General features: G+C 46.2%; 1 long non-coding RNA gene across 2 annotated transcripts; it reads right to left on the reverse strand.

Moving 5' to 3' along the window:
- Nucleotides 1-25,495: 25,495 nt before the first annotated feature.
- Nucleotides 25,496-119,255, reverse strand: LOC119177747 (uncharacterized). 2 transcript variants are annotated; one of them, XR_012883834.1, is made up of 4 exons: nt 119,095-119,255; nt 56,158-56,265; nt 55,954-56,076; nt 25,496-29,505 (listed from the first exon to the last, which is right to left on the reverse strand). It is a non-coding gene; the product is annotated as an uncharacterized LOC119177747 (long non-coding RNA). The 2 variants fall into 2 exon arrangements; XR_012883835.1 differs by lacking the exon at nt 55,954-56,076.
- Between the last annotated feature and the right edge of the window lie 24,924 nt (nt 119,256-144,179).

Consider the following 144,179-nt stretch of genomic DNA (forward strand, 5'->3'; position numbering starts at 1 on the left):
CCTAGCACCCCCTCATCCTCTATCCATGCCTGCAGTCTTTCCTTTATGATTTGCATCGCCAGCCTGTAGACCCCTGATGTCACTGTTATAGGACGGTAGTTGTTTATGTCAGCTTTGTCCCCTTTTTCTTTATAGATCATGCTCATTCTGCTAAGTTTCCCTCCTTCGGCGACTTCACCATGAATTGTTATTTTACTCACTGCCTTTTTCAAAGTCTGCTTAGAATTCGGACCCAATGTCTTTATCAGCATAATTGGAATGCCATCTGGGCCTGTCGATGTACTACTTAAGAACTCTCTTTTCAGCCTTTTCCCGCTCTAATTGCGAAAATGGAGCCATTGCGCAACTTCATTCATCCTTGTATATTGTGGTTCGTAAGCACTTCTTTGTTGAACTTTTTCTGTCACCCTTGTTCTTTTATATTCAATAGCTTCGCCCCTTCTAGCCTAGCACCTTGAGCTGTAGTTATAAACATTTACTCTAGGCTCGTCTCATTTCTTACGGAGTTTAGAGGGTTACACAACTTTGCGGCTCCTTTCGATCTTTTGTGCACTTCTGCCAGCCACTGAGCCCCCTTTCTTGTAATCTTTTCACTTATCAGAAAGGATGCTTCCCTCCTACAGCTTAGAAAGATGTCCCATTTTTTTTCAACATCGTCTGTCGGTTCAACCCGCTGCTTAGCATGTCTGTGTTCCCTAGAGGCTTCCTGACGTTTTGCTATGGCTCTCTTACCTTCCTCATCCCACCAATTCTTGGGTGTGTGCCTTCTTTTCCAGGGTGACTTGTCACGTGCCTTAGCAAGCTCTAGCTCAAACAGTTTAGTTAGATTCTTGTACGTCCACACAGTTTTATTATCCTCAGATATTACTTTGTCAACTTGTTTAGTAGCTATTTCTATTTGCCTTTTTGAGTCAAACTTTTTCTCTAGTTGCTGATCTTGTCTCTTTCTCTCTTTGACTGCTCTTCTAAAACTTAGCTTGATACGCTTGTGATCACTACCCAGACGTCTGTAGCCACCTTCATCTATGTGCATTCCCCTGAGCTTATCATCCTATGTGACATCACTGCGTAATCTATCGTCGACTGCAGCCTTCCTACCTCCCATGTAATTTGCCCTTCACACACTTCTTGGTACTTTTGAAAATAATCAAATCATGCCTTTCACCCATATTCACGATCATTTTGCCGGTCGGGTTAGTATACCCACCTATGTCTTGTATGTGCACATTCATATTTCCTAGTATAATTATCTCGCACTCTCCTCCTATTACTCAACGTCCTTTGATATACACTCCACTATTGCCCGGGTTTCCTCTCTGGCCTTTGCTCTTGTCCACAATTGCACTTTCTTGTAGGGGCGCCCTCGTCGGGGCCAAGTTTAAATTGTAAAATGATCAGAAACTACATATTTGCGTACTGCTACACATAAAAACAACTTATTTTTATAGCAAGTTGTTTTGCTTAAACATCTGCCGCGTCATCAATTCTTTGTATTAGTTTTTGCTCGAGCTGACTCGAAGTTAGAACAGCCCATTGACATCGCTTTTCTCATTTCATAATATACGGCGGCCAACAGTAGCGACGGCAGGTAACGGCTCGCGGTACGTTCGGATATTTCTCGCACTGTTTCGTTTCGCTGTAAATATTTTGAGCCTGTGCCGACTGACACACTCGTTCCAGTTCTGTTTATTTTGACTCGTTCAATATCTTCCGCGAAGGCAATTCAAGTGACTGCCGGGGAAGAAAGCGACCGTTGAACCTTTGATCGGATGAACACCCGTTGCCAGCCCGGGCCGGTGAGCCAGCAATCACTTCAGTTTTTTAAAGACGGTTGCTTGCTGGGCTAGTTGGTTCATTTACACATATGTAGTTTTTTGCCAATGACTGCGCAGGTGGCACAAGGCGGCAGCGCATTGCAATATTAAATTAAAAAGAATTAATGTCTCAATCTGTCAACGGAAAACAACGTGCCTTACTTGCCACGTTGATTCACGTGGGAACAAGTCGATGACTCAATAGTTATTTCTAAAATTCTATCACCAGGTAACGCCAACCAGGCCCTTGCCATGAAAAAAAAACAAATGCATCGCTGTTGCCCCGCATGTGTCTTCATAGTGTCACGAGGTTGTGATACACGCAGCACTTGAGAGGAAGCACGCAGGAGTCAGGGCGGTGTCAGGCGAACTGTTCATTGGGCGAACTTGTGCCCAGCAAAACAGGGCCAAACACAACTCACAGCAACAGCGGCGTGAACAGTCGTCGGCCGACGGAAAAAAAAAGACCCCCAGTGGCGCACTGCGCCGGCTTTTTATACACGCGTCGTAACGCGTTCCAAAGTGGCATACAAGATAAACGCGGCCTGCGTTGCGCTTAACAGAAAGTGATAGCGTCTTCCTTCGCAAACGAAAAGAACCGCACGTGTCAGTTTTTTATACACGCGTCGTAACGCGTTCCAGAGTGGCATACAAGATAAACGCGGCCTGCGTTGCGCTTAACAGAAAGTGATAGCGTCTTCCTTCGTAAACCAAAAGAACCGCACGTGTCACTACCCCCCTCTGAAAAAGCATCGTCCCGATGCTAAAGAAAGAACATAAGAGAGAGTACATGCAATAAATTACATTAACAATGCGTCACAGCTAATCAGCGCGCGTAATAAGGTTTAAGTCGCACCACGTGTACGACTTCGGGTCGTGCACGGCGTCGTTGGGATGACGTTAAGCCATCGGGCACGACCTCATAGTCCAGTTCACCACGACGTCGGACTACCTTGTAGGGTCCAAAGTAGCGTCGCAGGAGCTTCTCAGACAATCCCCGTCGTCGTATCGGCGTCCAGACCCAGACAAGGTCACCTGGTTGGTATTCGGTGTGGTGTCGTCGAAGGTTGTAGTGGCGCCTGTCGACCGTCTGTTGGCTCTTGATACGCAGGCGGGCTAGCTGTCGAGCTTCTTCAGCGCGATCTAGGTAGCTGGCGACGTCGAGGTCTTCTTCGTCGGTGCCGACCGGTAGCATGGCGTCAAGCGTCGTTGTTGGGCTCCGTCCGTAGACGAGCTTGTATGGAGCAAACTGCGTCGTTTCCTGCACGGCCGTGTTGTACGCGAAGGTTACATACGGGAGTATGGCGTCCCACGTCTTGTGCTCGACGTCCACGTACATGGCCAGCATGTCGGCGATGGTCTTATTTAGACGCTCGGTGAGGCCATTCGTCTGTGGGTGGTACGCGGTGGTTCGGCGGTGGCTTGTCTGACTGTACCTCAAGATCGCTTGCGTTAGGTCAGCCGTAAAGGCCGTACCTCTGTCGGTGATGAGGACCTTGGGGGCTCCGTGGCGGAGGACGATGTTCTCAATGAAGAACATGGCGACCTCGGCGGCAGTGCCCTTGGGCAAGGCCCTTGTTTCGGCATAGCGGGTGAGGTAGTCAGTCGCTACGACAATCCATTTGTTGCCAGAAGTTGACGTCGGGAACGGCCCCAGTAAGTCCATGCCGATTTGTTGGAATGGCCGTTGAGGTGGTTCGACGGGTTGCAGAAGTCCGGCTGGCCTAGTTGTCGGCGTCTTGCGTCGCTGACAGTCTCTGCATGTTTTTACGTAGTGGGCGACGCCGGCAGCGAGGCGAGGCCAATAGTACTTCTCTTGTATTCGTGACAGTGTGCGGGAAACACCAAGATGTCCGGCTGTCGGGTCGTCGTGTAATGCTTCCAGAACCTCTGGACGTAACGCTGAAGGTACCACGAGGAGGTGGTCGGCGCGGAGCGGCGAGAAGTTTTTCTTCAGGAGGACGTTGTTTCGCAGGAAAAACGAAGCCAGTCCTCGGCGGAATACTTTCGGCACGTCGGCGGTCTTGCCTTGCAGGTAGTCCATGAGGATCTTGAGCTCCGGGTCAGCTCGTTGGCGTTCCGCGTAGTCGTCGGTACTTATGAGTCCCAGGAAAGAGTCGTCGTCCTGGTCATCCTGGGGCGGCGGATCGACAGGGGCGCGAGACAAGCAGTCGGCGTCGGAGTGCTTTCGTCCGCTCTTGTAGATGACGGTGATGCCAAATTCTTGTAGTCTGAGACTCCACCGTGCGAGGCGCCCTGATGGATCCTTCAAGTTAGCTAGCCAACACAAGGCGTGGTGGTCACTCACGACTTTGAAAGGCCTGCCGTACAGGTAGGGGCGGAACTTTGATGTAGCCCAGATGATGGCAAGGCATTCCTTTTCTGTCGTGGAATAATTGGCTTCTGCCTTCGAAAGTGACCGGCTAGCGTAACTGATCACCCTTTCAAGTCCGTCGGTCCTCTGCACGATCACGGCGCCGAGCCCTGTGCTGCTTGCGTCCGTGTGAATTTCGGTGTCAGCTTCTTCGTCGAAGTGCGCCAGTATTGGCGGCGTTTGCAGGCGTCGCTTTCTTGTCCTTGTCGGGGAGCGGCAGGTATTCGGGCGGTAGTCCTTGTTGTCTTCGGCTCACTCGAACGACCGGGTCGGCGTCGTCCTCTTGGCGGCTTGGGCTTGGCTCACGGCTGGACGGGGGCGTACGGTACATGGACAGAGAAGCACCTCCACCAGATGTCACGAGGTTGTGATACACGCAGCACTTGAGAGGAAGCACGCAGGAGTCAGGGCGGTGTCAGGCGAACTGTTTATTGGGCGAACTTGTGCCCAGCAAAACAGGGCCAAACACAACTCACAGCAACAGCGGCGTGAACAGTCGTCGGCCGACGGAAAAAAAAAAGACCCCCAGTGGCGCACTGCGCCGGCTTTTTATACACGCGTCGTAACGCGTTCCAAAGTGGCATACAAGATAAACGCGGCCTGCGTTGCGCTTAACAGAAAGTGATAGCGTCTTCCTTCGCAAACGAAAAGAACCGCACGTGTCAGTTTTTTATACACGCGTCGTAACGCGTTCCAGAGTGGCATACAAGATAAACGCGGCCTGCGTTGCGCTTAACAGAAAGTGATAGCGTCTTCCTTCGTAAACCAAAAGAACCGCACGTGTCAATAGCTAGCCCATATATTAGTGCAAAAACTTACTATAGTTTACCACAGTCGCATTTTAGAAACATCACATAAGTAAGGGTGTGGTTTTGCTATAGTGTGACAAAGAAAACGTCACGTAGACCAGAAGTACTTCTTTTTCTGTCGCAGCCTCCTGGCTCACCCGACATGGGAGCAGCTGTGTACAATGGGCAAGGAACCTGCTACATGACATGCCTTGTGAAGAAGCAGTCCTGAGTGATACAAGTGTTATGAGGTACCATTACTTATATTATAAGGAGGCTTACGGACTAAAACCATCCGCCTGGTTCAAGATGCGTCAGTCACTGTCTCGAGCTCAGCTCTTCGTCGTAGTCGTCTTCCAGATGCTCCGACGAGATACTGTCTCTCTCGTTCTTCCCCACTACATTTGCCCCGGCGGTGAAGAGGAGCCATCCTGGTGAGTCACGGCGAAGCAAGCACAAGGGGATCATAGTAAGGCCTTAAGCGGTTGATGTGGATTGTCTCACGACCACGGCATCGTCTGTCATTGGCAGGTGTCACTGGTTTGACTACGTAGTAGACCGGTGACGTGCACCTTCACCAAAATATAAGGAGGTTTATTGACTAACACCGACTGCCTGGTTCAAGCGGCGTCAGTAACTGTCACGAGCTCAGCTCTCCGTCGTAGTCGTTTTCCAGGTGCTCCGACTAGATACTGTCTCTCTCCCTCTTCCCCACTACAATATGTATAAAGTACTCCTGTTTACCAGTTCACTGAGTTTATTTGTTTACTTTGAAAAATTTCATGGATTAATATCTGGTGAGGTTACTTGTTTTTCCAGACTGCCATGCAACGACAGAACGACTACCTTTGAATGTACACTCTCTGCAAGCACGTCAAAACATCTGAACGTCCACTACAACAAGTCATCTCGACCCTCATATATGCAATGCTGTATTTGTGAATGTTTTACCACGCATATTGTGGAGGGGTGCTTTAGATTGGCAAAAAGCATTGGCTGTCTACCATGGCATGAAATCTACACTTCAATAACGTCGGAACTGTAACGCTATTAGTTATGTTGTGTGGCACTGATGAGCTCAACAACAGAGGTTTGATCCCAGCCACAGTGGCCGTATTTCGATGGGGGGGGGGGGGGGGTAAGGCTAAAACGCTTGTGTGCTTAAGGGTACGTTCGATTCGCCTGCACCACATGATTCATTATACAAAGTGCTGCACCTCGCCATTCATTTCAGTGGTGCAGCAATGGCATCCTTTAAACCATGCCATTCATTTCAAAAAGTGCAGGAGATGTACAGCAGTAAAACTAGTTCATGATTTTCCTGTACCTCCTTCTCTGACGGCACTGGTTTGGTGCAGTCGCACACACAGCTTAACAAACAACATAGCATTGGACGTAGGTGCCGTACCCACTTCTAAAAACGCGGCATGTTTTGCCAAAATGCTTGCACCTCATTAAATAAGTGAACAAAAATAAGGATTCCACCTTGTCGGCACCTTGTCATTCACTTGTGATACCGCACTGCTGAACTTGTGCTGCAAAAGTTATGAACTTCTAGTGCATAGCTCTAAACTTGTTCTTATTGATGGAGGTGAACTAAACTGACCCTTAGAAGATGAAGCTTGAAAATATGAAAAAATCGTTGAACATGATGTGTCAGAGCAAATGTTTCGACAAGCAGTCTTGTCTCCTGCGAGGATATAAGGTCATTTTTTTAACCCCTGGAAGCCAGAATCAATCTAAATTTGCGCACTACTGTACGACTCATGATCACTTCATTGTTGGTATATAAATCGTCACAAATTATTAATTGCATTACTAAATGAACAACCCCGCAGCGAAGGGCATTAACAGGCTTTCCGAGATTTTGTTGTGCCTTGTGACAGTTTACAAACAACACCCAGAACTGTTTCGTCTTAGTTACCTGTGTTTAGCTCGTACAAGTTAACAAAAAAATGTGCCAAAGCCCATAGGACTGCACTGAGTTGCTTTAGCTTTGCACATATATTCAATGTGCTCCTAAAATAAATCATAAAGGTGATGAACACTTTCAGCACAGCTTCCTCAAAGACGTGAATGCTGTCGTAAAGAGCGAGATTGTGTTCATTGGATGTGTTACTGTGTTTTTTCATATAGCAGAAAAACGTCCCAGATCATTGGGCACGGCGGCTGTACCGATTGGGCACGGCGGCTGTACCAGCATGCGGACCGTCTGTAATCCGTTCCTGTTTATTGTACAGATTATCAGCCTACTACCGCCAGTTCGTGCCGGGTGTTCAGGAAGCTGCAGAACGACGCTTGCTGCGCATGACTGCGATTCTTCTGTTTGGCATGCGCCTGAACTGCGAGCATCGTCGCCCTGGGAGAACCTGAGTCGTCATTCGTCGACAGTATGCGCCATGGATCAATGGCAGACGGCAGCACGAGCACCATTCAGCGCGGCTATTAGTTCGCGCCCGGCGGTCATCTAGACCATTGGGCACGGCGGCTGTACCAGCATGCGGACCGTCTGTAATCCGTTCCTGTTTATTGTACAGGTAAGAAATCAGTATGGAAAATGTGTTCGCTTTGATGATCCCTTTTTGCTGGTGCTGCCGTGCCAATGGCTCAGTTGTTTGTTGTGCCGCGCTGAAACTGTACTGAGGAAGTTATTGTTACTGTGTGGCGATATTGAGATGAACCCAGTCCCGGGTCTGGAGCAGATTGCCAAAATGTGAGCAGACATAGCAACTGATGTTAAAGACATCAAAGAAAAGCGACTATCAGATATTGAGAAGAAGCTTGATGCCCTATCTGGGCTTGAAGGGAAGGTAAATGCCTGTCAGGAGCAGCTGTCTTCGTTGGCAAAAACAATAAGTGTTCTAGAAACTAAAATCGATCAACTGGAAAACCATAGTCGCCGGTCAAATCTAATCGTTTATGGTCTTCCCGAGGGAGGAAATGAAAACAACGAAACACTTGAAAGTGCCGTCAACACAGGCATTCTTAAAGATATCATGAAACTTGAACCTGTCGGTATCGAGCGTATTCATCGTATAGGTAGACCTGAAACTGGCAAAGTTAGGCCAGTCATTTTCATATTGCTTGATGGGCGAGTCAAAGCTAGAATACTTAAAAACGGGTCCAAACTTAAAAATGCCACGCTAGCTATCGGGGAAGACTTTTCTCCGAAGATACGAGGTATTAGAAGAAAGCTTTGGGCAAGTGCAAAAGCTAACCGAGATAACAATGAGAAAGTAAACTTAGCATTTGATAAACTGTATATCGATGACCAGGCGTATGTCTGGGACAGTGATAAAGGCGAAAGAATTCCTTTAAAAAAAACGACGGAAGCAAAACCCGCCCGATGACCAGACGGTATGCCCAATCACTGAGTCACACGTAGGAAAACAACTCGCATTTTCTTCAAAAAATAATTCAATGAAAAGTAAATTTTTCGTTACCGGTCGGCAGGGCGTTAAACAAAAATGCCTTCGCTTGGTTAACATAAATGCCCGAAGCGTCAATAACAAAACTGAACTAATGGAAATTGCCTTACTTCAACACGATCCACATGTAACAGTTGTGTCTGAGACATGGTTGCTCCCCGAAATAGCTGATGATGATGTATTTCCGCCCTCGTATAAGGTGTTTAGAAAAAAACAGAACTACAAGGGGAGGTGGAATAGCCGTACTTGTGAAAGAAACACTGCAGGCCTCATTAATTGGTTACATTGACGACTTAGAATGTGTATGCATTAGGCTGTCTTGTTGGAGCCACATTTTCATCTTGTATGTACTTTACAGACCCCCAGAGGCTGCGTTTGAATCCATGAATAAGTTAGCTGAACATATGTCTCAATTTTGCAACAACAAAATTTTGTTAGCAGGTGATTTTAACCTACCTTCTGTTGACTGGGAACGTTATACGATAGGACCATTGTACAAAAAAGAGACTGAGATTGTGTTTAACACAATCTTCGCATGGATATTCTAGTTCGATTTTGGATTTAGTATTTATAAGCCGTGAACTCGAGCTGCACTCTGTTTCAGTAGAACAGGGCCTGTCCGATCATAAATTGGTTACAGTCTCTTTTCCTCTTAACAATTTTCCAAGTACTAAAAAATCTTCAGTGCGTACCTTTAAAGATTACTCGAGAGCAGATGACGTATCTATAATAGAATACATGGAGTCGTGTTTTGCTGTCTTTGAGGTGGGCGATGTCGAGACAATGTGGAATCAATTTAAAGAAATGTGTCATCGTTGCATCGTTACTTTACAGACCCCCAGAGGCTGCGTTTGAATCCATGAATAAGTTAGCTGAACATATGTCTCAATTTTGCAACAACAAAATTTTGTTAGCAGGTGATTTTAACCTACCTTCTGTTGACTGGGAACGTTATACGATAGGACCATTGTACAAAAAAGAGACTGAGATTGTGTTTAACACAATCTTCGCATGGATCTTCTAGTTCGATTTTGGATTTAGTATTTATAAGCCGTGAACTCGAGCTGCACTCTGTTTTAGTAGAACAGGGCCTGTCCGATCATAAATTGGTTACAGTCTCCTTTCCTCTTAACAATTTTCCAAGTACTAAAAAATCTTCAGTGCGTACCTTTAAAGATTACTCGAGAGCAGATGACGTATCTATAATAGAATACATGGAGTCGTGTTTTGCTGTCTTTGAGGTGGGCGATGTCGAGACAATGTGGAATCAATTTAAAGAAATGTGTCATCGTTGCATCAATCGTTTTATACCGAATAAACATAACAAAGTGCACAAAACAACTCCCTGGATAACAAGAGATATAATTCACTTAAAACGAAAGATAAAACGCTTAAGGCAGAAGCATGCGCAGTCTCGTTCCCTCTAAGTCCTCAAAGACAGCCTTGCACAGGCTATACGCTCATCCAGAAATGGCTATTTTAAGACGCTGCTGTCCAACTTCATAAAAACTGACCCGACTAAATTCTGGAACTACATTGGTGACAGAAAGAAACCTCTCACCGAAATGGCAATTGATAGCGTGACTGTAACCGATCAAAGAAAGATTGCTGATCATCTTAATGCGTATTTTCAAAGTGTGTTTTCCGGCTCTAGTGTTTATGTTCCAAACGATAGAGTGTTCGACCCATGCGAAGTCTCTTTCGTGTCCTATTCTGGTGTTTTTTTGATGCTTCTGAATCTTAATGATAAAAAGTCCTGTGGACCTGATAATCTCCCAAATGTGTTCCTAAGAATATATGCCGAACATGTGGTTAAATTCCTGCATGAAATCTTCCGTGTTTCATTGTTGTCATCAAAGCTGCCATGTGACTGCAAAGCCGCACGTATAAGTCCTGTATTTAAGAAAGGTGATCGCTTGTCGCCTCAAAATTACCGACCCATATCCTTGACCTCACCCTGCTGCAAATTAATAGAACATTAATAGAATAGAATAAATTATAAATAATATATATATGATAAATAAATAAATAAATATATATATATATATATATATATATATATATATATTTATATATATAATAATATAATAATATAATATATATAGAATATATAATAATAATAATAATAAAATATATAATAATAAATAAATAGAATAAATAATAGAATAGAACAAATTAATAGAATTAATAGAACAAATAATTGCTACACAAATTAGAAATTTTTTGACTCAACATTCAATCCTGACCAATTTTCAACACGGCTTTAGAAAGGAATATTCGACAGTGACGCAACTAGTTACAATAATCCACTCGTTTGCACTTAACCTGGATAACAATAGGCAAACTGACATAATATTTTTGGATTTCAGTAAGGCATTCGACAGGGTTCCACACGACAAATTGATCTTGAAACTTAAACGTATTGGCCTTCCCGAAATCCTTGTAAACTGGATTGCTGACTATCTAAATAACCGTGAACAGTTTGTTGCTATTAATGACCAGCGTTCGCAGTCTCTACAGGTCACATCAGGTGTACCCCAAGGAAGCGTCCTAGGACCATTGCTTTTTCTTTTATACATAAATGATATTGTAAATGTCATCACCCCTTCTGTACAAATTAGATTATTTGCAGACGATTGTGTTTTGTTCCGGAATATTAACTCTTTAGATGATCAAAATGAACTTAACTCAAACCTTCATAATATTATTCTGTGGTGCAATGAGTGGGGAATGATCCCTAATGCAGAAAAGAGTGTCTGCATGCGTTTGACACGTAAGAAAGTTCCACTAAATAATACGTACCAGCTTGGGTCTTCAACTCTTAGAGAGGTTACAAGCTACAAATATTTGAGCCTAACTATAACTAGTAATTTGTCTTGGAACATGCATGTAGACAACATATGTTCAGCTGCCTTTCGGAAACTTGGTTTTCTAAGACATAAACTGCGTACCTGTCCTGCCAATGTAAAGCTTCTTAGTTATTATTCTTTTATACGACCTAAACTGGAATACGCCAGCATAGTATGGGACCCTTACACTAAGCTTAATATTAACAAACTTGAGCGGGTTCAAAGGAAAGCTGTTCGGTTTATATATTCAAAATACTTACCGTTGGATTCACCTTCCGTGCTGATGTCTGGAAACGACATTCAGACCCTTGAATCCCGCAGACGCGAACAACGGCTGGATTTCCTTCAATTATTACTTAATCAAAAACTCGCAATTGATTCATCGCCTTACTTATCTTTTCTGTCAACAAGAAACACTCGACATCATCATCCCAATTTGCTAACCCCATTTTTTGCGAGAACCGATGCCTTTATGTATTCTTTTTTTCCGCGAACAGTGTCGGACTGGAACAAGTTATGCGAATCTCATTCATTGTAACGTATGTGTAACGTATTGTAAAGTATGAGGTATGCAATGTATTGTCGTTGTTTGGCGTAAGTTACTACTTGTGTTGTGGAACATAGTGTAATGTAGTGTTGTAGAACCGGGTGTGTTGTTGCTTTGCATATTGAAGTTTATTGTAGTGTACAGAGCGAAGCGTGATGTTGTTACATAACGAAGTGTATTGTAGCGTGTCAAACAAACTGTGTTTTTCAATGATGTAGGTCATTACACCTGTGGTATGCGTGACGTGCCCTTCCTGCTTGAACCACTTAGTGTCCGCAGTATGTATTAAATAAATAAATAAATAAATAAATAAATAAATAAATAAATAAATAAATAAATAAATAAATAAATAAATAAATAAATAAATAAAATAAATAAAATAAATTTCTTTGAGCACGTCTGCTTGTGTCTAAATTAAGTTGTCATAGCTATAGTGTCTACCACTACGAAGTGAAATTCTGTGCACTACGGTAATGAAAAAAATCTAGGAAATCGCACAGGTAGTTAAAACATACATGATCTTGACTTACTCACAGCCACACTGCGAGATAGTACGTATTCCAAGTCCCAACGTCTAAATGTAGCAGGGAGAAACCAACTTCAGCTTTCAAGCACAAGTATACTGAAAAGGCAGACACATTAACAAATGTGTAATATATGTGACCTTCATTGATCCAGTATGTGGACAGATTCACATCATGTACCACCAATTGAGTTCAGGAGGGCTTGCTTGCAAGAGAGTGCTGAAGTTCTATCGACATGTCTATGCAAAAAAGAGATTGTGCTCAGAGCTGATCAGATAGTGTACTGTAAGAGCACCAACAAAAATGTACAAACAACGAAAATGTACAATGTAGGTCTAAGTGTTATTTTCTTAGATTATGGCCTTTTCGATTTGTAAGCACACACCTCATAACTGTTCCTTTAGCATACAAGTTCACTGCATACTCAGCAGATCAGTCATTACCTGCGGCGAGAAATTCTAGCTGCAGTAACTGTGTAACATAACTCTAACAATAAATGTAAGTAGCCTGTAATATTTTTTCAGGCCCATCACCGAAATACATATTACCTATGATGTGGGTTCATGATTGAGAATTAAAACTAGTTCCTACCCTGTCGACACGACGCAACATTGCACAATTGTGAAGTACTTAATGTAGCATTTCAGAGCGAGAAAGATTAAGAATTACACGCATCCGCAATTGCCTATTTAAAAAAAATGAGCAAAACTACATTACTCTCACTGCGCGAGATATATATCGGCAGTGTGAAAGTTTTTTTCCCGATTCCACATCATGCATTCACTTCACTTCAAGATCAAAACTACAGGGCAAGCGCCGCATCTGACGGCGGAATCGGAACCTTGTCCTGAAGCCACATTATTCAACTCGAACGCCGCAACGTAATTAGAGTGACGTTCATTCAGTGATCTCGATGTTCAGTTATGTGTATACGCTTGTTAGCTTTCAAGGGTCTTTACACACGGGTTGAGAGCTTTCGGTATGTATGAGTGACTTGTTTTGTTTGGACTCAACCGTCACATTGGTTGTACCGGCTTGGACATTCGCTATAAACGATGCAAACCATACTTGATTTACGTTGTTTTTGCCAGTCGAGGCCAGTTAGGTCACCTGGCGATAATTACAGACGTGAAGTGGGATTTAGCAACGAAAAAAAAAATACCAGAGGAAGCCGTCAGCGCGAACCAGCAGCGAACCCCTCCACATGCAGCAAAAAAATGCGCCTGTTTATTGATGATGATAGTACTACCAGCGCTATCTCGCCTCGGGGTATTGCAGTTCAGTACGCCGTCGTTGCGTATTTGCATGGTATTTTGATACAGCAGCCCAAAGGTACAGTTTCCTTTGTCTAAACTGGTAGTTGTTCTGTGGAGTTTCAGCTTGGCTACCGGCTGTTGCGTACATCGTGTCGGCCGGCGCTTCAGTGCCGTGCTCTGTGTGCACGTTCCGTGCGGCGCATCCGCCGCACGATGCTACATTCACCGCTCTGCTGCGTCTGCGAGAGGCGTTTATTCAGAGGCGACGTAACCAGGCCCACGACCACAACCTACTGTGCTCCTGACCTGCCCAGCTGGCGGTGGTCTACGGAGCTGCCTGCGCCGGCTCTGCTTCCGTACTTCGCCACCTAAGGGGCGCTCGATTTACCCCAGCTGAGCGCCGGTGGATGCATGAAAAGGCATGGGCTGCCGCCGGTTTGAGAAGAGTTTCATCACGCATTGAGTAAATGTGGCGGCGATCTTGAATAATTTTATTTCATGTGACTTTGAGAATCTTCTTTTGCATTTTAGTTGATATTTCAGTGCATTGTTTTTCAAATAGAATCACAAATCAGGTACAAACACATGTATCAGCGTGCAGAACAAGAAAGAACGACGACGGAGACAGTTTGTAAAAAGCGCTGGCCACCAAATGTTTATTTAACTCATGATACCAACTATATGAGTATACAATGGTAGACTTGTTGCCGTTGGAGTACACTCAGCTGGCTTCCATTTACTGTCACAACCGCATGTCACAACCGCATGTTGTGACATGGTTTCCATATGTGCACTCTTGTCATCTTTTCTTTTCTTGCTAATAAACAGGTGTGAGTATAGCGCGTGGTCGTTTACTTTCTTGAGGTTGTCGATAATTTTTTGTTTGCGCTAATATGCGTTTTAGTCGGTCATGCACCACCAACCAGCCCAGCAACTCCCTCCTTTAGAGACACGTAGCCTTTTACAACACAGAAATCACCTTGATCAACTTTCCCGAACCTCGGTGACTGGAAACTCATAAAAAGTCACATCAGGAGTCTTCCTTTGACTTGATTCGCAGAAAGGCACGCAGCACACCACCACCGCGATGGTTAATTTGCACCAAGAAACCTCGCTTCGCTGGTGTACAAACTGCACCGATCTGCACGCTTCTGTCACGGCTCGGCACGAGCAGACGGTATCAAAAGATTGTCATTATACTTTTAGGCTTATTCAAAAAGAGGGTTTTATTCATTTTAATCGTACAGAGTGTATGCACGCGTACAAATTGCTGTTTTTTTTTCCAGCATCACGCGAACAGACGACAAAAAAAAAAAGCGCGGCGACCCATGTTTTGGCCACCAGCAACCGGTGCGGATGGGGTAAGTGGCAGCGCCACAGGGCGCGTAACGGCAGGTGCCAATACCAGAAAGGGCGTGCTGGTGCTTAGCTCGCTGGGCAGGTCAGTAAAATACAGTAGGTCGTGCCCATGGCATGTTGCGAGCTTCGCGGCGGCAGCGTGAAAAGTCGCCACCATCAAAACTACGACAGCGCAACTGGCCGCGTAGGTATATGAAAACGAACGAAGCCTTTTTTTCGACAATTTTATTAGTAAGACCCCGGAATGGTAAGCATAAAAACCCGTTACTCATTTAATTTCAGGCATTCAGAAGCATGCAAAGTGCGAAAGCGTAGAAAATTGGAAAGCGACGCACTTTAGTTGGCTGTGCGGACCAGGAAACAAAGTCTCGCTGCACTGCTCGTGAAAGGCACGCAAGTATGTTGATACCGATTTCAGAAAGTTTACCGAATGCGGTCAACGAGTTGTTGCAAAATCTTGAGCTACACAAATGCAAGAAGGTAAGCGGTATGCATTTACTTGCTGCTGCGAAGGTTTCGTGCAGTGCGATGGAGATATATCAGCCAGCGCTGGACAGCTTTTGTGCTCCGTGCATCTGCGTTAGGGCTATGCGTAGTGCGTATACCTTATTTGCACATGAACGCTGATGCATGCACATTGTTCACTGCTGTACGTGCTAAAATACTACTTACGTGGCCTTTATTTTGTGTAAACATCGATCGATCGACTTGAAATAAAACGATTTATTGTTGCAAGCTTGTGTGACCTGCGTTGTCATTTCGCTCAGCCTGTATGCGGCATCACAACTTACTAAAGTAAGTATGCAAAAAAACTTATGAGCTTATGTTGCGCAGTTCACTGCAATGTACTGTATGGAAACGATAGAAACTGAGAAAGGGGGCTGCTACATCGAGCGGGGGTCAGCCTTGACGCAGAAGCAGACGATGACGATTTTGTCCGCTATACGAAAGGCCAGCCGCCATATCGAAAAACACGCCGGTGCTTATAAAACCCATTTAATGTGTTACGAAATTGTAAATTATACAAACAATATTCTTCGTTCTATTCGATTGAAAAATATATTTATGTGTAGAAGGTAATGAAACCCTTTTTACTTATTAGTAAAAGAGTCATTTTGCTATCTTTTCACGATTCTCTACAAAACCCAGACCGTCGCTTCCATATTGCTGTCCCCATTGTCTTTATCGTCATGTCACTCCACTGACGTAACGGGCGACTCACATGTATACACTGAACGCGCACTGGAGACCTCCTGCTAATTTTGTTGGTTTGTTTGTTTCCGTGGACTAATGGCTCACACCCACCCAAGGGGATTGGCAAAGAAAGCGTAGACCAATTTTTCAGGTAGCTATATAACTATGTGTAAGAATGAATTCGTATTATAATATGACCAATGCAAGAAAACCACATAAAAAGAGATAAACAAAAAAAATGGAAAAGCCCATTGCCATAAGCCGAACGTCCTCTTTTTCTGCTACTACCCTGCTCCCCGCTACACAGATGCACATACTAACTGAAATTACGTATGAGGGAACTATATATATATATTGTGGGCATTTGTAACTTACATCGTACTCATCCCTGCATAATCACAATCACCATCATCCGCTTGTCTCTTTGCCCTCCTTGCCACTCTGGTCATCATCATCGTCATCGTCTGTGTGCTGGCTCTGCCCGTTCGTTTTGCGAAGTCTTCCCTCAAATAAACGCTGTCGCAGCCAAGACTACCAAGACTTCATACGTGGTGGAGGTGGATTTTCAGTCCTCTGACCTCCCGCAGCCCGCTATACCCCCTGGAGCTTCGTTCAGGCCGTCGCTTGCGCCCACAGTCAGGCAGCATGTCCCAGACCGAGCCTGCCGGCACTGATGTCGTCAACCACGCACCGCCGCAAGCTGCCCCTGCTACTTACATACACGGACATCAGCGGGAACCCCCGCTCTTCGCTGGTCTTCGGGGAGAAGACGTAGAAGACTGGCTTGATGACTACGACCGCGTAAGTGCCGCTAACAGATGGGACGAGGCCGCCAAACTGCGTTACGTGCCTTTTTATCTGGTCGGAGTCGCGAAGACATGGTATTTTAACCACGTCGTTGACTTACACGACTGGGCTACCTTCCAGCAGCAGCTGCGGCACGTCTTTCGGACACCAGACATTCGACACGCCGTTGCGAAGAGGACACTCGATACTCGCCGACAACATCCCGGTGAATCGTATACTTCATACATCGAGGATGTCCTCGCACTCTGCCGGCGTGTCAATAAACCCATGCCGCAATCGGACAAAGTGCGCCACATATTGAAAGGCATTGGGCCTGTTGCCTTTAATGCCCTCGCTGTGCAAAACCCCGCTACCGTCGCTGATGTCGTGGCGACATGCCAGCGCCTTGATGCGCTGGACTCCGTCCGCCTTCAACCAGACATCGGCGACCACCTCTCCACGTCAGATGACCATCTGCGTGACCTCATCCGGGACATTATACGCCAAGAATTGCGGTCCATGGGCTTCACACCTCCTACACCGCGACCTACGCAGCCTTCGGGAATGCCCTTACGTGACATCATCAGGGAGGAACTTACATCCCTGACTGGCTCTGCGCCCGTACAGCCACCTGCTTCTCACCCTATAGCCACGTACCCTCAAGTTGCTGCCGTGCCTCCCAGCGACGCTCACACGACATTGCCACGTCGATCCTACGGGTCAGTTGCGGCCGCTACCCCTGTGAACTACCATTCCGTTCCCCCTGAACCTTCGGCCCACCTGACCGCGCTATCTCCAGGTGCCCCGAATGCCTTCTATTCCCCACCGTGGCGCTCGTCTCGCCCTGTATGCTACTACTGTGGCTATCGCGGCCACATATCTCGTTTCTGCCGAAAGCGCCAGCAAGATGAGCGTCGGAACAATGTGCGTGAACGGGATTTGTACACCGGGGCGTGTTATCAAGGTCGGCGTTATTCGTCTCCCCCGCACCGGTCTCCATCTCCTCCTGCATCGACTGCACCACGAAACAGCCGAAACACGAGACGCCGCTCGCCTTCGCCCTTCCGCCGTTCCACTTCTCCACTTCGGCCCGCCTCATTCACCTCTGATATTCATTCGGAAAACTAAGTGATGCAGTTTGTGGAGGAAAAACTGCATTCAGAATTAGAACTGAAATTCCTCCATTAGGCCCGTGTAACATGGTTTCTGTGGAAGTGGAAGGAGTGCGAGTCGATGCTTTGGTGGACACAGGTGCGACATTGTCTGTGATACGTGCTGATTTGTGTGAACATTTAAGGAAAGTAATGGCGCCTTACAATGGCCCCACGTTAGTTGCTGCCCAGGGGAACATCATTCGCCCTTCCGCGCTTTGTACTGTGCGTGTTTTCATCGACGGCATTCGCCATCATGTCCAGTTTGCTGACCTGTCCCGCTGCTCTCACCAACTAATTTTAGGGTGGGATTTTCTATCATCTGCTTCCGCGGCGATTTGTTGTGGACAACGCGTCGTTCACCTCGCTGACACCGACTACATGCTTGACGACGATAATCAGAAGCCACTTCGTCTGGTCGCTGCGAAAGACATCGAACTCCCGCCACTACAAGAGCAAATTGTCAGCATTACGTCCAACGACATCTATCACGGGGATGTATTGGTCTCACCGTCACCACTTTGTGTTCGCAAAGGTATAGTTCTTCCGTCCGGTGTCGTTCGTTTTTGCAATGGCTCGGCACTTGTCACCGCTGTCAACTCTACACCGGAGAAAATCTTACTGCCACAGGGCACTACTGTGGCCCGTGTTGCTGACTTCGAGCCTGTACTCGTCACGCCACTTCAGGCTATCGCACCCAAAGAACCTTGCCTCGGTGAGCATGTTTCTGCCTCCGCCTTTACCACCACTATCAGCAGCGAATTGACATATTCACAGAGGCAGCAGCTGCTCGCATTGTTACAGAAACATGCAAATTCTTTCGATATTTGCTCGTCTAAGCTGGGCCGCACTAATACTACAGCACATCGAATTCAAACTGTTGGGACATCTATTGTACACCGCCGACCCTACCGCGTGTCTCTAACTGAAAGAAAAATTATAGAACAAAACGTTGTGGACATGCTTAAGCGGGAAGTCATCCGTCCCTCATCTAGCCCTTGGTCATCTCCTATTGTTTTGGTCCATAAAAAGGGTGGCTCTGTGCGGTTTTGCGTGGACTACCGGGCGCTCAATAAGATCACACGCAAGGACGTGTACCCTATGCCACGCATGGACGACGCCCTTGATTCCATACAAGGCGCGGAATTCTTTTCAAGCATCGACTTGCGTTCTGGGTACTGGCAGATCTCTATGCATGAAGACGATAAGGAGAAAACGGCATTCACAACCCCCGACGGGCTATATGAATTCAACGTGATGCCTTTCGGGCTCTGCAACGCACCCGCGACTTTTGAGCGCATGATAGATACCGTGCTGCGCGGCCTGAAATGGAAAAGTTGCCTTTGCTACCTGGACGACATTATTATCTCTTTGTCAACGTTTCCTGAGCACCTAGAACGATTGGATCAAGTTTTGACGTGCCTTGCCGGCGCCGGGCTTCAAATAAACACGAAGAAATGCTCTTTCGCTAGCAAATCTATCAAGGTCTTAGGACAAGTCGTTAGCAAAGATGGCATCCAGCCCGACCCTGACAAGATTTCTGCAGTCCTTCACTTTCCGCGCCCCGAAAAACCAAAGGAGCTTCGCAGTTTCCTTGGCCTCGCCTCCTATTTTCGCTGGTTTATCCAGAACTTAGCTTCTATTGCTGCTCCATTACACCAACTACTTGCCTCCAACGTCCCCTTTCTGTGGTCTCAAAAATGCCAAACAGCATTCGACCTGTTGAAGCGGGCACTGACGTCTGAACCTTTGCTCTGCCACTTTGACGCAGCCGCACCAACTATCCTCCATACCGACGCTAGCGGCCTTGGTATAGGAGCCGTTCTTCTACAACGCGACAAGTCTTCCTTAGAGAAAGTTGTTGCATATGCTAGTAGCGTGCTCACCGATGCTGAAAAGAACTACACTATAACTGAGCAAGAGTGTTTGGCTGTGGTTTGGTCGGTTCAGAAGTTCCGTCCCTATCTCCACGGCCGTCACTTCACAATAGTTACGGACCACCATGCCTTATGCTGGCTTTCTACACTGAAGAACTTGTCCGGACGCTTGGGTCGGTGGATACTACGCTTGCAGGAGTACGACTTTGACATAACTTACACGTCAGGCAGAAAACATCAAGACGCCGATGCTTTATCTCGTTGCCCGCTTCCAACTACCCATATGAGCGTTGGTGAGAACTCAACCGCCACATCTACCAAAGTTCATACGCTCGCATCAATAACGCAACCCTTTTCGGACGACGAGCCAACATTTATCTCTCGCCAGCGGTCCGATTCATACTGCAGACGCATCATGGACCACCTTTCGGGAGTTTCTCATCCACCAAACGCGCGACTCCGTCGTCAACTCCTGCACTTTAGGCTGGACAATGGGGTTCTCTACCGCCACGTCTACCACTCTGACGGTCAGCGCTGGGTTCCTGTACTGCCACGCTCTCTTCGACTTCAGGTGCTCGAAGCCTTCCTCGACGACTTGACTGCTGGTCATCTTGGTTTTAAGAAAACTCGACCGCATTCGATGTCGTTATTACTGGCCTGGCCTTTCTTCTAGTGTAGCTCGGTACGTCGGTTCCTGCTACCCATGCCAGCGTCGTAAACTCCCCACGTCGGCACCTGCTGGACCTCTACAGCCACTTCCGTGCCCTTCGATGGCGTTCGAGGTTGTAGGTGTTGACCTTTACGGGCCTCTCCCCGTCACATCTGCTGGCAAACGATGGATAGTGACTGCCGTGGACCACCTGACACGCTACGCTGAGACTTCCTCTGTTATTACAGGCTCAGCTGTGGAAGTCGCAGACTTTATTCTTCACGCAATAATACTGCGTCATGGGGCTCCTCGTGTACTGCTCAGTGACCGCGGCAAAGTGTTCCTGTCACAAGTTGTAAATGAAGTACTGCGCGCTTCTGGAACTACTCACAAGACAGCTTCAAGCTACCACCCTTAGACAAATGGTCTCACAGAAAGATTTCACCAAACCCTTGCAGACATGATAGCCGTTTACGTCCAATCCGACCACAAAAACGGGGATACTCTTTTACCATTCCTGACATTCGCTTACAACACCGCCGTTCAGCGAACAACCTGCTACTCACCGATTTACCTCGTGTACGGACGCACCCCGACTACCTTTCTCGACGTCTCCTTCTTTAGCAGCCATGGGAATTCATGTCAGTCTTCTAGCGAAGAATACATTTCCCGCCTGGCCCAGTCTCGCCATCAGGCTCGCATCAATACTTAAGCAAGACAGCACGAGCGGAAGATCATCTATGACGAATCCCACCGCGTTGTGTCTTTCCAACCTGGTGACGAGGTGCTGCTTTTGACACCTATTCGCACTCCTGGTCTCTGTGACAAATTCGAACCACGATTCATCGGGCCATACATTGTTTTAAAACACACTTCGCCGGTTAATTATCGTGTGACACCACTCGTCGCCCCAACAGACCGCCGCTACCACAGCACAGAGATTGTCCACGTTTGTCGCATGAAACCTTTCACGCGAAGTTCCCCGTCACTTTGACTTACGGCGTCCAGGGTGTCCGCTTCCAAGTGGGGGGAATTAGTGTGGGCATTTGTAACTTACATCGTCCTCATCCCTGCATAATCACAATCACCATCATCCGCTTGTCTCTTTGCCCTCATTGCCACTCTGGTCATCATCATCGTCATCGTCTGTGTGCTGGCTCTGCCCGTTCGTTTTGCGAGGTCTTTCCTCAAATAAACGCTGTCGCCGACAAGACTACCAAGACTTCATAATATATATATATATATATATATATATATATATATATATATATATATATATATATATATATATATATATATATATATATATATAGTGCAAACATTACGTACGACGGTATTTGTAGAAATAACAAACAATATACCTTCTGCGAAATTACTTTGCGTCTGGCAACAATGAGCTGTGAGTTTCGGTTTGCTATCTCGTTTATGTCAAGATGTGGTGTTTGCATGGGATTACGGTATTCTCACGTTGTATTGTGTGTTTCGGCGCTCTAATTTAGCCGCTCGTGATCGTTGTGCTACAAACATGTCGCAAGGCAACGCTTTCCAACTGCCGGCCACACCATGTGGAAAAACGACTTGGAAGTTCTACTGTACGTTAGCGAAAATGTCTCTGCCAGCCTCTGCACATCGGTGTCGTCTCGCCAGTTGACGAAATCGTACAACTTTGCTGCCGAGGCGTACACCTCACCATCGTCGGTAGCAACGAACACCTGTGATTTGAGGTACGTGAGCATGCTAGCGCTTCGACAATGCCGGACGTGAACATCGGTAGTCGCGTGTTCTCGCTAGCCGAGTGGTAAGTCGAGCGAGGCGTCGCGTAGCACGTGCGCTGCCTGAAGACGTTAAAAAAAGGCGATAAATTAAGCAAACGTAAACTCTTTGAGATTGTGTTAAATGTCACCATTCATTTGTACAGTTATCGAATTCTGATAGTTGCTAGTTTTCTTACCCCGGTTGGTTAATCTGATTACAGAATGAGCGTAGAGCGCTTGATGACACTCGATGACAACGCGGAGCGCCCTCTCGGCGCTCTTCACTGTGGCAGTAACGCTTAGTCGACGAGTGGGTTACAAGTTATCGTTGGCGTTATGCGCGAGCGGCAAAGCAACATCTTAAATGACATAGGCAGCGCTGTATATTCGCAACGACGGCCTACAAGAACGACACGAACAAAGCCCCCTAAACTAGCTGTTCTGAAGTAACATAGTCGTGCTAATTATTTCACTTACTTCATCCGCGCAGGAGTGCAATCAATGGGCTTAAAACGTACACTTTCATGTACAAGCCATGGAAAGCATTTCCTTTGCCAGTGCTTAGTTTACTCAAAATACTGCTGTGTTTTAGGGAGGGCCTTGCGTACGCTAGAGCTGCCTGCTTCAGAAGCCAAAGGAAAGCAGGAAAACCTTACAAGGTGTATCTGGCAATCAACTCCATCAGTGGGGCTGGACAGATGCCACTTGTGAGTCCCCAGCCACTGGGGCTTGTAGCCACATCCTTGCGACAGTGTGATTGATCCCATTACTGAAAAAAAGGGCTTCAAGGAGGCACCTCCAGAGCTGTCGTGCACTGAACTTCCTCAACAATGGTGGTGCCCAAGGCAACAAGGCATCAAGGCAACAAGTCTTCAAATTGTTGATCGGAGAAGCCCTCGGCAAGACGGCGCATCAGTGACCATCTCAGCTAGTGTGTCTGACATGTGCTCCAAGCAAGGTGACGAGCAGGAGCAGCTTATAGTAAGCACAAGCTTGGAGAAGGCTTGAAGAAACGTAGAAATCACAGCTTCGGTTCCATGCTGTTGGCTGCGAAAGGGCCAGTTGTTGAAAAGAGGCTTGGTCTTGCACCAGTGGTTTCTTCTCTGTCCTATCAGCAAGCTCTGCTGCCCTGGGGTTTCGAAACCTGGCTGTCGCGTGACATCCTGCCAGGAAGTGGGAAAGTCACCATCGTTCCCGAGTTCCTTCTATTTGATGACGGGGCTTTGGTTACCGACTTGCCCTAAACATGCAGTCTTGATGAGCAGCATATGTCGCAGGACATTAAGACAGATGCCTTTTTCGTCTTTTTACCTGTTCTATTAGTGAAGACATCTCTTTATACTTATAGTAGTCACTGTGCAACTGCGCATTGTACTATATACAGTATACTGTTGCAAAATTTCAAGAGCGGACTTTGTGTGATGGATAAGTAACGGTGAAGTGCAGAAGTAATGAAACATTGTTGGAAAGTTTGCAGAGGAGCCCCGCCGTGGTGGTCTAGTGGCTACGGTACTCGGCTGCTGACCCGCAGGTTGCGGGTTCAAATCCCGGCTGCGGCGGCTGCATTTCTGATGGAGGCGAAAATGTCGAGGCCCGTGTGCTCAGATTTGGGTGCACGTTAAAGAACCCCAGGTGGTCAAAATTTCCGGAGCCCTCCACTACGGCGTCTCTCATAATCATATGGTGGTTTTGGGACGGTAAACACCACAAATCAATCAAGTTTGCAGAGGACACGTACAGGTGCTGTAGTACCACTCTATCTTTGTAACAGTAGAAGCTCCTTGCAAAGTGTCATAATACCATGATGCACATATAATACTGCAGTGTACGCTGCTGCATTTACTAGTGAGACGTTGTCACCCTCTGGTTGGTGCCGCAGAACCTAAGTCCTTTTTGCGCCATCGACAACCTAAAGTACTTGGGTGTCACATTTTCACAAGTCTTGAGGTAAACACATTACCAATACATGCGCCAAGGTATTCAAGAAGCTAGGATTTCCACGTATAAAATGGAACAAGGCCTCTCCAGCCATTAAACCCCTTGCATATAAAACTGCTCTGGCCTATTCTAGAACATGGAAGTATAGCGTTGGATCCCCATCAAAAGTATCTTTGCGACAAACGTGGAAGATTGCGCACTAGGGCTGTAAGGTTTATTTAAAGTATTCAAGGCACGACAGCACATAGGAACTATGCAAACAAGTGCGCTTGGAAACATTGTCTTGCCGGCATCGTGTTGCTTCTATGATGTTTCTTATCTCCTCTTTTATGGTCCCATTAAATCGATTAGGCGACTACATTAATCTGCCCAGTCATCACTCTAGTGGGACTAGCTTTGATAAATGCATCAGGCCATTCTGTGTACACAACAATACATTTAAATACTAGTTCCCTTGTGCTTTAAAAACTTGGGAGTGCGCTGCGAAGCTGTATATGATCCTACCCTCGAACAGTTTTGTTCATTTGTGGACAGTCTGATGGAGCCTTTATAGTTACTTCTTTTGATACAACAACACAGAAGGTATCTTGCAGTATTGAACTGTAGTGTTTTTTGTTTTGAATTTCCTATGTTATCTGTAATATGTGATCACTAATCGTACATCTGTTTTCTTTCTAACCAGCAGCAAAGTGTAACAGGGTGGGTAGTATATTAATAATGCACTGGCTTTTGAAAAGTGTTTCAGTCTTACTCGTGTCATTCCTACTACCTTTTAGGACATGTCATATGTTACTAAATGCTTGTGATGTATGTTTGTTCCCTTTATGGGTGTGCGAAAAACCTACAGTTTGGTAAATAAACAAATAAGATTCATTTATCTTACCTATAAGGCACATCTAATGTTTTCAAACTTGTGGCATTTGGTGCATGCAGGATCTCCAAGTGACTGCAGCAGAGGCACAAGAGCTGGAGATAAACTCCCGGTAGCAGTCTCAAAGCAGCTTATGGCAGCACGCCAAGATGAATCGGCTGACGGCTTCCTGCTTTGGCCGAGCCACCAAGCGCTTGAACTGGACGGAGAAAGGCCTCTGCAATTTATTAGAAGCTGAGGACCTTTCTCGAGTGCGCGCCATTCAGTATGAACTGAGAAACGAAAATTTTGCGTTAGATCGATACTGCTCTGTTATGAAAACCCATGGGCACAATGTTTCCGTACGGCATTTATTTATTTGTTTATTCATTTATTTACAAAATACTGCAGACCCATTTAAGGGCCCCAGCAGGAGGGGCAAAGATCATAACATTGCACACAAGTGTAAACAGCAAGAACAAAAAGGATACATCATATACAAAAGATACAAAAACATAGGTCATTGTTAAATACGCTCCATTGCCTCTACACAGCTGGTTAGTGATTGAGGTACGCAGTTCCAGTCGTTTATGGTTCGAGGAAACAACGAGTATTTGAAAATGTTTGTTCTGGCGAAATACGGTTTTAATGAATGAGTTTGTCGATGCCGGGTTTGTCTTGTCGTAAGTGGTTTCAGGTACATATCACGGTTTACTGACAGCTTCTTGTTATTTAAAAGAAAAAGAAATTTGAGCCTGTGAATTTTACGACGTTTTTCAAGTGTGGGTATATTGTTTTCTTTCATAAGGTTTGTGGGGGAATCAGTTCTTCGGTACTTGGAGTAAATAAAACGTACCGTTTTGCGTTGGATTAGTTCGAGAGCCTCAATGTTTCTTTTTGTGTATGGGTCTCAGACGATTGAGGCATATTCCAATGAGGGGCGTATAACAGTCAAATAAGTTAGTTTTTTTACAGTAGAAGGAGCATGCTTTAGTTTGTGTCTCAAAAGACCAAGTTTACGGAAAGACGATGCGCAAATATTCGAGATGTGCTTATTCCAGCTGAGGTCGTTCGTTAGAGTGACACCAAGGTACTTATACTCAACAACCTCAGCTACTGTCTGGGTACCGGATTGATATGTAAATGGTAAAATATTTTTTTTGTTGGTTACTCGCATGAAGACGGTTTTGTCTGTGTTTAAACTCATCTCCCATTGCTCGCACCATGCAAAGATATTTTGGAGGTTAGTGTTTAGCAAGACCTGGTCTTCATAGGAAGTTATTTCATTAAACAGCACACAATCATCAGCAAACAGTCTGATCTGAATCGGCGAAGAAACAGTATCAACAATGTCATTAATGTAAATTACAAATAATAAAGGCCCAAGTACACTCCCTTGGGGAACCCCAGAAGTTACAGGGAGCGGGTCAGAGCAATTACCGGCAATGCTTACAAACTGAACGCGGTCAGACAAATAGGAAGAAATCCAGGAAATTATAAATTCTGGAAGGCCAATCGATTCCAGTTTTTGAATAAGCTTATCATGAGGAACAAGATTGAATGCCTTCGTGAAATCCAAGAATATTACATCGACTTGACCTGCCTTATCTAAAATTTGTGAAAAACTGTGCACAACAGAAATTAACTGAGTTTCTGTGGAAAACCCTTTCCTGAAACCATGCTGAACATTCTAAAGTATGTTGTTATCATTAAGAAACGTTATAATAAATTTAGCTATGATATGTTCAAGCACTTTGCAAGACGAAGACGTTATAGAAATTGGACGATAGTTTGGAACCAAATCTTTATCACCTTTTTTGTGCACTGGAGCAATGCGTCCCACTTTCCAGTCACGAGGCAAGCGGCCGGAACGGATGGAAGCACGGAAAATGATTATAAGGAATTCCGATAGCATTTCGGCACATCGTCGTAAAAAAGTGTTATGAATTTGGTCAGGACTGGTTGAAGTTTTAGTTTTCAAATTCAGCAGCAACGAAACAATAACGGGTAAAGATAAAATATTTGGAACGTCGTCATTACTTCGAGAAAATTGGTGCAGTGGCTTGTTAGAGGCAGAAAAAACGTTATGGAAGAACAAATTGAAATGATTGGCAATAGTTTTCTTGTCGACAATAGTTTCTCCTTCATGTGGTATTTGTTCAACACAATTGGTCTTTTTGCTCAAAAAGTTCCAAAATATTTGTGGGGCAGACGTTAGAAAGTTGGGTAGAGTATCCTGAAAGTATCTAAACTTAGCTATCCTCACAGCCTCGTTCAGTTTGTCCTGGGCAGAAAGAGTAATATTGCGTGGAGCACCCTTGCGTTTAAGCCGCTTTAGTTTCCTTTCCATGTGCAAGACATCTCGCGTGATCCAAGGATTTGATTTGCGCGTTTTTTTTACTTTGCTAGGAACAAAATTATCTAGACATTGCAGGCATATTTCTTTGAATTTGTTCCACAATTTTTCAGGGTCAGTTCCTTGAAAGCTGCTGAGGGAAAGATCGAGGTAGTCCAGAACACTCTCGTCGTTTGCACGCGAAAAGTCTTTCACAGTAATTGATTTGGCATGGCGCGTAGCGCAAACAGCCTGCATGGGACAAGAAAAATAAACCACGTAGTTATCAGAAAGGCCAGGTTCGACCGATACAGAAAAAAGTTCAACCGATCTCGTTATAAAAACCTGGTCAAGCAAGGATGCACTTGCGCCATGCACCCGCGTCGGTTGGGAAACAATTTGATGCATGTTTTGGCTTGTCATAATATCAAAGAGGTACGATGCATGCTCACAGTTTTTTGTGTTCAGAAAAGAAGAGCTCCAATCTATTCCTGGCAAGTTGAGATCGCCTGTTAGTATTGCCTTATCATGTCTGCAAGTGTTCATGTAATCGTAAAGTGACCGAAAGAAATCGGGCGGTGAATCGGGTGTACGATAAACTGCAAGTACGACGAATGATCGTCCCCAAAAGGAAATTTTTATAATGACACTTTTGTGGTCTTGAATCTGATGTAATAGAAAAGATTTTATGTCGTGTCTGACAAGAATAGCAACACCGCCTCCTCTAGAAGCTCTACCTCGTCGATATGCCCGATATGACGGCGGAAATACGTCCTCATCGCAAATTTAAGGCCGCAACCAAGTCTCGGTTAGAACAACCACATGTGAAATGTAGCCCAAAATCAGCGCTTCTAATTTCTGCGCTTTGTTGACAATACTACGAGCGTTCAAGTTCAAAATTCGTAGTTTTTTATTAACAGGAGTCACGAGTCAGGGACTGGGTGGGCGGATTTTTGGGCTGGTTATTTAACCCTCGCGTTCTTTGCATTGTCCCATTTGTACGTATCCCGACCTACATGAATTTTGTCGTAATTGAGGGTTACCTTCTTTGCCTGACCTTTTTCAGACTTTGCGCTCTCCCACAAAAGCTTTCTTTTCCTGAGAGTCTCTTTCGAATAGTCGTTTTGTATTGATACGTCAAAACCTTTAGGTTTGTGCGCGTTCTTTAAGATCCTTTCTTTCTCGTTGTAGTCCTGAAAGAACACAATAACTGGACGTTGGCTGCCCGGCTTTTCAATTCTATTAGTTCGACCGACAGATCGACATGGTACTTCAAGTTTATTGGCAAAAAGATCAGTTAAAACGTCCCTCCTCAATGTTTCGGTGGTTTCAGAGGGATTTTCCTTGATGCCAAAAACAATAAGATTTGAACGCCTACTTCTGTCTTTCAAGTCAGTAATTTTTTCTTGAAGAAAGTCAACTTTTCGTTCAACATTATCCACTTTGTCTACCCTTTTTCTAGTTGATTGATTCGCACAGACAAGTCTGTAAGTAATCTCTGCAGGCCATCCTGCTGAGTTCGTAAAGCAGCCACTTCGGAAGTCATCACCTTCTGGCCCTCCAAAATTTGCTTTAACATTTCATGAGTACTATCTTTCGCGGACAGACTGTCGGATACATCGGAAGAGGGTCCGGGATTCATCTCAACGTCACCGCACACAAGTAGCTTGCACAACCAACATACATCATAGGCAATGTGAAGGCACTTCAGTGGGCACGGCAGAACCAGAAGACCACGACAGTCACTTTTTATAGAACAATAATAATCACCAACAAGGTAGGCGAAAGGCTTGTGAGGCAACATGCTGGAAACTGGTCCACTGTGCCCACTGAAGAAGAACGCCTGAAACCCTTCTTTTAAAGGCTGGCTTGTCGATGTCACGTGTCCATCAGCTGGGGTGTTATGCAGGGCCGATGGGAGAGGGGAAGCCGAACTGGATAACGTTGGTGCGTCCGGGTAGTAGAGGCACGTGTCGGTAGCCCATGAAGCAGTGGTTTTTTCCGATGAATGGGCGAGACCAAGCAGCAAACCCTGCACAAGGTAGGCGAAAGGCTTGTAAGGCAACATGCTGGAAATTAGTCCACCGTGCCCACTCAAGGCTGTTTGCAGGCTGTTTGTGGACCCAATGTGCGCATCACTTGATGCTAGCCCTGATCGCCTTGTTTTGACCCTGAAGAATCAAGCTATGAGATGCTAGAGGTCAAATGCCCCTATAGCCTTGAAGAAAGCACTTCGGAGGTTGCTAGATCACAATGCACTTCACTAAACTTTAGTGAGAACAACTTGCCAAGCCTACAGAGAAACCACGAGTACTATGCGCATTTCCTGGGAAAAATGGGCATCGCCAAGTGTCATTGGGTGCCTTTTGTTGTATACTCGGCCAAATGGGTTGCCATTGAGCGTATTTACTTGATGAATAAGAGTGGGAAGGTACGAAAGCGAAGCTTGATGATTTTTATTTTACGAAAATGCTGCCGTACCTTGCCAGAAAGGCGTCGCACTCCTCTGATGGAGCTGTAGGCCCGTAAGTGCGCACTTCTGTGTTTTCCAAAGCTGCTACGTTAGTGTGTGCTCTTGTATATACTGCTTCTAAAAAGTAGAAGGCACACAGGTTTAAATGTGTTTGTACCAAGTTTTGCTGTACTGTCAATTATCATCATTTTGGCCATAAAAAAATTGTGTTGCTTTGTATTGCAAAAGTACCCATTTCATGATGTGCTTTACCACTTGCTACGTATAAAATGTGGAAATCATGCTTCCAAAATTTACATTTCTGCCGTCGTGGTATACTGAAACTTCGCACAGTTCTACTTTAAAGGGGTCGCCCCGCCGCGGTGGTCTAGTGGCTAAGGTACTCGACTGCTGACCCGCAGGTCGCGGGTTCAAATCCCGGCTGCGGTGGCTGCATTTCCGATGGAGGCGGAAATGTTGTAGGCCCGTGTGCTCAGATTTAGGTGCACGTTAAAGAACCCCAGGTGGTCAAAATTTCCGGAGCCCTCCAGTACGGCGTCTCTCATAATCATATGGTGGTTTTGGGACGTTAAACCCCACAAATCAATCGTTACTTTAAAGGGGTCATGGAGCACCGCTCAGGCTCGTTCAAAAAACACATGCTGCGGAAGGCAGACGCAGCTATGAACGTCTGAGCCAAATATGACAGTCATGCACGCCGCGTGAAGGTTACAAGCGCAGCGTGAAGTTGCCGTTTTCTCAGGCGCTCTCTTTTCAAACAGAAGCTAGTTCTCACTTTGCATCGTGGGCAGGCACCTGATCCACTGGCGTCACGCTAATGACACTGGCAGCTGCGTGATGTCGAATAGACATGGCATCTTTGTTGGGCAATAGCCAATATGTGTCGAGAGCAGCGTTCGGATCAGATTGCTTTTTGCCATGGGGTGCCGCCACTTTCCGGCGCCGCATTTCTCGGTAGCCGTACTTGCAAACACGAATCAAAGTGCGAGAGAGCTATCGCGCTTCGTCAAGCGCGCTCAAGGTCATAAAGCGTGCTGATGTAACTTTTTTCCCCAGTTCCATCCCACCTTGGGCAGCTTCTTGTCCACTCGTCTTGGCGAAAAAAAGAGAGAAAGCGCTCTGAGAGTGCGCTGAACCCTGTAACTCCGCTGGTTCTTGACGAATTCGAGAAACTTCAGCAGCAATCCATTCGGGAGGTAGCTAACAGCAATACTGAGTTCTTAGATCAGTACGGGAAAAATTGGTTCATGACCCCTTTTAGCTTATATAGTTTATCTGGTTTTACTCCAGAATTGGCAAGTGTTATATCTCAGTTAGGTAACAAGTACAGGCGAAGCATTGATGAAAAGTCGCAGTGAAGTCGGCCAGCTTAAACTAACTGTTTTTTAAAGGACCTTCGACGCAAGAATTTTGGTCTGTCTGTCTGTCTGTCTGTCTGTCTGTCTGTCTGTCTGTCTGTCTGTCTGTACATTTTCCTGTTTGTCTACTCCCACCAGCATCGGGTACTCGAAAAGGCCGATACCATCTGCAGCGCCCACCGATGTTGCTCAAGGTTGAGCGTTTATGCTCGTGCTATTGTCAATTAAAAAGCAATTATTGCGCATGTCTGGCGCACCATAACAACACGCATATATTATGCATATGCATCTCTTACTAGACAACGCATACATGAGTAATTTTAAGGACCGTAGCGCCTATCACGCTGCGCTTACCATGCAACGCTTGCACGGAACGGGGAGTGTTTCCAAAGCTTTGCTAAGACGAGGTGGTGGTGGCACCTACCCGTCGCCTCGCGTTCTACACCTTTTTTTCCTTCTGCAGTACAAAAAATTGCACTGCTCTTATTGATGCACAAGTATTTAATTTTCAGTTTATTTTGATATTCTGGGTGCTACTATGTGTGACATTGATGTAATAGTGCAAGAAGTGAAGATGCTATTAAACTCTTTAACTGCCAAATCCGAGCTGTACTCGTCATATGAGTTTGTACCAATAACTTAGACGACTCGCACTCATCCGGCCTGATCTTTAACTCATTCCTCCCCCAAACACATCTCACGGTTGACAATTGATTTCCTTGCACTTATGAACACTAGACGGCTTTTGTTCTTCAGAAAAAAAAAACGCATTTCGAGCTTTTTGCGCATTTCGAGTCTGACAGCGACTAGGACATTGTCCTGGCCCTTGATATTACTTCAGATGACGAGAGCGATGATCACAACGGTGATGCAACGAGTATTTCACACCATTAACTCCATTGTAGTTAAAGCTTTTGTTGAGACAAAACAATGCATATGCATTTTCAATGCATTACTGTGTATAGCATCAAAGAAACACTTATACTTTCGGTATACGTTCTGACCCATTACAATGGTATGTGTTGAAGAAAAGCTGCCAGAAGCAGCAGCTTTTATTTTTGGATTTCTGTGTCAATGCTAATTATAAATCAGTCATGTAATATATTTTCCAAATTAGTATGGCATGAGAAAATTGACCACTAATAGAAAATGGCAATATTAGTAAGTTTTTCGCGAGTGAAATAGGCAGTAAAGGGTTAAAGGAGTCCTGACACAAATATTTTGGCCCCACGTTTTGTTGTTAAAATGTGTTGCTGGAGGCCTGTTAGTGATAACAAGACACATCGCTTGCTGTGGTGCATGACGAATGAATAATTACAAGCCCCTGATTGTCAGCCTTTCTCAGTTTTGGTTTCAGAGAGTTCGAAAAACGACATACTGCCGGGTGCAAATGCCACAACCTAGCTTGCGCAATCTCAGCCACATCAGCACAGAGCTGGGACGCACTTAGGCGTGGTCCACGCAATGGTAGGGTGGTCCTAGCAATGGCAAGCACGGCAAAAGATAAATGGCGGCTAGGACGTCATCACAACTTGTGGTACCTGCTGCAGCGTGGTGGCATAGGGGAAGTAGGGGGTCACCTCGGGTCACCTTCAATGATGTCAATGCCGCGAGGTACAGGGTGTAGCAATGGATCGTGCATGCGACTTTGGATTTGAGTGTCTGTATGTACACATGCGAAATGGAAAAACTTTAGGTTCAGTTTCGATCTCCCCTCCTTTGCCCCAAATTTTTCTTTATGGTTGCATCTCTGCCTTAGGTAAATTTACAACCACAAATTAATCGCTTGCTAATGAATGTAACTGTAGAATATCACTTTGCATCTGTTACGACTACGAGCATACTGCCTTAGAACGTTTGCAACGAGTCGTGCATGAAGCATTTCATAAATAACTTGTGTGTTAACTGCAAATGATATAATTATTGTTTGAGCTGCAGGTGAAGTAGTGTTCCTTGGTATGAAATGAGAATGCCACATTTTGTCTAACGTGTATGCTCACACGGTCTCAACCAAACCAGTCCTTGGCATAGCTTTTTGCTCTTAGAGTATAGTACCAATGTCAACATGCTTGAATTGAATGTCAACACATGCCAACATGTTTGAATGTTTTTATAAGCATAGCCTATGACTGTTATTGTGCTTGCAAATTGATATGTGGTGACGTTGAAGAAAATCCTGGGCCATCTGACGAGGAAATGTTTCAAGCATAAATGGGTGGATAACAAGCAATAAGAAATGATATGTCGGCCTTAGAAACCTGCCTTAGGACTACGGCAAATGCGGTCTATAGTTTTGAGAAGTGCTTTACTCAGTTTGAACAACACACAAAACCAAGCACCTGTGCAAACTTGGCTCCTAGTGTACGAAAAATGCAAGAGACAGTCAAGTTGCAGCAAGCCAGATTGATAGATCTTGAAGATCGTAGTAAGTGGTCAAATCTGATAATTTTTGGCATTGCGGGAATTATCAAGACACCTATTACTTAAATTTATTCATTTACTTATTTCACGAAAACTCTAAAGATCCTTGTTTGGAGGGTATTAAATATGGAGGGAGGAAACAAATACAATACAATAAAAATATAACAAGCATGTGAGTTTTACAAAACAAACAAGGCTTGAATAAATATAATGAAAAAGGCAACGCAGTAACGCCATACGTATTGAAAACGTTAACATATATTTAGAAACACAACGCAAAATAACAGTATCACACAATTATAGAACAGATGAAAAAAAGCAAAACAAAGTTATTGCAATCAGAGAAAAACACTAAACTTGGCTACCATTTTTTAACAGTTTTGTAAATTTCAAAATGTTGCTTTCTATTGCAATATTTCGAGGCAGCTGGATCCATTCGATGATGGTTTTTGCAATAAATGAATTAGAAAAGGATGATGTGGGGCACGTGATGCGTTTTGGTCTTGTGAGGATGATCACGGCAAAGAAGGATGGCTAAGGGTGACTGAAAGAAATCGTCATGGAGCAACTGATGATGATGGGAAAGGTTATCAAAGCCTGCATGAGCTTTTAAGACAATAACGCTGGTGAAATGAGAGTAGTCAGAGAATAAGAAGCGAGCAGCACGGTTCTGCAGGGATTCTATATTATCAATAATGTACCCTTGTTGAGGGTCCCATGTGAATTAAGTGTACTCAATTTTAGGGCGGATTAGGGTAACATACGCAAGTTTGCGCACATTTGCAGGAGCATGACGCAGATTGTGTTTTAACATACCAAGGGAGCGGTTAGCAGCAGCGACAATGTGACCAATTTGATAGTTCTAACATAGGTCGTATTGAAGGGGAAGTCCTAGATATTTGATTGATATTTGAATGATTTTATGGCGGCCTTGGTAACCCATTATCTCTTGTTAATTTCGGTGATGTCGAGCTGAGACTGCTGCTTATGTGATCTCGAGCTGAGACTGCTGTAAGCAATATGTTCATACGCTGTGGCATAGTTTTTGCATGTTTTCATTTGTTTTTTTCATTTGATTTGTTTTTGCTGGCACTATAGTGTAATGCTTCTCCTGCTTGAGGCAAATAATTCGCCTGCGGTTTCCCTAAATAAAAAAAAATTCCACAACAAGTTTTAGCAGATATTGTTACGTGAGTAACGAGACAAAGTATTGCGAATATATTCGAAAAATATATTTGCAAGAGCGGTTGCAGCACTGGCCAGTCTGGCTCCGAGCTCGAGCAGCCAGCGAGCCTCATCTTCTTCGTCGGGCGCACACGCGCATTCGCACTATGGTTTGTGGCAGCCTACAGGTAGCATATAACCCCCGTCGGCAAAGGCGCCGTCTCGGCGCATCTAGATGTCAAGATCATTGGGCGAGTGGTACTGCTTCAGGCGTGCGACGTGTACGATGTCGCTGGCCCTAGGGGTGGATGAAGACGGCGAGGCAGCAGGAGTGATTTCATAAGTGACGGGAGTCACCTCACGAAGCACTCTGTAGGGCCCTGTGTACCGAGAGAGCAGCTTGTCAGACAGGCCAACGTGCCTGGTCGGAGACCACAGCAGAACCAACGAACCGGGCGAAAAGTGCACATCGCGGTGTCGTTGGTCGTACCGACGCCGTTGGTTTGCTTGGGAGGTCAGAAGGCGAGCACGAGCGGTTTCGCGTGCGTGGGCGGCCCGGCTGATGGCGTCCAGAGCATATTGTGAAGTTGGAGCTGCTGGTAACGGAATCGTCGTATCGAGGGGTAATGTGGGTTCGCGGCCGAACAGCAAGAAAAAAGGGGAGTAACCAGCCGTGTCGTGGCGCGAAGAATTGTAGGCAAATGTCACGTATGGTAAAGCGATGTCCCAGTCAGAGTGATCTGAGGAAACGTACTTTGCAAGCATGTCAGTTAGGGTTCGGTTCAGGCGTTCTGTGAGGCCATTTGTTTGCGGATGGTACGACGTAGTGAGCTTGTGGCGTGTTGCACAAGAGCGTAGAATGTCCGCTATGACTTTCGATAGAAATGTGCGGCCTCGGTCCGTGAGCAGCTGGCGTGGAGCACCATGTTGCAAGATCACGTCGTGTAGAAGAAAATCGGCGACGTCAGTGGCGCAACTTGTTGGAAGGGCGCGTGTGATTGCGTAGCGTGTGGCGTAGTCTGTGGCCACAGCTATCCACCTGTTGCCAGCAGAAGACAGAGGAAAAGGGCCGAGTAAGTCCAAGCCGACGCGAAAGAAAGGTTCAGTAGAAATATCGAGTGGTTGAAGGCGCCCAGCCGGAAGCGTCGATGGTGTTTTGCGGCGCTGACATTCCTCACACGCCGCGACGTATCTTCTGACGGACCGTGCCAGACCTGGCCAATAGAAGCGACGGCGAATCCGGTCGTATGTGCGGGACACACCCAGGTGACCGGCAGTAGGAACGTCATGAAGTTCGTGGAGTACAGCCAAGCGGAGGTGTTTGGGTATGGCAAGCAGCAGAGATGGGCCGTCTGGATGGAAGTTATGCCGGTATAATGTGCCATTCTGGAGTACGAACGAGCGATAGGATCGGTTCGATGGGGAGGAGTCGAGGCGCTCAATGATAGCTCGTAGGGCTGCATCACGGCGTTGCTCGTCGGCTATGTGGTTCAGTTGAGAAACGGAGCACACGCAGGCGTCGTTGTCAGGTATGGTGGCCGATGGGTCAACTGGATAGCGAGAAAGGCAATCGGCGTCCTGGTGCAGGCGTCCAGACTTGTATATCACAGAAAAGGTGTATTCTTGCAGTCGCAGAGCCCAGCGACCAAGTCGACCTGTAGGATCTCTTAAGGATGAAAGCCAGCAGAGCGCGTGGTGGTCGGTGACGACGGAAAAGTGAGTGCCATATAAATATGGACGGAATTTTGAGACCGCCCAGACAAGAGCAAGGCATTCTCGCTCTGTGATCGAATAGTTACGCTCTGCAGGTGTAAGGAGGCGGCTAGCATACGCGATAACGCGGTTGTGTCCCTGTTGGCATTGGGCGAGAACGGCTCCGATACCGTGACCACTGGCATCAGTTCGGACCTCAGTTCGGGCAGATGGGTCAAAGTGGGCGAGGATAGGGGGCGTCGTCAAAAGTGTTATGAGGTGAGAGAAGGCGGCAGCTTGAGTGGACCCCCACGAAAATGGAACGCCTTTCTTCAAAAGATCGGTAAGTGGTTGGGCGATTGCCGCAAAATCTTTCACGAACCGCCTAAAGTAGGAGCAAAGTCCCACAAAGCTCCGGACATCTTTGGCGGATTGGGGTACTGGGAAATTCGTGACGGCACGAATTTTCTCAGGGTCCGGTCTCACACCAGAAGCATCGACAAGGTGGCCCAGCACGGTAATCTGTCGGCGGCCGAAGTGACACTTCGAGGAGTTCAACTGGAGGCCAGCTTTGCGGAAGACGTCGAGAATGGCCGACAGACGCTCAAGGTGGGTCTCAAACGTAGGTGCAAATACGAGGACGTCGTCTAGGTAACACAGGCATGTTGACCATTTGAACCCGTGTAGCAGAGAGTCCATCATACGTTCGAACGTGGCGGGGGCATTGCATAGGCCGAAGGGCATAACCTTGAATTGGTATAGGCCATCTGGAGTGATGAAGGCGGTCTTTTCTTGGTCTTTCTCGTCTACGGCAATCTGCCAATAACCAGAACGAAGGTCGATGGATGAAAAGTAGCGTGCGCCGTGGAGACAATCGAGGGCGTCATCAATACGTGGTAAAGGATACACGTCCTTTTTGGTGATTCGATTTAGATGCCGGTAATCGATGCAAAAACGCCATGTGTTGTCCTTCTTTTTAACCAGGACGACGGGTGACGCCCATGGGCTTGATGAGGGCTCAATAATGCCTTTAGTTAACATCTTATTCACTTCAGCTTGAATAATCTGGCGCTCCGACGCGGACACGCGATACGGTCGACGGTGAATGGGAGCAGCATCACCGGTGTTGATGCGGTGCTTTACAAGAGAAGTTTGGCCGAGTGGGCGGTCGTCAAGGTCGAAGATGTCACGGTAGGAAGCTAGAAGGCGTGCGAGAGTGGCTGATTGCGCTGGGGGAAGGTCAGGGTCGATCATGGGACGTATTGACATGTCGAGGCATGTGGCATCGAGTGGGCGACAAGGAAAATTGGGGCATGCGTCGGCTGCGAAAGTGGTGACGTGATCATCGGCTAAGGACCGCAACGTGGCAATTAGGATGCCTTCAGGGAGGACTTGCTTTGTGAAGCCGAAATTTATGACGGGTAGACGGGTCCGGTTGGAGGCTACAGTTACGATGCAGTGAGGGACGGTGACGTCACGTGCCAGTAGGACATCAGGAATCGGCGTGACGATGTAATTCCCATCCAATACGGGTGAGGTCGTGGCGAATTCGGTGAATGTGAGGGCTTTAGGCGGTAAGCGGAGGAAGTCTGTGGCAGAAAGGCCGTGTTGAGGTTCAGGGTGAATATCCGGCTGAAGAGGAAGGTCTAAGCAAAGAGTACCAGCGGAACAGTCGATCAGAGCAGAATGGGTCGACAGGAAGTCCATCCCTAAGATGAGGTCATGAGGACAGTTCTGGAGCACCGTGAATAGAACAGGGATGTAACGGTCGGCGATGCGTATGCGAGCCGTACACATGCCAATGACAGGAACAGTGCCGCCATCGGCCACACGTACAGCTTCGGTAGCAGGGGGCGTGAGTACTTTTCTTAAGCGGCGACAAAGATGAACGCTGATTATGGATACATGAGCGCCAGTATCGACTAGTGCCGACAGAGAAATACCGTCCACGTGTACATCGACAAGATTTTTGTTCGTATGAAGCGTCAATGGAGGGTTTGGTTCAGACAGGGATGATGCAGCACTACCTCCAGGGGCTGCACTGTCTAGTTTTCCGTCGGGTACGATGAAAAGTTAGGCGGCGAGTGATGGCGGCGTGGCTGGGGCGACGGGGAACGACGGCGTTGAGGGGACGGAGAACGAGCAGGAAGGCGGCTGTTAGACGTGTCGAAAGCAGGGGCGGTACGGCTGGACGAATACCGGCGAAGATCTTCATATGGGCTATAAGGTGCGAAAAACTGGCTCCTATGTGGCGGCGTCCAGGAGGCACGGCAGTAGCGGGAGACATGTCCAACGCGGTGGCACCGGAAGCAGATCGGTTTGTCGTCAGGAGTTCGCCATTCCGCCGGGTTGCGAGATCGTGGAGCAACAAATGGGTCACGTCGAGGTGCATTAATGGGAATTGGTCTGGAGGAGGGGCAAGAGATGGGGCAAGCATCAGGGAACCCGCGGTTGGCGAATTCTTGTCGTACGACCGCCTGAATAACGGAGATCGCGGGGGTTGTCGGTATCGTATGTTCGAAAGAAGTGGGCTGAAGCGGCGCTGGACTTGCTGCTTCAAGTTCCCGTCGAACGATACGCGTTACACTCTGCTCAAAGGGCGGTGTGACGGTAGAATCGGAGCAGGTGGACGTAGCCGCCGTGTTTGGCAACCGAGAAAAAGGAGGGCGCACCCGACGGCTTTTTGCTGTTTCGAAACGGCGGCATTCTTGAATTACACGGTCGATGGTCGAGACGTTAGTGTACACCAGCAAATTGAAGGCGTCGTCCGCGATCCCCTTCAAAACGTGTCCAACCTTTTCAGCCTCAGACATCGCCTCGTCCACTTTTCGGCAAAGAGCGAGAACTTCTTGGATGTATGACACATACGATTCAGTTGGCGACTGGACACGGGTAGCCAGCTCCTGTCGTGCAGCTGCGTGGCGACCGGTCGGGTCCCCAAAGATGTCACGTAGCTTCTCCTTGAACGTGTCCCAGCTGGTGAGTTCGGACTCATTTGTCTCGTACCAGACACGCGGGGTTCCGTCCAAGTAGAAGAGAACATTAGCGAGCATCATGGTAGGGTCCCAACGGTGAGTTTGACTGACCCGTTCATAAAGGCGAAGCCATTTGTCGACGTCGAGGCCAGGTTGCGCAGAAAATGTCCCGGGATCACGTGGTGTTTGGACGGCGACAAAGGTTGTCGGAGAAGCCGCAGATGATGAAGCGGACGCGTTGTCACTGGAAGCCATGGCGGGAAGCTGGAGGATGCGGCCACTGCGGAGCTGCGTGGTGAGGACGGGGATCGTTCCACCTCCACCAAATATGTTACGTGAGTAACGAGACAAAGTATTGCGAATATATTCGAAAAATATATTTGCAAGAGCGGTTGCAGCACTGGCCAGTCTGGCTCCGAGCTCGAGCAGCCAGCGAGCCTCATCTTCTTCGTCGGGCGCACACGCGCATTCGCACTATGGTTTGTGGCAGCCTACAGGTAGCAATATCATGTACATATATCATCTACAACATTAATAATCAATTAGGATTATTAAACTCCGCATCTGTGTGACACACAGTAACATTTTTACAAGCTGCCACTACTCAAAGTCACTCAAAGAGACATTTACTGAATAAATAAATATTGCATTGGTGTACAAACTAGGCAGCCTCACCACCTTGAGTGGGTTTCGGGTCACCTGTGCATTACGGTGGACTGCACTCATCTTCATTTACTTTTAGCTTAATGATAGCACTTTGGAAGTTTGACAAAATGGCTGCTACAGTCCAGATCTGGTTGACGATTGTCACCAAAGTCAATGAAATGGGCTTGTCAAATATAGGGTAGCTCTTTGTCCTCTGTACTCGGCGCTCGACATGTATGCGCAGAGAAGCAATTTCTCTTGTTTTTGTGACTTGACTTTCCGAAAAAGTGCCATCCCTGAGGAATGGGGGCATGTTTAGCTTCAGCCCTTTCTTCTCAAGGAGGTCAGCAATGAGGAAGCCTTTGTCTGCCATTACTTAATCATTTTCATCAGACTCTAGATTTAGGAACTTGCTTTGTATGACACATTTCTTGTCTGACATGGACCCTGTGAAAAGTTCAGAGACATATGCCAATACCCTATCAGATGCTACGCTTACAAATCCTTTAAACGTATTTGAAGACTTGTACGGAGAATAAGTGCTTGTCTGAAGCGACAGAGATGATGGCACTTCACATTTGATTTCTCTTGCATCTAGAATAACACGTGTTGATGCATATTGAGAGCATTCGTGAGGCATGTCACGATCAGTGTCCTCCCTTGAATTCCACAATGACACTTTGCCTAACTTAACATAAAGTAACGTTATCCAAGATCTGCAAATCCTGGACACTGTTGACTGTGCGATGCAGAACCTGTAAGCCAAGTCTACTTCAAAAAGCCCTAGATGTAACCGAACCCTAACTAAAAACAACTCATTTGTAACAGTCTGTTTTTTTACGCCCCTTGGTACTGTTTGTGGTGCTGTCGCCTTCTACACGAAGGGCATTGCTGCCATTGTCACCTGGTTCACCAAGTCCATCAAATCAGCAAAATCTTCATAGCTTGGCAATCTAGTGTAGAACATGACATCTTCATTATTGCTCTTTACTCTCTCTATGCTGAAACTGGATTCTTTTTCTTTCTCCCTGCCAAGATGACAGGCAAGGTTGTCTTTTTCTCTCTATGAATCTTGGGCAACCTATTTTGCCCCTTTAAGCTCTTCAGCAAGTTGAACACACTGGCTTTGAAGCTTTCGTATTTCATTTTTTGCCGTTCCACTGTTTCTTGCAGATGTTGCATATGTTGTTCAAGCAGAGAGTTTACCACACAATGTTCTGCTCCAGCTTGTGCTGCATCCTGTTCATTCATCCTGTTACTTGTAGCTTTAGCAATAGGTGGTGCAGCAGTACTGCCAAAATCTGGAACGTCATCATGGTCACTTATGTCGGCTGGTTCTGGTGTCAACCCTTGAATGGACGGTTTCCTGCCGAGGGGTGGTGCGCGCCGATTGGGAGGCTTGTGAGTTTTACACAATTTACTGAATTTGTACAAAAATAGAACTGCAGTGTTTCTAAGAATATTGTGACCACTTTTCAGGCCAGGGATTAAGTCACATAATTTGAAATGTTTCGAACACACTTAAGTAAATTTCGTCACTTTAAAATTTGAACTTTTATCCCTCTTAACTGCTACAATCCATCTCTTGTACTGGACGTTGTTCGTTGGGAACTGGTGAAATGACACCTACGAAAGACAGAAAAACAAGTAAACATGTGACTTGCTCTTCGCTACCGCAGTAGATGAAAAACAAACATAACACATTTTAATTAAGAGAAGCCTAAAAGGGAAACAAATTGGAGGAAAGAAGGTGCTTTTTAAGTTTTGTGTAGCTGAAGACTGTCCACTGATAATATGCTGCTTGGAGCTTGAAAACCTTGCCATGTCTTTGCGTCGATATGCACAATAGATGCGAGAATTTGACCTTCTCAGCTTCAAAGATGACCATGTCGTCACGCAGGATAAAGTTGCCGCCAACAGTACTCAAAGTAACTGCCCTGATGCGGTAGCCGAGTGGGTTTGATTCCCGGACACGAGGCTGCATTTTTTAGGCTGGACAAACCGCAAGACAACTCGTGTGCTCACATGACGACGCCCGTTCCAGAAACCCAGAGACCCCCAACCATTGCGGCTGTTTGGGCACGTTGGTAATCAAAATTTTTGCGGAGTCTTATTTAGCACGTAAAACAGCACAAATTATTACTTTGAATGAGTACGCCTACAAGCACCGGCGCGGTTGATAAGGTGTTCACCAAAGCACGAGGTTGTACATTCGGTCTCGAATGCACTCCGGTGAAAGCGAGATGCAAGAACATTCGTGTGATTATAGGTTGATGTGCACAGTAAAAAAATCATTGCGGTAATAAAATAACCACATAGTGTTCCTTTGGAAGGAACGTTTGACACCATCAAACGTGGAAGCAGCAGAAACACCGCAGTGGAAACCTTAACGGGGAGGCTTCGTGTGCTTCACGCTAAGGGGCAATCAAATACAGTTTGTTTGGTGTTACTAATCCTGATACTAAATTGTATTGTATGACACTGAAGCGCGCACAAACACACACACACACACACACACGCACACACACACGCACACACACACACACACACACGCACACACACACGCACACACACACACACAAACACACACACGCACACACGCACACACGCACACACACAAACACACACACACACACACACGCGCGCGCGCTCGCGAAAAAAAAAACATGTCGTCCGATTATTCAGTTTTGTACGGCAACAAAACACATGTTAAAGAAAAGTGGACACAAGCTTGTTTTAGCGCAAGCTGCACATGGTACGGCAAATACCCATTAGACATAAAATTGAGTTTCACCTGAGCATAGTTATACACTAAGTGGTTGACCACGCTGAACAGTTTGTGCTAAGCCAAAAGCTCCGCTTTGATCCGACCGTCAACAGAAGATTTGACGCATATATCGAATATACGTACCTTTTTTCCTTTTCTATCGGTCACTCCACTTTGATTGCATAAAGGAAGACAATAGTGTTGCGGCATCTTGATCACAAAAAAAAAAAAATCCAGTACGACGCGTGTTTCGTTGATGCATTCTCCACGGAGTACACAAAAACATGTGCTCCGCGCATGTGCCCACGCTGTCGTCTGCTCCACCTGACAACCAAAATGGCACTGGTGATCGCAACAACGCCTAGTAGATGGCGCTGCTAATTTCGCATAAGGTCTATTTTAACCAGTGGAGATAAGTGCTTGAGTCAAAGGGTGAAATAAAGTACGTCCTGTGAATAGGCGAAAACCACTTTGAAGTTTCTGAAATGCGGCCACTGGTAATCAGCGCGGAGCGCTGAAATCTGGCGAGTTTATTAGGTGAAACCAAAACTGACGCACCAAAACAGCGCATCTATCCCTTCGAATGCTTCCTCAGTGATGACACTGTTTCCCTCGCATAGGGCGAGGAGGATAAGTGAGCATGGTTAGGCGGCCATGGGACAGAAAAGCACTGTCCCAAAACGAAGTATGTAGATTGATAGCTGAAAGCGTTGCCACAAAACGAAGCATATACATTGAAGGTTGATAACGGTGAGCGGTATAGTGACGCCATTGAGGGCGTTCTCAAAGTGAATGGTATAGATGCACTGTTTAGTGCGTCAGTTTTGGTTTTGCTTCCTAATTAGCCAGATGTCATTGCCCTGCGCTGATTACTAGTGGCCGCCTTTGAAAAGTTAGAATGCGGCTATGAACTATACGCAGAAAAGAGTTGCAGAACATGACTCAGCTCCCGCAGCCACTCCCCGTTTTCAAATTTCTCATTGCAAGATTCCTTTATTTTCTGGCTGAGTCGAAATTGAGATTCTGAGCATGCTTAAAGTGGCTTTGCGCTGCCGCCTGTATGATCGACCAACCTTTAGGATCATGACGTCTATCTTCATTTGCATCACTCGTGTTAACGCTGCCAACCCGTGATGCTGGTCATTATTCGTGTGTTTGAAGGCCCCAATGAAATCTACAAGAACTGATGTCAGAGAGATAAGTGGGTTTTAAAATTAAGCAATATGCAACCGTAAAACTAAATCGGCTCACACGGTAAGCTAAATAAAAACCTTCGTTCTACAGTGATTATGAAGACTGAGGTTTCTAAATAACTTCCAGTATACAATGTTCAGTCAGTGACGTGTTCATCGTGTGAAGGTCGTCCTTTCTAGAACTGTCCGATTCTGTTCTGAGCGGGAAATATTTCCTGTGACGCAGTTGGGAAAATACCACATGCATCAAGCTGGCAGTAAAATAAATTCACTCTACACGAAATAATGGTGCCTCATTACCTAAAAGGGTACGGGTAAAGTCTATTCTAGATGCCACTAATGTAAAGAAGAAAGAAAGGAACACGAAAATTCCCTCTGTCCAGGTAAATTTTAAAAATTCTATGATGCGCCCCTCTCCAGTTCACAGACAGTTTTCATGATTCTTTTTTTAAACGTCCGTGGCGTCGTTATCAAAGACCCCAAGTTATTTTCGTTGAGTCTCTGTTATCGAATCTTCACGTTTCTCTTCAGCATTTAACTCACCAAGCTTCAATGCCAATGCCAATGCGAACAGGCTCAACGACAGTTAACTTAATTTTTAATGACATTTTCCCCCCAAAAATATCAAGTTACTTCCAAAGCATGTTCAATATCATCTCAGTCATTTTCCTACTCACGTGGTAATTTCAAAGGATGCAACGAAAAATTTTCAGAAGGCTGGAGTTGGCATTTTTTTCATCAGCCTAATTGGTCTTTTGCGCTCCGATTGCCTGACTTCACACCAATTTGTTTTACAGAATTCCTGGCAATTACATAAGCTCTTCAAAAAATAAGGTCTGAGCAATCAAAAGCTATTATTATTTAGGATTACTTGTCTGTTTGTACGATTTATTGTGCGCGAAGCAGTCTCCACTTCTCAGGATATTTTGACTCTCGGACCGCGTAGCCTATCAGAAGTTTGGTTTCTCGGGGTCCCCGGGCATGCTGGAATCACATTGAATGACACTGCTGACTCGTTTGCTCTGGAGTCTTTAAATTTTCTGGTGGTACTAGTATACTGACAAACGATTCAAACACCTGTTAGTCTTAAAAACAACGAAACATCGCTCTTACGATCTGATGAATTTCAGCTCTTGCAATTTACATAGAACGCCGCGAAATGCCTTTCCCGTCAATGGGAGGTGACCCTCACAAGCTTTCGCTTTAGAGTTCCTTGGTTAAATTATCATCTTCGCAAATCAGGATTTTTATTAACATATGTGCAGTTGGCAATAAGCCGGAAACAATACATCTTCCTTCTGACATGCCGCCGTTTTATCTCACTCCGCCGAATAATTTTTGAGAGACCGATTAGTATTCTGGAATTGGCAGTTATTAAATCCACCCTTTTATCGTTTGGAGCCAGTCAGTTGGGTGCGAGCCGCACTGATATTCTGTCAGCGCTACATAAATTCATTCAGGCAACCGGAAGGATACGCTGCTTGTGGTACCGCCTGATGAATCCAATTAGTTGTCCCTCTTCTTTTTTTCTGACTTTTTGTCATATATTCTGATTTATCAAAATATTTTACTATTTTCACCTTGTAAAAGGAAAGTTATTATTGTTCTTATGTGACTTCTCTCTCTTTTAGCAAGCATGGTATAAAAAATTACATAATAAGATACAGTATGGCCGATCCCCCCTTGTGGGTATGAGGTAAGATCTTCTAGGCGACAAGACAAGTGGGTAAGTGCCATCCGTGTCACGTTAGTGACGTTTTTTTAGCGGCTGTTGCTGTGATCTTGCTGCAGAGGACCATGCGCGGTGCATCTTAGCATTTTGAACCAAGCAAGCGCCCCTTCATACTGCTCTCTTCACCTGGTGCTACCCAAGGTCCCTTGAGTTGCCCAAGTAAGTTTGGATGTCTTTGTCATTGCCCTTGCGGGTATTCTTTACGAGCACTTAACACGCACACAGTTTCTGAACGTTGATGACTTTCTAAGCCTCTGATAGTGATTTGTACAATGCCACTTTTAGGTATGTTTATTATCTTGACAATACGACTTTTCTTAAATATTATTTGCACAATATATAGCATTCCACCCCGAAAGAGCCAAAACTGATTTTTGAAAGCATGGTAGCAATACCACATCGATTCAATACGTTTACTGGGCATTTTTTGAGGATTTCTTCGGTTTAAATCATGGGCATGTGCAGGGGCATGAGAAAGTGCCATCACATTCGCCTTACACACCTCCAACGCCACACGTTTTGTTGCTTTCTTATGACGTTTAATAGCTTTCTTCTGACTACGCTTGATTTTTAGACTGGAATTTTCAAATAAATTATAGTTAAGCCGTCTGCTTCTTGTCGAAATTAGTGGCAGCATTGTTGCAAGCACTCAAGGGTCAAACTCCTGGTAATTTTGTGTTATATTACCGTCACATTCAGGTATGTGCCCTTCTATACCATAAATTTGTGGTCCTTTAAGAAAAGAGCAATGTTGGTAAGGTAAAAAGGGGGTGGTAAAGACATTTTAGTCACGTTCAAAAACAAATAGGTATTTAGCGTGTGGGCAAAGTTTTGCAGTAGTCACTAAGGTTGGATTCTAAAAGAAGGCCAGCAAACGAGGGGAAGCAGAAAGTTACGCAGCCAGAAGAGATTAAGAAGCTCATCATGCGTAAAGTGCCGCGTACACGAGAACGACAGATGAAGCAAGGAGGACTAGTGCCGACTTTGATTTTCGCAATTATTTTAAAGGAAACAAATATCAAGGCTCATCAGAGCCGTGTGGCTGAAAAAACGCAAGCGTGGCTGATTCCTCAATCGGTATAACACGAAAGAAAAACGTGTCTTCACGGAGCCAGTTGATCTTTTTTTTGTGCATAGTTTCACCACAAGAGCGAAGGGATGATTGCTTCCTGAACAAATTGGGAAGTCTCGCAAAAAAAAGGCAAGCTGCTTGCAGTGCACGCACGAAATGAGCATATGAAGAACGTGCTAGAACTAACTGTCACAGTTCAACATTTAAAGCATGCTGTTCTAATAGAAAGACGCATGAAACCAGCGCACAAAAATACACAGGGTAAGCGCGAGCAACTGTTACAAGTCCTTATCCTACGTGAACAGTGGGCTCCTTTCGTAAGAATTTTATGTAGCGGGAGGCGAAAAACGGACACAGGAAGGAATAGACTGGGAAGACTCGCGCTACACAAATTTCTTTCAAATGCATCACCAACAAGCCCACATCACCACTTTTGTCCTTTCGTAAACGCGGCTGCGGCAGCTAGCCTAGTGACCTTCGTGCTCTTAGGATCGCGAGTCTGATAAGCGCGCGCAAAGGAGAGACTACGCCCAGTGTGGGCACGCGCTCATTGAAACGCGAGAGGCGACGGCATTCAGAACGTGCCCAACGCGAGCCCTTCGCTGCATCTCGCTACTCGTGACGAAAACGCGCTGAAGACGCAGAGCTCTGATAACCATGTGCACCTAATGGTGTATGATGTATACAAACTGATTGCCGTTCGCAAGGTATATAAAACGTATGCTCCTTGGCCAAGCCAGTGGTTTCACGCTGCGCGCTTCGGAGCGAGATGTCAAAAATAGAGCATAGGCCTGGCCAAATAGGCCTGGCCTTGAGGCTACGGGTCGGCTCAGTCTTCGGCCCGCTTAATAAAAAGGCCAAGTTTTGCCTTCAAGCACACGCTAACGTTATACATTGCATGGTCGAAGACATTCTGTACCAAGCTGAAGTGACGTGTGCAAAGAGCTGGCTCTTAGTAAAACTTAACAAACAAAAAAGGAAAACAGCTGAAGTTCATTTTTGCTGATGTACACACAAAAAACAAACATTACATCCGCGTGAGAAAAAAATTAGTTATACAAAAAACTGCAGTACAAGCAACTTCCCCCTCATCATTTTTTGATTGCACTCGACACAATTCCATCAATACAGCTAAGGGTATATATCAATACTGGTGCGTTTATTTTATGCTCATCAGTTCATCCGTTTATACGCGTATATTACGTTCCAGTTCACTAAGAGATAGAGAGAGAGCGAGAGATAGAGAGAGAAATAACTTTATTGGATTGAAAAAGAAGGGGTTTAGTAGCTAGATGGGTGGGGCCCCATGTTCAAGGCTCCACTGGCTTGCGCCGCCTGCCGGACGTGATCCAGGAGTGCTAGTTGCACCTCCGGGTCCGAGCTAGCGAGGAGAACCTCCCATTGCTCCGAAGAGTTTTCCATTCTATACATACGCTGTAAGCGATCAAGTTCATTTGGCCGTTTAGCACAACTCCACGATATATGGTAAAGGTTCGGTGGCGAGTCGCGACACCACGGACAATCGCGCCCATACAAAGTTGAATGAATTTTGTGCAGTCGTAATAAAATTGGATAAACTCCCGTTTGAATTTTATGGAGGTCTATGGCGTCTTCCTTTTAAGAGATTTGTAGGGGGCGCCATATTTCTGCCGCGTGCATCACTGGTGAGCAAGAAGCTCTCGTGGAACCATGCCAGCTGGGTCGTTTTCCTCCTCCTCGCGAAAGCCGTCGTGCGTAGTTCTGGGTAGTGGTAACAGCGAGAAAGGCTGCTGCTCCGCTCGGTTTGTGAGCGCTCGAGCTAGAGCATCCGCCCTCTCGTTACCCTCTAGGACTGCATGTCCCGAGCTCCAGACCAACCAGCAAGTGTTGCTTTATTCACCGCCTAAAAATTTGCAAATGTTTAATGGGAGGTGAATAGCCGGCACGCCTCTTGCGAATTTCGTGAATAGCCGGCACGCCTCTTGCGAATCTGAGAGTATGGTGATGTACGTCTGGCCGTCGCTGCGCTCTCGACTTTTAATCGCCAATGCGATGGCGAAACACTCGGCCTTGGTGATCGATGTAGTGTACAGTAATGAGCTGGACGCTATGCTTCTCGTGTCACTGCTTACCATTGTGACGACGCAGCGCTTCCAGTTATACCTGGAAGCGTCGACGTATAGCACGTTCTTATTGCCTCTGACAAATTTTCTGATCAATTTTACACGCTCCTCCCGCCTTTCGTGATGCCACTCCTTGGTCATGTTCCTGGGGATAGGGGCGATCGAAATATGTCGTAAGATTGGGTCTGGTACGTCTACCAGCTCCTCGTCGAAGTTTTGGGGTTGCAGTCGTACACCCGCCCTCATCAATATCTCTTCCTGACTTCGTCTGGCTGAGGCGATTGCGCTGAGAGATCAATGTTGCTGCTTTCAGTTCAGCGTACGTGCTATGCAGACTGATGTCGAGAAGCCTGTGTGTCGGAGTGCTTATCGGTAAGCTTAATGCTGCCTTGTAAGCCTCTCTGATGATAGATTCTACTTGCTCTTCTTCGCTGTTCAGCGTGTGGAAAGGCAAGCTGTATGTCAATTTGCTTATTACGAGCGCTTGCACTAAACGCACAGTATCACTTTCTTTCATGCCTTTTTGTGGAAGGTGATCCTCTGAATCATCCCAGCCACTTGTTTAGTTGCCGATTTAAGAAGACCGATAATGTGATTTGCCCTACCGTTGCTTTGAACCCAGATACCCAGGATCCGGGTGATGGTGACTTTAATTTTCTGCTTTCCGATTTCAATTTCTATTCTTCCGTTACTTTTGTAGCGTTTGCTGTGTATTCTGATCACCTCAGATTTTCCGGGTGCGCAGCTGAGACCACTGGTTCTGGCAAAGTTTTCGACAGCCAGTGCCGCCTCCTGCAGAGTCTGCTCTTTGCTAACCAGAGACTCCCGTGTGGCCCACAGAGTAATGTCACCCGCGTAGAGGGTATAACCAAGCTGTGGTACACAATCCAAGGCCCGAGCGAGTCGACAGATGGCGATATTAAACAACAGAGGAGATATTATGGCTCCTTGAGGCGTTCCCTTGTTTGGCATTCGGAATGGCTCAGACCTAACGCTTGAGATACCAATTGTCGCCTCCCGATCGGTAAGAAATTCTTTTATATAGTTATATATCTTTTCCCTGCAACCAATTATATATAGCTCTGGGAGTATAGCTTCATGAGAGATATTGTCAAAAGCTCCCTTTAAGTCTAGAGCAAGCAGCAAATGCTCTTCACCTTTGGGGAACACCCTTGAGTACTTCTTCTTGTATCAGGAGGAAAGCGTCTTGTGTTGAGAGACCACTGCGGAAGCCCAGCATGGTGGCAGGAAACAGCCCCCTGTCCTCTATGAAATTCTGAAGTCTGGTCTGAACGACCCGTTCGAAAAGCTTCCCCAGACATGACGTAAGCGATATAGGTCTGAGCGCCTGCAGGGAGGGCTTTTTTCCGGGTTTCGGAATGGTTATAATTTTGGCGGTTTTCCCTTTTGCAGGGATCTTCCTTTTGAGCCAATGTTGTTCATTGAATTGTTTTGTCATTCCTTCGATGGCTTTGTCGCCAAGGTTTCTTATCATCGCATTCGTCATTTGGTCTTCACCGGGGGCTGTGTTCCTCTTGGCTGCCTGAGCTGCCGCAAATACCTCCTCCTTTGTTATCGGCTCGTCTAGTTTCTCATTTCTGGCTCCGCTGTAACTCATGTGATTAGCCGAATTACTTGGTGCGCCAATATATCTCTGCTTGAGGGCTTTCACGAGGTCGTCGTCCGCGCCCGGAAATGTTTCTGCGATTTTCTGCAGTGTTCTGCTTGTCGTGGATTTGGATTTGCCTGGATCAAGAATATTTCTTAGGATGGACCAAGTTTTCGCGGTGCTCAGTGTGTTCTAAAGCGAACTGCACAACTTGATCCATCCCTCGGTAGCTAATTTGCTTGCATAGTCGTTTGCTTCCTGTGCAAGAGCAGCGATGACGTTTCCAACGCTTTAGTAGGCTGCGCCTGCTCTCCCATAGGTGTAGCAGAGGGCTGTCTACTACTGGCGTCTCTACGGTTCTGGCTATTTTCTTCGTAGTGATTGCGTGTACCGACTTTATATACTCAGACCATGCCGCTATTGAGTCCGGTACTAAGTCGGGTGGAGGATCTCGTTTTCTAAACTCAGTCCAATCTGTGATCGCCGCGTCGCCTGTCAATCTGCGCAGTTTGGGTGTCGATATGGAGACGCTTATAATGTAATGGTTGCTTCCTATGTTTTCATCCACGTTTGTCCAGGATGCGTCTTTGAGGTTGATGGTGAAAGTGAGGTCCGGGAACGTGTCTCTACATACGCTGTTGCCCACTCGCGTAGGCGCGATTGGGAGAGTTATTAAACTCAGGCCCAGCCTAGACATATCATGTTCGAGACGCGTTCCCTTCGGCAAGTCTTTTGGGTAACCCCATGTGGTGCTGGGCCATTTCGCTAAGAAATGCTTGGAATTTAAAACAGGATATGATTGCGAGGCATGTCATTAGGAGATGGGATTTATTTCGGCCACCTGGAGTTCTGCGATGTGTACTTAAAGATGAGAACACGGCTGTTCTTGCATTTCCCTGCCTAAAAAATGCGTCTGACGTGGCCGCAGAAATCGCATTCGCGTCCTAGGACAGCGAAACAGCTCAACTACTGAGCTACCATCGCGGGAAAAAGAACATTTCGAGGCAAATGCCCGCACACTACATGGCATTTTGATCACCCAAATTCGGACCTCCTGGAGATTCGTTGGCTCGACGCTCTGGCTAGCTCAGAATTCGAAGACCAAGTTTGGGCCATGTAGCAGGCCCGGAAAGCTGCGGAAAAGGCTAAACTTTACTGTGACCACCCTGGTGGCCAAGACCCGGAAGCTAATCTGCAGGCTTTAAGTAATGTTTTCTCCGTTTCTTGTAAACACCGGATTTTCCGCCCGATCACCCGCTACAAAGCGCAAGACATTATTAATAATCATCATCAACAACTGATGCCCTCTAACGGGCCCGCGCATCGTCTGGTCAGGAACACGCGCTCCCTGCATAAGTTTAGCAACAATGCCCTGGCCCGGGCTGTGCTCGGGCTGAGCTCGGTCAAGTACGCTGGGGTCAGGCTTGGCTTGGGCTTTATAAAGCTGGCCCGGGTCGGTCGTGGGCCACAACATCACGCCGGTGCATTGGTATAGTCAGGGGTTCTATGCCCGGCGATGCAACTTTTTCTTTCTATATTTTTTAAAAATCTGTTGGTATACATTTTACAATGTCGTATCCCTGCTGGAAATACGTCAACAGAGCCGTGGTGGACTCCCGTATAGAACACTTTCATGGTAAAAATAAAAATACTTGTAAGAACTGAATCTTACAGAAACTTAAAAAAAATAAAAATACAGAAGATTAGCCCCAGAGTGCCGGGGAAACTGTGGAGTAGTGTGTACTAGAACGGGAGAGTACTCGGAACAGCCGCAGCACCAACGTACGGAAAGTGCTGCCCAAACGGTATAAATCCGCTTGTAGAGCTGCGATCGGTAGTCTGCAGTGGATCTTTTTAAGGGTGGCGAGCTGCTCCGTCAAAGTTCAGAATGCTTGCTTACCACTCCAATGGCTTGGGTTCGAATCGCAGCTGAAGATGTTGAGTTTTTATTTTTTAGTGTAATTTGTTATAGCAGTATTGTTCTCGCTCATTTCCCAAAATAGAGACCGTTTGTACGTATTGCAACAAAAAATATCTTGAATTATGAAGTAAAATAAGTAGAAATTTGACACCGAACCTAAGTATTTGCAGCGCCACTGGAAGGCGTTCGACAAAACTATAGTGTGCCCTCCGAGATGTCTCGTATTTGGAAATATCTCGGAGCCGTACTCTACGTTTTTGTCTAATTCTGTACAGTGGCGCTCCAAATAATTCCGCTTACTGTCACATTTATTTCATGTTAATTACCATTTCACTTTACTTTCTATCAAAATACGTACCAACTGAAGCTGCTTTAGGGAAAGAAAGAAAAGCACTACAGCTTTAAGTAGTTACGCTTAAAAAACGCTAGGCCTGCGCGGAACACACTGCACTGTCACAGCGAAAGCTAGAAAAGAGGTCTTTCAGAGTCTTTTATGGATGCTAGAAGCATACTGCGAGATACCAACTGCGCCATAAATACTAATAAATTTCGTGTAGTAGGCCAGCATTCAATATGTTATCCATCGTCATTCTTTGGAGAAGCGTGGTATCCGCAACACACTTGTTGGAAATTTTGTGCAATTTTTATGCAGTAGATGATGACGATGAAGAAATATGCGTAAAGTGGGTATGCGCCACAGTTAATGGGTGATCAAAAACAAAATTTTTAAGTTTGAGCATCGTACGACCCTGTCGTTACACAATTCGCATTGTGTGACTCATGGCTGTTCCTTTGTTGGTCTAAAACGCTTTCTTACTCATATTAACGCGAGTCTTTTCCCGATGTCGCGCCTACCTAAAGCTAGTTTAGAAACGCGTTCGACGCACTGGCATGTCCCTGTGGTCGAATACTGGGCTCGCACGCTGTGGACCCGGGTTCGAATCCCATTGTGTCACTGATTTTTTATTTACAGATTTCTTAGCACTGGCGTGGCTCAGTGGTAGAAAACAAGGCAGGCGCGCAGCCGACCTGATTTGAAATTCCAGTGCGTCAACGGTGTTTTATTATTTACTATTTTATTTACAGAGTTTATAGCACTGGCTTGGCTCAGTAGTTTTTTTATTTACTGAGTTCAGAAGCCCTGGCGTGGCTCAGTGGTAAAATACTAGGCGGCTGCGTGCCTGCCCAGCATTCTACCACTGAGCCACGCCACAGAACGGGGTGTAAGTCCTATTGTGTCGTTGGTGTTTCTTATTTACCGAGTTTTTTTTCGTTTGATATTGGTTACGGACAGTGGCGGTGGTAGCAGACAACTACGGCGCCGCGCGTGACCTGTGTTCTGAGCTCATAACAACTTTCACTCTAATGAAAATTCAACATCCACAGCTGTAATTCGAACCAAGGTGTCTTTAGTGAAAATCAAGCATTCCACCACTGCATCATTTTAACAAAGACGTGTGTAGCTTTTCGACGACACATTGCAGGCTATCGACCGCAGCGCCGCAAGTGAAATGGCCCTCTTTGGGTTTCGTTTTTGAAGCTCCTTTCAAGTACTCCCTTGTTCTAGTACAATCTATCTGGAGCCGGTACAGACGCCTCTTTTTTTGTGTGAAACATTGTTGTTCATAGTTTTAAAGTAAAAGGACATTAGTTGAAAGAAGTAATCTAAGGGTACATGACTGCATGTGGGGAAGCTGTATTCGCTTGATGTTCTTTGATGAAGAAATGCTCGTCGTCCCGAAGATGGGTATTCAATGCCTACAATCATGGCATGACAGATGGTCGGGTTTTTCTTTTTTTGACTGAAATACTCAAGCAGCCTTAGGAATGTCTTTGTATGTAGCCTGCTAGAGGTACCTTGCAGGCTTGGCCGAATAAATGCTTGGTACAGACACGGATCGTGCTCGTCTTACGTACGAACAGACTTCACACATCCGAAGCCCTTAACCGGACATGCCCAAAGAATGTGCAGCATTCCGTCCTTGTAATGCTAAAAAACGCTCGCTTCTGCCAGGCCTGTCTGATAACCAGTCTTGGCGGCAATGCGCTACAAGTAACACCGTTATCGGTAACGAATTAATTTATTTGGTTACTTAGTAATGTTCTCGAAAAAGCACGTGACGTGCTTACGTTACCATTCTCGAGTAACGAATGCTGTTACGTTGCTAGTTACGTTTCTATGTTGTAGGTGCCATTTTCACTGAGCTCGGCCCGACGAATTATTCTGTCGCGGCGTCATACTGCCGTCGGCCTGCCAGGCACGGACTGTGAAAGTGCGGGCGAAATTGCTATTGTTTTTAGAAAGCCCGGGTAGAAATTTCTGGAGACGTGCCGTCTCCCATGGGAGGGTGAGGCTATCGTGACCGAAAAATCTCAGAAAGATCAAATGTGAAATATGCCATCAGAAACTCTACGGGCATGTTTTTAGTGGAAATAAATTGTAGCAGCTGGTGGGCTGCTGGCGCCTGCACCTTTCTGTGCCCAGGATATACCCGCACGACAAGCTCACGGAACTCCATACTACATGCTGATTATTGTTAATTCGTGAGGGAAGCAAATAACTTTCCCGTGAGCCTTTGTCCTCTTGAAATCAACGCCTGCAAGTTCCAGTCACAAAGGAGTGCACACGCTGTGCACAACGTCAACGTGGGGAATAACCAGCCCATTGAATGTGAGAAGCCCCGTGTCATAGTTAGAGGCCCACCCAGTAAACAGCTGGTAACTTGGCAACTGGGCCACAGCACGCTGACTTCGAGCCCAGGCGCCTAGGCTCCCTTGGGCAGACACTGTCACGTATGAATCTGCTGCACCAAGTTAATATGGCTAGTGGCAGCTCTGGGACTTCAAAATGCGAGCGGTTCACGCCGCTCCCCTTTACAAGAAGTCGTCTATGCCGCGTTTGGATGCAAATGCAGATCAGCGCAAGAGGAAAAATCCCTCTTCGCTGTCTCCGAAAATCACAACACGACGCGGTTAGCGGGCTGGTGCGGTGTTTTCAGATTCCACAAATTTCCACCCGCGATAAAAACGTCGAGCTCGGCCGCCAGTGGACAACTGCAACCAACAGGAAAAACTACGAGCGCAGTAAGAGTGTACGAGTAAGTACACTTACTGAGTGTGTTCAAGCGTCACGCCATCTATTTCTCTTTGCAGCATTAACTTGTGTGCAGTATGCCCGTAGTATGCGGCACAAAATAGTTGGTGTACTCTTTCGCAGACCGCCTGCCAAAATAATAGATATTACAACTCCTGTGTGCACGCACACACTGCACACGTTCAGTACAAGTGTAACGGCGTACAACCACTATTCACAGTGACGTAAACAGCGATTCGGCTGAACTGCGGCATTTACTTACGGTAGCTAGGTGGATCTATGCTTCCAGCCGGCGTCACGGGAGCTAGGTTAGCTAGTATACCCCAAGGTAAATGAAGATTGCGACACTAGCGCCAATTTGTCCCCTAGTTTTTGGTAGGCCAAACTGTAAAACAGAAAAACAAAAATCACAACATATCCACGGAGTGAATGATGATGAGTAGAATGAAGCTTCGGAGTTTTTTACCAATAAACCATGAGTCATCCATCCGTAGTCTGTCTCTCTGTCTGTCTATTCGTCCGTCCGCACCTGCTGAGTGAGTCGTCGAAGTAGGCGTTCCCGTACCACACCGAGCTAGAAGAGACACACCAACCACTTTAGGAGCTCCACCCTTAATAAAAAAATTGCTGATGCTGCTACAAAAACGCTTTTGCTTATGAGAGAGGAAGAATTGCCGAGGTGTTATTAGGTGGTTTACAATGCAGTTGATGTGCGCGCGACTGCCTTCACAAGCCGAAAGTGAAAAACAGCTCCACTTGCATTTTTTTTCTTGCTGTGTTGCTGCTGAAAATCTGTTTATGAGTGACTTTTGGTCGCCAAGTTTCTCAGAACTTTCAGCACGTGCACAAAAATTTTTTTCGGAAGTATTTCTCAGTTTAATGGCCTGAGTCAGCAAGCATTCGAGAGTGCAATTTTTTTTGAGGAAGAGAAATGAGTAGTCGGCAAGTGTGGTTCATTTACTGATTTTATCAGCAATGTATCACAAACGATAAGCCTCAATATATGCTACAACAGCACGAAGCCCTGTATCTCGAGCAGTAAATGCAAATGTTCGCATTTTGTATCGCTTACACAAACATAAGACCACGCTTCCCAGAATTTATTGTATACAAAATATTGCTGCAAAGGTTAACCACGTTCAGTGGCTGTACGCAATACAATTATCCAGAAACAATGGTTTACACGTCCATGAATAATGAACTGGCCATGCCGTGCAGATCACCAACACTGTGAGCCTACCACAACCAGTGGCTTCTGTTTCTTCTATTAAACTGCGTAGTCGAAGCAACAGCAAGCTAATTTCTTACACAATTCAGCTTTGCTAATGTACTGTTACATATTGTGCAAACTATATTTGAATGCTTGGCTTGAAGCTGGCAAAAGTCTGTTATTCTAATAAATAGTCTCTCTCTACTACAGATTTGTATATTGCACTTATTCGTCACAATTTGCGATGGCCAATTTTTCTATCACAGGATAGGCATGAGTATCACAATCCTCAAACAGCAAATGTCACTCTTCAAACAGAGCTTTCAATCGAGAGAAATGAATGGAAGTGTCGATGGTTCATTGGCAGTCGGCCTCTGATAGAGTGATGCGCAAAGGCGGAACAAACACCTTCGGGACATGGGGATATGTAACTCACATCTACTGCATTCAATAAATCAGTCGGGGCTGATAGCTCACAACGAGTCTGTTTTATTGGCTTTTAAGACATTCTTCTACCATGCCTGAATCATATACATCGTTCCTCCGCAATCCTCGGGATAAGCGAAAAGGCGGCACCGGGCTTTTTCTCAAGGACGAGACTTTGGCGGGGCACGTTGACGAATCCACTGATATAGCTTCTGATTGCGAGGTGTTAACAATGCCGAGCTATAACAACATGTTTTCCGTTCTGTACAGGCCATCACCTGGCGATTCCACCTGATTTCTTGTATTTGGTGAAACGCCTTTCAGTTATTCATTAGAAGAGGAAATCAACTTAGTCTTAGGTGCTGATGTTAATATAAACATGCTTTTGTTGTGCCTGCTGCAATATTATTGGCCGTGAACTCATCACAATTTATGGATTTTCTAACCCGATATCATCAACAACACGCATGACTATCGATGGCATATCCCTATTAGATGCATTCATCTCAAACATTATCTTGATTTATTAGAGGCAGATGCTGTGTTCACTGACATTATTCGTCACTTAAGTGTTACATACTTAGTAAATCGAATCCAATCTATGGTTAGTAAAACTAAAAAAAGGCTGTTTTTATTCGATCTATCGCGTCATCAGATCTTGAAGCGTTTCGCTTTTGTATGTAGCCAGCTACAGGCTACTTGCAGGCTAGGCCGAATAAGTGCTTGGTACAGACACGGATCGTGCCGGCCATAGGTACGAACAGCCTTCATACATCTGAAGCCCTCAACCGGACATGCCCGAAGAATGTGCAGCATTCTGTCGTCGCAATGCTAAAAAACAAATCGCAGCTGAATATGAGCCATGCCTAGCCCAAGAGGTTTGGCATGGCGTTTACCGAGTGAAAGATAGTGACTTCGCGTTAATGAGCAATTTTAAAACCTTTACCATGAATTTCGCCCTGGCCTTCTGTCCCCTCCACCCCCCCCCCCAAAAAAAAGAGAACAAAAACAAAAATTTGGCAGATCCTACGTACCTTGTAATCGACGGTATGCGAAGCATGCGGAGGGAAGGTGACCGTGTTGCAATATATTATTGAGTGACATGTCATGAAACGACGCTAAATATATGTACAAGTGTTGCACGCACAGAGTTGCACGCACAGAGTTGCAGATGTTTATATAACCAGTTATTTGCACTTGCGCAACGATGCCAACTGAAACATGCGTTTTAGCAACACCAGAAGCTGATATGAAGCGCTGATGCTCGCGAAGATGCTGGCTCTGGATACTGCTACATAAATCAACTTCAGCGCATGACAACTAACTAGAATTGACGTTAACGCGACGGGACGCCTGTATCAAAGGAGTACATATGTAATGTTTATAAAATTAGGTAGCAAGCACTGCAACCATTATTGACGCTTCACGAAGATTAGCGTCAATTTGAAAAGCAGTTCTAAGATCTGTTGTAGCTCTATGGTAAAAGGCTTCATTGCCACGCATAATGCTTGGGCTCGATTCCAGCTGGGACCCTGGCATTTATTCTTTGCATTCGTTGGGTCGACGCTACGGATATTTTTTAACACTCGTGCAATAAAACTGCCCATGTGTGTTCTCGTCGTTCCTGGGTAGATACTAAGTTTCAATCACTTGTGGCACATGCTCGCATACCAGCGGCACATACCCGCCCGTGGGTACGCGCCACCGTCTGGTAGAAAGTGTTCGAAGACGTACGCGACGCGATCGGTAAATTATTCATGTCTTGACCAGCACTTATTCGACAAACCATCTTACCCTCCCTTGCTAATTTTGGTGCATGCCAAGCCAAAAGGGTGACCACGAGAGCACCCAAACGTAAGCGGCTAGATAGACAGACAGATAGATAGATAGATACGTTGAAAGTTGCCGAAGCTCGCTAACAAACGCATCGCATTTAAAAATGGCACCCAAAGCACGAAAGCTGTGGCTAACGCCTGAGCTTCTTTGCATCGTTACCCGCAAACATGCCCTGTATGCTCAATTTGTTAAATTTAGAAGTGCAGCCCTATTGAGCGAATTCAAGAAATATTGAAATACGTTAAATAGTCGGCTTACAAATGTATCGAAATGCTTATATTGTAGAAATGTTTACTGACCCAGGTTGTCAAAGATGAGATGTAGACTGGCGCAAATTGAATATTTTTTTAAACCATAGCTCACTTTCAGTTATTCCAAATGTTTTTAGTGGTAACGCACAAAAACACACCGGAAATGCGATATTGATTGCGTTTATTGATGTATTTTTATTGAAACCTCGGTTAAATGTCGTTGATGGCCTGGTCAGCTATGCTGAGTTCCTGCCTGTGAATGCGTTCCGTAACACTCTATTTCTTGCCCACAAGAGGTTAGTTGTCACTTCAGTGATACTGGTGACAGCCACTCCTTGGACGCTGATAATATTCAGATTAGCCCCGTAAAGAATGTGCTCCGTAATATATGCCCTGTTTTTACCCATGTCTATCGTTTGGTAATATCTGCAAGTATATTTCGAAAACAAATGCAGACTTAACACGCTGTTCCAGTTTACAAGCACGGTAATAAAGTGACAATAAACCATGCAGGTATATTTTGTAAACAAATGCATACTTAACACGCTGTTCCAGTTCACAAGTACGGTGATAAAGGGCAGTAAACCGTGATCAACCTACTTAAATATTTGCAGTGCTTTCAAAAGCGATGGAAAACCTAATGCATATAGGATTTTCATCATTTTTAATCAACTCAACTTGTTTCAACATTTTCAAGATGGCTTCAGGAAGCATTGCTGTGTCGAAACAGCCCTCTTGACTAATAAATAAATACAGATGCATTTTGTCGTAAACAAATGACAATATGCACATACGTCGATTTTTCAAAGACATTTGACCATAGATCATTCCATCCTTCTCAGTAAATTAGAAAAATGTGTTGTGCGTGCAACACCGCAAGCTCATCTAAAATCTGATCTTTCTAACAGGGTTCAATTTCTAGATGCCAACAATTAAGCATCTGCAAAGAAGCCGGTAGTTGTTAGTGCACCACAAGGAAGTGTTTGAGGGCCAGTTCTATTTTCAATCTACATAAATGGCTTTGTACACTACCCAAGTAAAGCGACATTTGTCTCCTACGCCGATGATACGAGATCTTTGACAGTGATAGCTGTTCTCAGATCTGTTATGAGAACAAAGATCGCGTGAGCCGTAGTTGTCCGCCGCGGCCACAGCCGCTGTCCGTAACCACGATCACGCGAAAGAAAGAGAGAGATAAAAAAAGACCCAAGAGATTGAAAAGACAATGTCATTCGAACCCAGGTCCTTTGCGTGCCATTCCAGTGTCCTACCACTGACCCACGCCGGTGCTTGAAAACTGATGCAAACAGACCCTGCGCAGGCCTGATGTTGGGAAAGGAATCGCGTTATTATGAAAAATAAAACGTTTTCAGACAGGCAAGTAACAATCAGGCGTCAAGCAATGTGAATTGCGTACCAAGTGGGTCGTCGAATGCTCCAACCAATTACTAACGCTTTAGGCGTAATTCTTCATCGTCGTCATCATCATCATCATCAGCCTGGCGACGCTAGCTGCAGGGCAAAAGCCACTCTCATGATCCGCCCATCGACCCAGTCCTGTGCTTTCCGTTGCCAGGTTATACCTGCAAACTTTTTAATTTCATTAGCCCACCTAATTTTTTCTCTCCGCTTCGTGCGTTTGCCTTCCCTGGGAATCCAGTCAGTAACCTTAATGACCAGTGGTTATCCTGCTTACCTGCTACGTGCCCGGCACATGTCTCTTTCTTCTTCTTAATTTCAACTATAATATCCTTAACCCTGGTTTGTTTCCTGACCCACACTGCTCAGTTGTTGTCTCTTAAGATTGCACCTATCAATTTACTTTCTATTGCTTGCTGCGTCATCCTCCATTTAAGCAGAACCCTCTTTGCAAGCCTCCAGGTTTCTGCTCCGTAGGTAAGTACTGGCAGGATGCAACTGTTAGATACGTTCCTTTTGGGGGTTAGGGGCAGATTACCAGTCAGGACTTGAGAATGCTTGCCAAATGTGATCCACCTTATCCTTGTTGTAGTTATTTCACTCTCATGGTTCGGCTCCGAGGTTACTACCTGTCCTAAGTGGACATATTCCTTTACAACTTCCAGCGTCTCTTCACTTGTCGTGAAAGGCTGTTTTCTGCCGAGACCTTTGCACATTACTTTAGTTTAGTGCAAAATTACTTTCAAACCTACCTTTCGACTTTTTTTTCCAGTTCTGTAATCATGAGCTGTAATTCGTCCCCTGAGTTAATCATCCAGGCAATCTCATCAGGGAATCGCAGGTGACTAACGTACTCTCCATTAACTCTTATAAATAAATCTTCCCAATCCAGGGTCTTGAAAACCTCCTGAAAACACGCGATGAATAGCAATAAAAATATCGTGTCTCCCTGCTTTACACTCTTCTTTATTGTGATTCTGTCGCTTTATGGAGAACTATGGTGGCTGTGGATCCACTGTAGACTTCTTCCGATATGTTGATGTAGGATTCTTCGATGACTTCATTCCGTAGTGCCTGCATTATTACTGATGTCTCGACTGAATTGAACGCCTTCTGACAATCTATGAAGGCTACGTATAGGGGTTGGTTGTATTCCGCGCATTTCTCTACTACCTGATTGACAGTTTGCACATGGTCTATTGTGGAGTAGCCTGTACAAAACCCTGCTTGGTCCTTTGTTTGACTGAACTCTAATGTTTCCTAATTCGAACAGCTAATATTTTTGTAAATAGTTAGTAGAGAATGGGCCGTAAGCTGATCGGCCAATAATTTTTCAAGCCCCTGGCGTCCCCTTCGTTATGGATTAAGGTGACGTTGGTGTTCTTCTAAGAATATGGTACCCATCCTGTCAAGAGACACTTCGTATATAAAGGGGGCACTTTTTCTAACACAATTTCCCCGCCATCTTTCAGGAGGTCCATTGTTACCTTATCCTCACCAGCGGCTTTGCCTCTTTGCATTCATTCTAGGGCTTTCCTCACTTCTCCTGTCATTACTGGTAGGATGTAGAGTTTTTCTGGACTAATATTGTTTCTTACGATATCATCCTGGTTGTTTTGGCTTCTCTACAGCTCTGTAGAACGTTTCTGCCACCTTGACTACACTATTCATATTAGCACAGTCCCTTAATACCGTTCTGGTCACGAAACTTCTCCGTCACTCTATGGGAGAGCTTGATATGGTGCCAAGAGCGGCCGCTACGCGGCGCAAGCGGTCCTAGGGGGGCCATCGCCCCGCTGCGCCCGGCGGAACGCACTGGCCGCGGCGGCATCCCGAAGGCGTTGTGTGGTGGCAGCTCGCGGTTTCTGCATCAGCGAAACGCGAACTTCATGTGCCAGTGCACCGTGCTCAAGGTGGACGGCATGGTGGACGGCACGCGAGGATTGTTGAGGGCATTTTCCTCGACAGCCGCACAGCGTCAGCAAGTGTAGGTTGTCTGTTGCACTTTTTAGGGACAACAGCTGAGGTTGTACACTTTTTTTGGAGATGTAGATTACATTTCTTCACTCGAGAAAAAAACAAAGCCTCGCGGGCAACTGTGCGCAGTTCATGCCCTGCAAGTGGTGGGCGGAAGCCACAGTGTTAAGCATAATGGCTGTGTATGTGAGCACGCCTTCCCATTTGTATATAGTGTTGTATATCTTGTATACATTACACTGTATATTTTCGTACTATTCATATTTATCTGCATATAGTGTAAATAGTGTATATTCAAATACAGTTTATTTTAGGCAGTGAGCTAAGGCAGAGTGCAGCTGTTAATGAAACGAAATACACATTGTACAGTAGAGTCACAGATTGTGTAACATTGCTCAGAACAGCTGCAATAGTTTCTAGTGCTTTTCTTCTCCAAAGTGTTGTTCTCAGTGTATTTTGTGTAAATAAATGTTTTCCAACTTTCTCCCCATTACATGCAGCATATGTGAATCTTTTATTCATAAGTACACACCTGACTACTAGGCGGCGTATCATTAGCACCAAATTTAAGATTTCTTGCATGCCTTAAATCATAACCGCCCTTCGCCCCCTCCCACACAAAAAATAAAAACAAACGTGTGATGAGGTACCTCGGTAGTGGTTCCAGATTAGGCTGCTGTACTTCCGTTCCCGGAGAAATCATGGGTTGTCGGTCGGTAAATAATAATGCCCTAAACAGTAAACACAAGGAAACGTCCAGTGGCGGGTGTCCCGTGTAAGCTGCGTGGAAAGAAGTGATCAATCAAATGTTGGGCACGTTTAGAGCGGTCGCTAAAGCCCTCGGCATCGAAAGTCCCCGCGTCAAAAAAGCGATCGGCGCTCACAAACGTGTGTCCAAAACAAATGCGCATTCGGGTATAAACTCAATTGAAAGGTCTGGAATAAAACTTCTGGCTCAACCATTCAGTTCATTTGAATACTTGGGTAGTAGCGCGCGAGAGGCGAGCCGGATATAAACCAATGTGATTGCTCCTGTACTACCCAGTCGTGTTTCATTTCGTTCACCTTCCTCCCCCTATTAGCGGCCCTACCAGAATATAAAGCTCACCTACCGCATAAACATAATCGCCCTTTGGCCGGGCGCAAATACAAACATGTTGTCGAGCAGATCAAGCAGTAGCTGCTCGCATCAAGAGCATGGAGCATAAGCATCGTCTTTCAACACTTGTGAGCTATAGCTCGCAAGTACCGCTTCGAGGCATCGTATGTATGCATATAATTGGGCTATGAGACAATTATTGACCCAATGCGTTATCGCGCGGTGTGAGAACACTTTTAATGCGCTGCTGTTTATAAGGTTGACCCGCACTTCCAAGTAAACTACGCGTGCGTTCCAAAGTAAACAGCTCTCATTCGTCGTCGACACTGGATCCCGTTTCAACTTATTTATCTGGTGGCATTGATGCGTTCAGAGACGTTTAAAAAAGGTAACAGGAAGAACAGCACGCACATAATCGCGTCGAAACGTCGGCCGCAGTGCGCATACAAGCCCAGCAGTGGCGGCGGCTTGTGGCCCCCATACGACGGGTGGCGCCTCTAGCGACAGATTTTGTCCCTATATCAACCTTCGGGCGGAGTTTCGTGACCAGAAAAGCATTGAAGGACTCTGATATTAGTTAGGACATTACCTTCCTTTTTCCTTGATGTAAACATCCAATTTTTGCTAATGCAAAAGTTTGCCTTTGCAGCTTTTAGGCTTCTGCCGCTTTTTACAGCCTGATCAATTCTCTCCATGTTATACCTTATGACGTCGGCTACTTTAGGTCTATTGATTGAGTTGGAGAGCTCCAAAAGCTGTATTTTGTCGATTGCATTTGAGGCTTTTATGGTTTGTCGTTTCTTAATAGGATGTTTTGTCTCCTGAGGTAGTTTGCCAGTGTCCTGTCTGTGATTGTACCTCTGACTTCCAGTGCACACCGTTTGATGATACTAGCAATATTATCGTTCATTGTGTCAACGATAACGTCAGTTACCTCGTTTAGTGCATCGAGTCCATTCTATGTGATTCCTATCTATGTGGTTCCCATCTAACTCGTGAGATAACTGTGGTCGAATAAATTGGTAGGCTTGGGAATGATTGCGTGAGCATCCCACCCATTGCTTTAACAGAAAAAGGAGTGCATGATTTGTCCCGCGCGCATGACCACCGCAAGTAACCTGTGGTAATTCTTTTTTCTGGCTTTTTGCAAATATTTGCTTGCAAACGTTTGTTCACGTGTCGTTTTCTTTATATTCTGCCCCGTTTCAGAAATGAATTTCAGTTGGATGTTCAGCGCTCTTCAGTGTTTTCCCTTTATCTTGTCCCTTGTTGCGCTGCTGTCAGTATAATGAACCACCAAGTTGTCCAAAGATTTGCGCTTGTGTCCATGTATGCAAAGGAGTTCCTGGAAGGCTGGTAGTTCTCATCGTGGCTAAGACCCAATGCGATGTTCACTTCTGAAGCAAATTCTCCATTTCTGCATTGCGGAGAGGCGTTGAGCACCCAAGGCTGCCTCAGTGCTCTGGCTAAGGCAGAGGTGTGAGGAATACGTGCAGTGGCTGTGCCACAGTCTCTGTCTGCATGCCCTGATTTGCCTTTGCTTCCGGCTGCAGGTGAACCTTCGTTGCAGTTACATTTTGAAATGGTACCACAATGATGCGTTAATGCAAAAGCACGCACCAGAAAAAATTTTATGTTGTGTGTAGAAATTACTTCAATTCTGCAAACTAATAGCCGTCCATTATAATTTTAGCAATCAATGTTACCTTGTGCAGCTATGCAGATATATAAAAGGACAGCACATGCCTTCAGTTCAATGTGTTCATGACTCGAGATGAACGTAACTCATGACGTTTTTAGGATTTCACAGTACTTTAAAGAGCAACACGCAACAACACATATTCCAGACAGCTGCTGCGATATCTGAGTGATGACTTCCCGCCTCATGACTGTAGTGTTTAAATCAACAGGCTGCATAGCTCGAGGGCTGTCGGGCGGTTGTGCGCTGGTGGTCCACCGCAAAACAGAGCGACAACTGAATGTCTGCACCCCGACACCAAGACACTTTTACGAGCAACGTCTAAAGGCTGTGCACACTTCTCCTTACATTCTGCCCAGGCAAGTTTGGTTATTGAACTTCAGCAGCACTTCAAGTGACAAACCACAATGAATGATGTTTTTTTAAAGACAGATTACAAATTGACTGCACTGTGCACTCTCTCACAGAAAAAAAAAAAAAACGTCAATAATACCAGTAGAGAAATCAGTGGGATTAGCTCTGTTTGGGTTACTAATTTTCTGACGGGTATCACAGAACCTACATAGTCACACATTATTACACCTGCACATAGTTTGGCGCTGTGCATTTACAAAGCAATCCATATCACCGAAAGGTACATTGCTGGTAGGACTAAATCAGATTCTGAAAACTCGCGATGTCTTGTTGAGGTTGTTGGACAATGCAGCTATCGGTAAGACACCAGACTCTGTTGAAATTGCAGCATGATGAATCTGCAATGACGGGAGTGGGAAAAATGCAGTGCTCATGAGGACACAAGCTTGGTAACGAGTAATAATTTGTCTAATTATTTGCTGTTTGCCGGTCTCTACTGAAACCACAGCAGGTGAGCATACTGTACAGATGCTAAGATTGCTCATCATAGTAACAAATCAGCAATACAGAAAACACAAGTGATATCAACTTGGCACTTTGTACATAAGCAGCTTTCCGCTACATTATATAGAACCAAAATACAGGTGCATAGAAAATGTCGAGTTCAGCTATAATGGCTGCTTACATAACTACTTACAGAATATTATGGTTTCATTGCTCATGCCACTGGCTGTTAAAACATGTTACAATTTATTTTCAATTTGTGACTAAAACTAAAATAATCAATGGAGTGTTGGTGATTTGAGGTGCAAACATGTTACATCTACATATGGCTACTGGGAAAATAAGAATAGTTGAAAACATCAGTGTTGCATTTGTATTGTACTAATGTGAATAAATCTTTGTGTCTGGTGGCTAGTGTTTGTGAATAAGACACGTTATTTTAAATGTATTATATAAATAATTATGCATGAGTTTGAAATAATTTTAAACGCGCCCGTTTTGCTCGTAATCCGATAATAGTAAGTCCAGGAATAGAAGAATAGTGGGTGAGTGTTCACGCTTAAATTTCTACTAGATGAATTGTATGGCGTTCCTCTAAAATTCTTCTATTTGCTTTATGTCAGAGTGGGTAGGAGTAAACCAGGTTGTACTTCCGTATTCAAGGATTGGCCTGACGAATATTATGTATGTCAGGAGCTTTGTAGAGAAGGTTACCATGGAAGTGATCTGTGAAGAAAACATAGTTTTTGCATGGCATGTAAATTAATGTGACTACTTGAATTTGATTTGTGGTGTTTACCGTCTCAAAACCACTATCTGATTATGAGAGACGCCGTAGTGGAGGGCCCCGGAAATGTCGACCACCTGGGATTCTTTAACGTGCACCCAAATATGAGCACACGGGCCTACAACATTTCCGCCTCCATCGGAAATGCAGCCGCTGCAGCCGGGATTTGATGCCGCGACCTGCGGGTCAGCACCCGAGTACCTTAGCCCCTAGACCACCATGGCGGGGCAATGTGACTACTTTGCTCGTCCTTCTTAAGTCAGACGTATTTTGAACTTAGGTATTTATGCTTGTGTACTCAGCTCAGAACAGGTTCGTTTATAGTGTAGCAAAAGTGTAAAGGCTCCATTTTCCTCGTTATCACCATAGAAGCTCATTTTGTACATTGATTGTCATTTCCCAGTCTGAGCACCATTCGGTAATAACATAGAGTGATTTTTTGAGCGATTAGTGATGTTGGTCAATTCTAATTTATTTATGAATGATACAGTCATCCGCTAATAACTTTATTTTTCAGTCTACATCAGCAGACTTGTCATTAATATACACTAAAAATAACAAGGGGTGGAGAACCGAACCTTGATGCACTCCTGACGTAACTAGTAGAATATTTGATGCGATATGTTAAAAATAACAAGCTGAAAACTCTAAACAAAAAATTACGCTACGAAGCAACAATTTTTCTGTGTCCGATTATGTTTTTCTAGTTTACTTACAAGCTTGGTGTGACAAACGCAGACGAATACTTTTGAAAAGTCTAGTAAAATAATGTGTGTTTGGCTTTATCAATACCAAGTGTGAAATTGTGTAAGACTTCGGTTAGCTTCGATGTGGTCGATATATCCCTACAAAAACCATGCTTGCTGGAGGACCACAGGACGCCTTCGTTTTCAAAAAAAAGTGTTACACAATTTAAAATTGTATGCTTGAATAGTTTGCAGGCCGTGCTCGTTAAATAGATTGGTCTGAAACTAGATTCAATAGATCTATATCCCGATTTATATATTCGAATAATTTTAGTTATTTTTTGATATTCGGGGAGTCTGGATGTTGAAAGTGATTTACGGAAGATGTGGCCGAGAGATCTTCTGCACCACTCTGCGTGCCATATCAGAAGTTGGTTCTATATATTGTCCGAGCCACACGCTTCTTTAGTATCAAGGCCAACGAGAATAATAAAACACCAGTGTCTGTGATAAGGAGTGGGTCTGTAGCAGAAACAGTGCGTGGAACTTAGTCCGGCATGACGCCATTATCTCTTATGAAGAAGGAATGAAAGAACTGGTTATATTTGTTGGCTTTATTAGCTTTTTCAATTTACAATAGTTGAAATGCGAGCGTGTTATTTCGGTTAAAGTGCTTCCAAAATCATGTGGATTGCTTTTGAGAAAGCTGCCTAGTATTTTTGTTTAAACATTTTGCGGCAAGGACAAGCTTGGCAGTGGTATATAGGTTATTTTCGGCAGCCATGTCAACGTTCCGTAATTTTTTGAGTTGGCGCTTTGCGAGAAATCTACGGGTTATTTTTTATGTCTTTCTTCAGTTTGATGGGAACAAACATTGTTACACAGTATGAAAATATGTCTGTAAAACGAAACTAGACGGTATTTACATCCGTAAAAAGATGTGCGGCTGGTGCCGAAAACTCTTCGGATTCATGAGTTATGGGTAGGTTTGTTTGTGGCCGTCGCCCGTGTTATTGATATTCATAATGGTTTGGGCTTCAGTTTGCACTTATGTTACCTAAGTTAAAGGTAAAATTCACACTGAACTATTGTGGTCAGATATAAGTTCTGTTACTTGAACCTTCACCTGTTCTAAGAGAATGTTACTACATAGCGATATTAGGTCAAGTATACTACGAGACTCCCTTTGCTTTCTTGTGGGGCTTTCCACAAGGGAAGGGTTTCCAGAAGGTCATGTCGAGAAGATCTTTTGAAGCCTTTGATGTACCAATTAAAGCACTGAAGATCAAGGACACCCATGAAGATGACGCGGCAGCGCAGCGTGTTTCTGTAAATATTCTTGTATCAAAATTATGCATTCATGCCTACGAGTGGGACTTGAATAGATAGAGCCAGCCACTATGCTTGTACTTATTGTGTTAACCTTACAAAAAGCTGCCTGAGCATCAGCCATCTCTGTAAGAATGACCAGTAGAATCGATTTTTTTATAATCTGCTACGAGGCGCAAGCGCTATCCGGCTCAGCTTTGCATCTTGCTCAGCCGTATGAGGTAGTGCAATGCGAGACATTGGAGGCATACTGCTGCATTTATTTGCGCCACAAAACGCTGCAGGGGACACCACTGTATAATTGAAAAGAAACACGTGCTGATAAACGGTCGTGTGTTTGTAAAGGCGACTGGCTTTGAACTATTATGACCAAGCGCGGTAGGCGCGCACACGACGGCACGAAAAGTGATGCCAAGGAAGATAAGTGAGCAAGTTGTCGTGGAGTGTACGTGTACTTACATCGGTGGCCTGATTGTTTGTAGTTGCTACTTCACACATGATGCTTACAACGTTGTTCGCGGCTGCTGGTGTCGATGGAATGCGACGTCATACCAAGGCTGATGTGGACAGCTCTGTGACGCTTTATCACTCCAAGACACCAGGGACTAATGCAAATTCCTAGCGGTGACTTCACTGTGGCTAGCCTCATGTCTGAGTGACCAGATAATCGTTTCCGTCTTATCTCACGGCTGTCTTGCACAGTGTCATTCAATCTTGGTGCGAACGCGGCGCACTGTGGCCGTGCTCCGCGGGGTGCCAGTGCGCATAGTACGGCCGCGCATCGAAGCTAATCAGAGCAGGCGCACAGGCATTGCTTGATCTCTCCTGATGCGCTCAAGCGCCGTGCTTGATTTGCTGGGAAGCACGCCCTACTACCAGCATGCCAGTATTGATAACTTTGCGAGGACGTTGCAGGAAAGCGCACTTCGCTTATTGAAATATTGAGCAGTTTTCAGGGTACAAAGTCAGGGATTTCACATTTCACTGCGTCAATCGCAATTATTTGTATGGATCTTTGCTAGTTGCTCAGGATTGCTTTGATTTACCGCAGGGCTACTCTGCCTCTATGGGAGTTGCAGATTATGACGGTAGTGATTTCGGCCACCCATGCTCTTTATCGTTAGCTGGCATGACGAAGCACACGGGCTCACTTGATACCCGTACTGATGAAAATTAAAAACGTCGACTGTGTTTCAGCCACGCAAAAATGATTCGGAGACAGTCACCTAATAACTGGTTTCATGCACTCAGCATAACGGTCGTGCCCTCTATAGTTTGCTATATTATAAAGCGTGCGTGGATCTCCGTTTCCTGTGTTTTCTTTGCCTTTTATATGCAGACTGTAGTCCAGCCTGTTGTTACAGCCTCTTAGGTGTCCTCTTTTTTTCTCATCTGACTGATGCTTCCCTGCAACAGAGTTAGGCGAATAATGAAACTTTGCCATAGTCACCACCTTATCCGACTGTCGGGGATCAGCTTTTGATGATTGGTTTTGAGGGTGGAGCATTTTAGGGACCCGGGCTGTCACGTGATGTCGGGTAATGTGATCTCACGCTGTCGTCGTTGCTTCGCGTTACGCAGGCAAAACCAAGTATAGCTAAGTCGTCTGCAGGAGAAGTATTCTTTCTCCTTTTCATCGAGCCTCTTGATGACGATACTGAGTACAGAGCACTACCGGGGCAGTGGCTATCGTAAGCTGTCATTGCTTCGCGTAAGCCTAGAATAAGCAAGTATAAAGGTGGAAATAAAAGTATGCAAGCTAGACAGAAAAAGAGAAAGAAGAAAAGAACAAAATAGGAAGAAAGAATATAGAAATTTATAGAAATAAAAAAGAAGACATCTGGAAAAGAAAACAAAAGAAAGAGAGTGTCGAAGAAAAACAAAACCTCCCTACCCCCAACCCTCGCACTTTCTTCAAGCAGGGCTGGCAGCACACAGTGTGAAGGTACCCTAACTTTTTATGCTCACAGCTTCTTAATGGCTCCCTTTACCACTCATGGACAAATGGTTTAGTCAGACATCTCGAGCACAAACGTGAGCAGCATTTTAAGAAAAAAATCCTCTTGTTCATCACATCCTCCTTTCAACACCGTACAATGTGAGGCCAACCCATTCATCATTAGGCTGAACCTACGAGGTCTACCTTACATACTATACTAAAATTTTTGAAACACATTCCGACGTAGCCTGTCCTTCAGTGGTCTTTGGATTATGGCTTTCGAAGACGACCCCAAAGTTATTGTGACTCATGCTTTCATATACTTGACCATCTCGTTACTGAATAGTCAACTTTGTACCAAAATCATGTCCAAAAAAAAAACGATTAAAAGACAGACAGGACGGGCGCTCACTTGCAACTGCTGGTGACGCTGCTATAAGGCTGCAATTGCTTTCCAAGCTGTGCGCCTCGTTTAGCGAAAGAAACAATGACCGAATATTTTCTATATGCTTAAGCCACAAGACTTTAATCTATTCATCGTACGGAGGGTGCGACAAGTTTGAACCTAATTCATGTATATTGCTCTTTGCACTCTATTGCCATGGCGAGTTACTTAGTAATGGGGTTAGAAAAGTAACAGTTTCGTAACGCTGAATAACCACGCGGGAAGAGGAAGTTGAAATTAGCACTTCCGTATATACCAACACTAATTGTGATTATCCATAGCCATTTTCTCTATGTTTCTCTATATCTGGGGTCCATTTGAGGCGTTCAATTCCTTGAACGAAAGCAATGCTTAGCTGTTTGCGAAATTGCATGCAAACAAGAATGATTGTGTTTGCGAGAAGAGGAACAACCCAGTCACTTTGAGCCATGTGCCTAAAACTCACCTATGTTGACAGACGAAAGACACGAAGTGCAGTCCCGCAAGGGCAGGGACAGGTAATAAGGGGCTTGAGGTGGCGAGGAAATGTGCGAGTCACTAAACAGAAAGTGCTACACTTTGAAAGAATGCTTTTCACATGTCTCACGTGTGGACCATTTCTCAGGAGGGCTTGGGGTCAGATTGGAGAAACATCGATACTAAACTCCGGAATGACTGCACACTAGACACCAGTTCCGAAATAAGGTGATCAAATTATACGGTTCAGTTTCAATACATGGCCACCACAGGGAGTTACACTAACACACCCGCACACCCACACGCACATGCACATGCACTAACGCACACTCACACACACACACACGAACGCAGAGACACCCACACACGCACAAATTCTGGAAGCAAGTCCTGTATTTTTTGCTTCGCAGAAGAAAGTAATTCATCGCAATAGCCAAGTAAATATTGCGAGTCCCATTTAACAGCTACACAGATATTGTATTCTTGGTGAATCCATTGGCCGCAACTGGCCGGCGAGCCACATGTGTGCGACTCCTTATTTGATCATGAACTATGCAGCACGCTGCACAAACTGCACAGCAAGCAAAACGCGCTTTCCTGCAATGTCCTTGTGAAGCGCTGAATCTCCACTGACATGCTGATAGTTGGGCGTGTTTACCAGCAAAGCAACCACGGTGCTCAAGCGCATTACAAGACATCAGACAATGCGTGTGCGCCTGCTCTGATTACCTTCGATGCGCGGCCGCACAGTGTGCGCTGGCACCCCGCGTAGCGCGGCCACAGTGCGCCAGGTTCACACAAAGAGCGGACAGCACTGTACACGCGACAACTGCAAGGCCAAAGCTGCATCACTGCATTGCCAAGAAACGGGTGACAGTTGGGGCGAGGGGGACAAGAACTGATGTTGGCATCGCTATTGTTTCTTGAGCGCTGGTTTGATAATTGAAAGTACCTCAATGACCCTGTACACATCACAGTGTTTCACAAGAGGAGTGGGAGAAACAAACAAGATATATAATATTTAGAAAGTGTGACTCAACGGAGTTCTTGAAGTGAGCATGGCTGATGTGAAACACTATGTCTGCGGGAAGACTGTTCCAGTAAATGGCAAGCTTGACAAAGTATGATTGCAAATGCGTGACAATGTGGGCGCGGGGCGGGTATACGGCTTTATCATGTAGGATGCGTTGAAAGATGCGTCGAGCTAGATTGATGAGAGGACAGTTACGTAGGACGTGGATAAACGCATGAAGGAGTGAAAGCCTTGCAATTTTCTGGTGCGTCTGAAGAGTAGCTAGATCTGCTCTTTTTTCTGTAGGTTAGTTACGCTAGTCATGTTAGAATAATCAAAATAAATAAATCTAACCGCTTGGTTTCTTACTGATTTTATTAGATCAGTTAGAACGCGTTCAGGGGGGTCCGAAACGCGACAAGCATACTATAATTTACGTCGGATCAGTGTTTCGTACGCTAGTAATTTCACCTGTGGAGATGCATGTGTTAGATTTTGCCTATACGATAGCCTAAAGTACGGCTTGTGGCATTAGTAATATTGGTTATGTGAGTAGCCCAAGTGAGGTCATTATAAAAAGTAATATCAGAGCACTTCAATATTTTTACTGGTCATGAAGCTTCGCTAGAACTCTATGGGATAGCATATGCGCTGCGAGCGGAGGCCGCGGGGCGGCGCTGCATCCTCGCGTGTGGTTTGAGAAACGGTTTGAAAAATTTGAGAAACGATTGAGAGAAATGGGGGAAGAGCGTTGGGCTAGGAAGGTTTTCAGCTACTTGTACATGAAGAATGTCGATACAAAATGGAGGAAGCGAACCAGGAAGTTGACTGGTAAATACTTAGAAAACAGCAGGTGGCCAAACCAAAAAGAACTATCGGTTAGGAAGAAAGTGAAGGAAACGGAGACTGACATGTGGAGAATGGGCATGATTAAGAAGTCCGCACTAGAGATCTATCGAACTTTTAAGCAGGAAATTGCCAAGGAAAGGATCTATGATAATACTCGGGGTAGTTCTCTACTGTTTGAGGCCAGGACGGGAGTACTGCGAACCAAGACATATCGGGCCAAATACGAAGGGGTAGACACAGTATGCAGTGCGTGTGGAGAGGAAGAAGAAACTGCCGAACACTTGATAATGTTCTGTAAAGGGCTTCACCCTATAGTTCAGGATGATGGCGCAGAGTTTTTCAAAGCACTGGGGTTTAGGGACCGGGAGGGCAAAATAAACTTTAAGCGGGTAGACTTAACCAGAAGGAGGTTATCTGATTGGTGGCTAAAGTCAAGACACGAGTGAAAATTAAACTCTTCACTGCAAAGTACGAATCCTCAAACTCACTTTTTAAGGAAAAAAAATAAATATAGTTTTTGGTTCATTAGGTGTTACGGCTTGGTGGCGCTAGCCACCGCCCGATCTAAAGGGTACAGCCATATCCATCCATCCATCCATCCATGGTTCGCACGAAGACTTTTTTGTTTTATTAAGTATTTTCAATAAACTTTTTAAGTATTCATTAAACTTTTCTTGTTTCATCAAGTATTACGGCTTGGTGGCGCTAGCCACCACCCGATCTAAAGGGTACAGCCATATCCATCCATCCATCCATCCATCCATCCATCCATCCATCCATCCATCCATCCATCCATCCATCCATCCATCCATCCATCTATCCGTCCGTCCGTCCGTCCGTCCGTCCGTCCGTCCGTCGGTCCGTCCGTCCGTCCGTCCGTCGGTCCGTCCATCCATCCATCCATTCATCCATCCATCCATCCATCCATCCATCCATCCATCCATCCATCCATCCATCCATCCATCCGGGTGTTTGTGCACTCCCGATCGACTGCGCACATAGGTTGTTTTGCAGGTTTTGAGCTTGTCTTTATAATTATAGGGAAGCAGTTAAAATACGTGTAGCACTAATTTTATTGTACGGCTTTTTCGGGGGTCAGTCACCAGGTATTTGTTAGTTTGTGCGTGTGTGCGTGTTTGATTTTTTGTTTTTTTGTTCTTTTTCTTTTTCTTTTGCCACCCCGTGGGGAGATGCATGTACATTGAACACGCAATTTTTTTGTAGTAGAGCTTACACTTTCTCTTTTTTGTAGAGCAGGGCTCGAGTTTTGTAGTTATCGAGTGAGACAAGTCATAGGGACAATTGGTGTCGGAAAGACATGGTTAAAAAGACTGTGAAGTGTTCAGGATGGGGAGTTGGTTTGAAAGTGGACCCAAGTGTAGAAGCGGAAGGAGAAGAGGCTGACGTGAAGTGTAGGCAATGTGAGGTCGAGGAAAAAAAAAGAGAAAATTATGGATACCCAGAGTGACATGCTGATGAGAATCACAGAGCTCGAGACGGCGTTGGCGACGGAGCAAGAGAAAACGAGGGCTATGAGAGAAAAGATGAAGGCCGCCGAAGAATCACTAGCCAAGGTGAACAAAAGAGCGGCCTACGGAGAGAACAGTAGGGAACCGGCAACCAGAACTGCGGAGAAGAAAGAGCAAGCAAGTTTGGAAAAAAACAGGTTCAGCCGATTCGTTTGTCGCAAGGCCCAGCTTCAGCGACGTAGTGGTGGGGCTGGGAGGGGACAAAGCAGCCGGCGTCACAGGTGCAAGTAAGCCACAGGTGCAGGACGCTCCAGCTGAAAAGTCACAGCATGTGATAATCGCTGGGGACTCGAAAATAAATCGATGCACAGAAGCCATCAAAAAGAGGGTAAGAGGTGACAAAAGCGTTGCAGTGGGGGCGTTCCCAGGACGCAAGCTGGAAGCAGTCATGAGGCAAGCGAGCACAAAACTCAAAACTACAGCTGATAGACGAAACCTCGTGATAATTTCAGGTGGTTTAAACGATGTCTTAAATGAGGATACAGCAGGACTAGCAACTACACTAGCGAAAGGCGTTGATGGCATGCGCCACTTCTCCTCAGGTACAGGTAGCGCTATGCACAATACCGGAGGTACCGGTGCGTGATAGCAACCTGCAAAGAGCGGTTGTGAACGCAAACCAAGAGATATGGCGGATGAGTCGAGAGAAAAGCTTTCAGGTGGTGGAAATAAACAGAGAGGTGCATAGGTTGGGTGGTTTTCAACAGGACAGAATTTCTTTCGATGGGCGGCTAGGTCATGAGGTGGGTTGGCGACTTGCAGGACGCGCAGTAGCTTTTTTGTGGGGCAAATGGACCCTTCGGGGTGCAGGATAGCTAGTAACGAAGAAAACAACCAGGGAGACTCTTTGACAGGTGGTCTGGACAGATACGATTTCAAAGTGGCACCAGTATCTAAGATAGGTAGAGCCCGGGGCAGAAATAGACGTAGCCACGAGTGCCGAGCCAATTCAGACATAGGGTATATTAACATGCAGGGTGGTAGGAACAGGCTGAAGTGGGAAGAGATAGAAGAACAGCTAAGGGAGGAGAGGCCACCGGTATACGGTTTTCTTCTAGAAACACATCTCAGGGACATGAAACAACCTCCTAACAATGCGGACTATGCGTGTAAAAGAACAGAAGGCAGCAGAAAGGGGGGTGGTATTGGGGCAATCATTTAGAAAAGTACAGACTGACAAAGGGTCGAGCAGGAGTGCAAGGAACATTTATGGCTAAAAGGGAAAGTGGCAAGGCAAATGACACTTCTTGGTTTTGTGTACTTGTGGACGGAAGCAAAAGCCAGAGAGGAAAACCAGGCAATGGCAGAATGTATATCAAAGGACATTGAGAAGTTAGGAGGAGAGTGCGAGATTAATATACTAGGAGATATGAATGCACACATAGAAGAAATAGATGGGTATACTGTCCCGACAGGCAAAATGATCCTGCATATGTGGGAAAGGCTTGATTTGATCATTTGCAAAAGTACCGAGAAGTGTGTGAAGGGCAAATTACATGGAAGGTAGGAAGGCTGCAGTCGACGATAGATTTCGCACTGATGTCACATAGCATGATAAGCTCAGGGGAATGCACATAGATGAAGGTGGCTCCAGAAGTCTGGGTAGTGATCACAAGCGTATCAAGCTAAGTTTTGGAAGAGCAATGAAAGTGGGAAGGAGACAAGATGAGCAACTACACGGAAAATTTTTAATCAGGAAGACAAATTGAAATAGCCACTAAACAAATTGAGAAAGTAATCACTGAGGATAATAAAACAGTGTGGACATACACGAAGATAATTAGACTGTTTGAGCTAGAGATTGCTAAGGCCCGTGATAAGTCATCCTGGAAAAGAAGACACAAACCGAAAAGTTGGTGGGATGAGAAAGTTAAGAGAGCCGTAGCAAAACGCCAGGAAGCCTCTAGGGAACACAGACATGCTAAGCAGCGAGGTGAACCGACAGATGATGTTGAAAGAAAATGGGAAATATTTCTAAGCTGTAGAAGGGGTGCATGCCTTCTGTTCAATGAAAAGATTAGAATAGTGGCTGGCAGAAGTACATAAAAAAGATAGAAAGGCAGCTGCGAAATTTCGAACCATCTAAACTCCCTAAGAATTGAGACGAGCCTAGAGCAGAGGTTCATAATTACAGCTCAAGGCGCTAGGCTAGAAGGGGACGAAGCTATTGAATGTATAAGAACAAGGGTGACAGAAAACCTTCAACAAAGAAATGCTTTATGCACCACAATAGACAAAGATGAATCAAGTGGCGCAATGGCTCCAATTTCACAACAAGAGTGGGAAAGGGCTGAGAAAAGGGTTCCCAGTAGTACATCAACAGGCCCAGATGGCATTTCAATTATGCTGATAAAGACATTAGGTCCGAAGTCTAAGCAGGCTTTGAGAGAGGCAGTGAGCAAAATAATAATCGATGGAGAAGTTCCCGATGGATGGAAACTTAGCAGGATGAGCTTGACCTATAAAGGAAAGGGGGACAAAGCTGACATAAACAACTACCGTCCTATAATAGTGACATCAGTCGTCTACAGGCTGGCAATGCAGAATATAAAGGAAAGACTGCAGGCAGGTATAGAGGATGAGGGGGTGCCGGGGACTGCAGAATGGGTTGCGGAAACACAGGAGGTTGGAAGACAATCTGTTCTCACTGACGCAGTGCATCAAAATAGCAGAAAAGGAACACAGGCCCCTGTGGCTAGCAATTTTGGATATCAAGGGAGCGTACGATAGCGTGGCTCAAGAGGAATTGTGGGGAATACTGGACACACTAGGCGTTGAAGATGTAGTCACTAATCTATTAAAGGATATCTATAAGGGTAAGAAGGTATATGTAAAGTGAGAAAAACAGGTATCCAAGCCTGCAGACGTAAGACGGGGCTTAGGCAGGGGTGTCCCCTGTCACCCTTATTATTCATGATGTACCTACAAGGATTAGAGGGCAAATTATAGGGAAGGGGACTGGGCTTCAACCTCTCTTTTGTCAAACAAGGAAAACTCATTGAACAAGCACTACCAGCATTGATGTACGCAGATGATATAGTGCTAATGGCCGAAAACAAGGAAGATTTGCAGAGATTGGTGGACATCTGCAGTGATGAGGGAGATTGGTTAGATTTCAGATTCAGTAAGGAAAAGGAAAAATTAGCAGTCATGATTTTTAATGTCACTGAAGGTAGTGAGTTTAGAATACAGGAGGTCACGCTAGAAATAACAGATAAATACAAATATCTGGGCGTATGGATAAGCAATAGGGCCGAGTACCTAAGGGAACACGAAAGATACGTGTCGACTAAAGGTAACAGGAATGCAGTGGCAATAAAAAACAGGGCACTGTGGAATTTCAATAGGTATGATGGTGTGAGAGGAATATGGAAAGGGGTCATGATTCCTGGTTTGACGTTCGGCAATGCGGTCTTGTGCATGAGATCAGAAGTTCAAGAAAGTTTAGAAATTAAGCAACGTGGAATAGGTAGGCTTGCCTTAGGAGCTCACGGGAATATACCAAATGAGGGAGTACAAGGTGATATGGGATGGACATCATTTGAGGGCAGGGAAGCTAGCAGAAAGATAAAATTTGAGAAGCGATTGAGAGAAATGGGGTATTAGCGTTGGGCTAGGTCGGTATTCAGCTACTTGTACATGAAGAATGTCCATACAAATTGGCGGAAGCGAACCAGAATATTGACTGGTAAGTACTTAGAAAACAGCAGGGGGGCCAATGTCCATACAAAATGGCGGAAGCGAACCAGAATATTGACTGGTAAGTACTTAGAAAACAGCAGGGGGGCCAAACCAAAAAGAATATTCGGTTAAGAAGAAGGTGAAGGAAGGTGAGATTGATATGTGGACAATAGGCATGATTAAGAAGTCCGCATTAGAGATCTATCGAACTTTTAAGCAGGGGATTGCCAAGGAAAGGATCTATGATAATGCTCGGGGTAGTTCTCTACTGTTTGAGGCCAGGACGGGAGTATTGCGAACCAAGACATATTGGGCCAAATACGAAGGGGTAGACACAGTATGCAGTGCGTGTGGAGAGGAAGAAGAAACTGCCTCACACTTGATAATGTTCTGTAAAGGGCTTCACCCTATAGTTCAGGATGATGGCGCAGAGTTTTTCAAAGCACTGGGATTTAGGAACAGTGAGGGCAAAATAGACTTTAAGCGGGTAGAATTAACTCGAAGGAGGTTATCTGATTGGTGGCTAAAGCCAAGGCACAAGTGAAAATTATACCCTTCACTGCAAAGTACGAATCCTCAACCTCACTATTTAAGGGAAAAAATAAATCTAGTTTTAGTTCATTAACTATTATGGCTTGGTGATAGCCACCACCCGATCTAAAGCATACAGCCATATCACTTTTAAAACTCAAACCGCTGATTCATTCATAGTGGCTCTTGATTTATGAAATACGACGCAAATTTTCAGATATATGTCTTGGCATAGAAACACGGAATGTATAAGTCGCCTGAAAGGTTGGATAGGCGCTGTCAAACGTTGGGACCACTGAAGTTCCGCGACGCACTAAGAACCACTAAAGTCGTTGAAGAACTGCAGATTGTCGACAAGTTTTCACTAAGTGCTTAAAGAAAAAAAGCAAGCTTTTACAGCGGTAGCATATTTTACAGTGGAATAGGCATGCCATTAAATTTCTAGCTTCAAGGCCTCATTCGACGTTAATTTCACTGTATTAGGGCTTCCTATAGTTTTCTTGAAAGTAACATCACTGTGAACACGTATTCAATCTTCACAGCTCCGCCGCGGCCGCTCCAATGCTCCTCCGTAGAATAGACGGATAGATGAATGTATCCGGCTAGGCCCTTTAGATCGGGTGGTGGCTTACGCCACCAGGCCGTAACGAGTTTCATTCGCGCCTCGATTGTAGCCACCTATCCGTTAGTCTTCCCCTGGGTATTTCTACCAGTTTAAAGTCTATTTTGCCTTCACTGTCCCTAAACCCGAATGCTTAGAAAAATTCGGCGCCATTACCTTCGATTATATGGCGAAGCCCTTTACAGAACAATATCAAGCGTTCAGCCGTTTTCTTTTTTTTTTCACACGTACTACATACCGTGCCCGTGCCATCGTACTTTGCTCGGTACGTCTTGGTGTGCAATACTCCCGTTCTAGCTTCGAAGAGCAGAGAACTACCCCGAGAATCATCGTAGATCTTTTATTTCGCACTTTCCTGCTTAAAGTTTGGTAGGTTTCTAGTGATGATTTCGTTAGCATTCCTATCTTTCACATGTCCCTCTCTGGTTCCTTCCCTTTCTTCTTAACCGATGTTTTCTTTTGGCTTGGTATTCTGCTGTTGTATAAATACTTGCTTGACAATTTTTAAGTTCGCTTCCTTGATTTATTACTATCATTCTTCATGTACAAGTAGCTGAACACTTTCCTAGCCCAACGCTCCTCTCCCATTTTTATCAATCGCTCCTCCAATTCCACCTTGCTGCTAGCTTCCCTGCACTCAAACGATGTCCATCATATGTTACCCTGTACATCCTGAATAGGGGTATTCGCGTGGGCTCCCAAAGCATGTCTACTTAAGCCACGCTGTTTAATTTCCAATCTTGCTTGAACTTCTGATTTCATTCACAAGACCGCAATACCGAACATCAAACCCGGGACCAAGACACATTTCCAAATCCCCCTCAAAATGCCATACCTATTGTAGTTACACAGCACCCTATTTTTCATTACAGCTGCATTCCTGACCTCTTAGTCATTACGTATCTTTCGTGCTCCCTTAGATACTCAGCCAGGTTATTTATCCGTACGCCCAAATATTTCTATTTATTCACTATTTCTACCGTGACTTCTTGCATCTACCGCTCACTGCCTTTGTTATCATTAAAAATCATGATTGTCAATTTTTCCTGCTGAACTTCAAATTTAACCTATTTCTCTCATTACCATAGATGTCTATCAATCTCTGCAGGTCTTCCTTGTTGTGGGCTACTAATACTACATCATCTGCATACATCAATGCTGGTAATGTCTGTTCAATGAGTTTTCCTTGCTTGGCGAAAGAGAGGCTGAAGCCGAGTCGACTGCCCTCTAATTTGGCTTCTAGTCCCTGTAGATACAGCATAAATAACAAAGGTGACAAGGGACATGCCTGTCGAAGCCTGCGTTGTATCTCTATAGGTCCAGATACCTGTTCTTCTCATTTGATAAGTACCTTGTTACTATTGTTACCTCGCTACTATGTCGGGAAAGGTCCTAGAAAGTCCACGCCGACTTGTTGGAATGAGGCATCTGGAGCGTCTATTGGCTGGAGAAGGCCGGCTGGTTTTGCGGTTGGAGTTTTGCGCCGTTGACATTGACGACAAGTTATCAAGTAGCGCTGCACTGATGCGAGCAACTTAGGCCAATAGTACTTCAGGCGAATCCTGGTGAATGTTTGGCTCACACCCATGTGTCCATATGTTGGCTCGTCGTGGCATGCATGCAGAATTTCTTGCCGCATGGCTGTGGGCACGTCAAGTAAAAACGTTTCGCCATTAGGTTCGAAGGTCCTCCTGTAAAGGACACTTCCTCGAAGGCAGAACGTGGAGAGCCCTCTGAAGAATATGCGAGGGACTTAAACGTTGAGACCCTGCAGGTGCTGTATAAGCGCCTGCAAATCCGGGCCATCTCGTTTTTGTTGAGCGATTTCGGATGCGTTGACAACGCCTAGAAACGGGAAGTTTTCCTATTCAGGTACACTTGGATCGACGGGAGTGCGTGACAAGCAGTCGGCATCACCGTGTTTCTGTCCAGATTTGTATACGACAGTAATGTCATACTCCTACAGCCTAAGGCTCCATCTTGCTAGTCAACCTGACGGATCCTTGAGATTTGCTAGCCAGCATAGAGCATGGTGGTCACTGACAGCTCCAAACGGTCTACCATAAAGGTAGGGTCGAAACTTATTTATTGCCCGGATGACTGCTAGGCACTCTTTTTCAGTTGCAGAGTAGTTTGCCTCAGCTTTTGAGAGTTTGCGGTTGGCATAGGCTAACACTTTCTCTTAACCATTTTGCCACTGGACCGAAATGGCGCTGAGGCTGACATTGCTGGCATCGGTATGGACTTCAGTGTCGGCTGTCACATCAAAATGGGCCAGTATTGGTGAACCCTGTAGCCGTTTTCTTAATTCATCAAAAGCTTTCTGTCGTTCGCTTTTCCATGTGAAGGGCACGTCGTCTTTCGTTAGGTTTTTAAGAGGTTCCGCAATCTCTGAGAAGCTTTCCACAAATCGCCTATAGTAGGCACATAAACCCAAAAATCGACGCACTGACTTTTTGACTTTGGGTGTAGGGAACCTCTGAACAGCGGCTGTCTTTTTGGGATCAGGACGAACACCATCAGAACTAATGACATGTCCAACGAATCGGAGCTTTTCGAAGCCGAAGTGGCATTTTTCGGGTTTTATTGTCAAGTTTGCTGCCCGGATGGCTTGTAATACTGTGCGCAGTCGCTCTAAATGTTTGTCAAACGTTGCAGAGCATACCTCAACGTCATCCAAGTACACTAGGCATGACTGTCATTTCAATTCCGCGAGGACAGTGTCCATCATTCGCTGGAATGGTGCTGGCGCGGAACAGAGGCCCAATGTAAGCGCTTTGAATTCGTGGAGGCCATCTGGTGTTACGAATGCCGTTTTTTCACGGTCCTGCTCGTCGACCTCTATTTGCCAATATCCGCTTTCAGATCCAAGGAGGAGAAAAACTTTGCGGATAGCAGCTGATATAGTGTATCGTCCATACGTAGCAAGGGGTAGACATCTCGTTTAGTTACACTGTTCAGTTTTCGGTAGTCGACACAGAATCTAAGCGTGTTGTTTTTCTTCTTAACCAGCACTACGGGGGACGCCCATGCATTATTCAAAGGCTGGATGACATCATCCGAAAGCATTTCCTCCACTTGCTTCTTAATGATTTCCCGTTCTTTCTGTGACACTCGATATGGATGATGGCATATAGGCCTCGTGTCGTCTTGCATTATAATTCTGTGTTTCGTAATTGACGTGCACTGGACCTTCGCGGCAGTTGAAAAGCAATCAGAGAATTATTTTACCAAGGCGTAAATCTGTTTCTTTTGATTGTCCAGAAGGCTCTGGTTGACGGTCACGGATGTGTCGATGTTGCAGGCCACTGGTCGAGTGGTTGACGTCGTTAAGCTGCATAGTTCGGTCGCCATATAGAAGTCATGTAAATAGGCAATAGCCATGCCTTGAGCGATGTGTTGAAGTTCATTAGAGAAATTTGTAGGTAGGACATCTGCACGGCCATTCGTCAAGTGAACAAGACCCGGAGCTTCGCAGACACCTGCGTTCAAAAACAGCCCTAAATTCATATCCTCTATGCCTTCGCGGTTATAAAATGCGTCATTCTCTACGAGCATCATTACACTGCAGCGTGATTGGCGCCAGGGCCAGATGAAATCGACAATAAACTGCTACGGAATCTAGACGGTAAAGCAATTGTAATCATTATTAAGAAGATAAATGAGGCATGGGAAACGGGCACCATGCCTAAAGAATGGCGTAGTGCCAAGCTTTCGCTCATCCCGAAACCTGGAAAACCGCTGAGCATCGATAACTTAAGGCCAATATCACTCACATCTTGCGTTGAAAAAGTAGCTGAGCATGCAATACTCAACCGTATCACGGACCACATTGAGAGCAATGGGCTCTTTCGACACAACAATGGGCTTCCACAGGGCACTGTCCACACAGGACGCCATGTTGGTGTTAAGAGAACACACATGTTACGGCCTCCTCCACACGCCCAAAGCCATATTAGCCCTGGACCTCGCCAAGGCTTTTGACACCGTAAAACATGAACACATACTGGGTGAAATATCGCACATGAACCTAGGCGAGAAATTCTACAACTACATTAAAGGCTTTCTGGCGAACCGAACCGCCACCATACGCATTGGGGAGCAATGCGGCGTACCCGAACGACTCGGAAATATCGGCACCCCACAAGGGTCAGTGCTCTCGCCATTGATCTTTAATGTGGCGATGCACAGGTTGTCGGAGAAGCTCGCTCAAATCCCATCCGCCCACCATGCCATATACGCGGATGATATTACCTTGTGGGTCCCATGTGGCCACTCATATGGTGCCTTGGAAGGGATCCTTCAACAAGCACTGACTACAACTGAAGAATTTCTTAAGCCAACTAGACTCGCACTGTCCCTCACTAAATCTACTCTGACGCTCTTTCACCCTCGACGAAATTCGGGCGAAGAGGAGCAGCAAGTAGTGCTCAAAGCTGAGAACAACCAAACGATGCCGCAAGTATATACCGTCAAAGTACTAGGGCTAACGTTAAGTGCCAAGGAGGGCCACAACAAAGAAGCACTCAAGCGCCTTGAAAAAAGCGCGAACAATTTTTCAAGAGGCATTGCTAGAATCGCCAACAAGAGAGCAGGCCTCCTAGAAGACAACATCTTGAAGGCGTATCACGCCTTTCTCATAAGTCACGTAGCATACGCGTTCCCGTTTCTGAAACTTACGAAGGCTGAAATCAAAAAGTTTGACTCTATGCTCCGCAAGGGACTGAAAACGGCACTCGGCTTGCCCAATAGCACGAGCAACGAGAAACTCGAGCAACTTGGTCTGCACAACACAGCCGAAGAAATTTTTGAGGCTCAGAGAGTGGCACAGATCACACGCCTGTCGTTGACACAGGCAGGCCATCTCATCTTACGAGAGGCAGGCATTTGCCCAATTTTTCAACCAGAGAAAAGAACACAACTTGGTAATAACGTGAGGAAACACATTAGTGTTGAGCCAATTCCCCTCAACGTTCACCCTACGTTCAACAAAGGGCGAAGGAAGCACAGAGCGAAGGCTCTCATAAACAAAGCAAAAAAAAAACACAACACGCACGCGCTCTTCGTAGATGCCGCCCGCTACTATGGCAGGGAGGCGTTTGCCATAGCGGTCGTTGTTATAGACGGAAACCTCATAAACGCGGCAACCGTCCAAACAAGCCATGTCCACGAAGCAGAGAAAATGGCGATCGCGCTAGCTTTGCAAAGCTGCCAAGCCTACTCCACAATATACACAGACTCTAAGACGGCGGCACGAATGTTCGCGGCTGGTCTTGTAGCTAGAAGCACTGGAAAACTCACCGTCAACGCAATAAGAGAGTACGAGAGCAAAGAAACCCTTGTTAAAGAAGAGAAAGCTCAAATCTACGTATCCTGGTTCCAGTCCACATGGGAAAGTTACCGGGACTCGACCACTGCAATCCCAACAAAGAGGTCAACCGTCTGGCGCGTGAGCTCACATGCCGCGCCGCGGACAACGACCCCTCAATGAGTGAGCGGTACGAGAATCTCTGCAGCCAGGACAAAGCATTCACATACCACGAGATCACTTCACATTACTGAGGAAAAAGACGTGCCTTCCCCGCACCGCACCCAAAACTTAACAAAGCACAAGCTCTAACTCTCAGAAGATTGCAAACACGTACGTACATAACACCATCCACCTTACACAGAGTCGACCCCGACACACCACCCACATGCTCCCTTTGCAACCATCTCTATTGCAATTTCGAACACATGCTCTGGCTGTGCCCTACCCATAGCGCAGCACAACTGAATACCCGAGAGGCTTGGCAGGAAGCCCTCAAGAGCAATCAATACAAGCTGCAACTACAGGCGGTCCAGAGGGCCCGGGACATCGCTACAAGCCTTCGGCTGCCAGCGCCATCCTGGGCGGAGCCTCCAGGTTGAATAAAGAGTCGGAATGGCCCTTCCTTAGCCTCCTCAAGATATGTTTAAATAAAGTCAATCTCTCTCTCTCTCTTAAACTGCAGCGTAGCGGCACAGTTACGTCATCATGAACAATGCGTAGAGCAGTTAGACATCGTTCCTCAGATTCCTCTACTGGTATAGCTCGTTCGGTCGAAAACGACACGCTGGACCTACGCAGGTTAATCACGGCGCTATTAGCTCGCAAAAAGTCCATTCCTATAATGAGTTCCCTTGAACATTGTGGTAGCTCAATGAAATCGGCAACGTAAATAAAGCCCCGTATTTCAAGTGTTGCAGTGCATCTGCCAAGAGGCGTAATAATGTGACCACCTGCCGTGCGTATCTGCGATCCACTCCACTGTGTCAAAACTTTGTTTAACTTCTTCACCATGTTGTGACTTATCACTGAATAATCAGCACCGGTGTCGACTAAGGCATTCAGCTCCCATCATTCCATTCTCAACCGCAAATCTGAAGTCACACTTCAGTTTTCCGGGAGTGGACTTGGAGAGCGATGACCAGGCTGCCTTGAAGGTGCACGTGGGCTGGATGACCGGTGGCGTATAGGCGATGGTGACCGTGACCCATGTTGGCGTAGAGGTGGCGAGTTCTGGCACGTGGACAAGTACTCCTCAATCTACGCTGGTCGTTCGCCGTTTCGGGGCACGGTGCATACGATAGGAAGCCTCTTAATCCAGCCTGTCAGTAAGGGCTGAATCTGTACAGTTGACCCGCTTTGCCACAATGGAAACACAGAGGCCGGCACTCGTGATGCCAGACGTCACTTTTCCTGGGCCTATGCTCCACATTGTGATGTGTGCTACGTGCTCCTGGGGGCAGATAGGTAGCCGTTGGTTCCCGTGAACGAGGTGCGCTGCGTGCTGCAGGTGGGAGAGGAGTCGCCGCCATCGCAACTACTGCATTGCTGTGTACTGTAGGTTGTCTGATAACTTCAGAGTATGTTCGGATAGGTCGAACCGGCAGTAGCTCATGCTCTGGCTCTCGTATGATCAGCCTCAGTTCGCCAAGAACAACGTCTGTAACAGATAGTGCAGTTGGAGTCTGGGGCATTTGCAATCTGCTCAGTTCTTCCCTAATAACTGATCTAATGAGCTCTCACAGGGCTTCAACGTCGTTTCGCACGCCTCAAGAGAATACCTGTGCAGATGCACAGTTAAGATTCCGGTTGTACTGCCGAGCCCGCTGTTCCAGTGTTTTTTGATGGCCGTCGCTTCCGAATAAAACTCAGCAACTCTGCTTGGAGGGTTGCGGACGAGAACGGCGAACAGCTCTTGCTTCACTCCGCGCATTAGATGGCGCACTTCTTATCTTCAGCCATGTTGTAATCCGCACGCTTGAACAAACGGACCATGTCCTCAAGGTACATGGCAGCACTCTCATTTGTGAGCTGGTTCCTCGATTGAAAAGCAGCTTCCGCCTTTTCTTTTCGGTCTATGTTCGCGAACGTAGCCACCGCTTGTTGTCGAAATACCTCCCAGGTAGACAACGAACAACGAGGTTTCATGGTTCCCAAACCATGTCTTTGCGAAGTCTTCCAGAGCGAAGTACACGTGATGGAGCTTCTCTCTTTTGTGCCATCCATTCAAGCTCGCCACTCTCTTGAACAGGTCCAACCAATCTTCCACGTCCTCGAACGAGTTGCCGTGGAATACTGGTGGCTGGTGCGGTAGGCTGATGAACACTTGCGCCGGTGTTACTTGGCTAGTCATAGTGGTGGCGTCCATCGTTTGACTTCCCCTTGGTGCGAAGTGGAGAGGACTGAACTCAGGTGAGTCACCTCGAAGACGGCGACTTGCCCTCTGGTGTACAGGAGTCACTTCCACGGGGTTGACAGGTTGGTCGTCGGGGCTACGCTGTCTTGAGCTCGCGGGGCTTAGATTCATTGCCCAGCACCTCCACCAGAAATGTAGCGATGCCGTGGCAGACAGGCTAAAAAACAAGCGTCTTTATTAGGGCGAACTTGTGCCCACCAGCCTAATGACTATGGTCGTCGAGTCTGAGTAGCCGAGTGGCACAGATTTAACTATCTCCCTCTTCCTCGTTGCCCAAGCGCACGAACGCGTGGCGCATGCCAGCCAGGTCTTGCTGGTGCTCTTGCCACGATGATTGCGGCGGGCTACTTGAAAGTGGCCAACCTGTCGCGGCAATATTTAGAAATGCCAGCCACAGTAGCCTTTGTTCTTTTTTCGCTCTTTCAATACACTGCATCAATAAAAACAGATTGTCCTCCAACCTCCTTCGTTTACGGAAACCATTTTGTAGTTTTCTGAGCACGGGCCCCCTCACTCTCCACCTATGTTTGTAGTCTTTGCTTCACTATCTGCATCACCAGCCTGTAAACAACTGATGTCATCATTATAGAACGGAAGTTGTTTATATCTGCTTTGTCCCCCTTTATAGATTATGCTCATCCTGCTTAGTTTCCACCCATTGGGAGCTTCACCATCCATTATTGCTTTGCTCGCTGCCTATCTTAATGTTTGCTTAGAGTTGGGTCCTAGTTTCTTTATTAGCATAACTGGGATGCCATCAGGGCCTGTTGATGTGCTACCAGAAACCCTTTTCTCTGCCCTTTCCCACTATCATTGTCCCCGTGGAGCGCATCGAGGGTTACTCGATGCGCGTGCCCCCTTGGAGGATGGAGCCCAAGGAGGTTTACTAAAGCTTCTGGAGTGGTGGAGGGGCTTCGTGGCTGGAGCCAACTGCCGCCATAATGCTCAGGGTGAAAAACGGATAGGCGCATTGCAGCGTATGTGGCTTTCGCGTTGCTTTTGTGGCAGTTACGTTGTGTGAGGTGCCTTAAATTAAGCAAGACGGGTTTGAACACGTCTGTGATCACTTTTAGAGATGACTGTGATCGGCTCTTGGGTCGCATTTGGCTGCGCGAATCGTGTGAAGTGGACACCGAGCACAAAGTTTGATGTGCAAGTAAGCACGCTTCGATCGCTCGCTTTTCCTCACATATTTTTGCGACTACGTCTGCATTCGCGAGTAAAGAGATTTCCTTTTTGCGTCCGTATGCAGAGAGATAATATGAATAGCTTTTTGTACGCTTCAAGGTTCCAAAGACGTCTTATTGTGCAGCACATGAGAGTGCGCTATGAGGCGAGAAGGTTAAGTGCAAAAAATAATGACATCTGTTCAGTACACTTGTTGAAGCAGACTGCTTCGATGAGAGAGGGTAAATAACGGGATGGCGGGCTTGTAACATTGCTACCGTCTTTGTATCGTTTCCATGCGCACTTAAAAAAGCCAGTACGTGAGTGTGCCTAGCTAGTATCAGTGAGCGCTTCGTTTATGAAAGGTAGTCAATGTTGCACCGGCTCTGCATTTCTGGGATTTTGAGCTCCTTATATTTGCATGAACACTACGCTCTCAATGCCGAAATTTCTGATATGTTGCGATATGCTTCTTTTAATGTATAGGATAAAAAGGAAACGAACTCTTCTGAAAAGTCAGGGAAGTACACTTTCGCCTAAAGCGCCTCTAATTGATGAAGCTGTCAAAATACTGCCACCCCCAAACTTCACCCACAAAAAATGGTACAGGCAAAAAATAATAAAGAAAAACAAAAACTGAGTCATTCGCGAATGAGGTATTATTAACAGCTAAAAAAGAAGGTAAGACATCGTATCAGTACCAATCGGGCCTTTCAAAATATATTAAGGCTTCTCGAAATTTCATTGACCAGATAATGGAGCAGAACATATTGCCGCGATCGTAATAACAGACAGCGACGAATCGACGTCTTGCTTGCCCTCAGACCAGGACGCAAAAGCCCTCTTCTTTCTTCACTTCCAAGGAATTCCACCTACAGTTGATGGCTCATACCCATTACCTGTGACAATATTATCAGATGAAGGATGCGAAGTTTTCCAAGCATTGTTTTCTCCCCAGATATACAGGAGCTTCGCAAACGAGTACGTGAAAAAGCGAATACCACCCCCCCCCCTTTTCCCCCCATAATAAAAGAGGCTGCACACGCTGCACTGTTATTCACCAAGAGCTCATGGTTGTGTGTGAGTGATACTTTCATTATCGCTGCATGTCCTCACTGGTTACTTCTCCTGTGAGGAAACTGTGTAGACATATATTGCGAATTGATATCTCTCAGTACTTTTTTTACAGTGAAAGTTGTTATGAGATCAGAACACGGGTCACGCGCGGCGCCGCCAGTGTCCGTAACCAATATCGAACGAAAAAAAAAACTCTAAATAAAAGAAACACCAATAACACAATGAGACTCCAACCCGGGTGGATCCGCTGCGTGCATGCCCAGTATTCTAACACTGAGCTACGCCAGTGCTGGTAACTCATTTCTAAATTGGCCTTAGGCAGGCTTCATGTCGGGAAAGGATTGGCGTTAAAATCTATCTAATAATAAAGTGGTTTAGAACATCAAAGGAACGGCCAGGCGTCAAACAATGCGAATTGCGTAACGACTGGGTTGTCCAATGCTCCAACCTATTAGTAAACTTGTTCTTGATCACCTATTAACTGCACCACATACGCATTTCAGAGATATTTTCTCATCGTCGTCAGCCACTGCATAACAAAATGAAAAAAACTTTCGAACAAGTGTGTAGCGGATACTGCGCATGCTTCGCCAAAGATTGACGAAGGAGAGCATAGTAAACGCTGGCCTACTACACAATAATTATTATCATTTATGGCGTTTTAGTACAACCCCCTTGGTGGAGCCACTCTTGGAGGGGTGAGGGCCGCCTTCCGATCGGCGCCCGCCATTCAGCAACCCCGTCTCGTCGTGGCTGGTCGAGTGAGACACGTGCGCGGCGTTTTTTCAGGCAAAATGCCTGGGTGTTGCGTGCCACAGTGCACGAACCACTCGCGAAATGGCTACAGGATGTTCATATTTCTAAAAGATCCAAAAAGGTGACTCTTGTGGCTTGTGATGGTCAAGTGCGAGAAGTGGCAACCCATGGACCGTTCGTGTTTGTGCAGCGTAATTTATGCCATTTCAGCACTTCGAGAGTTAAAACCTAAAGCACTGTCAGACGTGCACTTTCAATCGCAATAAAGCTTGATGTAATTGAGTCTCTTACACCAGCTGAAGTATGACGCCAATCACTATTGAGAAATTTGATTCCGATCGGGCTTAATTGCGATCACCAGTACACCGGGTGCAGTACATGTTCATTTGCATACTGTGTACATGCGCATTTAACTCGTTCATTTTGTATCGCATAAACTGCGTTGTTCTCAATCGCTTCTTGTACACAGGCTTCAATTGCGCGAAGATGTGCCCCTATGTTGTGCGCTTGTTGCTGCCGGCGCCCTAAACTATTTCTTTTAGGGGCGAAGCCCTTTACGCCGTGGGTCGTATGTCGTCGTAGTCGTCGTAGTCGTAGTAGCCAGCCGCATTGCATGTCAATAAAACGGTGTCACAGCACATCCACGGAGTGAATGATGATAAGTGGGGCGAAGCGTCCGTCAGTCTGGCCGTGCTTACGTGCGCCCGTCCTTCCGTGCGTTCGTCCATTCGTCCGTCCCTGCATAAGTACGTGCATCCATCCATCCGTCCGTGCGTGCGTCTGTCCATCCATGCGTCTGTGCGTCTGTCTATTCATCTCTGCGTTTGTCTGCGCATCGGTCCGTCTGTGCGTCCATCCGTGGGCCCGTCCCTTACGCCTACGACATGAAAGACTCTTTAAAGTGTGTATGCATCAGGCAGTTTTTGCACATGCGGGTGAACTCTAGTTATTAAAATGATGACTCACAGTGCCTGGTTGACATGGTTTCCCAAGGGAAAATAGAGTGTCGTGGAGATGCTGAAGAGGAAATTGATGATGGGTAAAATCTATTCATTGAAGCGTTGACTTCAATAGAATGCAGCATTTTGCATGCACCATATAGATGGATTTCTTGTGTAAGAAATCTTGAAGAAGAAGAAAAGGGATTTTGCGCAGTGCAGGGCTGCAATGAAGAGCTCGGTGAGCCATGAACACGCATATTTAACTGCACCAAAGGAGTATGCTCAGGATGGTGAGAACTTGTGTTATCCGAGCGGTGAGGTTATGAGCCCGCTCATATCTCCTGACGAGGTCTTTAGAGGAATTACATCCTGAGCAGACAACCTGTTAACCCTGATGTCTCCTCTGGAAGCTGTAACTGAATATTCAATCGAAAGGGCATAGTGCAGCGTGCAGGCATGCCAGCAATAGAAGGGTTCTCCGTGAAAAAATGTTGATATTAAGTTATGGAAGAGAAAACCTGCGCATTCACCTGCGCCAGCTCGAAACAACGAGAACCAGTGAAAGTGGAAGCAAGACATGGTCTGCAGTTAACTTGCAGTGAATTATAACGCTTGTTTTTGAAGTTTAATAAAGTTATCGTCCAAATAAAGCTGTTGCATCTGAAACTGCTGTGTAATAAATGCAATTTGCTTGCTCATTGTTGTAAAGCCGTGTGGTCGCTTCATTTGAACGATATGATTGAACGCTTTAAATATTGCTAAATTACAATATATTCCTATATAAAACACGCTAAACCTCGTTTGACAGTCAATGTCTGCGTGCGAGCCATGATTTGTCGCCATAAAAGCCACTTGTATATCACGAAATAGTATGATAAGTTTTCAACATTTTTTTGCCAATCTCCTGTTTGCAGTAAGGTATAAGAGATGAAAATAACGTACAATATACTGTGAGTTGCAAGGAGGGTCTGTATATGAGATAGCTACTCAACAATTAAAAAAAAACAATATATCAATACATGGTATGCAATCACATATTCGGGGGTGAAGCTTCTAGAGTGGTGGGTTTGTCCATGAATGTCTGTGACTGGTTAGTAACCACCTAGTTGTGTGACTCACTCAGCATGTAGCGCTAGTGTGAGTGACAGACAGCTAGACGGACAGAAGCATGGATGCACAGAAGCAAGAACGGACGCACGGCCGTAAGCTTTGCCCCACTCATCATGAATTATGATGAGTGAAACGAAGCGTTCATCCGTGCACGTTATGCTGTGCTCCGTGGATATGCTGGGTGGATTGACGTTTGAATGGACATACGGATGAACAGACGCATGAACGGACAGAAGCACGGATGGAAGCATGGGTAAACGCTTAGCTCCACACATCATCATTCACTCCGTGGATATGATGTGATTTTTCTCTTTTCTCTCCAGCGGACGTATTTTTCATTGTTTTTTCCAGCCTGCTGGCAAATCGCAAACTGTTTTTACACTTTTGTGGAATGCACAACGCACAAATACATTGAAAGCTCATCTGACTTAGGTGTGGGTGTTTCACATCTTTAACTTATGTAAATAGTTAGCGACTACTCCAAAAATACGCTAATTGAAAGTGGTAATGCCGCTTGCGTCGATGGCATTTTTTCGTGTTTAGCAACTCCAGTTCCTAATGTCACTTTAAAAATGAAGACCGGAGACTAGATATCTGGGACCTTCACACTCTCAATAATAAAAAAAAACTTTGTATTTCTCTCATGTTGTTTGAGTACCACACATTTTGACGCAACAAACTCTGTATGCAGCCACGCAACAGTCGTTGGCTGGCCGTCGTGGCTATAGGCGGCTTGCGGAGAGGGCATCGTAATGGCGAAATCCGTAGCAGACGATGTGGTTGACTCCTCCCTGAAAAGCGGCAGATAGGGGCACACTCATCGAGGAACCCTACCCCGCCGTGGGTGAGGGTAGGGCGTATACTAGAAGCGTAGTGAGGGCGCCCCTAGCGGTTGCTCCTGTTATTATATAAGCTTTCACCGAAGCTTCATGACCAGTAAAAGTAGTGATGGACTTTCGCAATAACTAAGTAATTAGCACTAGGTTTTGACGAGATGAAGCGGCCATTAAGAGAATATTGGAATGCCTGGTAGTCAGCCCGTCTATTAAAGAGAGCAAGAGATGTTTTGTTCTTGTTCCCCACCATTAACCAATCACTACACCATTTATCTAATTTTAGCAGGTCGTTTTGGAGCGCTAGGGTGTCAGTGAGGTTGATGATCAGGCGATAAATGACGCAGCCGTCGGCGAGGAGGCGTATGTTTGAAGAAATGTTACTCAGTAGATAGTTGATGTAAATGAGAAAAGGAGGGGACCCAATACTGTGCCTTGTGGCAATCTGTATAAGACAATCGATGAAATTGATGTTGAATTATTTACATGCACAAATTGCTGTCGGTTAGTGAGGAACTTGTGAATCCAACTTAAAACAAGAGGGTCTAAGTGAAGTTGCGAAAGTTTCAATAGCAAGCGTTTATGTGGCACCTTATCTAAAGCTTTTTAGAAGTGAATGAAAAGCGCTTCTATGAGTATGTTCTTATCAAGGCCAACATGGATATCGTGAACGAAAAAATGCAACTAAGGTTCCGCAGGAAAAAAAAGTCACAGCTTTGCCGCAAAGGTGAAGCAATGAACATGATAGCAACAAATGGGGAAGGTTACGCGCAAAGTGGCAAACAGATCGAGACGTGCCCCGCTTTTTTTCACGGACAAATGACGCACGAAACGCACTCACAGCTACAGATGAAAGCGAATAGGCGTCTCAGTTGTTACTTCACTGTGTCTGAAAAGCGCACCCTTTTCGCAAACGGAGGCTGTGCAACGATTGCAGTGACCTTTGTGCGCCCCATAACTACGTCAGAATTGTTCTAGTGCAAGCCCAACGGTAGCCAAGATGCATGACTCTTCCCACCGGGAAATAAGCGCGCGCGAAAGATCGTCCACTACCCTCCTCTCTCCGGAACAAAGTACGCGTGAGAGATGAGAGCCGGCGTGCGCTCATTGAACCATTTTGCTGATAATGTTGAAAACAGAATAGTCTCTTCTCCCTCCCCCCCCCTCCCCCCTAGAGATGCCCGCCAACCGCGGTAAGTGGTAGATATAAATAGCTTGCCGTTTGAACGTTGAAGGAGGTACCTCTCGGTAGCTCAGTGGTTGACGCCTCGCATTCACGACGTGGAGGTCACACGTTAGATTCCGCGCGCCGGAGTCTTTTTCTGGGTTGTTTCCTTTCTCGCGCTTTCATATATATAAATACGTATACTTACATGGTGAGTGACGGTGACGCCCCTGTCGACGTCGACTCAGGCGGCAAAAACCAGGCGAGAGTGCCCTTATAATTGTTATCGCAATAAAAGCTTTTGAAATACATGTTTTTCTTGGTTAAAGAAGTTCACAGAAACTAGAAAATTGACAGTAAGGGTATATATGACATGTTTCAGGATTTTCGAGCAGACGCTGGTTAGAAAGATAGGGCGCTAGCTCGAGGGGCCTTTCTTAAGGACTGCGACAGTCTTACCCAACTTCCAATTACGTGGCAGGGTGCTGCATGACAATGACTGTTAAAAAATATAAGACAGAATAACACTGGTTACGCTCTTGGTGTTCTTTAACAGTTTGGAGTCGATACCATCGGGTCCAGAAGATAACGTCACTTTTAGTAAGTCAATTGTTTTGACAATACCTTCAGGTGAAACTGATTTCGGGCATACTAGAATGATTTAAGAGCGGAAATCGAAGATGATCATGAACTTCTGCGGGGAAAACAGAGCGAATCATGAAATTTAGGGTGTTCACCACTGCGGCATTGATACTGGCATTACCAGTCTCGTCTTTGAGATATACGGTTGGTTTATGCTGTTTCTGATTTGTAATATTCCAAAAATGTTTGGGCTTTTTTAGCGAAAATTGAGGCAGAGTGAAATAAAAAAAAAGAGCGCTTGGTTTGGGCTAGAGTAGCGAACGTCGTATGTCTTGGCTTTAATGGGATGTTTTGCCCATGCGCGCGACTCGTTAGAAGTATTTGCCTGCTTGAAATGCCTATTTGTTTTAGTCGTCAGCCTTTTTAGCTCACGGCTGAACCAGGGTGAAGTTGCACGGTGTTGAACGGACACTGTGGTAATATACTTTTTGAGAAAGCTGTGCATTTACGTTTTAAAAAGGGTTGAATTTGTTTCAACAGACTATGGCGAGAAGTCAACTGATAAACAATGCTATAATTCATTAGGCTTCCTATTACTACTTTTCTAATCTCCTTTTTCTTAAAGTGTAAGCATTTTTTTCATCTTTTGTAGATCGTTTGAGTTTGCACTGCAATGTTCCATGAACGATGAGATGATCACTCATTTTATCAAGGTAAGTGAGAGGGGATATGTTCTCAAGATGTGACATAAGTATGATATCAAGAATGTTCGATGAATGAGTGCCATGTCGAGTGAAGGACGTAGCAACTTGAAATAAGCTAAATGTTAGGCACGTGTTTACGAAATCAGTCTCATTGTTGTGTTTCATTGTCGTCCACGATAGATTGAACTAAGTATTTGCAGGGTAACTAAAATCACCATATAACAAAATGCTTGCACGGCTGTAGGTAAACGTTACGTGATGAAGAGCGTTTTGAAAACGTTTGACGAATGACACATCTGAGTCGGGCGGACGATAGCAGGCACACATTACGATAAGAGGATAGACGGCCTTGCAGATGACAAAGATGGTTTCGAGGGTTGATGAAACTGATACAGAAATCAACTTAATTATGAGTTGAAACAGGCCAAAATAAACTATTATGCAGATGTTTTCAGCAGAATAAGCAATGACCCAAGGAAAATCTGGGATGAGGTCAGAGACCTGCTGGGCCACAAACCTCGCAGCAATGTAACTTCCATAGAGACAGAAGCGGGTGTCCTTAGTAATGTTAATGCAGCAACAGCAATCAACAAGTATTTCGTAACATGCTGTGACACCCAAGATGACACCGATAGTGAGGTTCTACATCTGTTGTCAAATAGTTATACTATTCCCAATACAATTGTGTTAGCCCCTGTCACATGCACCGAAGTTGAAAAAAGCTTTAGGAAAATAAAAAACAAATGTGCAGCCGGGTACGACGAAATAAAACCTGTGCCGATAAAATACTTGGCCGATGTGTTATCTGCTCCCTTAGCGTATATTATCAATCTTTCTTTCGCCACGGGCATTTTCCCAGATAAGCTTAAAATTGCTCCCGTATGTCTGATCTTTAAAGGCGGCAATCCGAAACACATGACCAACTATCGGCCCATATCAGTGCTATCTGTTTTTTCGAAAGTTTACGAAAGTACATTCAACAAGCGGCTCCAGGATTTTTTTTGATAAATACACTGTTATAAATAATGCGCTATTTGGCTTCCAAAAAAAAACAAGTTTGCAGAGCTTGCATTACTTCAAATAAAATATCACATAATAGGGAATTTAGAGAAAAAATTATATACAGTTGGGCTATTCATAGATCTGCGTAAAGTGTTTGATACCGTATGTCATGACATCCTCTTGCATGAATTAAGCTGATGTGGTATACGAGGAATTGCACACGACCTATTGAAAAGCTATTTAGCAAATCGACACCAATTCGTGAGCATAAATAACGTGCAATCACACTACGTCGTGGTCGAGAAAAGAGTGCCGCAGGGATCCATTTTAGGTCCCCTCCTATTTATAATTCATATCAATGATCTTTGCAAACAGCCCCGCCGCGGTGGTCTAGTGGCTAAGGTACTCGGCTGCTGACCCGCAGGTCGCGGGTTCGATTCCCGGCTGCGGCGGCTGCATTTCCGATGGATGCGGAAATGCTGTAGGCCCGTGTGCTCAGATTTGGGCGCACGTTAAAGAACCCCAGGTGGTCGAAATTTCCGGAGCCCTCCACTACGGCGTCTCTCATAATCATATAGTGGTTTTGGGACGTTAAACCCCACAAATCAATCAAATCAATCAATCTTTGCAAACATTCCAGATTGCCCCAAACTAGTGATGTACGCGGACAACACAAACATTTTTTTCGAGGGTTCTTCACTTGTTGACCTTGAAGAGAACGTGAATGTTTTTTTTGAATCGACTCTCGTCATGGTTCAAACTTAATAAGTTATGCTTAAACGCAAATAAGAGCAAGTACATACTGTTTGCCCCCGTGAATAAACAAAGAAGTTTTAATATGACTATTACCTACCAGGGCCACATATTAGAACAAGTTAACAGCCAAAAGTTCCTAGGTGTCTGGTTTCAAGAAGACCTATCTTGGAGTGAGCACATTGCGAAGTTTAAGTCAGAACTAAGTAAAAGTATTGGCTGCTTATAGTGGTTAAATTATTTCATACCACTGTGGCTAAAAAATATCTTTTATTATACTCTCTTCTACTCACGTCTTTCTTTCTGCGCTCTTGTGTGGGGAACTACAACACTAATGAACTATTATAAATTGGTTATTCTACAAAAGAGGGTTCTGAGAATCTTTGAAGACTTTCGTGGCCCTATACGTGACTTGCGAACAGAACCGCTATTTTCGAAATATCGCATGCTCAAAGCAAGCCAGATTTACTATTTTAAGTTATTTCAGTGCATAAAACGCAATAGACTGTATCATTCACTGGATTATCGTGGTTCTCTGTACGATTTTCGTACTTACGCTAGAAGGACTCTGAAGACTCGAACGATCTACGGACGACAACACTCATATTTTCAGATACCCACGTTTTTAAACGAAATTAACCGCCTCTTAGATATAAATTGTACAGTTTCGAAGCATACGATCAGGATGGTACTGATCGAAAACAACATTGAATTTTGTTGACTATCGTTCTATGTGTCCTCTTTGCCTAAATAGTATCTGATGCTTTTTACGTGTGTGTTCTTTTCCTATGATTCCCTGTGTATATTGTTATTTTTGTATATCTCTTGCAATAGCGATGAGAAATCGCAACTTATATCTATTGGTATTTAAAACATTAGGATGATTATGTATATGTTTGTTTACTAGAAAGAACACTTTATTATTTTTGTATGTGTTACAGTATTTGCACTTGTACCTTTTGTATTTTTGTATATTTTTGTATTTTTTCTGTATCCTGCAAAATTCTTATGTCAGCCTGTCTGCCTCACTGTATTTGGAGCAAAGGCCCTTAGTCAGGCTTTCAGCCTTTTGCCTTCGCTCCATTTTCTGTGCTGGTACAGAAAGAAACAAATAAATAAAGAAAAAATAATACCGTTTAGGTCAATCTAAAAATAGTCAGAGTTTGCTGATTGACCTGTTAAAGCGTTCTACCATACTTAAGGATATCTTACTAGGAATTCCAGGTGCTGTCTAACGTGTTTTAACGCACTAGTGTCGGAGAGCTCGTGTCGCAGAAATTCCGCTAACGGCGTCGACACCATTGGTTGTGAGCAAAAAAAAAAATAGAGAAAGAAGCAAATAAAATAGTAAATAAAATTTTAGGTCATAGTGAAGATTGAACCCGGGTCATTTGCGTGAAAAGCAGATGTCCTACCACAAAGCCACCTTGTTACTTGAAGCTGCTTCAGGAAACAACACTACATAAGTGCCATGCAGTGAAAGGCGTCTCCTTAACGCAATTTGTTCGACAGGTGTCACGACGAAAACAAGTTCAATCTACGAATTTAGGCTAATTTAGGAGGCACCAAACTACGTCGAAAAAGGCCGAGATAGTGTAGCCAGCGCCGCTGAAAACACACAGGAACTTCCAAACAGCTCTGAAAATGGACAACTATTTCCATCTAACAAAACATATTCATTTCCAGGGGCGCAGAGGAGGCGTTGGGTTGATCAAGCAAACAGCTAACGCTAGATAATGTGCTGTCATCTGTGAAGCACTGTAAGACTCTTTATAGCAGAGGCAAGTGGCCACACTGCACAGTCACTGATATAGTATTTATACGTCGCGATTGCGCACGTGCGCGTTTGTGTGTGTTTGTAACAAAACATACCCCAGGTGGTCAAAATTTCCGGAGCCCTCCACTACGGCGTCTCTCATAATCATATGGTGGTTTTGGGACGTTAAACCCCATAAATCAATCAATGTAACAAAACATATTAAGTATGAACTTAGCGGTTGAAGGGTGCACTATAGGGCTGGATTTCGTTTTCGCGTTCAACTTTTAAACGTGAAGCTTAAGGGTACCCCATTTTTTCTTTCCATTTCAGCTGTATTTTGCACATGTACTACGTAGTAATAACTTGTTTATAATAAATTACAGCGTGAAAGAAAACAGGAAGGATGCATTGTCCCGTGAAAGCAAAGTCAAGCACGCAATTCACTCGCATTCAGTAAGAGAAAATTCTCTTGCCTGGTGCACTCACACCCACACATCTTCGCACAGACACATTCATGGAAGGTTCTGTTCCAGCAAAACTAGGTCCGGCATTGGACAAAATTGGCAGATTCGACGTATTGTAGGAATCGATAATATGTGAAGCATAAAGAGGAAAGTTGATATGCCACATTAAAATAAGTTCAACGTTACGAGGTGGACGTAAATTATGCAGTACATGACCTAAATGCCATGATTATTATGTTTGGATGTGTCATTTACATTTGTCACCCGTTCACGTCACGTAATACCATATTTCGTATATGTGGAACGAGCGAGACGGCCACTACACGCTACGAGAGTAGCATGTCGTTATGTTTTACAAGACACAAATGCTATGGTTATCAAATTTGAACGGGTCATTTTCCTTCGCCGTCTATTAACGTCACCTGACGCCGAACTTGGTATATGTGGAGCTAGCGAAACGGCCGCGACCACTCTAAGCGTAACATGTAATAATCTTTTACATGATATGCATATCATATTTATCATGTTTAGACGTGTCATTTACCTTGATGGTGTATTCACGTCACGTGATACCAAATATGGTATATGTGGAGCTAGTGAAACGGCTGCGACTGCGCCGTGAACGTAGCATGTAGTCATGTTTTACATGACGCGTATCTCAGGGTTATCATGTTTGGACGGGTCATTTACCTTGATCGTCCATTCGCGTCACGTAATACCAAATTTGGTATAAGCGAAGCAAGCGAAACGACCGCGCGCGTATCATGAGCTTGGTATGTTGTCATGTTTAACATGACACGCATCTTATGATTTTCACGCTTGCCCCTGTCCTGTACCTTCCTCATCCATTGACGTCCCGTAATACCCAATCGGGTATATGTGAGGCTATCAAAAGGACCATGAACGCCTCATGAGCATGGCGTTTAGTAATGACTAGTCATGACGTGAATGTCATGATTTCCACGTTAAGGTCTGTAATTTCTGTTCGCTATGCAGTCATGTCATGCGATACGAGTTTCGCAAACTATCATGGGAACGAAACCACCGCAAAAGCAGCAAGACTTTGAAGTGTGAATCATGACATTCATGGCATACGTGTCATAATTTTGGTGTTATGAGTAGTCAATTGTGATCATCATACAGTCACGTTATGCCATACAAATTTGATATCAATACCATTATCGAGACGGCTAGGAGAGCTAAAAGTCATAGGCGGCTAGATAGATAGCTAGATAGATAGCTAGATAGATAGCTAGATAGATAGCTAGCTAGATAGATAGATAGATAGATAGATAGATAGATAGATACGCGTGAAGTCGCCGGAGTTTGCTAAGAAATGCTTCGGAATTAAAACTATTGACCATCTCCCCTGAAAGAACCCTGATGGGATGCGAAGATGTAGTGGTGCGCACGGCGTTGACACGGTTGAAACGGGCGTCGACGCGGGTGCAGGAAGAGCGGTTTAAAGCGAAACTCGGTGTAGCATTTACTCGAGTAAATGTTTCTTTGAAACGCAAAGACGCGGGAGGTGGGACGCGTTGATGACTTTTGCGCTAGGCATACTTGGCTCGCGTCTCGTCTGTGTTACCCGCGCATCGTCTGTATTCTCGAATGCGATCGGCGTTCTGGACTCGCACATCGTCGGTGTCGCTGGTTTTCTACTGCCGACGCTTGCGTTCGGCTTCCATGGCCTGCACCTGGTCGGTGTTGATGCCGCCATTCGCAAACGCGATCGGCTTCGGTAACTCTCGCAACACCAGCGACAACCTGGAAAGGTACGCGCACACTAGCGGAAATCATGCCGCAAAGGCTTCTCCCCCGTCGGCTCGATCGCGCGGCAAGCAGCAGCACGCTGCCCACATTGTCGGCGCCGCGAGAATCTCGAAGCACGCGCAGAGCGCGCACCCTCCTGCTCGCGCCTTCTTCTCGCCGACAGATGGAGAGAGTTGGCACGGGTGAAATGGTGCCCGCCTGAGGAGTGGGCTCGAGCGTTGGAGTGGTGGAGAGGGTGAAGCGAGGGAGAGCTTACACGGTGAGCGCGTGGCAGGCGGGGAGAAAGATGTGACTAGGCAGTGCTATGAGGGCGTGAACTACTTGGCACCGATCCAACCCCTGAGGCGAGGGGAGTGGTGCGGATGGGTGGACTGCGTTACACAGGTTAGTCAAATAGCTGATTGACATCTAAAAGTTTAATATTCAACAACTTAAGGGTCATTTACACACCATGGAGTTCAAGTTGTCAAAGCAAGAAAAAAAACACATACAGCTTTTAGTCACTGCCACTTTTGCCGCGTACATTGCCTTGGCATTGCCTTACCGAGAACGTATGCAATGACCTCACTGTTAGCCACAGTGTGCACTACGCGCTTTTTATTCAGTGAAACAATACGTCAAATTGAACATTGGCGTTTGCCTCAAACACAATGATAAGCATGACGCACACTTGGTATTCATGACAGCGCAAACATCGCAATTAACGAAGTCAATCTCAGATCAATTTTCTATTCTTAGCTTTGAGGCACAGTTGCCATAGTTACAGAAGACAGCGAAGAAAGCGGGTGTCGTAAGCAAATGAAAAATTGCTAATGACTTTATGAATTGTGATCATGACCCTGTTTCGTTCTGTGAAGCCGCAAAACAACGCTTCCTTTATTTTAAACATTACTTTAAAGGTAGCATTGTTTGTTTGGGGTACTACCAAAGGTACCACGCAGAAACGTTCCCTTCGAGGGATGTAGGAGGAGGAATAAACATTTATTGAAACAGCATACTAAGGTTTCCGTGTGTGGAGCCCTTATTCGAGGGCCCGACTGGCCCGAGCCGCTCACTTGGCCTGGTCCAAGGTTGCCCTCTGGCTTCCCAGGTCCTGCCGGGTCAGTCGCACCTCCCACGACGTTTTAAATTCGTTTCGTGTGATGAGGGGTGAGTTACCCTCAGCTGGTTTTTGTTGGCAAGTCCAAGTGATGTGCTAGAGTGCCGGTGTGTCACCGTACCTAGGGCAGCGGTCAGCAAATTCAGAAAGCCGGATTTTGCTAAGAGTGAGTATGTTGGGATATGTGTTCGTCTGTATTCGTCTCCAATCCCTGGATTACCAGCGGGCGAGTTTACGGTGGGGTGGCGCTATCATCTGTCGGGCCAGTCTTTGGCTCTCAAGCGGGAGTGTAGGTGTGAAGTAATCCGCACGGATCGGCATGTCCGCAGCTCGGAAAGTTAATGCTCGAGCTATGCAGTCTGCCCGTTCGTTTCCTCCTACACCTTCGTGGGCGGGGCACCATGTGATGCCGTGGTCTTCTTGGAGGTTGGATCCTAGCATACGTAGGACGCTCTTGGGAAGGACGCCTTTGAGATTACAGTCGGCAAGCCTCTTTGGAATCTGTGAGAACGTGCGCAGACTTTCTCTTGCAATCTGCTGCATGGAAGATTAGTGCTATGGCAGTCGCTTCTGCTACGGCCGTGCTTTTCGCACGTATTGTCACCGAAGTGATCGCTTGGCTTCGGTTGGTAACGACTGCAGCAAACGCGTTTTGCCTCGTTGGGTATGGGCTTGAGTCAGTATAGTAAGTGTAGGGGTCATTTCGTAGCCGTTCTAGGGCCGCCGCCCTTGCTCGTATGCGGCTGCGGCATGAACATTGGGGTGCATGTTTCTCGGGATAGGGATGACATATATGTGTTCCCTGTCTTCTCTGGGTATTTGATGCGTCTCCTCACCGCAGAACTGTGGTGACAAGGGGTAGTGAAGCCTCTTTAGCAATAGTCTGCCTTGTATCGTCGAGTTGAGTCTCTCTCTCTGCGCGATCAATACGGCTGCGGCGTGTTTGTCATAAGTATTATATACACCCAAGCATTCCGAACGCTCTGTGTCAGTGCAGTCTGGGAGGCCCAATGCAGCTTTGTAGGCAATGCGTATAAGTGTGTTGGCCTGGTCTGCTTCACATCGGCGTGTGAGTTGGTACGGGAGCGCATATGTAATGCGGCTAATGATAAAGGCATGTACCAACCTCCTGGTGTCTTCTTACGTCATGCTCTTATTACTGCAAGTGGCTCGCTTTATGAGTCTCGCTACGCTCCTCGTTGTATGTTTCAGAGTTTTTAGCGTAAACGATGCCTGTCTCCTTCATCAGCATTCCCAGCACCCTGAGCACCGATACTTCCTTTATCTGGTTCTCATTCAGCTTCAGATTGAAGGTTAGGGAGCGTGTCCGGCGGGTGTTCTTGGGCCGGATTTGCATGTTTTCACATTTTTCCGGCGCGCATGTCATACCTGCCTTCTTGGAATATCCCTGAATTGTATCAATTGCTCGTTGAAGAGTGTCTTGGCGGTCTGCATAAGATCCTTTCGTCGCCCTTAGGGTGATGTCGTTAGCGTATACGGCTACTCCAAGTTCTTTGTCTTTCTCCAACATAAGAGCTAATTTCCGCATCCCTATATTGAATAATAGGGGGGACAGTATAGAGCCCTGTGGAGTGCCTTTATTTGCTATGTGAATTTTATTACTCCTTAGAGTGCCCAATCCTATGGACGCCGTTCTGTTGTTGAGAAAACTTTGAACGTAGTTGTAGGTTATCTCCCTACAGCCTATATCTTGTAGGGCATCCAATATAGTGTCATGAGATATGGTGTCGAAAGATTTGCGCAGGTCGAACGCAAGCAGGATTTTGTTCATGCTTCCAGGTGGGGGGTTTAGAATTTTGTCGCGAAGGAGAAGGAAGACGTCTTGTGAGGATATTTCCTGACGGAAGCCAAACACCCAATTTGGTAGGAGATTGTTGTCATCTAAGTACCTCCCAAGTCGTGTATGGATGACCTTCTCAGAAAGTTTACCCAAGCAAGATGTTAACGATATTGGTCGAACGTTATGGAGCAATTTCGATTTTCCAGGCTTTGGTATTAAAATTATTTTTGCTTCCTTCCATTCAGGTGTTACGGATTCTCCTCTCTTACGAATAGTGTCATTCAAGAAATTTGTTAAGTGCTCAAGTGTTTCGCTGGCTAAGTTTCTAATCATGGCATTCGTGATGCGATCCAGTCCAGGCTCAGTGTTCTTTTTGAAAGGCGGCGCTGGAGTGTCACTTCTGCGAGTGATATTGGTTCATCATGGGCAGGGTTGGCCCGACTCATATAGCGTGTTATAGTTGTCCGTGTGGTCCTTTCGCCCATGTAAGTGTCTTAGAGATTGCGAAGAAGGTCCGCGTCTGTGCCTGCGTAGTCACTAAGTATACGCCTCAGGGCTAGCGTGCTTTCTGTTCGTGTGGTTCCAGGATATATATATATATATATATATATATATATATATATATATATATATATATATATATATATATATATATATATATATATATATATACATACATATATATTACGAAGGATTGTCCAAGTTCTTTTCGTGCTTCAATTTCCCCGAAAAGAGTCGCACAAGCTCCTCCAGTTAAAAGTACACAGTTCTTGAGAGTATGCATTGGCTGCCTCCGTGATTTGTGCTATGCACTCTCTGCGCTTTCGGTTGTGCCGCTGCCTCTTCCATCTTTTTATGCGGCTGCGTCTTACCTCCCATAGGTGGAGGAGATGATTGTGGATGGCTGGGTATCTCGGTGTTGTTTTAAGTCGTTTAGTTGCTTGATCGGCTGCCTCCCGTATATAAGTCATCGAGTCTTTTCTCGTGTTGAGGTCCTGAGTATCAGTCTGGCACTCGCTAAATTTTCTCCAATCTGTGGGACATGCAGTACCGGTTGGTTGTCTTATGTTTGCCGTTTGTATAGATATGCTGAGGATGTAATGGTCACTACCCAGTGTTTCGTCTAGGTTCGTCAAGATTACTCCTCGTTCATTGCTTACAAAACTTAGGTCAGGGGCGGTGTCTCTGGCCACGCTGTTTCCCAGTCTTGTGGGAGAGTCTTGTTGCGTGACCTGTGTTGCCTTCATGAGCCATCGTGAGCCTGCGTTGCCTTCGGCAAGTTGATTCCTTTAATTATATCCCTTTTGTAGCCCCACTCTGTATGCCAGGCGTTGAAATCTCCAAGAAGTATGACTCTGCGACCTCGTTTCGTGCTGTTAATAGCATGGCAGATAATTGGTGTGAAGTCAGCCATTCGATCTCGAGGCGAACTATAGACATTCGCGACAATGTTTTTCGGGTGACCTCTCTTAACAGGCCATACTGTTGCTATTTGATGGGGTATGTCAACCCCTGGTACAGTTTCTACGCTAACAACGAAATCCTTCCGAACCAAAAAAGCCGTCCTCGTGTTGTTTGTGTTTGTATGAAGTGTGTACCCAATACTGAGCGTTTTAGTGTCCCTGCTTCTTGCAAACATATGAGATCAGGTGCGATTGCGCCGGATTGCACAAACTGTGTTAGCGCAGATTCTTCGTTGCGCAGGGAGCAGCAGTTCCGCTGCCATAACTCGAGATTCTCTTTGTGGCGTGTGATGGGTCTAGCCATCATAGGGGATCTCAAATATATCCGTGTCAGTCGTCGCCGACACCTTAGGACAGCGGCCCCGGGGCTTCAGCTACCCGTTTTCTCGGTTTTTTCACTTCTTTGATGGAGTCGACGACTTATTTCTCAAGATTGCCCAGCTCTGCAAACAGAAGTTGCAGTTGGGTTCCTATGTCTTGCAGCTGTCCCTCTACATTTTGCGGCTGGGAAGTAGCTGGTTGTGTTGCACTGGCTTCCATTTGTGTCTGCTGATTTCATGTGCTCTGGTTGATTGTTCTATTAGCCAAAAGTTGTTTGAGTGCTGCTACCTCTGTCTTTAGTGCCGCAAGGCTAGATTTAAGTTACTTATTTTCTACGATTATTCTTTCATATTCCTCGTGTTGTGTGATTGGTGTGGTCTGTGAGATGTGACATCAGCCCAGCTTACCGGCATAGTGGCAGGTGGAGCTTGCTGCGGCTGCTTCTGTCCCTGAGGTCCAGCGCTGGCTCGACCGGGAGTCGGTGATTACGCTGCTTTGCGCCTCGGCTGGTTTGTTGCTCGTTTCCACAACATTCACCTCGATCTTGGTTTGCGTGGAGGTGGAGACTTGGAGGTGGCGCGCGCTGCGTTTCGCTCGTGGCGTTTTGGGGTGCTGTGTCGGCTCGTCGACCGCGGCTTTCTGTCATCTCGAAGCTCTCATTCCTCTTCTTCTGATGAAAACCAGTGTAACCCCTTACGCTTAGCACTGGGTGCACGCTTTGGTTTTCTGGCAGTCACTCTCGGCTGCTTCAGTCTCTGTGTACAGCTGTGGTCATTTGTGACGTGTTCCCCTCCGCACGAGGCACACTTTGGCACGGACACATGTCCGTCAATTGGGTCTCTAGTTCCACATATGAGGCAGACGCGAGCATCTGGTTGGGGGCACACATCCGTACGATGACCTTTGCTGCAGCAGCTTTTACACACTCGCACCGTGGCTCGGTATTGGTGGCACGCCAATTCTCCTCCGCAGTAATACACGAAACGCGGAAGAGTCGGGCCACAGAAGGTGATCGTCGCACTGTTTGTTGCTCCCATCATACGGGATTGTATAATTTCCCCTTCTTGCGTTCGCACTCGTAAGTTTGTCATCAGGGTTTCAGAAGGGGTGCGGGATGGTATGCCGTGCATCACTTCCCTGAGGGATTCTTAACCAGTCGCCGAGTACACGTTTACGGCGTGTACGCGACCATTTATTGTGAGCGTGGTTATGCGACGAAGCCGCTCCGCAACTTCTTGCTCTGATGTTGATACAATTACTATGTCTGATCCCGGTTTTATCCGAACAGAAAGTGCTCACTTGCAGGGCGACTCAAGCCACAGGTTCCTTCAGTGCCTCACCTGGAGGCGTGCCGAGCACGACAGTAACTGGAACTCAGCGGGCCCCAGATTCCCCGTGAAGGCGAATCTGGGGCCCGCTCTTCTAACTGCGTTGACTGGGGAGTGGTTTTGGCCTCTCTGTGAAGCGGCGAGCAGTGGATTGCAGCACTTGTATCCAGCTTCTTTCATAGGTCTGCCAGAGGAGCTCTCTGCATAGGCACTCGTGGGCATCAATAGGCCATAAATGCGGTGTTACTCATGAGCTGGACCTTCAATGCGGGGCAGGTTGGTGGACGCCTGAGGTGCAGCTTCGAAGTGGTGTAATTCGTAAACGCCGAGCATGGTAGAGACTCCGCAGGCAGGTAGTGTGTAGTTGTAACCAAGCATTCGGCGAAAGAAGCTAATCAACTTGGCACGTGATTTCAACCAGGCCTGGTGCCAGATGCCTTCGTAGCCATGCCATGCCTTGGCTGCACCGCGAAGGCGGTCGATGGCAATTACCCATTTTCAGTCTTCCGGCCAAGTACGGAGGGCGCCGAGTAAGCTGGTGGTCTCAATCCACCGAAAGACGTCTTGCAAGCCGTGAAACTCCGGTATCGCCCAAATCACCGGTGATCTGACTCTTACTCTTAAAAGTTCTATGCTATTGTGCCACGCATCCTCTGACAATAACGCAAGGGCAAACAAGGAAAAAGAATCGGAGAAGAGTGTAAGACGGAAGGTCGAAGCGATACCGTACCAACTCAAGGTATCGCATGGCATGAAAAAGGTGGTGGAAAGATACAGAGTCAATTTGGTTTCTTAAGTGCCTTGCAAGTTAATGCCTTGGTGTGGCATGTCAAATGCGAGCAAAGTAGACAATGGAAGACGAGATGTTAAGCATAAGCGTGCGTATGCATCCGGTATAACGAGAGTGGTCTACGAGTTCCACCTGACCTTTTGAATGGTTTGTGTGGGGCAGATTGGAAGGTGCTATAATATGCGTTTGACGGAGCATGCTAATTCATTAGGGGATGGAAGTGGGAGGCATCCACCAGTTCATTGTGGCACATGCGTTCAAGGATGCAAGCCCAACTTCAGCAGTACCAAGGTGTTAGGGCGAGCCAGGAGCCAAAGAGTAAAAGAAATCTTGTAGGCATTTCGGATAGCTAAACACGAGCCTGATAAGTGTGTCAGTGACTCATACGTGTATTTGTCTAGCAAAGAGCGAGATTTTATTTCAGTAGATAGATATCTTTAAACTTGTCATGTGGTCATGTTTGTCAATGCGCATGCGTTTAGTTTAAAAAAAAAGTACCTTACTTTTCTAATAAAGAAGTTCTTAGTCTGTGATCGTCCTGTACACTTCGTTCTCGTGTCCCATTTTTACCACAGTTATAGGTTTCCTAAAGATTGCAAAGCGGAAGGCAAGCTCCCGAAGTTCAAAAGCACCAAATGGTCCAGTCGCTGTGATAGGTACATGAGTAGAGTACATTGAAGAGCTCCGTGCTATTGTTGGGTGAGGCGCCCGATGAACCATCGGCGTAGTGCATGACGTATCGGCGTTGTGCATAGAGTGCATGGAGTGCCTGCGTTACAGTAAGCGTCCCCGCGACATCAAAGTATACCTTACGGGACAGCAAGTTCCTCGCCCTGGTCAACGCGACCAATCACGATGACCATTACCTCGCTGATCCACGTCGCTTAGCTTCTCCTCGTCATCCAAGGCTCCTTTTTTAAGCCGTCACCGAGTCCCCGCAGGGGAAACTAGGAACCGCGGCTCCTGGGGATGAAGCTGCGTCCCAACAAACTGTAAAAGAGCCTCCCTCGATGCAAAGACTTGACGATGACCATTCTCATTTTTTTTTCGTTTCCCAAAGTCATAAGAATGTTTCTGTCGACATCACCTTACACGTCAACAACCACGTTGTCACTGCCCTAGTGAACACCGGTGCTGATTATTCGGTTATGAGCCAGCGCCCTGGCATATTAGCTGAGAAAAGCAATTACACCATGACAAGGATGCCCATTGCGGACGGCAGGCGGCCACCTCATCACGCCAGCTGGAATGTGCACAGCCCGTGTTCGAGTTCGTGCTTCGACGTTCACAGGGTCTTCCCTCATATTACCAATGTTTTGCCGTCCACTCTTTCTGGGATTAGACTTTATTTGCGAATACGGCGCATTTATTGACCTACGAGACTTGCTGGTGTCGTTCAAGGACCCGTTTCATCCTGAACCTAAAAATGCCCACTTATTCAAGACTGCCCTACGTGTATCCTCTGAGCCTGTGACTCGGCCTCCCTGCAGCAGCCGCTCTGTCAGCGTTGAATGAGACCAAGGTGTCCCCAACGCTGTAATAGTGGACTCTGACGAAATTTGTCTCTACTTATTGCACAACAAATCTGCGTTGTCCGTGGCATTGTTCAGCCCAGGAGGAGGCAGGCTTGCCTAATAGTCGCAAGTTTTAGCGAGGAGTACCGCCATCTTACAAAAAGCATTGCGATCACAATACTTGAGAATATTGCCGACGTCCCTGGTCCCGCATCATTAGCTAACCCTTCGTCGTGCTACAATTCTGCCATTGCATTCGCGAGTACTCTCGACGTAAACCAGGGTGTACCATCCGCATAACGAGAACGTGTTTTTGGGACTGCTTCACTACAACTTCAAAGGTGAACCATACCCCGTTTGCCAAGCATCATATAATCACCAAGCCTACAGAGAAACCCGTTCGACAGCACGCCTACAGAGCCTGGCAAAAAGAACAAGATGCTATACGCCAACAACTCCAGCATATTGTCACGTAGCCGCGACGATGAAGGAACGTGCACGACAGGATCGGGAGCAAGCCGTAACAATCTTTTATTTCACTGGGCTGACCTGCGCCCGAAAGAGACAAGTGAACCGCCGTACAGCTGGCGAACTACTACACCGATGCCCACGGCTGCCCTCGGCTTATTCGCGAGGGGCGTTTTCCGATAAAAACGCGGCACGAAGATAAGTTTACGGATCATGCCTTCATGATTGAGCGCAGATACACACTAGCCACGTGCGCCACAAGCAAAGCCATAAGGATGGGAAGTGATTGCGGCATTACTCCCCTTTTAAATAAGCATAGGCCCGATGCTTAAAAGAGCAAACATTGAAAACCGAGAACAGTGTCATAAGAACACACGAGAACAAAAAGGAAGATCAAAATTCACAGTTGTCATTGCAAACTGTAAGGTCTATTACCGCGTGTAATAAGGTTTAAGGCGCACGACATGCACAAGTTCTGAGTTAGCGGGGCGCCGTTGAGGTGTCGTCGCGCCATCGGGGACAACTTCATAGTCCAGTTCACTAACATGACGTATGACCTTGTAAGGTCCAAAATAACGGCACAACAACTTTTCGCTGAGTCCTCGGCGGCGAATGGGTTCCAAATTCACACGCGGTCACCGGGTTTGTATTCCGTATGGCAGCGGCGTAAGTTGTAGCGTCGAGCGTCGATGGACTGCTGTTCCTTAATCCACAGGCGTACAAGTTGTCGGGCTTGTTCGGCACGTTGAAGGTAGGTGTCGACGTTGTGGTTCTCTTCTGTGACATCTGGGAGCATGGCGTCCAACGTTGTAGCTGCCTCTCTGCAGTAGACGAGGCTAAAAGGCGTCATGCGCGTGGTCTCTTGTATTGCAGTGTTATAGGGAAATACGACGAATGGAAGGATGCTGTCCCAGGTTTTGTGTTCAGCATCGACATACATGGCAAGCATGTCAGCGATAGTTTTGTTCAGCCGTTCCACGAGGCCGTTTGTCTGCGGATGATACGCAGTAGTCTTCCGGTGGCTGGTTTGACTGTGGTGAAGGATAGCTTGCATTAGCTCTGCTGTGAACGCTGTTCCCCTGTCCGTGATGAGGACCTCGGGGGCACCGTGTCACAACAAGATGCAGCTGACAAAAAACTTTGCGACCTCCTCTGCTGTTCCGTTCGGCAAGGCTTTTACTTCGGCATAACGGGTGAGGTAGTCAGTTGCTATGATTATCATTCTATTGCCAGAAGTTGATGTCGGAAAGGCACCGAGAAGGTCCAATCCAATCTGTTGGAAATGCTTTGATGGGGGTGGTATGGGGTTCAGCAACCCGGCTGGCCTGGTCGGTGGCCTCTTTCTTCGTTGGAATTCACGGCAAGTCTTTACGTACCGCGCGACGTCAGTGGGCAGCCATGGCCAGTAGAATTTCTCTTGGATTCGGCGAAGAGTGCGCGCATATCCAAGGTGTCCAGCAGTCGGTTCGTCGTGGGAAGCCTGTAGAATTTCTTCTCGAAGGTTGCTGGGAACGACAATAAGATACGTAGTTTCATTGGGCACAAAGTTCTTCTTTACGATGATGCTGTTTTGAAAACAGAAGGATGAGAGTCCGCGTTTGAATGATGCAGGGGGTGATGAAGTTTTGCGTTCCAGGTATTCATGGAGACGCTTGAGGTCAGGGTCCGCGCATTGCTGTTGCGCAACAGTGCTGCTACTGATAGATCCAAGGAAGCTGTCATCGTCGTCGTCGTTCTTTGGGGCTTCATCGACAGGGACCCTTGACGAGCAGTCTGCGTCCAAATGCTTCCTCCCAGACTTGTATGTTACGGTGACATCAAATTCCTGGAGACGAAGACTCCATCGAGTGAGGCGGCTGGAGGGATCTTTCAAATTTGCAAGCCAGCAGAGGGCGGGATGGTCACTCACAACCTTGAATGGTCGTCCGTAAATGTAAGGACGGAATTTCGATGTCGCCCAAATGATTGCCAGACACTCCTTCTCAGTAGTTGAATAGTTACTCTTCACCTTCGACAGCGAACAGCTAGCGTATGCGATCACTTTCTCGAACCCGTTGCTTTTCTGGACAAGGACCGCGCCTATGCCCATGCTGCTTTCGTCGGGATGAATTTCAGTTTGGGCATCTTCGTCGAAGTGTGAAAGGATGAGAGGGGACTGTAAACGACGCTGGAGGTCCTTAAAGGTTTTTTTCTTGCGGCGCTTCCCATTGAAATGGTACACCAGCCTTTCTTAGCTTCGTCAAAGTTTCAGCTATGCATGAAAAATTTCTCCCAATCCTTCTGTAGTAAGCACACAAGCCAAGGAACCTTCGTAGGGCTTTCTTGTCTGTCGGCCGCGGAAATTGCTCGATAGCGGACGTCTTCTGGGGGTCGGGTCGTACACCGTCTGGGCTGATGATATGGCCAAGAAATAACAGCTCATGATATGCAAAACGGCACTTCTCAGGCTTTAGGGTAAGTCCTGAAGACTTGATTGCATTGAGTACGGCCCTCAGTCTTCGCATGTGTTCATCGAAGGTTGCCGCAAAGACTACGACGTCGTCGAGATACACGAGGCAGGTTTGCCATTTCAGGCCTGCCAATACCGTGTCCATTACTCGTTGAAATGTTGCCGGTGCGGAACAAAGCCCAAATGGCATGACCTTAAACTCAAATAACCCGTCCGGAGTGATGAAAGCAGTCTTTTCTCTGTCCTTTTCGTCGATTTCAATCTGCCGATATCCGCTTTTGAGGTCCATGGACGAGGAGTACTTGGCATGACAGAGTCGGTCTAGGGTGTCGTCTATCCTTGGGAGCGGGTAGACATCTTTCTTCGTTATGTTGTTTAGCCTGCGATAGTCGATGCGGAACCGGAGGCTTCCGTCTTTTTTCTTTACGAGAACGACTGGTGCTGCCCAAGGGCTTTTCGAAGGTTGAATGATGTCATCGCGAAGCATTTCGTCCACTTGTTGCCGAATTGCTTCAAGCTCTCGCGGCGACACACGGTACGGGCTTTGGCGAAGAGGTCGGGCGTGCTCGCTGGTTATGATCCGATGCTTGGCAATTGGTGTTTTCGGCACCTTGGACGAGGTTGCGAAACAGTGAGCGTAGCTTTCTAGGAGAATGCGGATCTGATTTTGCCTGTCGCTGGGAAGCTCAGGGTTGATGTCGAACACAGGCGGCTGGTTTTGCATTGACGAGTCTTGGTGGGATTGGTCGGAGATGGCGAACGTGCCTGGAATGTCCCCTACTTCATCTAAGAAGCCAATCGTGCTGCCTTTGTTGAGGTGTCGGCGTTACCTGCCGAAGTTGGTTACGAGCACGTCAGCTTGTCCATTCTTGATGTAAGTGATGCCTCTGGCGATGCCAAGCTGTCGGTCTAAGAGAAACTGCCTGTTTCCCTAGATCACGCCTTCAACATCCTCGGTGTTGCCTGTAACCACTGTATTATGACGCTTGACCTTGGTGGGATGCTTACTTCTTCATCTAGAACACGCAGGATGGCGTGGTGACCTAGGGTGGTCTTCGACTGAATGGTTTGGCCCGTGGAAAGTGTGATCTGTCTTGATTGAAGGTCGATGATTGCTCGGTATTCGGTCAGAAAATCCATGCCCAAGATGACATCGCGGGAACACTGCTGCAGGACTATGAAGCACGCTGGGTAAGTACGTCCACTGACAGTCACTCGTGCTGTGCATCGTCCCGTTGGCAACACGAGATGGCCTCTGGCTGTGCGGATCACGGGACCATCCCATCTAGTCATTACCTTCTTTAGTTGCTCTGCGAAGGCTCCGCTTATTACAGAAAAGTCGACTCCTGTGTCGATAAGGGCTGTTACACTACGGCCGTCTATAAGTAGGTCTAGGTCAGAGATTCTAGATCTCGAGTTGGACGTCAGTCTTGGTGTCGAATCACGGCTTCTGCGAGTGCTGCAAGTGCGGTTGGGGCGTGCCATCGAGCTTAGTGCGAGGTGTCGTCGTAGCAGCCGTGGTGTCTCCGTCGGGGCGCTATCGTCGTGCGGTATGATCAGTGGAGGTTCTTCGTCTATTCGCCGGCAAGCAAACTCGCCTCCAAAGGCTGCTTTACTCAGTTTCCCCTACGAGGGCTCGGGGACCTTTCTCGCGCTGCCGCCGCGTTGCCACGGCCTAGCGATGTGTAGCGGCTGTATGGCGGTGATGATGATCGTGATGGACGGGTGGGCGGATACTCGGCACGGCGCAAGTAGTCTTCAGCTTCACGTGGTCGCTGTCCGGGTCGCGGTCGTGGTGCGTTGAAGGCAAAACCACGAAATGCCATGCGTTTGTAAGGGCAGTATCTGAGGATGTGGCCTGGCTCACCGCAGTGAAAGCATAGTGGGCGTTGTTTGTCGGGGGTTCTCCAGAGGTCTGCTTTTCGCGGCGCTTCCAAAAAAACAGGTAAGTGGACGGGTGACTGCGATCGCTGGGGTGGTTCGTAATGCTCACGGCGCATGTTGGTGGTACCCCTTGGGCTGCGTACTGCAGCAGCGTAACTTATTCCCTGGTTTTCTTGACATGGAGTCGCCGTCCGAGAAACACCCAGAGCAATGCGAACTTCGTCGCATATGACATCCGTGAGTGACGCTTCTGGAGGCTGCGAGGGTGATGGTATAAGTAGCCGCAGCTCCTCGCGGACGACTTCGCGTATTATTTCACACAAATCGCTGGTACTTGCAAACGTTGCTTGAGGGTCCATGGAAGCTATGTGCACTGTACGGTTGTACTGGCGGTTTCGGGAATTAAGGTCTTCTCAATGGTGGATGCCTCTTGCGTGAACTCGGCAATGGTTTTCGGCGGGTTGCGAACTAGGCCAGCGAAAAGGGACTCTTTTACTCCTCGCATTAGAAGCCAAACCTGCTTTTCCTCTGCCATGTTCGGATCCACACGGCGGATGAGGAGGTTCATTTCCTCGACGTATATAGGCACAGTTTCGTTAGGCTTTTGGATCCTCGATTGTAGCAGAATTTCAGCCCTTTCTTTGCGCAGCATGTTGGCAAACGTCCTCAAGAAATCAGTCTTGAACACCTCCCACGTAGTCAAAGAGGCCTCGTGGTTTTCAAACCACGTTTTAGCGGGGCCGTCGAGTGCGAAGAAAACGTGACTCACCTTCATCTCGTCATCCCATTTGTTTAGTGAAGCCACCCGAGTGAATTGGTCGAGCCAATCTTCTGCATCTTCTGCAGGCGAGCCGTGGAAGGTTGGAGGCACTCGAGGCTGTTGCAAGATGACAGGGGTGGGCGCAGCTGGTAGGCTCATGGTTGACGTCGAGTCTTCTTTTTTCTGTTGAGTGTACTCCGGTAGTGTTCCGGGTTCCGGTGGCAACCCTTGTAGGCGGCGGCTACTGCGAGTCGCGTCGCTGCTTTTGGGGGCCTCGTCCTTCCGTGCAGCTGTCGGCTCAGGGACCTGGTGCATACCCCGCACCTCCACCAGTTGTCACGTAGCCGCGACGATGAAGGAACGTGCACGACAGGATCGGGAGCAATCCGCAACAATCTTTTATTTCACTGGGCTGACCTGCGCCCGAAAGAGACAAGTGAACCGCCGTACAGCTGGTGAACTACTACACCGGTGTCCACGGCTACCCTCGGCTTATTCGCGAGGGGCGTTTTCCGATAAAACGCGGCACGAAGATAAGTTCACGGATCCCGCCTTCATGATGGAGCGCAGATACACACTAGCCACGTGCGGCAAAAGCGAAGCGATAAGGATGGCAAGCGATTGCGGCAATATGCTCGAAGACCACGCCATCTAGCTATCAACCAGTCCCTGGGAATCCCCTGTTGTGTTTGCAAAAAATGGTACCCTGCGATTTTGCGTTATTTACCCAAAGTTGAATAAGATCACGAAGACGTATGTCCTTTAGCACGAATAGATGACTCGCTGGACCGTATTGGTAACGCTCGTTACTTTTCTCTCGTGGATCTACGCAGTGGCTATTCGCGAATTTCTGTTAATGAGCGCGACCGCGAAAAGATTGGCTTAATTACTCGGGACGGACTCGTATGAGTTCGAAGTACTTCTCTTCTGCTTATGCTCGGCACAAGCTACTTTTCAAAAAATGATGAGCACGGTTATTAGTGCCATGAGCCCTAATGGCCCTGTTGTCTTGTCTACCTCGACGATGTGGTGGGCTTCTCGGACACGCTTAAGCAACACGTCCAGCGCTTACAGTCAGTTCTTCAGGTGTGAACTGTAGCACGAACTATATATTCTGTTAAGAAGGAATTTAGCGAGAAAAATGTCAGAACTTATGATTTTTACTTCCGAATAACATTTCTGGCGTTGCTAAGCAACAACCACAAACAATTCTGGAGCGCCGTTATACTGAAAGAACTAACAACTGATTCTTATGATTGTTTCACATCTGTTTTCACTCATGACAACCTCGTTGTTTCTCCATGTTCACAACAGCCTCTAGGTTCAAATATTAATAATTTAGTTTCAAATTAGGAGTACCTAACTTGATTTTAAGATTAGATTTCGAAAAGACAGGTTGTCCGGACAATACAGACAATAAATTCCTCACTAGATATTGATTATATACAAGTTGCTATTCAACTATCATTTTTCAAAAATTCTTTTCAGCCTCCAATGTCCTTCAAACATAGAAGTCCGCTGAAGTTTTCCATCAACTTAATTCGGGAAACAAACTGTCTTCACTGAATTGGAGACTGATTTCCCTTACATGTCATTTATTTCGAATTCTCGAACACATAATATACAAACACACAACTGCATTTCCCGACGCAAATAGCAATTCTCAGCATAATTTTTGACGTCGTCAAAGCACCCTAACCCAACTTAGTGAATTCACTCATAATATTATCGCAGCTCTCGATGTAGGCGACCGAAATGACGCGATGTTCATTGAGTTTTGCAAAGCACTCGATGCGGGTTAAGGGTGCGAAACTCCCTATACTTCCCATCTAAACGCTCTCGCATGGTGATACGCAGCGGCAGCACTGCTTTTACCTTTTGTGGTTCCCGGGCATCCTACCGAAAATCTCGAACAGAAAATTTCTTTCATGACGTCACTGGTGAGGGCATGAAATAGAAGGACGAAAAAAACGAGAGAAGGGGGGTTGCCGCGGAAGTCTTCCTGTCCCACTTCGCATGCAATCGCTCGTGTGCTCGTGCGCTCGTTCTTTCTTTCATGTCCGGTGGCCACTTGGGCGATGCGTCCACTCATACAATTTCGTTATTCATTTTATTTAAATTTTGTTCTTGTGTTATGAAGATGCGAAAGATAAACTGACACATTTTCAGTAAGACGGAGGTCGATCAGCACAAATAAAACTAACTATTTTTCTGCACGTTTTGTGAATGAAAACAGACAAACACGTAGGAGGAAAGTGTCCATCTATAAAATCAGCTTTAACTTACAACTGACATACGCACATAATGAGCAACCATTCAAACCAGGATATCCAAGCCAATGAAAAAATTATCAACAATCACGAGCAGGACATGTCGTATTTGACTTAATCACGTTTGTTCAGATGGCGCGCATACTTTTTTTTACAGAACTTGAGTACCAAGCGAGGCTGAAGTTCAGAGGCACGGAGGCACTTGAAGCGATCAGAAGTATTCCAAAAAGAGAGTCGCTGAAACCAGTGTTCCAGCAAGCTGACTTGAACTAGTCAGAGCAACAGCGTTGCCTTGACGAAGAAAAGTTCACTTGTCAGGACGTTGACTCAATCGTCATTCGGTGTAATAACTTTTAGTAGAATTTGGTCCATCACGTCTAATTGTGTGGCAGTATAAAAAGTAAACACTCACAAATTTTCAAATCATAGATAAAAAAATTTCATGAAAAGAAGTCGTCCTGATGGCGCACATGTTGTACACTTATATAAAAAAATATTATGCCTTAAGGGCAAGGCTATGTTGCAGTAAAAAAATAATAAAGCAGCCTATAATTACATAACATCATTTGAACTATACGTTAAAAGTAAAAGAAGCTAAAAAGCTAAATAGGAATATGTAGCCGAGAAAACTCGGATTAAAGCCTTTCAATAAGCGCATTTTCCCGACAGCAGCTTGGTTGACCTATTAGTCAAGTGACATTGCACTTCTGTCAGTCCATCCAGGCTTGCAGAGAACTGGGTTTACTCATATACTCAGGCAAAATCAACACCTACTCAAATAATGGGTCTAAATTTTTGTGCTCACCCATTGCCTGTACGAAACGTTGATAAACCTTCACGGAACTAGAAAACTCCGGGTTCACACGCCGCACCGCCGCAGAAAACATGTGTGATCCGATTAGCCATTTCCGACGAATGCGTGGCTGACTTGTTCGGCGTAGCTCACGGTGGCGTCCATCCTCTGCCCACCACAACTTGCTGTCCTTATCTTTCTCGTAGTTGCCGCATGATTGCCGCGCCACCACCGAGCGAGATAACTGAGCGCAATCCAACTTCTAACAATGTTGAGCGTGGGGCGAGAAGCAGTGGAGGCAAGCACTACCAACTCAACTCAATCACTTTACGCGCTTCGCCTTATTTAAAATTAACTAAATTAAGTATAAGATAAACTTATAAACAAATAAGAAGTTTTTAACAGGGGCTTCAATTTTTTATTTGTATATACTTGTGAAAGCCAATAAATGCGAACATTCACATCAACCTTTCTCCGTTCAACCGGATCTTAGGATGCCCGGCAACCGCTGCGAGCGTGGGCGTTTCTTGGAATCGAAACTAGTGATTAGTTTCCGGGGCCTGACTGTATCACATTGTAAACTAATTTAAAGATCTACCTTACAGCCTGTAATATCAAGCATTCATTGGATTTCTCTTTTATTTTGGATCAGTTTCAGTACGTACAAATTAAGTCTTTTCAATCGTCTGTTTTTAGGGTAACGTCTGGTGTGCCTCCAGGCTCAATACAAGGCCGTCTACATTTCCTAATTTACATACATGATCTTCCACACAACATTCCCGTTAAAATTCGCATGCACTATCAGCATCAAATCAAACGCGAACAGCGGAGTGCGTGGCACAGGCCCTATCAATGGCATAGTGCATGCCATCCGCCAGTCATTGAAACAGACAGGCCCGCACATCCGGTGTGGCAGCACTGTGCGATCCCCCTGTAGTACAGTATTTCTGCTTCTGTTTCAGGTATGGTGATGGTATTTGAAAGGAGCAAAATAACAAATATACAGAGGCTAGACTACTGGAGCAGAAGGCCAGTATTGTAGCACGGTTTCTCATCATGGAGTTCATAATCACGGAATGCCTGGCAAATTCTGTTTATAGTAGACAAAAATTGGTTCACAATGCTGGCAATTTCACGTTGTTTCACTTTGTGCCAGTAAATGAAACAATTTGCGCTCTCTCTTCCGAAGAAACGCTCGGCATTCCCAGTTAAAGTGAAGCCTTTTCGGGTCGTTTTCTAAAAGAAGGGTGTAGGTGAAGCAGCGCTGGCGAACGAGATACCACGATCGTTTTAAAATCAACTGCAAACCGATTATATTTCTCTTTTGTTTTATCTTGCCAAGGCACTGATTGCACTGCGACGCTAAAGTAAAAGTGAGGAATTGGGAGTGATACAATCAAAAGCTCTTGACACGGCAACGATGGCCACCATTATCACAATACGAAAACTATGGCAAAAACGGAGATGACGCACTCCAGAGGGATCGCACAGTGCTGCCAAACCGGATCTGCACGCCTGTAAATGGTGTTGACTGGACGGCCAAACTATACTATTTCTAATGCTTGAAACACGCACTCCACTGTTCATGTTTAGTTTGGCGCCGATAGTACGCTCACTACTGTGTATAGTACTATACGAATAAATCCTCCAACGATCAGATAAATATTTCGACGCTCCTTTCCGTAAGTTTTCTTATCACCCCATTACACTACGTTCAGCGAAAACCGTGCCTACGAGGTTGTAAAAGCTTCAAGGCTGTAGTAGATTGTTTTGTTAAAACAGCGACCACTTCGTGAACATTACAGATTATTGTTGAACTTACGTCGCCGCTAGCGAAAACGCTAGAACATCCGATGGCAAGTGTATTAATGCCGACAAGCTTCGCCACTTGTCAGCTGATCGACGGCCAACGCTCTACTCGCCGCTATCAGTGTCAGTGTCTTGCTGTAATCTAACTTTTCTTTTGATTGATTGATATGTGATGTTTAACGTCCCAAAACCACCATATGGTTATGAGAGACGCCGTGGTGGAAGACTCCATAAATGTCGACCACCTGGGGTTCTCTAACGTGCGCCAAAATTTTAGCCCACGTGCCTACAGCATTTTCGCCTCCTTCCAAAATGCAGCCGCTGCAGCCGGGATTTGATCCCGCGACCTGCGGGTCAGCAGCCCAGTACCTTAGCCACTAGACCACCACGGCAGGGCTAACTTTTCTTTTACGTGGTGACAAGTTCGGCCCGAATAAACAGTTTATTATTCGACCTGCAGTCTCCTTTCATCCACATCACGACCCCGCAACATCTGGTGGAGTTGAGAGATGTGGGTATAAGAGGGAAAAGAAGAGAAAAGTGAGCCCCGTAACTGTCTGCTTCAGGGTGCGACACCTCAACAGTAGCTCACGAGGGATGGGGATGAGGAGGGATTAAAAAGATAGAATTAAAGGTATAGAAAGTGAGAGAGAGAGAGAGAGAGAAAGTTGCGCTGGGACAGAGAGCGAGGACAGATCGAGGGGATAGGAGAGATAGGAAAGATGGAAACCCGGTCACAGGAGTCCGAGGACGGGGCACCACTTGCGAGAGCTTTTGTCGGCGTCAGGAGATGGCGCAGGGCAATTTCATTAGGTCAGAGCAACGCTGTTGTCTGAGATCGGCGTCAGGAGATGACGTAGGGCCAGCCCAGTCGGCCAGAAGTACGCTGACGTCAGAGATTGCAAGGGCACAACCGGTCGGCACGGAATCCAGCGAGCGAGTGACTGGTGGATTTGCTTCCTGTTCAGTTGCTTCCCGTCCATGTAACGAACGCCCCCCTCCAGTCGAGAGCCAAGCCCCAACCGTGAACCAAACATCTCCGCCAACCTCGACCTGCGAGCAAGCCGTCGGCAACAAGGACTACCTCCGGAGTACGGGGATCTACTCGGCAATAATCGCAAGCCGAAAGCCACCACCACTACTGCGACAACTAATGACAGTTTCCATACCAATGCTCGCCATGGTCGTAATGTAGCAGCCAAAGGAGCCACCAATCTTCCGCGGATGATCATTTGAAAAACCAAAGACCTGGCTGGAAACGTACGACTGAGTAGCCGCCTTAAACCAGTGGCACATAAAAAAAAACAGCGCCGCGTCTACTTCTATCTTAATGACGCGGCAAAGACGTGGTTTGAAAATTTAGACTGCATTGCAATCCTGGGATATTTTTTGTGGTGCATTCCTTAAAACTATCACGAGCGTCGCCCGCAAGGAAAGGGCTGGTGCTTTGTTTGAGACCCGGGTGCAGCTAGCCAATTAAAATGTCACCATCTTCACCAAAAATATTGATTAATTTGTGGGGTTTAACGTCCCAAAACCACCATATGATTATGAGAGACGCCGTACTGGAGGGCTCCGGAAATTTCGACCACGTAGAATTTTTTAACGTGCACCCAAATCTGAGTACACGGGCCTACAACATTTCCGCCTCCATCGGAAATGCAGCCGCCACAGCCGGGATATGATCCCGCGAACTGCGGGTCAGGAGCTGAGTACCTTAACCACTAGGCCACCGTGGCTGGGCTTCACGGAAAAGATAACGAAACTATTTCGGCACGCCAATCCTACCATGACTGAGGACAAGCAGCGGCGCTTCTTCATGAGGGGTGTGAAGCAAAAGCTGTTTGCTGGACTTGTTCGCAACCCACCCAAGATTGATGAATTTTTCACCAAAGCTACGACAATCGAGAAGACACTTGAGATGTGCACAAGGCAGTATGAGCGCTGCTCTTCAACAGCCAACTATGCTGAAGCCCATGCCCTCGGCACGGATGACCTGTGAGAAACGATCTGATGGATTGCGCGGGAGGAGCTAGAAAACCTGTTGCCTTCGTCACAGCCCCAAGTGGACTCGATTGCTGACGCCATCTGAGAATAAGTTCCGCAATCGCTTAGAATTTCCAAAGCTCCGCAACCTCAGCCGCAAGCGATGACCGACGCTGCGCGCCCTCTCCACGCCCACGTCATAAGGTCGCACCATCACAGTTCCGCCGCCAGCCACCGCCGCCATCGACGCAATACCATCCACCCAAGAGCCAGTGCAACGCTCCGAGGAAAACCGACGTGTGGCGTGCCCCCGACCACCGACCGCTCTGCTACCACTGCGGCGAAGCTGGCCACACATACCGCCGCTGCCAGTACCGTCAGATGGGACTGCGTGATTTAGCCGTAGATTCGCCGTGTCCATAGCGGGGCGAAAACCCCGCGACATTGCTGACTACTTTACAGCAGCGCCGTCGACACTCCAAGGACCTCGTTCGCCGTCATCTGGCTGCTACATGTCGCTTCACTGCCAGGTGTACACTGGCCCAACACAACGTTTGTCTCCTAGCCCTTATGAGGGAAACTAAGGGCAGCAACCGCTGTAGGGGCGGTTGCTGTGCGACGAACTACCGAAAATCCTCCTCCGACGACGCCGCGATGGTATGTTCCGAGCACGCCACGAACCTGGGAAAGCCTGGATGACGAAGCCTCACGTACTGAACGCGGCCTGACGACGCAACATGGAAGCAGTGGAGCAAATCGACGTAGCCGTGACCAACGCCACAACCAAATCAAATACGCGCGACGACGAACTAGCGACTTCGACACAATGTTCGACGGTCACAACGTCACTGCTCTCGTCGACACTGGGGCCAACTTTTCCGTCGTCAGTGGGCCTTTCGTGATGAAGTTAAAGGGAAGACTGCTTGCCAAAGCCCTGAAATTCGGACCACTGGGGATCATGTAATGACGCCGGCTGGTGTTCGCACAGCGAAAATCACCACCAATAACCGGACTTATCCCGCCAGCTTTCCAACTCTACAGCACTGCTTCAGGGATGTGATACTTGAAATGGACTTCTTAAGTCAACACGGCGCCGTCATTGACCTAAGGTTTGAGACAATAACGCTATCCACAGAAAAACGCTGCCACTGCACACGCCTTCATAAAGGCACGCTTTGAATGTGCTGGAAGACCAAGTCACTGTTTCTCCTCGCTCCATCGTCAGAATTTCCGTCGGCACTCAAGAATCATGCAAAGCGTCGTTGAAGGTGAATAGGAGCTGTTGATAAAACGCGACATTTGCGTCGCCAGAGATATAGCTGAGCTTTAGGGAGCTAACGCAAGAGTGATGCTCACGAAGTTCAGCAACGAGTACAAGTCCGTGAGCAAATATACGTAGGTTGCCTGCACCGAAGAAATACTGGAAACCAGCAGCGCTTTCGCCGTCATCAATTCTGCTGAATGTACTCAAACGACTCAAGTGCTTCAACCAGCTTTCGACGTTAATCCGAGCCTTCCTACGCATGAACAAGAACAAATCAGAAACCTGCTCCTGAAATACAAGAACTGCTTTTTGTCATGACTACGAATTCGACAGAGCCCCGTCGCGAAGCGAATGGAATCGTAACAGAAGAAAGGGCCACGCAACTCCGTCAGAGCCCGTACACAGTGTTGACGCGAGAACACGAGGTCATAAAATAACAAGTCGACGAAATGCTATGCGATGACATCATTCAGCCTTCAAAGATTTTATGGGCGTCCCCGGTGGTGTTATTGGAGAATAAGAACGGAAATCTACACTTCTGCGTCGAATATCGCCGCCTGAACAAAATCGAGAAGGAAGTGTACATGCTCCCACGCATGGACGACTTCCTACATCGCCTTCACAATGCGAGGTGCTTTTCTTCGATGCGCGTCAAGACTTGCCATTGGCAAATCGAAGTCGACGAGAGAGACATACAAAAGACTGCCTTCATAACACCGGACGGCCTGTTCGAGTTCAAAGTCATGCCCTTTGGTCTCTCCTCGGCACATGCGACTTTCCAACGAGCGTAGATACGGTCCTGGCTGGCTCGAAGTGGCAGACTCGCCTCGTTTACTTGGGTAACGTCGTTGTTTTTGTCTAGCTTCGACGAACACCTCCAGCGCCTCGAATCCATACTTCAAACAATCAGGAGCTCTGAACTTACCCTAAAGAAAAAAAAGAAAAAAGAATGCCGCTTCGCGTACAAGAAGCTCCTGCTTTCAGCTCACGCGATCAGCAAGACTGTAGTGCGCCCATGCAGACCCGCAGAAAACAGCTGCCATCGCCGCCTTCCCGCCACCCACCGGCAAGAAGGCCGTGCGCCAATTTTTCGGCTTGTGCGCCTATTACAGACGCTTCGTCAAGGACTTTTCACAGATCGCCGAGCCACTAACGCACTCGCGAAGACTGACGTCGATTTTATGTGAGAAACGACACAAATTGAAGCATTTCAAAAAATCAAACGACATGTTGATTGATATGTGGGGTTTAACGTCCCAAAACCACTATATGATTATGAGAGACGTCGTAGTGGAGGGCTCCGGAAATTTAGACCACCTGGGGTTCTTTAACGTGCACCCAAATCTGAGCACACGGGCCTCGACATTTCCGCCTCCATCGGAAATGCAGCCGCCGCAGCCGGGATACAAACGACATGTGCAGGCAACGCCGCTACTTGAGCTTTTTGACGAGTATGCCGAAACAGTACACATGGACTCAAGTAGCGTACGACTCGGCGCCGTCATTGTGCGAAATACCGACGGCAGTGGAAAGGGTTGCCTGTCCTCCACGCGTCAGTCTGGAAAAGAAGAGCCTTGCTATCATCTGGGCAGTGCGAAAATTTCGCCTTTATCTTTACGGCAGGCCTTTCAAAGTTGTGAGCGACCACCACGCCCTGTGTTGGCTAGCTAACTTCAAGGACATTTCAGGTCGCCTCGCACGATGAGGCCTAAGGCTTCAAGAATTCGACGCTCCCGTCGTTTATAAGTCTGGAAGGAAACACTCCGACGCCGACTGCCTGTCTTGTGTACCTGTCGATTCACACACCGCGGGACGACCAGGATGATGAGTACTTCTTGGGAATTTCCTAAAGCTTTGGAAAAAAAAAACTATTGTTAGTCGTTTATCCTGTTTTGGCACCAAACATGCGCTGACGAAATTGCAATATGGCTTCGAAAAACATATGTTTACGGAGCTCGCCCTACTGGATCAAAAAGAATATATTCTACAATAGTTTGAACAAAAAATTAGGTGGTCGGAATTTTTGTGGATTTCACACAAGCGTTTGACTACTTTCAACACGGCATTTTATTTGAAAAATCAAACCATTATGACATTCGCGGGCCCCCGCTCATGTTACTTAAAAGCTGCCTCACGCATAGACGTCAATTTGTTTCAATAAATAATTTATGATCAGATAAGAAAATTGTAATTTCAGGGGTACCACAAAGGAGAATTTTTGGCCCTTTATTGTTCATTTTGTATAAAAAAGATATAGTCCATATCTGCCCAGAAGTTAAGTTTGTTATCTCTGCAGATGGCATGAGTTTATTTGTCATCTCAGCATCAGATGTTATTCTTTCTAATAAAACTAATGAGGTCTCACAGAATATAGACAACTGAACAAGCAGCAATAATTTGAAAAAAAATGCAACTAAAGCAAAAGCTATAGTTGTAATCCAAAAGGTCAAAAGTGACTAAGGAGAATAACATTGTATTTACAGGCTCAGATATAGAAATAGTGAAGACAGTCAAAGTTCATGGGATACAATTCTCCAGTTGTTTGCAATTGGATGACCACGTCAACAATAATCAAATAAAATTATGCCAGATAGCTGGAATATTCAGCCGTATTCGGTACCTCATCCCCAACTCCGCGAAGTTATTGATATACAAATCGCTATTTAGTTCGTATTTTAACTATTGCTATTTGATTTAGGAACGAATGCAGAAACAAACCTAAAAAACTACTAAAAATAGAAAAAAATGCTAAGGCCGATAGACAACGCTATATTTCGAGCACCTAGTGACCCACTGTTTGAAAAGTACAAGATAATCAAAGTGAATGACCTGTATCAATACAGACTGCTAACGAGAATAGTGTCTTAGCGGCATGCGCTCAAACTCTTCGTTCACGGAGATGGCGAATCTTTGCTTAAACGAAAAAGGCGTACGAAACAAGGAGTACTGAAATGTGGAACGTTCTTTACTTCCACACTAATTATGATTTTCAGATGCTTCAATGTACTTTTTCAAGAATAATAAGTAAATATATTCGCAAATACATAGATGTGTCTCATTTAAGTGCATGTCGCAGAATTAAAGCCTCTTTTTGTTATGTAGACGATGTAGTATTTATTTAGGTGCAGAAGATCGCATCAGGTCTTTTTATTGCGTAAGCTATGTATAAACCACGTTTGCAGTTTTTCTTTTGCGACATAATATTTACGCAAAACAATTTGTCAGTTTTAAGGAAAAAAGGTATATCATATTGGCACGGGGTCGTGACGTGGCCGAAGACAGGAGACTTCGTGTTGTGATTTAACTGTTTATTTGGGCGAACCTGTGCCGGGAAACGAAAAGTCCTATTACAGCAGCAGTCTTGCACAGACAGCAGTGATAGCGGCGAACGGAGCGTCGGCCTTCGATCAACAACTGACAAGCGGCGAAGCGCGTCGGCATTTATACTCTTGCCGTCGAATGTTCTAGCGTTATCGCTGGCGGTGGCGTAGGTTCCAGAATAATCTGTACCATTCGCAGAGTGGGCGTCATCTTATCGAAATAATCTACTACACTCCGGAAGCTTCTCGAAAACTGCAGGCGCGGTTTTCGCTGAGAATCGTTTAGAGTTTTGGGACGATAACAAAACTTGGGAAATGGAACGTGGCATTGCCCCCCTCTGAAAAAGGCATCGTCCCGATGCTTTAACTAAAGATGAAGGTACAACAATAATGCAAGAAATTACAATGAATAAATTACGATACAACAATAATACAGAAAACACTGTTTCAGTTTGTTAACGCGCATGAAACGGCTTGAGGCGCGTGACATGGACGACTTCAGGTCGCGATCGGCGTCGTTGAGAGTTCGTGATGCCGTCGGGGACAACCTCGTAATCAAGTGGGCCGAGACGTCGAACCACCCTGTACGGTCCGCCCCGCCGCAGTGGTCTAAAGGCTAAGGTACTCGGCTGCTGACCAGCAGGTCACGGGTTCAAATCCCGGCTGCGGCAGCTGCATTTCCGATGGAGGCGGAAATGTCGTAGGCCCGTGTGCTCAGATTTGGGTGCACGTTAAAGAACCCCAGGTGGTCAAAATTTTCGGTGCCCTCCACTACGGCGTCTCTCATAATTATATGGTGGTTTTGGGACGTTAAACCCTACAAATCAACCCTGTACGGTCCGAAGTACCGTCGCAGAAGCTTTTCACTTAGTCCACGTCGGCGTATCGGCGTCCACACCCAAACACGTTCACCGGGTTGGTATTCCACGAAGCGTCATCGAAGATTTTAACGGCGGCTGTCGGTCGTCTGTTGATTCTTGATACGGAGACGCGTGAGTTGTCAGGCTTTTTCGGCGCGTTGAAGGTACTCACTCACATCGAGGTTTTATTAGTCGGTGACGTTAGGTAACATGGCATCGAGCGTCGTTGCCGGGCTCCTTCCGTGGACCAATTTGTATGGAGATATCTGTGTCGTCTCCTGCACCGCCGTGTTGTATGCGAAGGTCACGTACGGAAGAATGGCGTCCCACGTCTTGTGTTCGACATCGACGTACATTGACAGCATGTCGGCGATCGTCTTGTCAAGCCACTCGGTGAGGCTGTTGGTCTGTGGGTGGTACGCTGTCGTCCGGCGGTGGTTTGTCTGGCTGTATGCCAAGATCGCTTGAGTTAAGTCGGCACTAAATGCCATTCCTCTGTCGGTGATAAGGACCTCTGGGGCGCCGTGGCGTAGGACGATATTTTCGACGAAGAACTTAGCTACCTCGGATGCACTGCCTTTTGGCAGGGCTTTTGTCTCGGCGTAGCGGGTGAGGTAGTCTGTAGCTACCACGATCCACTTGTTTCCGAAAGCCGACGTCGGGAACGGCCCCAGTAGGTCCATACCAATCTGCTGGAAAGGTCGGAAAGGTGGTGCAATTGGCTGCAGAAGTCCCGCTGGCCTTATCGGCGGTGTCTTGCATTGCTGACAGTCCCGGCATGTCCTCACATAGCGAGTGACGTCAGTGGTAAGACGTCGCCAGTAGTACCTTTCTTGTATCCTCGCGAGCGTGCGAGAAACACCGAGGTGCCCTGCCGTCGGATCGTCGTGCAGGGCCTGCAAGAGTTTTGGTCGCAGAGCTGAAGGCACCACAAGGAGGAACTTAGCTCGAAGCGGTGAAAAGTTTTTCTTTTGTAGAAGACCGTTTCGTAGAAAGAACGCCGGAAGTGCGTACTTGAATAACTTCGGGACTTTGGCGGCCCTGCCTTCGAAGTATTCTATTAGGGCCTTAAGTTCCGGGTCGGCCCGCTGTCGTTAAGCGAAGTCGTCGGTAGTTATCGTTCCCAGTCGTCGGTAGTTATCGTTCGTTGGCGGGGGTGGTGGCGGCGTTGGCGTATGGCGACGAAAGTGCGATGGGGAGGCGTTTTGGCGTGCACGTAAAGGAGGGGCGTGGCGGCGTGCTGCAGCAGCATAGCTCATGACTTGCAGCTGCGGCTCTTGAGGCTGAGGAACGCCCAGCGACTGCTGGATCTCCTGGCATACGACGTCCGCGATGGATTCCACGTGAGGCTGCGCTGAAGGAAGTAATTTTTGCAGCTCCTCTTGCACGATCGCTCGGATCGTCTCACGCAAGTCAGTGGTTCCTAGCGCTTGAATGCCGGCGTAGCTTGTAGACGAGAAGCTACGGATATATTGCCGCGTGCGCATCTCGAGCGTCTTCTCTATTGTAGATGCTTCTGAAATGAATTCGGCGACCGTCTTAGGCGGGCTTCTGATCAGCCCGGCGAAAAGTTCCTGCTTTACTCCTCGCATAAGTAGACGAATCTTCTTCTCCTCGGACATGTCGGAGTCAGCGTGGCGGAAGAGTTTAATCATATCTTCCGTGAATAGCGGCACGTTTTTATTTGGCATCTGCATGCGGGTTTCCAGGAGAGCTGCGGCCTTCTCCTTGCGCACCAAACTTGCGAAAGTGGTGAGGAACATGGCGCGAAAGGCGTCCCACGTTTTGAGGCTTCGCTCTTGATTTTTGAACCAGGTCCGAGCAGCATCTTCCAAGGCGAAATACACATGCCGTAGCTTGTCATCGTCTGTCCAGTCGTTGAAGGCGGCGACGCGGTCGAACCTTTCGATCCAGCTTTCCGCGTCTTCCAGTGGCGAACCGCGGAAAGTTGGTGGCTCTTTGGGTTGCCGGAGCAGGAGTGGTGCAGGTAGAACCGGTGTTGACATGGTCGCCGTGGTCGACGTCAACGTCTTGGTTTTCTGAGCCTTGTCCAGTAAAAGCCCGTACTCCGGTGGCAGACCTTGTTGCCTGCGGCTAACTCGCTGTTCGTTGCTGGCGTCGGTGTCTTCACGGCGTGGGCTGGGTTCACGGCTTGACGGAGGCGTCCGGTACATAGAAGAAACAGCACCTCCACCAGATGTCATGGGGTCGTGACGTGGCCGAAGACAGGAGACTTCGTGTTGTGATTTAACTGTTTATTTGGGCGAACCTGTGTCCGGTAAACGGAAAGTCCAATTACAGCAGCAGTCTTGCACAGATAGCAGTCTTGGACTGATAGCGGCGAACGGAGCGTCGGCCTTCGATCAACAACTGACAAGCGGCGAAGCGCGTCTGCATTTATACTCTTGCCGTCGAATATTCTAGCATTATCGCTGGCGGTGGCGTAGGTTCCAGAATAATCTGTACCATTCGCAGAGTGGGCGTGATCTTATCGAAATGATCTACTACAGTCCGGAAGCTTCTCGAAAACTGCAGGCGCGGTTTGCGCTGAGAATCTTGTTGTGTTTTGGGACGATAACAAAACTTGCGAAATAGAACGTGGCAATATTGTGATGCCCTGTACGAGGTATACAATATTGCGATAATGTTGTGATGCCCTTCAGAGGCAGCCATTGTTTATAAAGGGGTGAAGGATCCCTCAAGCTGTCATTGCGGCTTTTTCCTCCCCCTCCTGTTACACTGTACTGTGACGCATAAATAAAGTAATCAATCTACTGCTGACGCCTTCGCCGAGCGACAGCGGGCCGGCACGGAACTGAGAGGGCTAGTGGAATACCTCGAGGGCCGAACTAGTGTCATCTCAAACGTCTTCAGGCAAAAACTAAAGTCAGTTTTTTGGAAGAACAACAACCTCGTAAAGAATAACTGAAGAGCTTTTCGAGGAGTGACGTAGGCAGCTTCGCCACAGGGAGGCCGTTTCCTACAAGCCAACATGGCGTAGACCAAGCCGCGGCAGTGAGGATTGTGCGAAGCGCTCGGCCGCGTTGGAGAAGAGGAAATCATTCTGAGCACCTTCTGGATATCACAAGGGACAATCAGCAACGAAGGTTATTAACGACAGAAGGTAGTTGTGCGAACGGTAATCATGTGATGGTTCCTGGCAGTGAACGACACATTGTTCTCTCGCGAGTGTTGAAGAAACCGGCGGTTGCTGGTGCGGCAAAAAAATGGTGAGTGAGCTCCCCTTGAATTTGCTGTGTTATTCTTATCAGCTAGCTCTAAGATTGAATAAGGTTGGGTTGATAAACCAAATATGTGATCAACATTTGGCGAATTTCCATGACGTCAGTGAAAAATCGGTGGATTTCTGATAATGCGTGGTGTGGACTACGTATTTCCTTTCTTATTATAACTTCGGTAAAGCGAAATGGAGAGGTGAGCGAGTTGTTACTGATTCATTATGGCGTAAATATAGCTCAAAAAATGTGAACACCACAAGCGCTTGTGGTTGTTCACTTTCCTGTACTGTAAACGTTAATAATTGTTATAGGTAAACCTAACTAGGTAAAAGATATTTTCGGTCTTGCCAGTACACATAAACGGTAAACTTTCTCCATTTGTCCAGTGCTGAGACGTCGTTTAGACCTGGGAAATGCAGCGAGACTGGCTTGTGAGAGGACTTTCGCTAGGGGGCCAGGCAAGGCTGGTGTGCCTCGCATGGGCTCCGTATTTTACGAAGTTTTTATTGAACCAAGACTGCTTTTTTTGGTGCCAACAGTAGTCTCTCTTGAACTACAGCAAGTTGCTGACGCTGCTGCTGAGTGCCTCAAGCCTCTTCGTTCTTGAGGAGCTTTGCAAACAACTCTTGCTGAGTGGGGGAACGTGGCCTCGTTAGCCCTAACGCCTCCGGCACCAGCGTCGGGCTTGCGCTTTAACGCGCGTGCGCAAGTTTATTCGGCAACGCAATGGCATACAGGATGAGTGGCACGGATCTACCTGCCACAGAATTCAACCCAGAAGAATGCAGTTTAGTCCTGAATGCCCGACAACGCTCACCTCTACAGCAGTCAGAAGAAACTGAAGGAACGCAGTAAAGTAAAGCGGCGTCAGCTGACGAAACGCCAGCTCGCAAAACAGAATCAGCGCCCAGCGTTTCCTCAAAGCTCGACCACACAGCTGTGGCGTGTCCTCGCTTGGAACGACTGCCCCGGTTGTCAGCCGATGACTTCAAGATCGTCTTTCGCCCGAGTACGGGCGTAGATCTGGCCCAGTACAACGATGGAGAGTTACTAGCGGCTGCAGTCGCCAAGGGCGGACTGCACTCTGTGGTTGCCGACGAAGATCATGTGTGCACCAATCCGGCCAAAAATATTTTCACCGTGTCCACTTCTTGCTCCAACCCAGTTGCCAAATATGGAAAAATACGACGAGTACCAGCGGTAGCAGCCCTAATTCCATCTCAAGAAGGAGTTTTTTGAAGCATTGACGATGGAAATCGTAGCAGCAGAAGCAAGAGCCCTGGACGAAACCGTAGCAGCAAAAACCCTTGACGAAGTGCATCAGAAAGCCGCGACTTCGGCACCAAACCCGAAAGGTAAGCTGAGCAAAGCAAGCCTCCTGCTCTTGTTGTATGCTCTCTGACGCTAAGGAAAATTCTAAAACTCAGTAGACTATCGAACGTCTAATGCGAGAGAATCAATAGTTAAAGCAACAGTTGGCTCTGGTGCTGGAACGTTTAAGTACACTTACAGCTGCCCCACCTGCGTCTTCTCCACCTCTATAATAGAGCATTATATGGCAGCCGAGTCTGGGACCGATATTAGAGATTACTCCCCACAGCCAGCAAAATAGAAAAAGACAGAGCAGCTCGAGTCATCGGAGGATGATTTTAAATGCACCATTAAAAAAATTTGGAAAGAACACCGGGAACCTAAACAAAAGGTTGATTCAGGCTTTGCGCAAATTGCTGAACGCTTTACTAAGATAGAGAGTATTCTAGACGTGTTAGTTGCTCGTCTCAATTCTCCCCACAATCTCAACCGTCTCCAGCGCCCTCGCAGCCATAACACCCTCCTGCACCCTCTCCTCATCGTCACCCTCTTACTCTGCATATGGCAACGAAATGGCCATGGATTAAGAAACAAGAAAGACAACCTCCCAGTTTATATACAGCGGTCAACACGGGCCCCTGATGTCATCTCCATACAGGAGCATTTAAACGCTTGCAAACTCCTCAGCTATCAGGCTGTACATTCGTATCCTAGCTCCGCATGTGCTTCCACATATATACACAGGAATATCTAGTTTATAGCGCACGATCTCACCGATCTTTACAGGGACTGCCTTCTTCTCTAACTTCGCCCGCGTCGTACTGGACAAGGCACATGTTTTATTTTGAATACTCATTCTCATCCTAGAATGGGGTTACAGCAGAAACACTCGGAAGGTCACCAGCCTTTTTAATATATACATTCAGCGAAACAGGTGCACTCTAGGGCACTGACTGCATGCTGCCAACACGAATTGGCAACAGTGTGAGCCGAGATACCCAGGTAGACCTTACTTTCGCGCTAAAAACGTGCGACAAGCTAACTGGACACACAGTGGAGTCAACCACGGCAGTGGTCATTACACCCTAACAAATACACTGTCCCATGCCAGTTTTCGACCACAGTTTCATTTAAAACGTATTGTTGACCGGGACTGATTTCGTGAAATTCGAGACCGAACCCCCCCCCCCCCAAAAAAAAATTGAAAACTAGAAAAAAATGGGCGTCTCAGCTTGAACAGGATGTAGCTCTTAGCGAAAAACTAGCCCCAGCAGCAAATATCCGCGAGCCAGTAGACAGCAGGCTACTCCACCTATGGGAGGCCTATGAGATCTTGAAGAAACGATGGCGCAAGCAAAAATATAATCGCAAACTAAAACGCAAAATGGCACAAACACTCTAGCTTGTAACTGAGCACGCGGCCGAACTTTCATCGCAGCAATAGAACCAGATATGTAACCGACTCGACGGCACTCTACATATGAAGAACTCTTGGTCACTGCTTCGCCATATGTTAGACCAATGCTGCTCGCGATCTGTGAAAGTAATAAGCAACTTACGAAACTTGTTTTAAGTAGAAAAACAAGAGCAAGACGTTGAAACTCTTCTTAAAACTACGTATTTCCCTGGCCCAAGGCGAGAATTGTTGCTTACCTACAATGGAGCTCCGAATCCAGACTCGGATAGACCAATTTCAGAGGCGGAAATTTGGGCTGCTCGAAGCAAACTTCGCCCCACATCCGATCCAGGACTAAGAATTACTAACAAGACACTCCGAAACTAGGACTCCAAGTCAGTGGCCGCTCTTACCGATTACATGAATCAACGATGGAGCAGAGCGCGCTGCCCAGGAATGTAAATCAGCTAAGGTGACTTTCATACCCAAAAACATAATAAGCCGTTAGACCTTATTAATTTGATACCAATCACTCTTACCTCATGTACAGGAAAACTGATGGAGCATGTAATTCTCAATCATCGTAATCGCTACATGGAACAAGAAAAACTTTCTCTCCACCACGTATGGCTTCCGAGCGGGACTCTTCACTTAGGATGTGATGCTGCAGCTTAAGGTGGACTTGCTAAATCCTACTTTTCCACACATCACCCGAGCCATCCTTGCATTGGATATGACTAAGACTTTCGATAATTTTCCTTACTCCTCAATTTTACAATATCTTAGCGAACTAAACGTAGGCTCTCGCACGCACAGGTATGTCGCTGCCTTTCTCAGCAACAGGACCGTCCGCTTAAAATTAGGCACTTTCAAAACCGATCCCTTCATGCTAGGTAGCAAAGTAACGCCCCAGGGATCGGTTTTTTCCCCGTTCCTTTTTGAACGTTACTCTCATACGGCTAGTGCAGGAACTTGCCAAACTTTCTTCCATCAATCACTCCTTGTACGCGAATGACATCACCATCTGGAATAATGCTGGCAACCATGGCGAATCGAATCGAAGCTTCAGTTGGCCGCTGACATTGTTGTTAAACACCCCAACAGTATTGGGCTAACCTGCTTAGCATCTAAATCGAAACTTCTAGTAATTGACTTGAAAAAGCAAGACACACGTCACTTTCAAGTCTTGCTTGATGACCCCCGAATTCGCAGGGTCAATGAAATCAAAGTATTAGGCCCTAATATTTCCGACAATGGTTCGAACGCTGACACCATAAAGTCAATATGCATTTCAGCTCATAATACAGCTTCCCTCGTTAGGCGTATATCCAATCGTCATCGTGGCACGAGGGAAGCAGACACACGCCACTTTTGTCTATGCAGAATTACGTATTCTATTCCCTACCTCTATCTCCCTCCCAGGCAGACCAAGCAACTTAACAGACTCATTCGCACTGCCCATAAAATTGCTCTTCATCTCCCTAAATCAACAGCCATGGATAAATTACTCCAACTTGGGGTGCACAACACTCTGGGAGAGCTTGTAGACGCGCATCTTTTCAGACAGTGTCAAAGACTATAGCTCACAGAAACAGGACAGGTACTCCTGAGCCGACTTAGCATCAACGTTCCCGCTCACACCACGGCCACGCACGCCGTTCCCGTCACTGTTAGCAGCAACCTCTTAATCCCGTTGTAGGCTGATTTCAAAAACTGGTCGCTAGTGCGTCTCTTCCAAATTCGACAAAATTCCTGGAAGCAGAGGAGGCGGCAATTGCTTTAGCCATCGTTCCCTCCTCTGCTGAGTGTATTTTTTTCCGATTCAGAAACTGCAATTTGTAATTTCGCCACTTTCCGAATTCATTCTCCGGCTGCTAAAATTTTTGAATCCTCTTCTCCGCCTGATCGCCTCATCACCCTTCTCTGGGTCCCTGCGCATTGTGGACACCCAGGCAACACGGCCACTCACACCCAAGCCCGAGTACTCGCCAGGGATCGACTCTTCAGCTATCACGATATCACGCTATTTTACCGAAATTTCCGCCTAACGTATTCCTCACCGCATAAATCTCTTCCCAAAAGTGACCACGCTTTGTGGCGCCGACTTCAAACGGCCACAGCGACGACTCCTTTTCGTCTCTCTCTTTTAACACATGGCGAAACCTTGCCTCTTTGCAACTTATGTCCTAGCGCCAGAGCTGATTTCTAGCACATATTTCTGAGTTGTCCGAACAAACTGAAGCCCCCGTGGCAAGGGTCAGAACACCAGGAGCGATGGGAGGTTGCTGTACGCAGCTCGCAACTGGGGTAACAGCTCCAGACAGTGAGCTGGGCCAGAAGGGTCACCGAAGCACAGCAGTGTCCGGCCACCTAGAGCAGCCCGAGGGCCCGTCGTCATCCTGTTTCCACTTCCCCTGCCACCCCCCGTCAAACGTTTCTTTCACGAATCTATAAAGTTGCTTACCTACCTACCTACCTACCTGGCTTGTGAACAGAAGAGGGAAAAAGAACATTTCTTGAAGCCTAGGACGCTCGTCGTGACAATCGCATGTGCATCACCTTCTGTGACCTCCGAACGTGTGCACGGACTTTCCAGTTGGGTAAACTAGTCGGCCTTTCATTATTTGTGTGAAAAGGCAGTTGGCTTAGGTGGCGTATTGTTTGTGCTTTTTATTTCTTATTTATTTTTTCTACGTTGTGGTGAAACTTTTCTTATTTTATGCTTTAAGCTGTTTGTCTTGAAGAAATACATGCTCATACAATAACTACTTTGAAGAATGTTCCCAACGACAAACACCAAAAGAGATTAGGCATTGCAAATTAAAAAATAAGTCAATGCCAACTTATCTCAAAAATATTTTACAAATGAGATGAAGCTAGGCTTTCTTTAAAGACAGGCCGCAACCATGCATACTGTGAGGGCCCACTTTGCTAGAATTATGATGATGAACACGCACTAAAATGCGACTGTAGTAACCAGAATTATTATTCGATAAATTAGAAAGTTATTGGGAGGGCATTGCTGGTGCCGTTCAATAGTACTGAAGTAAGAATACTTTAGTGAAAATCGCTTTTGAATGTTTCAGCAAAAGTAGAGCTACTGATTTAGAAATTTATAGAAAACTTTGCCCAGTTTTGAAATTTGTTCGCGTCAGGGAGGTGTGTTTTTGTCATGTTGTGGCTGTCTCACACCGGATTACATTCTAAGTGCTTCTTAATATAGAATGCTCATCCTGTCTTTGTGCGTGTGCGCGCGTGCGCGTGTGCGCGCGTGTGCTTGTGCGCGCGCATGTGTGGTCAGTTTTAAAAGTAGTTTTTTCTTATAGAATCACTGACTGTATAGTGTCCGTGGCTCAGTTTCCGTGCCCCTCACGTAATGAAGTTTATATATATAAATATGTTTTGCTAAATTACGCAGGAACCATCCAGCTCAATCCTTGCGTCATCAATGAAGCTAGTGGATGGTCCTTCGGCAATGGTGAAGAATTGATCTCCGTGGCCACGGCTTTGTAGTTTGTCGTGACGCTTTGCAGCATTATGGGGTTTATCTTGAAGCGCTGCGCTTCAAACTTCAGGTCTCTTGATTGCACCTGATCTGTCTTATTGTGTTTTGTTTTTGGTGATTTTTTGCATGACTGTTTATTCGTGTCTCCCTTTCCTAAATGCTGGATAATTATTCAGATTTGACATCTTATTTTGAATAAACCAAAGAAGAAAAACTGAAGTGTTTTCTTGAATTTCATCTGCTACAGCTCTGTGCAAAAGAATACACAATACCTCTGCAGCGCTTGCATGAGAATATGGACTTACTTCGTCTAACCAATGCGTGAAAGGATCAGCACACAATAACCTAATAGTGGAACAAACACATTAAAAAAGTACTGGTGCACCTTACTGAAGTTCTGTCCGGACGAAGTTAGTATATTCATAAATACTCCGGAGGTACCTCACAAAAGCTCCGGATAGCCGGAGTGAAAAACCCGCGAAAAATGCTCCGGAGGTCCCGCGTAATCAGTCCGGCCAGCCGGTGGAAAATGCCAGGAAAAAGTGCTCTGGCGGCGCCACTTCATTGCTCCGGTCGGCCGGAGTGAAATATCGTTTAAAAGTACTCCATGTGCGCCACGCATTACCTCCGGCGAGCCGGAGCAAAAACTTTGCTCCGGATGTCCGGAGAGAATATTGCTCCGTATAGGGGGGGGGGGGGCACTTGAGGACAAGCGTTTTACTCCGATTTCGCAGCAATTTTTTTTACAGTGTATGGTAATTACAGCTGAGCTAACGCAAGTTGTTTCAGCATACAGACACACAAGTCACGGCCGTACGACAGCATACCACCCACAGACCAATGGCCTCAACGAGTGCCCAAAACAAGATTGTCGCCTAAAAGCTGGCCATGTACGTCGACGTCAAACGCACGACGTGGGATGCCATTCTACCGTACGTGACGTTCGCATACAACGCCACACAAGAAACGACGGAGATGACGCCGTACAAGTTAGTCTACGGGAGGACCCCGGCAACAACGCTCGAGGCCGTGTTACCCAACGTCAACGACGAAGAAAACCTTGAAGTGAGTGAGGTCCTTCAGCGCGCCGAAGAAGCCCGACAATTCGCCCGCCTCCGTATAAAGAACCAACAAACGACCGACAGCCGCCGTTACAATCTTCGACAACACTCCGTGGATTACCAGCCCGGTGAACGTGTTTGGGTGTGGACGCTGACGTAGACTCAGTGAAAAGTTTCTGCGATGGTACTTCGGACCATACAGGGTGGTTTAACGTCTCAGCCTAGTCGATTACTAGGTTGTCTCTACGGCATCACAAGCTCTCAACGATGCTGATCGTGACCTGAAGTCGTCCATGTCGGGCGTCTCAAGCCGTTTCACGCGTGTTAACAAATTTAAACAGCGTATTATGTTGTTGTACTGCTGCTGTATTGTAATTTGTTTCTTGCACTTTCTTGTATTATTGTTGTACTTTCATCTTCTGAAAAGCATCGGGACAATGCCTTTTTCAGAGGGGGACAATTCTACGTTCCTCTCTTCAAGTTTTGTTATCGCCCCGTTGAACTGAACAGAATTCCCAGTGCAAACCGCGCCTGCAGTGTTTGAGAAGCTTCGAGACTGTAGGCCCGAGAAGCTCCACTCCCGAGGAGTTGTTAAGGTTTGATGGGAAGTCTATATATGCCGACGCGCTTCACCGCTTGTCAATTGATCGACGGCTGACACTCTTCTTTCGCCGGTATCAGTGCAGTGCGCATCGGTGTAATCTGTCGTTCAGTCTGCGGGCCACAAGTTTTGCTTGAATAAACACTTTGAGCTTCTAAGTTCAGTCTGCTCCATTCGTCGACGTCAATACCTCGTGACAATACGAGTCTTGTACGGAATATTTACGTCCACCTCCTAACGTTTTACAGATTTTAAAGTGGCATATAAACCTTCCTGGATTAATCGAATCCCACTGTACGTCGAATCTGCCAATTTTAGAGACTTTCTTGGGGACCGTGGACGCAAAACTTTTGATCTGTTTGTCTGTTTGTCAATCCTTAACGGTAGCGGGCATTTAAAACGGCACCAACTGATACCCCAAACAGCCAACCCCATCCGCAGCGCCCACCAATGTTGCTCAAGGTTCAACGTTCATACTTGTGTGATTGTCAATTAAAAAGCAATCATCGCGCATATCTGAGGCACCATAATAACGCGTAAATATTCTGTATGTGCGTCTTTTACTTGAAAAGACATACATAAGTAATTCTAAGGACCATAGCGATCATCACGCGGCGCTGACCATGCAACGCTTGCACGAAAAGGGAAGTGTTTCAAATGCTTTGCCTAGATGACACAGTGGTGGCACCTACCCTTCGCCTTGCGTTCTACACCTTATCACCTCTAAGACGGCAGCGCATGCCCGTCTCAGAGCGACACGTTTTGTTTTCCAATATAACTGCCAGATAGCGCTCCTGTCTCACGTGTGACGTGATTTGGTGTGCTCGTTCGCCTCCGCTGCACGCTCGACGCATTTTAACGCAATGCCTTCAGAATACCATTCGCCGATTTTCTTGCGCGGAACATCAAATAAACGTTTTGTTCAATCTCTCCGGACGCAAGACTCGTATTTCGACGACATTTGCAGATTAACATGCAGATACGGGGTCAATTTTTAAAGGGGTAAGCATTTTTTAGCCGGGCATATGCCAGGCGCCTGTCTGTGTGAGCACGACGGCAGGTTTTATCTCTCCGCTCTCACTGCCTCTCCCATAGCAACAGGTGTGGGTGCACGCTTATGAACGCCCTTAGCAACTGGAGCAGGTGGTGCGGGCGTATAAGTGATAGCAACTCGCTCACTGGATTTTGTGCGGACCGGTTGTGTCCCCGCGATCTCTGACGGCAGCGCAGTTCTGGCCGACTGGCTCGCCCTACGCCATTTCCTGACGCTTACAAGAGCTCTCGCTGAGTGGTGCCTCGTATCTTTCCTATTGTGTCCTTATTTCCGTACGTGGGTCTCTCTGTACCTGCTCGTATCTCTATCCCTGTATCTTTTAAATGTGAAGCATTTCTAAGCGAACTTCGGCGACTTTAAGCGTATTTATCTATCTAGCCGCTTACGTTCGGGTGCTCTCGTGGTCACCCCCTTGACTTGGCGAGAACCAAAATTAGCATGGGAAGGTAAGATGATTGGACGAATATGACGCGCTGGTCAAGACATGAACATTGTCACAATCCCGTCGCGTACGTCATCAAACACTTCTCGCCAGACAGTGGCACATACTCAAGGGTGGGTATGGGCCACTGGTATGCGGGCATGTGCCACTGGTGATTAACACTTAGTATCTATCCAGGAACGACGAGAACACACAAGGGCAATTTTACGCGTGAGCGTTAAGCAATACCCGACGTCGGTAGCATCGACCCAACGAAGAATAGAATAATAGAATAAATAATAGAATAAATAATAGAATAATAAAGTGAATTTCAGTGTTAAGAAAAGCCGGAATAAGTAGCGTTAGCCACCCGACGAATGCAAAAAATAAATATCTGGGTCCCAGCAGGAATCGAACCCAAGCATTCTGCGTGGCAGTCGAGCATTATACCAAAGAGCTACGCCAGGCCTCGGAACCACTTTTCAAATAGACGCTAATCTTCATGAAACGTCAATACTGGTTACAGTGCTGCCTACGCAATTTTATAAACATTACATATGCACTCCTTTCATGCAACCGTCACGCCGGGTTAACGTCAATCGTGTTGAGGTGCCATGCGCTGATATTGATTTATGTAGCAGTGTTAAGGGCCAGCATCTTCGCGAGTGTCAGCGCTTCATATCAGCTTCTGGTGCGGCTAAAACACATTTCCAGCCGACATCATTGCGTAAGTGGAAAACTGGTTATATAAACGTTTGCAACCCTTCAACATATGTATCTGCGTGCAACATCTGTACATATATTTAGCGTCATTTCATGACGTGTCGCTCAATAAAAAAGTGCAACACGGCCACCTTCTCTCCACGTGCTTCGCATAAAGTTGATTCCCAGATACGTGGGATCTGCTGAATTTTTTCCCTTTTTGCTCTCCCTATCCCTTTTATTAACAGGCATGATTTAGCCGCAAATAACACAAACACAAAGTAAAGAAACACTAAAAGACAAGTGTTTCTTTACTTTTTGTGTTATTTGCGACCAAAGCATGTCAGTAAGCAAATACCAACTGGGCCAACAATCAGTATTTTTACTATCCTTTTCAATTTCTCCTCAATTCCATTCTTCGCGAGCTACTGTTGAGGTGTCGCACTATGATGCAGACAGTTACGGGGCTCACTTTTATCTTCTTTTCTCTCTTTTAAGAACCACTATTGATAGGGTGTCTAGAATCGGGTCACGGAACAGGTGCTGAATACTTGAGACAGCGAGGCTCGCCTTGAACGCATTCGCATAAACGGCTACAATTTTCACTACTCCTATAAGAAAGCGGTAAAAATTATTTATGCTGCCAATGTCGTTTAGCTTGGGACTTAATATCTTAGGGGTTTCTTCATTCGTACAAGACCTGCACTTACGTCGTGTCTGCTAGTAGATAACAGCTGCCAGAAATGCTTTAAGTTTGCTGAAAGGTCAGTGATGATTTCTTTTAACAGAGAGTTCATGAAATCCCATTTTCTGCTTTCAGTGACAATAAGAAATGTACCATGACGTGATGAGCCATTACATGAAATCCTGCGGCAAACATTATGCCACTGCATGCATTGTGGGTCTGGAATTTTGTGCTACGCTTTTTCTAGCAGTAATTCACCTAAAATAGTTGTTTGGACAGAGGCATTACGTGAAATATAAACGCGATGTGTATTAAATTGTAATTCTGGCTCCCGCAGCAAGGGCTAACTGACTCAAACTGCTAATCTTGGAGTAATAGCAGAAGTAACGAGTGTCACTTCTCTTCCGGTAAGGGTAACGCATCACTTTTTTTGTAGGTATTGTAGGGTGGAATTCCGTCTCTTTTTTGCTAGCGTATACTCTTGAGAACAAAATTTATCTCGTTTCTTGAGCTTATCGCGTCTTCAAGCTAAATCAGTTATATAAATGCGGAAGAGGATATGCGAGACGCCTCATATTCGCTCTCCAAGACATGCTTTGTTTGAAAATGAGGTGCGATATTACTCGCCCACTTGGGTCCACTTCTTTTTTGAAAGTCATGAATCAAATATAAGGTGGAAAGAAAGGTCGAGGAGCAAAGCTATGGGAATCCAACTAGTTTCAACAGGCACTAATTGGAATCAACTGGTTCCAGTTGCAGGCCAATTGGTTTCAGCTAGGTATCAACTGGGGACAGTTGGTCCCTCCTGCAAGTGCTTTTAAGTAGTAGCTGGCCCTAACTACAGCTCACCTGACCGGCATTGGAGAGTGTTGTAGTGCATAAACACCTGGCGTGCATGAAAACCGAGTGCTTTCATGAAACATTTTTTGCTTAATGTCTGCTGAAAGGGGCATGATTGTTGCCCTCGATCCAAAATGCAGCCGCTGCATCCGGGATTTGATCCCGCGACCTGCAGGTCAGCAGCCGAGTACCTTAGCCACTAGACCACCACGGCAGGGCTAACTTTTCTTTTACGTGGTCATACAACCTATTGAATAACTGTAGGCCGCTGAAACTGCTGCGTTTGGAAGCCTATAAATGTACGGTAACTGAATAATTGAATTGCGGCTTGCACAACACTATGCGTTCGTAACAGCAAAATGGAGGTCTGGTACCGAATTTTCAGATCGGGGTTGAATGAAGCATGTTCAAATTAAAATGAAGCCTTCCCGTGGTTTAACGTCCCTTGACACACCTGTAGGTCTGCCGTTAATAACCGCGTATCGGCAGTGTAAAGGCTAGTGCACACCAGCGACTAGCAGCGGTCGCGCGACCATTTGCGACTGGTCGCAAATAGTCGCGAATGGTCGCAAAGCGACTGATTTGGCTAGTCGCGTCCTGACCAATTTTTCAGTCACGCGACTGCGGTCGCGAAGCTGCTGGAACCAATCAGCGATGCTTAATTTTGGTTGTTTGTTTTTTCATTGCGCTTGCGAGAACGAATAAAAGCAAGAAACGCGGTGCACTCGGTTTGCTCCACTCGCTAAGCTGGCGGCGATCAGCTTATTGGCGCCGGTCTCCAGAGTTCTCGCTGATAACGAGATCTGGACGTGACTCTCCGGTATTGCGACTTCCGGTCGCTCGCATGCAGCCTCTGCCGGTGTGAACATCAGTTGCTTTTTGGTCGCCAGTCGCAAATGGTCGCGCAACCGCTGCTAGTCACCTGTGTGCACCAGCCTTAAAACCCATGTAACACGATCAAGACTTGCGGGTGTGGGAAAAGAGACGTTTATTCGGGAGAGCTACAGCTTATATAACCGCGAGCAAGAGCCGTAACTTGTTGC

This window comes from Rhipicephalus microplus, chromosome 1, assembly GCF_043290135.1.
Source record: "Rhipicephalus microplus isolate Deutch F79 chromosome 1, USDA_Rmic, whole genome shotgun sequence".
Lineage (NCBI taxonomy): Eukaryota > Metazoa > Arthropoda > Arachnida > Ixodida > Ixodidae > Rhipicephalus > Rhipicephalus microplus.